Genomic DNA, 143,404 nt, shown 5'->3' on the forward strand with positions numbered 1-143,404 from the left:
ACTGCCCAGGCTTGCACCTCGAGGAGGTTGCAGCAGGAGGGGGAGACACCTGTGACTCTTCACTAGCCAGACTCTTCTCTGCCTCTTTCCTCCCTCCTCTCCTACTTCATCTTCTGCCCCTGATCCTGGTCTTCTCTCTGCCACAGACTCTTCGAGCTTACCGAGCCCTGTTATCTCTTCAGCTTCTGACACCTCCTCTTCCCAGTCTTCTCCCACCGCCCAAACCCAGGCTCTGATCCTTCTTCCCTTGCTGGTTCCCCAGCTGGTTCCTCCCACCTTTCCTCTGCGTCCAACCAGTCCATGACTCCTGGCTACTTAACAGTGAATGCGAATGCGAATGCTCTGGCCTCACCTGCCACATTGCACTCGCTCTCACTGGAGAAACGTGCTTAGGTGTTGCTGTTTTCCCAACCTCGGAAGGATGCCTGGCAGTCAAAGGTGAGCATCAGTAGCCACCACAAATAGCAGGTGCGTTGGCAGGTGATATCCTTCAGGGCACTGGGACAGCAGATGGACTGGCCTGTAAAACCATTGATTTCAGCAACGGTGATCTAGATTTCATGTGACAATGGCAGCATTCAGACACTTCAGCCTGTCAGGATACTCTCTTACTGACCTTCAAGCGCACCATGCCCCCCCCCCGCCTTGAAAAAAGGAACTTTGAAGGAAAACTTGATGGCGAAACTGATTTGCAACTCACCAAGAGTTTAATCCTATTCATCTGGGTCTGAACAGAGACAATGGTGGCCTGTCTCATTAGAGGTGCTACTTTACTTGGCAATGCTAAGATGATTTTGTTATCTCCACCTACTGCTGTTGCGACATGCTTATTTCACCTGCATTTAAGCTCCGATTGAACTGTCACAGGCTGTACGTTTTGCCTTTCATGACCTTTTAGCACCAACTTTTATGCTTTTCCTTCACAGCTGTGTCTCTGTGTGTCATTCCATACACACCATATATATATAAAGCACATCCATGTACAAACATCCCATAAAAGGTATTCCAGGAACTGTAGTTTGTCTCCCCACAGAGCTGCAGCTCCCAGCACCCTTAACAAACTACAATTTCCAGGATTATTGTGTAGGGTGCTTTAAATGTGCTAGGTATATTCAGTCCATGCCCATGATGCCATCATAAATCTGGTTGATGTCATAATGAACGTATTAGTATTCAAGGTTCCACAACGCAATGCTTTTGGTCGTCTTCTCAGAGATGCTGCTCCTTTTAGTAGAGAGAGCCAGTGTGGTTTAGGAGAGCCAGTGTGGTGTAGTGGTTAAGAGTGGTAGACTCGTAATCTGGGGAACCGGGTTCGTGTCTCCGCTCCTCCACATGCAGCTGCTGGGTGACCTTGGGCTAGTCACACTTCTCTGAAGTCTCTCAGCCCCACTCACCTCACAGAGTGTTTGTTGTGGGGGAGGAAGGGAAAGGAGAATGTTAGCCGCTTTGAGACTCCTTCAGGTAGTGATAAAGCGGGATATCAAATCCAAACTCTTCTTCTTCTTCTTTAGTAGTACATAAGAACATAAGAAGAACCGGTTGGTTCAGGCCAATTGTAATCGTACAGTCGTACCTTGGAAGTTGAACAGAATCCATTCCGGAAGTCCGTTCGACTTCCAAAATGTCCAAAAACCAAATCGTGGCTTCTGATTGGCTGCAGAAGCCCCATCGGACATTCGGCTTCCAAAAGAACGTTCACAAACCAGAACAATCACTTCTGGGTTTGCGGCATCCGGGAGCCAAAACGTCTGAGTTCCAGGGCATTTGGGATGCAAGGTACGACTGTGATTGTTATTGATTTCCCGTTTGTGATATTTGCAAGGTGTACGTTGCTAAGTCTGCCTGCAAAGCAGCTAAGGACTTCCAGAACGGCCGAGGATTGTTTTCTCAGCGGTTCAGACTTAGTCATACTAACGGCAGTAGTTTGATGGCAGAGGAGCCAAGGTCTTGCTCTGTTCTGATCCAGCTGCTTAGGTTTAGCAAGAGCACATGTCCTACAACACATTCCCCCTGTGATCTAATGATGACAGCAATTTCCAAGGTCGCCTTAGGGCACACGCTCCAAGTGTCCCTATTTTCCAGGGACAGTCCTGGATTTACAGAAGCCATCCCAGTTTCTTTTCCTTGGGACATCACAATGCAATCCCATACAAACTTACTCAGAAGTAAGCCCACTGGGTCCCATGAATTTTGCTCCCATATCAGTATCCACACCCACTCCCCTCTCCCCGCAGGAACCAAGACATCGCTATTTTCATCAGAGAAATGTTGGAGATTATGCAACCCCCAAGCCATCTGAAGGCAGCCCCTGTATAGGGAAGTGTATTTTTTAAAAGTGTTTAATGTTTTGTTATGTTTTTATATATTTTGGAAGCCACCCAGAGTGCCTGAGGCAACCCAGTCAGATTACATTATATATATGATGATGATGATGATGATGATGATGGAATAGGATATCTACAGTTGCCATGTGTCCTCTTTTTCCAGGACACGTCCTCTTTCTCAGGGGTAAAACTTCTGTCTGGGTGGATTTTTAACATTTGGCAAACCTTCTCTGTCTGTACATTGTGGATGAGGCATAGACATAACTGATGGTTGAAGACTTGCTTTAGCCTACATATAGTAAGGGTATTTAAAATGAGAGCCGTCATAGCGTCCTCTTTCTTTCTTTACTTTTTTGCTTTCCAAAATACGGCAACCCTGGGACACCCCTATTTTCATCGGAGAAATGTTGGAGAGTATGGGAGGAGATACTGCCGCCACCTTGTGATGGGGTTTTCTCGGGACGGTGGAAGGCATGTGCGCTGTGTCTGGTTGGTCACACTCACCCTTCTTCTGATAGGAAATGCTCTGTAGGGGAGACACAAAAAAACAGAGGACCGAGGAGGGTCAGTTTGGGGGGGGGAGTGAGAAATGTCCCTGTTTTCATCTGATGAATGTTGGAGGGTGTGCAGAGGTCTTGCAATACATTTTCCCCATGATCTAACTTTTTGCAAGGTTGTCTTAATGTTCCATCAATTTTGCCCAAGAAACTTTGGTGATTAAGGTGCTGGAAAGTGACAGAAGGTCGGCCCACTTTAGAGCCTATTGCCCAAAGTGTGATGGATGGAGGGTTTTTTTCCCTAGGGCATTTTAGGGCCGTGTCCTGCTAAGAAGTGGGCAGCGCTGGATGCCAGCATCTTCTCCCCAAGACTGAACTCCCTGGTTTGGGCAGAGCTGCAAGCAGGACATGTGTGTCTTGGCCCTCTTCCCATGCTCATGCACTGGAGAGCACACATCGGGGAGCCTGCCAGGAATGAGCTGATAGTGGCGGCGGCAGTGGTGACTGCGCAAGGGGTCACTGGGAGAGGTATCTCAAGAAAGATACACAGCTTCCCTTGGCTGCAACAGGGAACAGAGTGTTCCCTGCAGGGACTCAGCCCGGATTCCTCCAGCCTGAGCAACTTCAGCTCCTCCAGCAGCTTCCAAAAATGTCATTATTGGTCCCCAAGGGTCAGCGGGACAGGACTTTTAAGCAAAGCTTTGTGGCAGTGTTGTGGCAGTGACAAGTCAAGTCCCGGCGCTCAAGAGGAGATGGTGGAGACATTATTCAGGGGGAGTCATCTCCCTATTTTTTAGACCTACATTTACCAGCTGCTACTCCTGTCTCCAAGATCCTGTCCTTTTAGGACAAACTTCAGCTGGAAACTCAGACTCCATACATACCACACTTTTAAAGCACCTGACTGCCCCCAAAGAATTGTGGGAACTGCAGTTTTCTGGGAGCTGTAGTTTGGCGAGGGGCAAACTGCAGTTCCCAGGGTGCTTTCGTGGAAGTCACGCCCTTTGAATGCTGAAAAGCTCTTGTCCTCAGAAAATTCTTCCTAACTTTGGCCACCTCATGAGAAGAGAAGACTCCCTGGAAAAGACCCTGATTCTGGGAAAGATGGAGGGCACAAGGAGAAGGGGACGACAGAGGGCGAAGTGGTTGGACAGTGTTCTCGAAGCGACTGGCATGAGTCTGGCCAAACTGTGGGAGGCAGTGGGAGACAGGAGTGCCTGGCGTGCTGTGGTCCATGGGGTCACGAAGAGTCGGACACGACTAAACAACAACAACAATGTTTAATCTGAATCTCCTTTCTGGTAACTTGAATCCATCGGTTCAGGTCCTACCCTCCAGAGCAGGAGAAAGCAAGCTTGCTCCATCTTCCATGTGACAGCCTTTGAGATATTTGAAGATGGCTCTCATATCTGCTCTCAGTCTCCCCCTTTCCAGGCTAAACATACCCAGCTCCTTCAACCTTTTCTCATAAGGCTTAGTTTCCAAACCCTTGATCATCCTGGTTGCCTTCCTCTGCACACGTTCCAGCTTGTCAGCATCCTTCTGAAATTGTGGTGCCCAGAATTGGACACATTGTTCCAGGTGTGGTCTGATCAAGGCAGAATAGGGTGGTACGATTATTTCCCTTGATCTGGACACTAGACTTCTGTTGAAGCAGCCTAGAATTGCATTAGTTGTTTGTTTGTTTCTTTGCTTGTTTGTATGTTTGCTGCTGCATCACACTGGTGACTTTTGCGAATGCCCTGGGAGCTACTGAGGGGCCACACTGATGCTCATGGGCACCACCTTGGAGACTCTCTGCCAGGTCTTGGGCCTATGTCTTCCCTAGCCCTGCTTTGAATCAGAGGTTCCAGCAATGGAGCCTGAGTTCTTGTTGACTGCAAAGCATGTTCTCTGCTCCTGAGAGCTGACCTCCTTTACTGGCCCGGCCAACTTGCTGGCTGAATTTGGGACTGGTCTGGGCCAAGGTTGCAAATGCATCAAAGAGCATCACACGAAACAAGGAGGCGCCAAACGAGAGGGAGACAAAGGGAGACATGGCTGAAGAATGCCAGAGGAAGTTGCTCATTGTGTACGAAAGCAGAGATCCGTCTCATAGAAGTTTCAAAACAAAGCCTGTTCAGTCTCTCCGTTGGCAGAAGGTAGCAGGCAGGGCCATTCACGGTGTCCCGGTTTTACCCCTCCCCACTCTTTCTCCCTTCCCCACCAATGAAACAAAACTGGAGTAGCCCTTCTCAAGCTGCTAAACATGAGTGGCCAGCTCAGATCTTTCCACGGAACACTTCCCAAGGAAACTAGTTAGGCGGGCTGGGTTCTCTAGGTGGGAAGGAAGAGCAACCAAGGACGTGGAGAGAAGGAGATGGCCCCTCCCCTCCCACCCTGTCATCAAAAATTATGGGAAATTATGTGCATTTTTTCACACGGAATCAGCTGGCGAAAAGCTGGGGACTTGGCAAGTCAAGTGTGTTCTTTTTGGCAAGCGCCCCAGCCAAGCCTGAAAAGGGACAGTGTGGGAGCTGTCTCAGCTGGGAGCTGCTCAAGGCGCAAAGGACTCCACCCTCTGGCCACATGGCTCCCTCGTTTGGGGGGCTTCTGTTTTTGCTTCATGGATCTGGAAGAGGAAGGCTTGTCTTCTCCTGTCCTCAGTCCACTCGTTCTCTGACTTCCTTGGTGGGTTGGCTGGTTGCGGTTCCTTGAGGGAGTACGACGAACCCTGTAGCATCAGGCCAATGGTGCCTCTCATCCAGAGCTGTCAACCTTCCTTTTTTTTTTGCATTGGGAAACGGCCATAGCTGTCAACTTTCCCTTTTTTGCAATGGGAAACGGCACTGGAATAAGGGAATTTCCTGCAAAAAAGGGAAACTTGACAGCTATGCTCTTGTCCAATGTCCTGCTCTCACAACTGTGGTCCAGCACATGCCCTGGGGAAGCCTGCAAGCAGAACTGAGCGCAACAACCCTCTTCCCACCTGCAATTGCCAGCAAATGGAGATTTGGAGGAATTTACTGCCTCCGACAATGAATGCACTGCCTCTGGCTTGGTCTCCGGCCTCCAAAGCCACTTGCAACAACTAAGAATGAAAATAAAATGGGAATAAGCAGAATGTCATAAGTCAGATCAATGAAACAGACAGAAATATCAGCGTAGAAAGGGTTTTGATTCTGCCGCCCTAAGACATCCCAGGAACCAGAGGATACATAGAATCATAGCACTGTAGAGTGGACGGGGACTCCGAGCTCCATCTTCCTTGTTGCAGCCCTTTAGATATCTGAAGATGACTATCCTATCTCCTCTCAGTCTCCTCTTTCCCTGGCTGAACATACTCAACACCCTCAACCGTTCCTCATAAGGCTTGGTTTCCAGACCCTTGACCATCTTGGAGCATAGACTTATTATTTATTTATTTATTTATTTATTTGTACCCCACCCATCTGGCTGAGTTTCCCCAGCCACTCTGGGCGGCTTCCAACAGATATTAGGATACATTAAAATGTCACAGATTAAAAACTTCCCTGAACAGGGCTGCCTTCAGATGTCTTCTGAATGTAAGGTAGTTGTTTATCACCTTGACCTCTGATGGGAGGGTGTTTCACAGGGTGGGCGCCACTACCGAAAAGGCCCTCTGCCTGGTTCCCTGTAGCTTTGCTTCTCGCAGTGAGGGAACCGCCAGAAGGCCCTCGGCGGTGGATCTCAGTGTCCGGGCTGAACGATGGGGGTGGAGACGCTCCTTCAGGTATACAGGACTGAGGCCATTTAGGGCTTTAAAGGTCAGCACCAACACTTTGAATTGTGCTCGGAAACATACTGGGAGCCAATGCAGATCTCTCAAGACTGGTGTTATATGGTCTTGGCTGCCACTCCCAGTCATCAGTCTAGCTGCCGCATTCTGGATTAATTGCAGTTCCCGGGTCACCTTCAAAGGTAACCCCACGTAGAGCGCATTGCAGTAGTCCAAGCGGGAGATAACCAGAGCATGTACCACTCTGGCAAGACAGTCTGTGGGCAGGTAGGGTCTCAGCCTACGTTCCAGATGGAGCTGGTAGACAGCTGCCCTGGACACAGAATTAACCTGCGCTTCCATGGACAGCTGTGAGTCCAAAATGACTCCCAGGCTGCACACCTGGTCCTTCAGGGGCACAGTTATCCCATTCAGGACCTGGGAGTCCCCCACACCCACCCGCCCCCTGTCCCCCAAAAACAGTACTTCTGTCTTCTCAGGATTCAACCTCAATCTGTTAGCCACCATCCATCCTCCAACCACCTCCAGGCACTCACACAGAACATTCACCGCCTTCACTGGTTCTGATTTTTAATGCATTTGTTCCCCAGTGGAGGGTGCTGTTGAGCTATGGGGGCTTCCCATAGGCAGCTGGTTGGCTGGGCTGCTGGACTGAATGGGCTTTTGCCCTGATCTAATTCCAGGGCTCTTCTTATATTTATACTTCCCAGAGAAATTTGGCTGGACGCTGATGAAAATATGAATTCGACGTACCCTTGGTCTGTTTTGGCAAGACTCCCCTCACAGTTTTATCAGGGTTCTGCTGAATTTCCGCCTGCAAATATTTTTGGGGTTGAAAGAGGAGGGGATTCAGGAGGCACAAAATATTCCCTGAGAAATGGGAGTTGCTGCATCGACGTACCTGTGCTTTTACGTTTTGCTGTTTTGAAGCAGTGGGTTTTCGTTGCTGCAGCTGCTGCTGTATTAATATTTTATTTTATTATATTTTATTTTATTTTAATTTATTGAATTTATATACCACCCTATACCCGGGGGTCTCAGGGTGGTTGTCCAGCAGATAAACAAATAATACGCAAGTTTGCTTCATGCACCCAATTTTGCAAGCCATTCCTTCTCCCCTTGGTAGAATTCTGTGCATTGTTTTCACGAACGAGGGCATTTTTCTGCGCAGTTTGGGGTTGGAGAACTGCATCATCGCAGCAGTGGGGAATTGTCAGTTTCAAAGGATAGCCAGGATAGTGCTTCAGTTTGCATGCTGATTGAGGGAGGGCACATGCCAGATTAGTCTGTGTCAAAACCGATTGATTCATATTAATCGAACCAGAGAGTGTGCAGTCCCGTCCTCCCCCCCTCCCGAACCCTCGCCTTTTTCTCTTTTCGCTGGGGATATAGAAAAACGCTTCCTGCTAAAGAGCAAAGGTGACCCTGGAAAAACTGGTGGCAAATCATCCATCCAGACAAATCATAAAAGGGCAAATGCGACGGATGCTCAATCTGTTCACTTGGAGACTTGGAAAAATAGTTCCGTGATGGCCGAGCCTCTCCCAAGACTCTTCTGTGTTTGTTTTTCCAGCTTCCAAGTTCCTCCCCTCCCTTCGGTTTTCTAAGAATGTGAACTTGGAGGTTAACCCCTGGCCTGCACCGAGTTTCTTGAATTTAGCAGATCTGACTTGGCTGCAAAAAAAATAATAAAAAAAATATGAGAGGAAGATTCGGCTCCAAGCTCCCGTGTTATCATGGTCACTTCGGCGCTGTGCTAAAATCACCATTATTCATACCATGCCATCAGAGCATGAAGCAACTTAAGCCGTGTCTGCATTATGCATTTAAAGTGCCATGGTGCTGCTTTGAACAGTCGTGGCTGCCCCCCCCCAAAGAATTCTGGGAGCTGTAGTTTTTAAGGGTGAGGAGAGGTGTGAGTTCCCCTGGTCTCCTTACAGGGCTACAGTTCCCAGAGTTCCCTGAGAAAAGGGATGGACTGGTAAACCCCAGAGAGAATTGTGGCTCGGGGGGGGGGGGGGAATACGGTCTCTGAGTAACTCTTGGCACCTCAAATCTCCATGGTCAAATTTCCATGGACAAAGGCCTGGAAACGATGCCTTATGAGGAACGGCTTAGGGAGCTGGGTATGTTTAGCCTGGAGAAGAGAAGGTTAAGGGGTGATATGATAGCCATGTTTAAATATATCAAAGGATGTCATATAGAGGAGGGAGAAAGGTTGTTTTCTGCTGCTCCAGAGAAGCGGACACGGGGCAATGGATTCAAACTACAAGAAAGAAGATTCCACCTAAACATTAGGAAGAACTTCCTGACAGTGAGAGCTGTTGGACAGTGGAATTTGCTGCCAAGGAGTGGAGTCTCCTTCTTTGGAGGTCTTTAAGCGGAGGCTTGACAGCCATCTGTCAGGAATGCTTTGATGGTGTTTCTTGCTTGGCAGTGGGTTGGACTGGATGGCCCTTGTGGTCTCTTCCAACTCTATGATTCTATGATTCAAATCTGACACCTTCGCTCCACAACCTGCTCAGGCTTCTTGGCTGAAATGTAGGGAACATGGATCATGTAACAGCAACAGGGTCTGAAGGTCAAGTCTGGACATGCTCTTGCTGCGAGGGGTGGCAGCCGGCAGACACCACCTGGTCTTGCAACCGACAACCCATATTCTCTCTTCTCTCTCTGCTGGGAGCAGGTGGAGAGGTGGGTAGAAGAGAGGAAGAAAAACTGTCTCTCTGCAAGAAACTGAAGGAGGCAAGGAGGGAACTTCACCACCATGCTTTGTTCATTTTTCTGATTTTGTTTTTATGCTGCCATTCTGGAGACTCAAAGCAGAAGGCATAAAAGCAGAATGTAATCATTCTTTTTTTCAAAAAAAATATGAATAAATAAATAAAGCCAGCCATAAAATGTCACAATAAAAGCATCAAGAGCAGAAACGCAATTAACTAAAAGGAGAGGCATCCATCACGGGCTGCTTAGAGGCAGTCTAAACAAAACAAGGAAAGTCTCATGACCTCCAAGCTGCAGCCGGCCAGGCTGAGATTTAAGGTGGCTGAGAGCGGGAAAGGAGTCTGCTTGCTGAGGATGCCACTGCATGCATCATCGGTGCTCACACGTACGCACATGCTGATGCTACCATAAAGTTTGGTCTCTGTGGCATTTCAGCTGGGCTGGATCCTTCTGCGACGAACCTCCCTGCCCACTACCCCTCTGTTACTAAGCGTATTATTTCTGAGGTGTTCCGGGTCACTTTTTCTATCCACCCCACCTCGATCCTTGAGGTCCGTCTGTGAGGATAATCCCCCTTTTATTATAACTAGGGATGACTTGGTAACGGGGTTCTCTTGTCCAGCTGTCGTGGCCTGTTTTATATGTATATATATTGCTCTGGGCTCCTGGGTTGAGAATACCTCTCAGCTCTATCAGTTCTGGGGCTCTCTCTCTCTCATTAGATCCCCCCACTGCGTCACTCATCTAAACCCTTTTAGCAACTGTGTAGCCTTACCAAGGTTTCTGCCCTTTTGCCCCTCCTGAGTGAAACTCCAAGACACAAATTATCACCCTGCAGGTCAGTTTTGCCTTTTCCCTGAGTTCACCTCCTCATGAGCAGGACCAAATAAATGACTCTTTTCTCTTGGCTCAACAAAAGCAAGTCTTTATTTATTTCAGAACATCATGTTTCGCGTATTTCAATAGTTCATCAGCTTAGTTACATCTAAATTATAAACTCTTTCAGTATAACCGACTGATCTTCATCCTATCCTAGCCTAACCACCACTATCCTGGCCCCACACCCCTCTTCTCCCTGTCTCCACACTCCCCCTCCCTCTTCTCCACTGCCAAAACGGCCTTTCCCTCCTTTTAAAGGGGGGGGGGACCGCCCCGCCCCCCAAAGGATGAACTGTCTGTCAAGATGAAGGTGGATTAACTCCTTCTGAGCCAGGATGTAATACTTCCTCCACCCTAGGGCCAATCCGTCACACCTTCGCACATTCCAGCTCAGGGATCACCCACAATTCCTTTCGTCCAACTGCCTTCAAATGCTCTTTAGAATCACAGAATCTTAGAGCTGCAAAGGACCACGAGGGTCATCTAGTCCAACCCCCTGCAATGCAGGAATCTTTTTGCCCAATGTGGGGCTCGAACCCACAACCCTGAGATTAAGAGTCTCATGCTCTACCGACTGAGCCATAGCGCTCGGTCAGAGCAAACGGCAATTTGGGTTCCCCCCAGGTTGTTTTCTCCTGCTCTGGAGGGCAGGACTCGAACCAATGGCTTCAAGTTGCAACAAAGGAGATTCCGACTAAACATCAGGAAGTTGTTCCTGACAGTAAGAGCTGTTCAACAGTGGAACAGACTCCCTCAGGAGGTTGCGGACTCTCCTTCCTTGGAGGTTTTTAAACAGAGGTTGGATAGCCATCTTTGAGGGGGATACTCTTGCTGAGATTCCTGCATTGCAGGGGGTTGGACTAGAGGACCCTTGGGGGCCCCTTCCAACTCTACAATTCTATGATTCTGTGATTCTATTATCCTAAGGCAAATGCTCTGCTCCCGAGCTGTGCTTTGCATTTCATGTTGCAAGGGACAGATGTCTCTGAAGTACAGGGGCTTGTGGGGGCCAAACCACAAGCCCCAGAGAGCTTGACTGAGCTCACCCACCTCGTAAGCCCCTCGCGACCAGCATGCGACTGTCCTGTATGTGACCAGGCCATTAAGCTCATCTCACTTAGCAGATAATAAATATCACTGGCCCCTGTTTTGCCAATAGACATTTTAATCTGCGGAAGAACTTAACAGCTCTCTCGGGCCTACGCAGGAGAAGGGCCAATTTCTCCTCCGGTGCAAATTCATTTACTGCCGTGGATGGGAGCCGGGGTTGTTTTAAGGATGAACGCGGCCCCAGGGATGAATGGAGCCAAGAATAGCCTCTCGCATCTCTAAGCCTGCGGTGTTCAGCTGGGAAGCCGATCGGTGAATTTCGTCACACGCCAGTAATTCATCAGCCAGCAGCCCGATTCGCGGACAGCGAGGCGAACAACCAAACTTCATTCTCCAGCCACGCCAGGGAGGTAGAGAATGAATCAATCTCAGTTTGGTCACGTACCAGGAACGTTGAGCGGAACACTAAGAAGCCTCATCGCAAGTTACTTCCGGTGGCTAAGAGTAGAGGAAGCCCAAAGGGAATTTTGACTTGAAGTGGAGAAGCCCATTTCATAAAAATCATAATATCATTGTAGAATTGCAGAGTTGGAAGGGGCCACAAGGGTCTTCTAGTCCAGCACCCTGCAATGCATGGATCTTTTGCCCAATGTGGGGCTTAAACTCACAACCCTGAGATTGAGAGTCTCGTTCTCTACCAAGTGAGCTACTCTCAAGCCCTGGGGTCTCCAGGTTTGCTTGGCTCCATCCAGGTGGTAGGTGCAGGGTTCAAATATCCAGTCATCAGGATAACTCGGTAGACTCGTAATCTGGTGAACCGGGTTCGCTTCCCCGCTCCTCCACATGCAGCTGCTGGGTGACCTTGGGCTAGTCACACTTCTCTGAAGTCTCTCAGCCCCACTCACCTCACAGAGGGTTTGTTGTGGGGGAGGAAGGGAAAAGAGATTGTTAGCTGCTTTGAGACTCCTCAAGGGGAGTGATAAAGCGGGATATCAAATCCAAACTCCTCCTCTTCTTCTTCTTCTTCTTCTTCTTCTTCTTCTTCTTCTTACCATATGCTGCATTTTTTTCTCTTTCTTTTTTTATTAAAGATTTTCTTGGTTTACAAAGTGTATATAATGTCTCTTGTATTTTTCCATAAAACATTTTTACAGATCAATTTTAGTCGTTGAGACATTAGGGTGGGGGGGGAGGAAGTGGGTGGGAGGGTGGGGTGGGGAGATGATGTTTCTATTTTCCTTAATATATGTAGGAGTTGGTATCAGCGTCGCTTGTGTTGGTTCTCTGTTGTTTGCTTGTGTTTCTTTGGCAGTGAGAGGTCACAATCGGCGTAGGGTTTGATTGTTCATTTGTGGTTGGCTGTGGTGATCTTTGGTTTCCTGTGTGAGTGGGGTGGGTGGATGTTTTGGGTCAGGTTAGCCATATTAATTTGTATGCTGTCGGTAGATTTTGAGGCTTATGCTGTAGAATCATAGAGTTGGAAGGGACCACAAGGGTCATCTAGTTCAACCCTCTGCGATGCAGGAATATTTTGCCCAACGTGGGAATCGAACCCACGACCCTGAGATTAAGAGTCTCGTGCTTTACCGACTGAGCTATCCAGCGAGACTTAAAAGGAAAGCAACAAAACTAGGACCATTTCCTAATACTAGAAAGAAGGAAGACAGTAACACACCATTATTTTTTGCCTTTATAGCCCACTTTTTTCCACGCATGCACACACACAAAGACACGCCTACCTTCCTCTTGATGCAGTTAAGCAGTATTGCATCTCAAGGGAACATCCCAGCATAGGTGCCAACTCCCTGGGGCCTTGGGCACCCAAGTACTCACAAAGTTCCCCAAGAAGGGGCCTGGCACCCACAAATTTTGGTGCCAGGGCCATGCACACTGTAAAGCACCCACAACCCCAGACACCCATAGTCGTGGGGCCCAGGTGGCACTCCTGCTTCCAAGGCAGGCCAAAGAGTCCAAGGAGGGCACAGGGCAGGGTAAGGGAGCGCTGCAGGCTGGGGAAGGTCCCAAGAGGCAGGCAGAGAGCCCTGGAGCTGTACATCCGCCAATCTTTCCTGTGTCAAACTCAGGCTGCTGCTTGCATTCCCAACTCTGGTGCAGGCGCTACTCAAGCAGGTACCAGAAAGGGAGAGGGGGGGCTATATTGGGCACACATTTGCATCGTATTTGCATGCCCCAATTTACATGCACAGAGGCAAAAGAGTTAGAGACAGCTGCTGAAATTGCAGTCAAAGTGCAATCGGTCTGCTGCCCAGGTGTTAATGTCTTAACACGTGCCCAGGTGGGCACCACTTCTCGGGTCCCCCAACTCTCTCGTCTTTGACAAGACAGCCCCTTAAGGGGAAGACCCTGCCGAACAGAGGAGTGTCCTCTGTAAAGCAGGGGCACCCGAATGAAAATGAATGTTTTGGTTGAGCATAGTTGCCGATATCAATAGAAGGGGAAGAAATGGAGGCAGTGAGAGATTTCACTTTCTTGGGTTCCATGATCACTGCAGATGGTGACAGCAGTCACGAAATTAGAAGACGCCTGCTTCTTGGGAGAAAAGCAATGACAAACCTAGACAGCATCTTAAAAAGCAGAGACACCACCTTGCCGACAAAGGTCCGTATAGTGAAAGCTATGGTTTTCCCAGTAGTAATGTACGGATGTGAGAGCTGGACCATCAAGAAGGCCGATCGCCGAAGAATTGATGCTTTTGAATTATGGTGCTGGAGGAGACTCTTGAGAGTCCCATGGACTGCCAGAAGATCAAACCTATCCATTCTCAAAGAAATCAGCCCTGAGTGCTCACTGGAAGGACAGATCCTGAAGCTGGGGCTCCAGTACTTTGGCCACCTCATGAGAAGAGAAGACTCCCTAGAAAAGACCCTGATGTTGGGAAAGATGCAGGGCACAAGGAGAAGGGGACGACAGAGGATGAGATGGTTGGACAGTGTTCTCGAAGCTACCAACATGAGTTTGGCCAAACTGCGAGAGGCAGTGAAGGATAGGCGTGCCTGGCGTGCTCTGGTCCATGGGGTCACGAAGAGTTGGACACGACTGAACGACTGAACAACAACAACAAGTTGCCGATATCGGCCCGTGGCTGAATTGCATATATCCCAGCCTCCATCTCTCCCTCCCTCCAAGCCGAGGTCTAGGAAATCTGGCTGGCTTGTCTGTTTTCCAAATGCTTCTCACAGGGCCTTTCTCCCCACCAAAGGGGCAGAGGAAGCCATGTAGGAGCAAGCTAATCTCCTGCTGGAATAAACCACTGCTGTTTGGGAAATCAGAGTGGACCGGTGCAGCCAAAGCATCTAATTTGGTCAAGAAAGGCCACAACAGTCCATCCTCGCTCCAGAATTATTGGTATTTTCTTTACGTCTATTTTCCCAGGGAAATAGCTCTCTGGTGGTCCACCTCCTATATCCGTAGGCCCCCAACCGGGACTTGCTCGGGAATCGGCTGCAAGCCACCATTTTTACCTTTCCCATAATGCCCTGGAGTGGCGTTACCACAGGGGCATTGTGGGAAATTCAAAAGGGTGGCTCACAGACCCGGGGCAGGTGTCAGTGCCGGTGGGCCTTGCCTGAGGATGTTGGACCTGCTTTACGGGATAAAAAAATAAATAGTATTGTAGAGCTGGAAGGGCCCATGAGGGCCATCTAGTCTAACCCCATGCAATGCAGGAATCTTTTGCCCAACGTGGGGTTTAAACACAGAGATTATGAGTCTCTATCAACAGAGTTATCCCTGCCCCGAGGAACTTTCAGTCTTAAATCTGACACACCGCAGGGGCAATGGGGGGAAGGGAAGGAGGTTAAACGGTAGGGTGTGTGTGTTTATTTCACAGATCAGCTGGCTTTTGAGGAGGGAGTTGAAGAGGGAGAGCAAAAAAAAGAGCATCACCAAGGTATTTTGGGAGTCGGTTCCAGGCTGCTCCAGAATGCAAGTCTGGTGATAAACAAATGCCCTTCCAAAAGGGACTTGAGGCTTGCCAATTGCGGCACAAGAAACCTCTCAAAGATTCTGGCTGAATCCCTGCCTGGGATTCCAGAATAATAGCTCGGCTATTTTGTTTAAAAGCAAGAGAGAGAGAGAGAGAGAGAGAGAGAGAGAGAGAGAGAGAGAGCGAGAGCGCATAACACGTGCCCTCCTCTTTTGGGGAGATGTGTGAAATAGTATGACAATTTAATAAACAACACAGGCTAATCATAGAATCCTAGAGTTGGAAGGGACCCAAGGGTCATCTAGTCCAACACCCCTGCAATGCAGGAATCTCAGCAAAAACAGATGGCCATCCAACCTCTGCTTAAAAACCTGCAAGGAAGGAGAGTCCACCACCACTTGTGGGAGTCTGTTCCACTGCCGAAAAGCTCTTACTGTCAGAAAGTTTTTTCCAAACTTTTAGTCGGAATCTCCTTTCTTGCAACTTGAAGCCCTTGGTTCGAGTCCTACCCTCCGGAGCAGGAGAAAACAAGCATGTTCCCTCTTCTATGTGGCAAGCTCTTGAGATATTTGAAGATGGCTATCATCTCTCCTCTCTGTCTCCTTTTTTCCAGGCTAAAATCTTTTGTTAGAAGGGGTGTCCATCTTCAATGTTTCCTTTTCTTTCTTTTTTTTCATTCCTTGGTACAGTTAACAACATACCAGCTCCAAAATAGCTGCAACTTTTATGCAAGGGTATGCTTTTACTCACAGCCTTAAAGCTAAAGGGACCCCTGACCGTTAGGTCCAGTTGCGGACAACTCTGGGGTTGTGGCGCTCATCTCGCTTTATTGGCCGAGAGAGCCGGCGTACAGCTTCCGGGTCATGTGGCCAGCATGACAAAGCCGCTTCTGGCGAACCAGAGCAGTGCACGGAAATGCCCTTTACCATCCCGCCGAAGCGGTACCTATTTATCGACTTGCACTTTGACGTGCTTTCGAACTGCTAGGTTGGCAGGAGCCGGGACCGAGCAACGGGAGCTCACCCCGTCATGGGGATTTGAACCACCGACCTTCTGATCAGCAAGCCCTAGGCTCTGTGGTTTAACCCACAGAGCCACCCGCATCACAGCTTTACTGGTTAATATTTGCTGATTAAAATCCTTGCCTCTGCCTGTGTGCTTGCACACACTATTAGTCAACCAGAGTCTTCAGGGAAGGGCAAGAATTCAGGGGCAGAGCATTTTCCTGGCTCGCAGAAGCTCGTAGGTTCGATTCTCAGCATCACCAGGTACGGCTTGGAGAGATCCCTTTCTTAAATCCTGGAGAGTTTCAGGTAGCTGCCATTCAGTGCAGATCAGGGCTGAGGAAACTGTCCTTTGGGTCGAATCCAGCCCAGCAGAGGATGCAGTTTGTCATTATCATTATCTGTATGCCTCCCTTTATCCGTAGATCTCAGGGCAGTTCACAGCATAAAATCACAATATAATAAACACAAAATACAAAATAAAAAAACAAACAACAAAACCAAACCAATGATTCCCACCCCCCTTCCACAACACATTTAAAAGGGTGTCGGGTGTCAATCAGCCCAAGGCATGGTCGAAGAGGAATTTTTTCGCCTGGTGCCTAAAGGTGTACAATGAAGGCACCAGGTGAGGCTAGCTGGGGAGGGCATCCCACAAATGGGGAGCAGAAAAGGCTCCTTCTCATGTTGCCACCCCCTGGCTCTCTCGTGGAGGAGGCACACAAAGAAGGGACTCGGAGGATGTTCTCTGGGTTCAGGTAGGAGAGAGGTGCTCCTTGAGGTACTGCAGCCCTGAGCAACAGGGATGGGTAAGAAGGGAGGAAGAGTTTCACGAAGCTCCCGGCTCAGTCATGCAGCCAATCCCTGCAGGGAGCAGGCTTGAAGTCACCACCCTATCACCTGGGACAGCTCAGTGGGTGGAGCATGAGACTCTTAATCTCAGGGTTGTGGGTTCGAGTCCCACGTTGGGCATAAAGATTCCTGCATTGCAGAGGGTTGGACTGGATGGTCCTTGTGGTCCCAGCTCTACAATTCTGCGATTCTGTGTCTTCAAGCCTGCCGAGCAGCTGCTTTCGAAGTCCTGAAGACCATTGCCTGCTGCCGTTGTGGTGGCAGATGCTTGGCAAGAGAGTTTCCCCGGCCACCTTGCCTTTGGCCAGCATGGCGTAAGGAAGTTAAGGATTTGGCCCACCGGCCAGATCCAGTTCATTTCTGGCACGTAGACAACCCTGAGTTGGAGAGCCGAAAGGTCTGACTCTGTATACATCATTTTCCTGTGTGTGGTTTGCCAGTGCAACTCACGAGAGCTTGAAGCCTGTATCAGTGATGGCCTGGGAGTCAGACTCTGATGCTGAACCTGAGGGATCCCAGCCTGCACAGGATTCCCCGCCTCCAGAACCAGCTGAGCCGGGGCCAGGGCTTGAGCCTGAAGGATCCCCACCTGTGCTGGATCCCCAGGTGCAGGCATCAGCAGAGTCTGCTCTGGCTCCTGATGGGAGGGAGGACCCATTGCCTGCAGGTGCTCCACTCCCAGCCTCACCAGAGGAAGCTGAGGCATCCCCTGGGTCCAGTAACCCACCAGCCTCTCCAGAGGCTCAGGACAGACAGGCGAAGAGAGCTAAGTGCCTACAGGAGGAGTACTCACCTCCAGGCCCGGAGGAGAGGCGAGTCTCCGGAGGATCGGGACCGCCCTAAGCGTAGGACCAGATAAAAGCCAGCCAGACCCAGCCCAAGTTGCGCGAGCAACTTAGTTGCAAGCGTATGCTCAACCTGCAACCTCGTGCCTGAACCTGCCTTGGACCTTGACCTGCTCCCTGCCTCGCTCCCCGCCGGACTGGCCTCCTTTGGACCCCTAGACCCAGGACTGGACTTGGACCTCGCTTCACGGACAAACCCTTGGGGCCAGCACAGTATCCAGGGTCTACTTACGTCCCTGTGAATGAATATTTCACTTGCCCTGGAATCTTGCAGCTTCTGAAAGTGAAGCCCACAGTTCAGACTCTGCAGATTCAGGACCCCCACAATGTTGCTGGGTGTTTTCTTTCTCCCCTCCCCTACAAAGAGGTTTCGGAGGCGCCTTCTTCTCAGCCAGCAAACTATGGGGCTGCCTTGTGAGAGGGTATTTTTTGTTCTCGCTTCCAGGATTCCGATGTTTCCTTGCCCGCGATGCCAAGCGCTCCCCTCGGAGCTGTTTTGACACCGGGGTTTAGCGGCAGTGCCTTGGAAGCGCATGCTATTTACCCATAATACAAATTAACACAGCAGTCACGCAGCGTCATGATTCATCTAAAATTTAAAAAAAAAAACACCAGTCAGTCTGAGTCAGAGAGTTATTCTTAGAGTTCCCTGGGCAATGGCCATGGAGCCCGGGCAGAGTGCAAGAGAGCCACCTGCTGGACGGAGGCGGGAAACGCCACGTGCCGGAACTCCGAGAGGGTTAACGGGGGATTAATGGGGACAAATGGGGATTAATAGACAAGAGAGGATTTGATGCTCGCGCAAGAAAGCCTCTTCCAATTATCCAAGAACATCATGCCACAATCAAAGGACTGGCCCTGCTGGCTTCTCAGCCGTTCCACTTTCTATTTCTGAAGGCAAAACTCCAGGAATGGATAATGGGCATTAGGGCGAGCGCTCGTTATCGCTTTTGGGAGAAGAATCTCGCCTCGAGGTTTCGGCCGAGGCTGAGTTGGCACACGAACACCCAGACACAATCCATTCCCAGTAATAATGGAGACCAGGCTTCCCCAACCTGGTGACTTCCTGCATTGCAGGGGGTTGGAATAGATGACCCTTGGTGTCCCTTCCAACTCTACATTCGCTTTTTTCCACACGTATTTTGTGTTTCTATATTGTGATTTTATGTTGTAACCGCCCTGAGAACTGCGGGTTTAGGGTGGTATACAAATTGTTGTTGTTGTTGTTGTTTTCTGTGATTCTGGGGCCACGCTAAAGGGTATGAGGTTTGGAGACGCCGATCTAGAGTCAACAAATTTAGGCTGCAATCCTAATCTCACTTATTTCGGAGTAAACCCCACTGAAATTTTGCATGGGGTTGAACCCTGGTCAACCTGTCCAACTCTATGAACCCAGTGGGACTTACTTCTGAGTGGGGATGGTTAGGGTTGCCCTGGAATTTATTAGTTTCTCTTTAGACTCTGGGACAGGTGGGGGGGGGGGAATCAGTCCCTGGTTTGACATCCTTGACGTGAATCAGGGCCTGGAGATTTCGGTCTCTGTATCACTGGAGTCCTCTTGGTTCCCTGCATCATATTATGATCTGGAAGTGAGGAGAAGAACTTGGGTGGGGGGGGGTTCCATTTCCGGTGAAGAAGCAAGGGCTGGCCGCCACGGGTGCCATTGCATGGGCATGGGGGCATAGGAAGGGGGGTGGAGGGGGCGGTTTGCCCTGGGTGCCACCTTGGGAGGGGTGACAAGATGGCCCCTGCCTCCCCCCAGCTGTAGAGCGGCCGAAGACGCGCACAATACGTATGGCCACATACATATACAGATGCCACGCACAACCGGCAGCCCATACGGAGTGTGCACACATGGGGCGCTGCACATGCAAAGTCAGTACGGGCTGCGCCGCCCCGGGTGCCAGAGAGGGTTCCTCCGCCACTGCATGAGCAACCCACCCAGAAACACTAAGAATCACAGGAATTCAGTGCCGGATTTATGTATAAACTAAACAGGCTATAGCTTAGGACCCCACTCTCTTGGGGGGGGGCAAAAAAAATTAAAGGGAAAAAAACTGGATGTGCATTTCCAAAATATAAGATAAAAAACAAATAAAATAAAACCTACATACAGCAGCAGTGTTTTGTGTTGCGTAGGCTCCTGTGATGTAAGTGATGGTCCCCTCCTGCTAGCCTGCTCCCTAAAATATCACCGGTTCGCTCATTTCTGTATATAGGGTGCCTACATTCTGCATGGCCTGGTTACATGGCAACATGTGCAAATGGCTTTAGATACCTATTAGGTCCATAAATTACCATATAGCATATATTCAACACAAAAAACAGCAACAATTTGTTGTTGACAAAGGATAGCTGGATATATAAAGGGCCCCATCACCTTCAGTAGCTTAGGGCTGCATCAAACCTAAATTTAGCCCTGAAGGAATGTGTTGATGCCATTACTCTGGGGTCAGGATCTGGGGTCCGGAAAGGATCCCACCCCCATTCTACCTTGGACCGCACCTTGATGGTCTGAGCGCGGGTATCAAATGGGGATTCCCAACAAAAAAAACGAGTTTGTTAGAGCTTCAATGACACACTGGGCAGTAGATATAAGACACAATATAGATTTTAACCTCTGGGGGAAACTCTGGAAAAGTGACTTGAAGTTCACAGCATGTTATTCTTTGAAGGAAAAGTACATGAAAATTATTTGCGGATGGTATTTAACTCAAAGTAGGTTTACTAAGATGTATAAGACTGAATCAGACAAGCGCTGGAGATGCAAAGAGATGAAGGGAATGTTCTTTCAGATGTAGTGGACTTGCAAAAGGGTAAAAGAGTATTGGGAAATGATCCATAATGAATTGAAAAAAATGTTTAAAAGTACTTTCCAAAAAAAAAAAAAAGCCAGAGTCCTTTCTGTTGGGGATAATTCAGACTGAAATTCCCAGGTGTCAAAAAAAGGTTTTTAATGTGTGCTATTGCTGCGTCCCGTGTTTCGTTAGCCCAAAAATGGAAAACGAGCCCAACCAAAGAAGAATGGCAACTTAAGTTGACAGAATATGCACAACTCGCAGACTTAACATATAGAATAAGAGAACAAGAAGAACGTATACGTTTAGAGAAGATTGGAAAACATTTATTGAGTATATGGGAAATAATCGTGTACAGCTGAAAACGCTGCCAGCGTTAAGATGAATTCAACGGTGTAAATACGTTTTCATGCATGCAATAAGGGAATATTGCACTGTTAGATTCAGTGTTTGATGTGTAGGGGAGAGGGTTCAAACCCTTTCTGAACCATGCAGCCCACTGTTTGGCCATGGGCCCCCAGAAGATCAGACCAGGTGCTCTCGCACGGTGACTTCTGTTTCAGTGTATCTGGAGAAGTGTGCATGCACACGAAAGCTCATACCAAGAACAAACTTAGTTGGTCTCTAAGGTGCTACTGGAAGGAATTCTTTATTTTTTATTTTGTTTTGACTATGGCAGACCAACACGGCTACCTACCTGTAACTTTAAAAAAAAAAGATTCTATGATGCTAAGGTCTGACACTGCAATGCCGTTCTGACGTTCTTGCCTTGCTTTCTCTCCCATCTCCCGCCCAGGTTCCTTCTTCCCTTCCCTGAAGCCCTCAGGGATGCTCTTCAAAGTCATCTTCTGGCTGGGCTATTTCAACAGCTGCGTGAACCCCATCATCTACCCTTGCTCCAGCAAAGAGTTCAAGAGGGCTTTCACCCGGCTCCTCAAGTGCCAGTGCCGGAGGAGGAGGAGGCCCATTTGGAGGGTCTACGACAACCACTGGCGGGGGGCCTCCATGAACGGGTCCGGCCAAGACTCCGAGAGGGAGCCCAGGTCCAGGATCTCCACACTCAACGGCTCCTTCATGTTGAACTCGGGCAGTTTGGAAAGAGGCAGCAAACGGAGGACTCTGAACTTCAAGAGGTGGAGGCTTTTTTCCCCTTTCCAGAAGCCCTCCACCCAGCTGAAGGAGAAAATGAACAGCCTCTCACACAAAATCCGGGGCAGCTCCGTCAAAGGGGGCGCCGTGGCCTCGTACAAAACGGAGGTGGAGTCGGTCTCCGTCGGGATCCCCAACGAGTTCATGGAGTGCATTGAGTACCAAATGTATGACGATCTGACGGACTCCGAGTCCTGCGGGCTTAAGGAGACGGATATTTAATTGCCAGCAGGGATCTCTGCCCTTTGGGGTTCCGTTTTCTTTTGTCAGTGTCTCTCGCGCGGTGGTTGGCTGTCAAAAGGGGGACAGGTAGACTCGAGTGGGTGCCCTGGGAGCTGAGTGCAAGAGCCCGAGCTTTGAGTGCAAAAGGCCCCATGCTCTGTCCCAAGCCATCTCCCGTCCAAGAAGGGTCTCAGGTAGCAAAAGGTGAGGAGGAAAGTGTCTCCTCCACCGGATACCTTGGGGAGCCCCTGCCTGGCCATGTAGGGAATACTGATTCAGTTGTGTCTGACTCAGGATAAGGCAGGTTATAAACTGTTTGATTTGAACCCAGTCCTTTCCCTCAGCCGTCATCAAACGTTGAATCTGCGAGAGGAGAAGTTGCCACCCATTCCTTCTACCTGGCAAAGTCCACCGGAATGAAAGGTGGTTGGCAAATGCCCGGTTTTAAACCCATGTGTGGGGTGCCCCATTTTGTACTGGTGCTCAGAATATTGAGGTCGAATCCGCCATGGATCTGGATGGGACTCTTCGAGGTCTACATGGGCAGGTCCAGCTCAACGGACTCCCGTGAGCGTTGGGGTAGTCCATGGAAGAAGAGTTTGTCAGCGCAGGAGACAGAGCAGCGAGAAATATCTGTTTCTCTGATAGGCAAGGGTGGTGGTCTTGGTCGGGTTGGGAAACCCTTTTTAATCTGTGCCCCCCCCCCCAAAAAAATACTTGGCTCCAGGGAAACCCCAAGTATTTGCCTAGAAACCCCGAAATGCATAAATAAATGGCACAAGTCAATAGACGGGTTTAGGGTCTTTTTGCATAAATTTGCCCAACTGTTACTCTGAGCTCGATTGGTTGCAGAAAACTGCAATTTTCGGCCATGTGGAAGCAGGAGAGGTGAGGTCATGTGACCTCAGGCAAGAGGGGGGGAAAGAGGGTAGCCAATCAGAGAGCTCACAGAAGCTCCACCCCCTTGATCCAGAGGAGTGGAGGAACAGAGTCTACGGTAGCACAGAATATCTCTTTCATGTCGTTTTTTCGAGGGAGAAAGCAAGACGGAGGGAATATCTGCTTGGAGTGCAACTTTCTGAGGGACACGAATGCGGCCCCCAAGGCCTCCCTACCAGGCCCTAGAAACACTCTCCATGCCACACCCTCTCCTCAGGCCACGCCCCTCACAGTCCCTGCTTTGCATCCCGAGTGTTTCTGCTTGGCTCAAATGTGCCCTTGAATTCTGACGATGCCTTTTGCTTCTCTGGATGGAAGATGGAGAGCAGTGTGTGTGTCTGTGTGGATGTGCGGAAACATGCCTACTGTACAAAGGTAATGTTTGCATTCATTGCTCCACCCATGTCTGCCTCTGACTCCGCCCACTGCCAGCATGCAGCCCTCAGAAAGCTACCCAGCTGGGAAGGAGGCCCTCTGTATGAAAAAAGGTTGTCCACCCCTGGTTTAGAGAACAGGAGATGTCCCCATTTTCAAAATTTATTCCTGCAACAAAGTGGTCTAGAAGCTTGCTTTCTAATTGGAGTTTTGAAGAACCCATATCTGATGTTCTTTAGATTTAAAAGAAAAGAAATGCTGAAAACAGCAGAAATCCTAAAAGCAGATCAAATGTAACTTAGCTATGAAGTGAGGTCAAGTCAGTACAGCAGTACCTCGGGTTACAGATGCCTCAGGTTACAGACGCTTCAGGTTACAGACTCCACTAACCCAGAAGTAGTAAAGGTAAAGGTAAAGGGGCCCCTGACCATTAGGTCCGGTCGCGGACGACTCTGGGGTTGCGGCACTCATCTCGCTCTATAGGCCAAGGGAGCCGCTGTTTGTCCACAGACAGCTTCTGGGTCATGTGGCCAGCATGACAAAGCCGCTTCTGGAGAACCAGAGCAGCGCATGGAAATGCCGTTTACCTTCCCGCTGGAGTGGGTCCTATTTATCTACTTGCACTTTGATGTGCTTTCGAACTGCTAGGTGGGCAGGAGCTGGGACCAAGCAACGGGAGCTCACCCCGTCACAGGGATTCGAACCACCGACCTTCTGATCGGCAAGCCCTAGACTCTGTGGTTTAACCCACAGCGCCGCCTGGGTCGTCCCCAGAAGTAGTACCTCGGGTTAAGAACTTTACCTCAGGATGAGAACAGAAATCGCACATGGCGGCAGCAGGAGGCCCCATTAGCAAAAGTGTGCCTCAGGTTAAGAACGGTTTCAGGCTAAGAACGGACCTCTGGAACGAATTAAGTTCATAACCAGAGGTACCACTGTATTACAATCGGGATCCTTTTAAAAAGCAGGTCCCCTGAATCCATTTGGAGAGGTTGTCAGCTTCATCACTGGACTCATTCACATGGCGAGGAGAATTTAACCACCTCCCCTGGACCCCATAAGCTGTAATTTGCAAACTACCCAGTATTTCCAATTTGATTAGGGGAATGTGATAAAATTCACTTCGTCACAATGACTGGGTGTGGCAGACAACCAGCCCTCCACATGAGTCCACATTGCTATGATTGTCTGTTTGTATGGAGGCCCAAATGACTACGAGTTGATGACGGTCACTCAACCACTCAACAGTGAGGGGAAATCACTCTGCATATGCTCATGCGTGGAAAGCAATCCCCACCCCACCCGACTGCCAGCTTGGTCTCTCTCATTGCCTGTGTGCTTTCAAGTGGCTCTTTGTGGTCATAAGGACTAGAAACTTTAAGCAAGAATGAAAGCAGGGGTTCGGTGGAAGCACAAGTGTGTTGCCCAGCACCCAGAATTCTGAGAGTGTTTAGATTTGCACAAAACGGAAGCGTTGACCAAAGAAGGAAAAACTGGTAGGACTTGCAAAGGTTTCCAGTTTGATTCAACCTCTAAACTGAGGTTTACAGTTGTGCTTCAAGGGTAGCAACTGTGATTTTACAATGAGAAAAGGGAAGGAAGGAAGGAAGGAAGGAAGGAAGGAAGGAAGGAAGGAAGGAAGGAAGGAAGGAAGGAAGGAAGGAAGGAAGGAGGGGGAGGGGGAGGGAGGGAGGGAGGGAGGGAAGGAAGGAAGGAAGGAAGGAAGGAAGGAAGGAAGGAAGGAAGGAAGGAAGGAAGGAAGGAAGGGTAGGTGGATGATGGGGACATCAAGAAAGGGCTGTATGAACATTTTTTCCCCTTTTCTCTGTGCTGTCACAGTACACACCGACTGGATGAATTTCAGGCGGCCATTCTTGCGTTTGTCAAAATATTTTCCCCAAGGCAGCCAATTGTGTCAGGCAAAAACTGGCCCTGATTGAGCTGACACAACTCCATCTGGTCTGCGTGTGTTTCTGAGATATCATTTGCCAAAATTAATGCTTGGAAAGAACCGGCGAGTGCATGTAGACCCTCTGAACCCCCAGATTACTTAAATCACTGGCAAAATTCCCAATAGGACATCTTGGGTCGAAACATGATTCCTTCCCCCCCACACACACACAACCCCTTTCCTTTTTCGTTTTTGCACCTGGGTGGCAGCCAGCAAACCAGAGCCCATAGCAACTGTGAATCAAACCCAAGCGCTGAAAATAGCATCGTAGCCATTGAACGCAGCCTGTAGTTGTTTTCATAAGGAAACAACTTTGACTGGCCATCAAAACCCCATTGGCGCAGAGTCAAAATTCCACTTGAGGTCAATGGGAAGGCTTGAATGTAGAATTTTATTTATTAAAAAAAAACAGTTAATGTGGAGTACTACTAAAAACTGTGGATTTCTGTTGATTTGGGATCAAAACGGATAGCGTCCATGCGATGCACAGATTTCTGTGCATGATGCTTCGCAAACATTGAGGTAAGAGTCAGGATGCAAAGAATATTCACTAGTTTTGCATCTCCCCACCCCCCACCCCCAAGCTAAAGATAGACATTTTGGTGGGTTGGAAAGATGTATTTAAAAACATTAGAAATTACCGGACGTTTAGTCATTCCTGCCCAAAGATACCATGCTGTGAGCATGATGATGTCACGATGCTGTATAGCCAATGGTATTTGGCCGTGTGAGGACATGACCGAGGGCAACTGAGGGCAATTGTTGGGTGCCGTGACGGCAGAGCTTCCTGGATTACTCTCTACTGGGAGAGCTTCCTGGGAAGCTTTTGCAGGCAACCATTCTTTTCCCATGACATGAAAAGCTTCTGTAAGATGGGGTTTGCTGTGACCTGAGCTTTACTAGGCAGCAGTATATACAGGTGAAACTCGAAAAATTAGAATATCGTGGAGAGGTTCATTTCTTTCAGTTGTTGTTGTTGTTCAGTCGTTTAGTTGTGTCTGATTCTTCGTGACCCCATGGACCAGAGCACGCCAGGCACGCCTATCCTTCACTGCCTCCCGCAGTTTGGCCAAACTCATGTTAGTAGCTTCGAGAACACTGTCCAACCACCTCCTCCTCTGTTGTCCCCTTCTCCTTGTGCCCTCCATCTTTCCCAACATCAGGGTCTTTTCCAGGGAGTCTTCTCTTCTCATGAGGTGGCCAAAGTACTGGAGCCTCAACTTCAGGATCTGTCCTTCTAGTGAGCACTCAGGGCCGATTTCCTTGAGAATGGATAGGTTTGATCTTCTTGCAGTCCATGGGACTCTCAAGAGACTCCTCCAGCACCATAATTCAAAAGCATCAATTCTTCTTTCAGTAATTCAACTTAAAAGGTGAAACTAATATATGAGATAGACTCGTGACATGCAAAGCGAGATATGTCAAGCCTTTATTTGTTATAATTGTGATGGTTATGGCGCACAGCTGATGAGAACCCCAAATTAACAATTTCAACTTTGGGGTTTTCATCAGCTGTGCAGCATAATCATCACAATTATAACAAACAAAGGCTTGACATATCTCGCTTTGCATGTCATGAGTCTATCTCATATATTCAACTCCAGTAGCTAATGAAAACAATTGCTCACATAAATGGACTTTTCCACGATATTCTAATTTTTCGAGTTTCACCTGTATTGGCTCCCAAGACGTTTCCAAGCACAATTCAAAGTGTTGGTGCTGACCTTTAAAGCCCTAAACGGCCTCGGTCCTGTATACCTGAAGGAGCGTCTCCACCCCCATCATTCAGCCCGGACACTGAGATCCAGCGCCGAGGGCCTTCTGGCGGTTCCCTCACTGCGAGAAGCAAAGCTACAGGGAACCAGGCAGAGGGCCTTCTTGGTAGTGGCGCCCACCCTGTGGAACGCCCTCCCATCACAGGTCAAGGAGATAAACAACTACCTGACATTCAGAAAATACCTGAAGGCAGCCCTTTTCAGGGAAGTTTTTAATGTGTGATATCTGATTTTTGTTGGAAGCCGTCCAGAGTGGCTGGGGAAATCCAGCCAGATGGGCGGGGTACAAATAATAAATATTATTATTATTATTATATGGCGGGTGTTGCACAGTGAGTAGAGGAGATAAATCAGATTCATAACAGGAATACTGAACATATGCTCTCTCCTGGAGCATTGACTGTGATTGCAATGCATACACAATTGGGGAAGCAGCTCTTTTCTAGTAACAACAAACTGCCTGCAGCTTTGCTAAGCTCCCATGAAACACTTAAAATTTGTTGACGGAACCCCGTCCTGCCATCTGTTGCCACAATTCTACGTTGATGCTGCTCTGTTTGACGCACAGAGAGTCTAAAAGAGAGATGATACTACTGTAAGTGGTCAGCTTGTATCTGGAGAACTGTGTCCAATCCTAGATGCAGAATTGTAGCGTTGGAAGGGACCCAACGGGATCATCTAGCCCAACCCCCAATGGTGGAAGGGAAATAAAAGAAAATAAACATGAAGATATCAAACCTGGTCAGCTCATATTAAAAATGCAATTAAAACCCAACTGAAAATAAACATGCATACAAGCTGGTGTAATCCCTCCAGAGGCCCAAATTGGTATCTACCCAAGACTGGCGTTCATAGAAAATATGTTTTCAAATTTAGCCAGGATGTGGTGAGGTCCTCAGACTGTTGCTTAATAGATGGTAGGTATTTATTCTTTCAGGCACAAGGTTAAGGTGTTTAAGTGACCATAGCAGTTCTGAAAATCTGCTTTAGTTGTCCTGATACATACCGCAGGAATATGGTTGCAAAGTACACGAACATCTGCAAATATCAATGGTTCTGCCAGTACAAAATTGATACGGAAAGCAACTTCAGACCCAAAAGGAGTATATATGGTGGCATTTCCCACATCACAACTCCAGCATCTTTCTGTATCAGACAGAACTTCTTATAAAGACATTGTGGAGCCCAATACACCCCAAACATCCATTTTTTTTACTGGCTCGGTCTCAATTTCAGCTTGACGGAAACATTTTGCATAGATCCTGAAGCAATTTTCCATTGTTTAGCTTGTGTAGCACATTCTAATTCTCTATTCCGCATTGCTGCATGTCCAGAGGAGGAGAGCCAGGATGGTAAATAAAGTCCTACAAGGTCCAGTAGAAAGAGCTGGGAATGTTTAGCCTGGGGATGGGGAAGATGGGGAACGGGGGGGGGGGGGCAGAATAGCTGTCTCCAAACATCTGAAGGGCTGCCATGCAGATATGCATATATGCTGTGGGGCATCTCTCTTGCAAGATAGGAGCCGACAGTTAGAAATGGCAGGCGAGCAGATTTTGATTAAACTTTGGGAGACATCCAGATGGTAAGAGGTAAGGTTTTGCAGTGTGACAGACTACCTTGGGGTGTGGGGGCTCTCCTTTACTGGAGGTGTTTAGGCAGGCTGGCTATTGGTCAGAAATAGTATACCCACATCTTGAGGTCTTGTTGGATGGCCTCAAGGTGGCTTCCGATGCTGTGGAGTCTGTGAAAATGCTCTCTCGCTAGTTGCTCTGCAGTCTCTTATACGAGAAGGTTCATCACTGGCCGGCACGCCTTCCCACGGAAAGTAGGAGCAAAGTATCTGCATGCGTCCAGGTGTTTTGGAGGTTCGGAACCAGGTTTGCCTAAATATCCCCCATATTGAGCGAGAAAGATTCCTGCATTGCAAGGGGGCTGGAATAGATGGCCCTTGTCAGCGACCAACATTTCCGTTGCCTCGAGTGACCAAACATACATGCCGTCATTACAGCCTCAACGGGATGACATGTATTACCTACGAATGGGAGATCACAAGAGTGAGTGCCCAGGTTAGGACTAATAAATAGAACTGTTTCTGCTTGCTTGTTGTTTACGTGTCAGGTCAACTTCTCGTAAAATGCTGGTGTGTTAAGCCAAGCTTGTGAATACTCAAAAAAACGAAAAAGAAGTATCCAGATCACATTGGCCTGCATCCGGGAAAAATAATAATATTGCAAAGTGGCTGTAGTGAACCTCAATCTGGCAGGGCATTGAAGGGATCACATGCCCAGACCTTCTGAGAAAAATCCACTCTAGTCAACTGTAACAGTTTAACAATTCAAAATAATCAGCCCATGAATCCAGGGATAAATGCATAAGCACATGAATCTGTGAATGCATACTCAGTGAGTGATCCCAAGAAGGGTCATGCAGATGTAGGATAGAGCTATGCACACGACCAGCATTGTTGCTCTTGGTCCTTTTGCTGCGGAAAATTCCCACCGCTGAAGAGGCAAGCCTCTGTTTCATTGTTCAGAAGACTTGCCTCTTCTGCAGCGGGAAGGAAAACAGCAGCAGCAGCAACACAACCAAATGCAGAGCCCTATGTTGGACAATGGATGTAACATATGGATTGTGTATGTCAGATCTATCTGATCCCCAGATTTCCCTCATCTGCTCAGCACAGTTGATTGAATTCCATACATCAGCAAAATCTCACCAATGATACGAAAGAAGGGGAAAAAAGCTTCACTCACTGTAATGCTGGACTGATGTTTTATAATCTTTCTATTTTATTGTTTACAGATGTGTACATAGGTGTACATTTCCTTTAATGAATCTTTGGATATTTCATGTCTAGTTCCTTTTTTCTCTCCTCCCCCCCCCCCATCTCCCTTTTAACAAACTGCAAGTGTATTTATTAGCCAGAGTGGGTTTTTCCTTCCTGTCATTTGATGCAAACTGCTGGATTGATTTATGTATACCTTTGCAAAACCAGAATGCACATTATTATTATTTTGTTTATTTGTACCAAATACACGCACAACTCTGCCTAAAAAAGAAGAAGAAAAAGTGCATTGTTTAAGACGTGACGTGTCCCCCTTTATTTATCAGCTCCCAGAAGAGCCTATTGAGTTGCCCTTGAAATGCAAAGCGAACTCTTCATACAAAACAGCTTCAGAAATATCAAGGGAAGCCCAAAGAGTTATCAGAATACTAAAGACATTTCATTACGGGGCACAATCGCTCTTTGGAGCTCTGGACAGTTCCATCAGATTGCAAGTGGCAGGGCCATATTTTTAATTTTTTTTTTACAAACAAACGCACAGCTTGATATAATAAAAAAAAATCTCTAAGCAGTTTACATAAAAACAAACAAACAAAATTCCTAGCATTTTTGAACGCTGTCCCACCTAAAATTCTCCCTGCATATAGGAAAAAGCACATCAGCGAAAGGTCTGCACTAAATCTTTCTCCCGGGGGATGTGTTAGTTTATTACATGCAAGGAGGGTTGTTTTTAATTCACATGGGTGAACACACCAGTAAACAGAACCACAACCTAACACATACACACACACGCAGCAAGGGAGTCCTGATCCAATGCCTCTTCTGGGTCACATCACCTCCAACATTTCTCCGATGAGCAAAGGGATGTCCAGCGCTATTTTTCTAGAAAAAGAGGTGCCGAAGCTCATCAATGAACATCTCCCTTGTTCTCTTATAATGGCAATGGCTGGGGGGGGGGGTTGAGCCCTGGGAACATCATATTCCATACTCTCCAACATTTCTCTGATATAAATGAGACAGAACCCAGCTGGGAAGAGGATGGCAGCATAACTAGAATTAGAGGGCTCTGCCTATCATTTGCTCTGGCGCCACCTGCTGCTGGGCTCCCTGCCTTCCACCCCACCAGTTGCAATGGGCACCAGCCACCACTGTTGGAATGTCCTGCTGCTCTCCTTGCTCTTCCTCCCCCAAGGCCTCAGGTTCCAGGTCCTGACAGCAGGTCCATTAGGGACCCCCAGTGCTGCTGTTTGGCTCATCCACCTGCTCTGTTGCTTCACTACAGACTTAGGGCAGCTGGGAAGTCGCCTATGTGCACAGGAGAAGTTGAGATGTATGTACTTTCCCTACTGCCTGAGGTTGTGCAGAGGGCTCTGCAATCCGATCCAGAGAAATGCTGGATTCAGAACCAAATCAGGCTGATTCTGACCAATCCCTCAATCACCCTGAGTTGGACCCACCCGGGGTGACCCAGGGCTGTCAAAGTAAGAGGGGGGGGAGCAGTTGGGCTGCCGTATTCTCAACGCGCTCGAATTCCCTGGAGAATTTATGGGTGACTATTTCGTGGGAGGGATTCAAGAGTGTCTCAGAGCTTGGGGTTTGTGCAGTTAAAGCGGAGTCGAGCCCTGCGTTGCCCTGACACAACAAATCCACTTTTTAAAGAAGAAAGGGAAAAGAAATTGCAGTTTGGAAAGGGGAAGGGGAAAAGCGTGGGAAAGTGTGGGGCGAATAAACCACTAATGGGAAGACATATAAACACCCTGCCAGCCGAACAGGATGAATGTGAGATAACTGCTCATTGTCGTATAACTGCTCCACAAGCAAATCAGAACAAATTGTTCAATAAAGGCTGGGTATTATTAACCAACTGCCTCATAAGCTTTGTGTGAGAATATCAGGACAAATGGAAGGCTCATTTTCATACAACTTTCCCATAAATGAATCAGAATGAATTGTTCAATAAAGACAAACTAAGCTTTGTGCAATCAAACAAAGAGGAATGCTCTAAAAATATGTCATTGGGAGGAGACCTCAATGTTCCTGCCATTAAAGTAATGCCATTGCTCGCAATGCTTTTGTCATTAAAGTAATTCCGTTGCTCACAAGGATCCTATTGAAGAACAGGACAGATGCATGGATTATGACTGCATCTACCCAGGTCATCCTCACAACACCCTTGTGAGGTAGGCTGGCCTGAGAGTGAATGCCTGGCCCAAGGTCACCCAGAGAGCTCCAGAACTGAGTAGGGATTCGAACCCTGGTCTCCCAGGTCCCAGTCCAACACTCTAACCAATAAGCCACAGTGGCTGTTTTGCTGCTTGGTGAAAATCGCCATCCTGCACTTGCATTTGCTGCTGCGATGACAAGAAGGCAGCCATAGATCTGCAGCTGTCATGACTAATATTAACAACGAGCTAAAAGATCATTAGCACGGAATGAGATGGACCCAACAAAGTCATTTGGACGGTGTTAAATTAACCGAGAGCATCCCTCGAGCGGAATACTAAAAGCCCAGCTCCTCCTTCGCTGCTGCAGGAATCGTGATGGGGAAAATCTCACATGTTTCATCTCCGATACTGATGTTCCATCAATGCCACTGTATTTAATGCAGCAAATTAATTTCGGGGTGTTTTAAGCCGGGAGTTACGTAAGCGATTTAGTCTCACCGACAGTTGGCTCAGGACATCTTTCTCTTTGTTTCCATCCCAACCTGCCCTGAAAGCTTGGTGCGGGGGTGAGTCACGCTGATTTGGAAACCAAAAAGGAGGATCGTGTCAATTGGGAAGCGGTCAACCTTCACAACAGAAATGCAAAACTCCAAAGTCACATGGGGGGGATGGACACTCCAGGTTCAGAAGTGATATCCCTCTGATCCCCATTGCTGTCAGACAGACAATGTGGGAAGGGTGTTCAAGTCCTATTTGTGGACTTCTCGTGGGCATCTGGTGGACCACTATGGAAAGAGCACACTGGACTACATAGACTAAGACGTGGGTGATGCTGTGGTTTAAACCACTGAGCCTCTTGGGCTTTCCGATCAGAAGGTTGTGTGCTCTGGTTTCCGTCACGGTGTCCCGTTGTGCCAGAAGTGGTTTAGTCATGCTGGCCACATGACCCAGAAGGGTTTGTCTGTAGACAAACGCTGTCTCCCTCGGCCCGAAGTGAGATGAGTGCCACAACCCCATAGTCTCCTTTGACTAGACTTAACCGTCCAGGGGTCCTTTACCTTTAACCAAGGATGGGCAAACTGCGGGTCATGGGAGTTATATTTCAGCAACGTCTGAAGGGCCACAGGTTCTCTACCCCTGGGTCAGGGCTGGAGTTAGGTGCAGGTCTGCACAGAAGATGCAGGGCTCCGTTGTCAGTGAAGCTACCTCTTTATTCAAGGGAAAGAAATACAGCCCTGCAACACTTCCCAGAAGGTCTTGCTCCTGTGGAGCAGTTGCCAGGACTAAAAGTCCCTGCCTTCCACCCTTTCCAAGGCTCCTCCTCTTCCAGATGTTTCCCAGTTTCAAACTGCATCTGCGCACCTCTGACTTCTGTTCTTTCCTCTTCATTATTCTGCACATTCTTGGAGACCAGGAGGGAGGGGAGATTGTCACAGCAGGAGGAGACTCCCTGGATTCTCCTGCATCTTCTTGACGTCCCCGTCCCGCCTTCTGCTTCAGCCTCGGAGTCTGAGCTGCTCCCCGTCACCCACTCTCCCTGCTCACTAAACCCTGTTGCCCTTCTGCATCCAACACTTCCTCCCCCCCCCATCTTCTCTCTCCAAGCTGGTCCCACCACCAACCCCCTGGTTCTGAGCCTTCTTCCTCTGGGGGTTCCCTTGGGGGTTCCCCGGCTGGTACCTCCTACAACTCCTCGTCATCCAGCCAGTCCAGGGCACCCTGATTTAAAAACAATATAAGCATTGGGCTGGTTTTGGATCACCCTGACATCTCAAGGCATGTCAGATCTTTTGCATCGCAATATATTTTGCTCTTCCTCCTTGAACCAGGGTGAGTTTCAAGCAGTGGCGTAGCGTGGGGGGAAGGCAGAGGGGCTGTTGCTCTGGGCACAATTTTTTTTGGGGGGGGAGCAAAATTTCAAAAGAAAACTCTTAAAAAAACAATCAAGCTCTGACAGGAACCATGGGTTATGGGGTGTAATACTTGCCTTGCCCCGGGCACTGACAACCCATGCTACGTCACTTGTTTCCAACTAGCACTTGAAGCAGGATCGCATCCTGATAAAAAAAAAAAATGCACACGCCAAACGTAATTGCAGTAGCTCCATGACCAAGGAAGATCTTGCCCTACAATCCACGCAGGTCAAACCATTGAGCAAAGCTGCCTTTTGCTCGGCCATTTATCCGAAGTTTGGAAAATGCAACCTTATTTTTGGATTGCAAGTCCTCCGAGGATACAGACCCCTCTTGCTTTGATATAAAGCTGCTGCTACAAACTCTGCAACCTTGGGATAAGGAGTGGTGCAGTCAGGAGAGAGACATTAACCGATTGGTGTGAGCCAGGCTTCCTCAACCTCGTCCTCCAGATGTTTTTGGCCTACAGCTCCCAGTGGTCGGGGTGATGGGAATTGGCCTACAGGACCAGTGGTTGGGGTGATGGGAATTGTAGTCTCAAAACATCTGGAGGGCGGAGGTTGAGGAAGCCTGGTGTGAGCAGTCAGTTGCTCTCCCTCCGCTCTTCTCCATTTCTCAGTTGTTTCCTTCTTGTGCACAGAAGATGGCAGTATTTATTCACTTTCGAACTGGTTGCTGAAAGACGGGCATAGGAACAGCTCTTTGGTGGGTAAGAGCTAACCAATTTATTCTTACGGAAACTTCCATGGTCAAGAGCTGGGGTAGGCAACCTAAGGCCCGGGGGCCAGATGCGGCCCAATCACCTGCTCAATCCGGCGCGCAGGACGGTCTGGGAATCGGCGTGTTTTCACATGAGCAGAATGTGCCCTTGTATTTAAAATGCATCTCTGGGTTATTTGTGGGGTCTGCCTGGTGTTTTTACATGAGTAGAATGTGTGCTTTTATTTAGAATGCATCTCTGGGTTGTTTGTGGGCAGGGCTGGTGCTAGGGTTTTTTGCGCCCTAGGCGAGACCACCTTCTGGCGCCCCCCGCCCCCACCCCGCCAAAGCCTGCTTTAGCGGGAGCCAAGGGGTGGTGTAGGGGCAAGCAGCACCTCTCTGCTACAGCGGAGAAGCTGCTGCTAGCCCGTCCCGCCCCCCCCCTGCCCAAGCTTGGCCAGCGCCCCCTCCATTTTGGTGCCCTAGGCAACTGCCTAGTTCGCCTTAATGGACGCGCCGGCCCTGTTTGTGGGGCATAGGAATTAGTTCATTCCCCCCCCCCAAAAAAAACATAGCCCGGCCCACCACATGGTCTGAAGGACGGTGGACCGGCCCCCTGCTGAAAAAGTTTGCTGACCTCTGAGCTAGAGCCATCTCCTGAGAAGTCATCCTTGGGTGGCTAGATGGCAGAGAGAGTTGGGGTGGGGGTGGGGGTGGCAGGATTTAAAAAATATAGAAAGGGAGGCCAGCAAGCAAGAGATAAAGGCAGAGAAATGCAAAGTGTCTGTGAACTGAAAGCAGAGAGGCTGTGTGTACTTCTGTTACCCAAGAAAATCATTAATAAAAACAATTTCAAAACAAAGGAAGACCCATACAGAGTTCAGAGCCAGGTTACTTGAGAGGCTGCTGTATACATTATACATCCAAGTAGGGTCACATGAATACATCTTTTAATTTTGGCAATCTTTTCCAGCTGGATCCAGAAAGCCTCTGCCCTTGGTGTTTGATTTTACCATATATTGTTTCTATAGTTATTTTTAGCTGGTTTTGTGATAGGTTTGTAAGTGGCCTTGGCGCATATGTAAAAGGAGATTCATAAATCAATAAAATACTGTAAGCAAACCAACAAACAAATGTAGCCTAGGGATGAGAGAACAAACTGGTTAACGTTTCAATGGGAACTCGCCAAATTCACACTTCCAGAAAGAATGAGGACCAACACGCAGCTATCCTCTTAAACTTGCACTTGATCCAAATTTTGCGATGCGGTTTGCCAACCAAAATATAGAATCATAGAATTGGCACAGTTGGAAGGCACCTCCCAAGGTCATCTAGTCCAACCCCCTGCAATGCAGGAATCTTTTGCTCAATGCGGGGCTCGAACCCATGACCCTGGGATTAAGAGTCTACCTACCGAGCTTTCAGTTTTGCATTCAAATTTTGCTGTGATCGTGAATGCATCAAGTGGGTTTTAGGCAAACTATTCTAAGTCTGCCTACACACCTTCTCCGTATCTATAGCGTTGGAAAGGACCCTGGGGGGTCATCTAGTCCAACCCCCTGAAATGCAGGAATCAAAATACAAGGTGTATTTGACACAATTCAGGTGCCCCTTCATTGCCGAGTGAACAGGAGGCAGCCATCCAGCATGAGAAGAGGCTGGACTTGATGGATTACCAAGCTCACATAAAGACAGTGCTGCATAGTGGTTAGAGCATTGGGTGTGGGAGACCAGGATTCGAATCCCCCCTTAGCCACGTAGCTCACTGGATGATGATGGGCCAATAACTCTTAACCTACCTCGCAGGATTGTTGTACGGATAAAACAGAGCAGGAGAACACCTTCAGCTCCTCAGAGGGAAAGTGGGATATGAACGGAACAATAACACAGAGGTCTCAAAGCAATTCCAGAAGTGGCCTATAAATGCTAAATGTTGCCATCATCACCCTGACATATGGCTTTCGGGCCACCTCTTGAGGTCATGCATTTATTTCTGTGGGTCTGCAGAAGCACCTAACTTTATGTGCCTGCTTGTAAACAATTGCTAAATTTAGCACAGCGGGAGAAATGTGAGCCCCGAGCCTAAGGGCAGATTTTCACTCAGGAAACAGTAAACAGTTCAGCTGATGACACAGGGTGGACAGGGACACTATGAACAAACTCGACTCCGTGGGGAGGAGAGGGGGAAGCATGAACCAGGGGGCAGCAGGGCAAAGTTAAGGGTGGGTGACTGTCTATTCTATCCCGTGGCCGGATACTGCCTCTTTTTCCCCTCGAGGGCATCCGGGAGCAAACCTAGGATCCCATAGGCCTGCATGAAGTTATTTATGTGGCCCATGTGACTCTCCCCAGCCACACCCCTTCTTCAAACGCCCCGCCCCTCACCACCACCGATTTGCACCCTCTTTGCGTGTTCTTGCCTGGCTGGAATGTGCCCTTCCGTCAGGGGATTCCTTTCCTTCCTGCTTCTTCTCCAAGTTCAATGTCAGAGGCGAGCCTGCCGTAAATCACACGGAGTAGGCGAAGTTAACTCTTTATTAGAATCATAGGAACTGCCCAAGAGTGCCAGGCCTGATGAGCACAGCAACTCTTCCTCAGTTGGTCCCCACCTTCCCACAACTGCCTAAGTCTCCTCCTCTTCAGGCACCCCCCCCCAAGCAATCTGAGACTGTGCCTGCATACCTCCCTTTGCTCCTCCCGCTTCATGCCTCTCATGGTCCTGGGAGACCAGGAGGGAGGTCGCAGCAGGAGCAGGAGACACCTTGACTTCTTCAACAGCCTGACTCATCTCTGCCTCTTCACCTCCCCCCGGCCACTCTCCTGATTTTGATTCTGGACTTCTCCATGCTGCAGACTCTCCCTTTCTTACCAAGTCCTGTTACCTCTTCAACTTCTGACACCTCCTCCTCCCAGCCCTCTCCCTCCGACCACTCATTGTTGTTGAGCCTTCTTCCCTTGGGGGTTTCCCAGCTGCTGCCTCCCACCATTCCTCTGCAACCGTGACACTGGCTATATTACAGGGAACCAGACACAGGGCCTTCTCGGTAGTGGCGCCCGTCCTGTGGAACGCCCTCCCACCTGATGTCAGATGTCTTGTAGACATCTGAAGGCAGTCCTGTTTAGGGAAGTTTTTAATATTTAATGCTGTATTGTTTTTAATACTCGATTGAGAGTCGCCCAGAGTGGCTGGGGAAACTCAGCCAGATGGGCAGGGTATAAATAATTTTATTATTATTATTATTATTATTATTATTATTATTATTATTATTATTATTATTATTCTCCTGAGTCTTTGCCCAGCTGAATTGTATCCTTGAACAGCTCTACCTCTCTTTCAAATCAGAACCAGTGAAGGCAGTGAAGGTCCTGTGTGAGTGCCTGGAGGAGGTTAGAGGATGGATGGCAGCTAACAGATTGAAGTTGAATCCTGACAAGACAGAAGTACTGTTTTGGGGGGACAGGAGGAGGGCAGGTGTGGAGGACTACCTGGTCCTGAATGGGGTAACTGTGCCCCTGAAGGACCAGGTGTGCAGCCTGGGAGTCATTTTGGACTCACAGCTGTCCATGGAGGCGCAGGTTAATTCTGTGTCCAGGGCAGCAGTCTACCAGCTCCATCTGGTACGCAGGCTGAGACCCTCCCTGCCCACGGACTGTCTCGCCAGAGTGGTGCATGCTCTGGATATCTCCCGCTTGGACTACTGCAATGCGCTCTACATGGGGCTACCTTTGAAGGTGACCTGGAAACTGCAATTAATCCAGAATGGGGCAGCTAGACTGGTGACTGGGAGTGGCCGCCGGGACCACATAACACTGGTCCTGAGAGATCTACATTAGCTCCCAGTATGTTTCCGAGCACAATTCAAAGTGTTGGTGCTGACCTTTAAAGCCCTAAACCGCCTCGGTCCTGTATACCTGAAGGAGCGTCTCTACTCCCATCATTCAGCCCGGACACTGAGAACCAGCGCCAAGGGCCTTCTGGCGGTTCCCTCACTGCGAGAAGCAAAGCTACAGGGAACCAGGCAGAGGGCCTTCTTGGTAGTGGCGCCCGCCCTGTGGAACGCCCTCCCGTCTCATGTCAAAGAGATAAACAACTACCAGATATTTAGAGGACATCTGAAGGCAGCCCTGTTTAGGGAAGCTTTTAATGTGTGATATTTTAATGTATTTGATTTTTGTTGGAAGCTGCTCAGAGTGGCTGGGGAAATCCAGCCAGAGAGAGAACCTTGCCTGAGGCCCTGGAAAGCTGCTGCCAGTCCGTGTAGGCAATACTGAGCTAGGTGGAGGAATAATAATAATAATAATAATAATAATAATAATTATTATTATTATTATTATTATTATTATTATTTGTACCCAGCCCAAATTATTATTATTATTATTATTATTATTATTATTATTATTATTATTAACAATGCCTCTTGCTCATCTGGAGGAAGGATAGAGGAGTCGTGAGGACGGGTGAAACTTCTCGTGTTGTACCAAGGAACAGTTAAAAGTTATTCCTCCACTCTTTTGCCTTAACACAGAGTCAGACCATTCATCCACCTAGCTCAGTATTGTCTACATGGACTGGCAGCAGCTTTCCAGAGCCTCAGGGAAGGTTCTCTCTCCCGGCCCTGCCTGGAGATGCCCAACCAGTCAATGACATCCAAGCCAATTATCACTATGTGAAAAGCTTCTCTGCTTGTTTACCTTAAGCTGTTGTTGCTGTTGCTGTTGGGTTTTGTGTGTGTGTGTGTGTGTCTAATTAAATTTTCTGTTTTACAATTTAGAATACTCATTTAAACATCCTTAATGTATCAATGACTTCCCTTCTTCTCTTTCCATGGTTCATTATGCATATCATAAATGCCTGCATATTTTACAAAAACTAAACCATTACTAAACCATTCATAATAATAATAATTTATACCCCACCCATCTGGTTGGGTTTCCCAGTATTCCATTATCATATTCATAAAAACTTATTTACACCGTTGAATTTATCTTAATACTGCCAACGTTTTCATGCAATTATTAAGTTTTAAAACTTTTAAAAAGTTCATTTATTTTGATGAGATTTATATACCGCTGACTGTAATAAAAAGCTTTAAAGCGATTCCAGGTTTAGTGCAGCTCCCTGTTAATATTTTCAGTGGGAGGCGGGCTGAGGTGGGTCTAGCTTTCTTGCAACCAAGGCCCACCTACTTTAATAATCCCCACACAGCCCCAAATCCAGCATCCTACTGCAATACAAGGAAACTTGTATTTCACTGGCTTGACTGCAGACGTACTGGGCTTTAAAATTTGAAAGCTCTCGATTAAAAAAAAATAAAAAATTCCGCAGGACAGCTTGCTTCTTCTTTCGGCTGCGACATGCAGCCCAGACCCAGCGACATTAAAATCCTGGATTTCTCCATTGTTTTATTTGGGCATCCCCCGCTTCCTTTAGCCCTTCAAACCAGCAGTCTTGCCCAGACTGTTGCTTTCTGCACACTGCTGCAATGAGAGCTACCACACTCCCAAGATTTGGTCTGTGACCGTTTAATAAAATTTGATTTGATTTGACCACACTCCCAACAGCATAGTGAGCCGCTTTTGGACCCTGGGCCAGAGGCTACCGCACACCATGTTACAAAAGCCTCAACGGGATGTTACCAGTTCTAGCTGCCCGGCCCACGTTGAGATGATCTCGTACAGCTGCTCAACATTCAGTATGTATTTACTTACGACATCTCGGATTTCCGTGTTGACTTTTGCCTTGCGCCGTTGAATGGGAACATGTGTCTTGGCAAACATTTGCTTATACAGAAAGAAGGGGAGGGGGCGGAGAGAGACACGAAAGGAGAACCACAGGTAGGGTTCGAAATGCCAAAGCTTTATAACCAGATTAAGAACTTTATTTTTATTTTTTAAAGAGACAGCAGCAATAATGCGACGCAGAGGCGGTTCTCACCGATTCTAATCGTCTTCGATTCTATGTCGTCTTGTTTGCATCGCTTCACACAATTTTGTATAGACCGGTTTTTTGAAGCTTGCTCATTACTGATCCCCATTTCTAACGTGTTTTGAATTGTCACCATTCATTTGGAGATGTAGTGAGGTGCTTTGGGCATCTTGTGGGGAAGCAGTATAGAATCAGATGATGGAGATGAGACTACAAAGGCAAGCGGGCAGTTTCTGAGCCACTGCTTCATAAACAAGGAAAAAAGAGGAAGAACGTCAAGGCCGTAAATCCCCGGCGGCCGCCTCCCTGGACTGATGTTTTATCTCCTTGCAAAAAGCGGAGCAGGAGGAGTCAAAGAAAGGGATACCAGCTTGCCACACAGCGTAGCCCCAAAGGGTGGGCTGCAAGGCTGGACGATATAATGATATATCGTCCCAAACCAGTTGGAAGTCCATATCATGATATCGGTTTCATCTTTTTGACCTGGCAATATATCGTGAATCGTGATGTGTGTATGTGTGAATGCTACGCAAATATCACGGGATGGGGAAAACCGCGAAGCCAGGCAATACATAGCTCCATCCTTATTTCAGACACTGTGATATATCAGTATATGGCGATGTGATGTATCATGATGTTGAAAACCAGGTTATCGCCTAGCCCTAGTAGAACTGCTGTTTCAGCTATGGGAACTAAGCTAGCCCAAACAGGACATCACAAAAGGTGTTGTCTAGCTTGCTGGAGGAAACGTTCAACCCGCTTTTGTGAGTTTAGGCACAACAATTAAGGGTTAGACACAGAGAGAGAGATTATCCGGGCACGGTTTATACCCAAATACAGGGCCCAACCTTCCGTTTCCAAGACAAAGGGGCACAGGAACATGCGAAGAGCCCTGCGGGATCAGGCCAATGGTTCAACTAGTCCAGCAGTATCCTGGTCCCACACTGGCCAACCAGATGCCTGCAGGAAGCATGCAAGAAGGACCCAATTGCAGCTCTTCCCACCTGTGGCTTCCAGCAACTGCAAGGCTGAACTTGCAAAACCAAATTCGGCAAAGAAAGCAATGCCCCGCAGGATCACCACGGAGGAACACTGATCAGACAAGCCCCGCTGAAATGGAGCCACAACACGAGCGCACAGTGGTTATGACAACATTTATTGAAATATAGAAGGCACTTACAATACCAGGGACCTGGGGGAGGGGGGGTGGGAGGGGGAGAAAAACCTCCAAAAGAAGCACCAGATGTGCAATCAGAAATCAAAATTACACCAAAAGAAAAGAAAAGAAAAAAAGAGATAGCTTTCACTCAAACAGGAAGAGCAACCTTTTCCTGTTGACAGATACAGTACATGGAAATAAACTACCATCAGTCAACTACAGGTCAAAATAATTAAGACTTTTATAGAGATAGAGATATAAAAAGATAAAAATGTGTTTTTTTTTTAATTAGTTTGTTTTTTTTAGAAAAGGGGGGGGGGGAGAAAGACTTCTTTAAACACACAACTGTAAAAGGAATCACGAGTTAGTGGTTCAGGCCCCTCTGTCAGTTTCTGCATTGCAAGAGGTCTTGGTACATTTCGAGGAGGTGGGCCGCCTCCCTCTGGCCAGAAAGCAAAGCACCATGGGTAGTGGAATAATACTTCCTGTGAGTGGCCTCGCCCGAAAACATCACCTGCATAGGCTGGAGATTCAGGGAGGGAGGGAGGAAAGAGGTTGGGGACAGGGGGAGAGAACACACGTCAGGAAAAGGTCTTTGGAGAGATAAAAATGTCAGGGGAAGGCAAGGACTGGACACAATCAATCAATTTATTTATTTATTGCATTAGCCCTATGGCCATAGCACATAGTAAAAGACCAGGCAGTAGCCTGACACAATTATGCAAAGAATACAACAGATACAGTTAAAACAATTGGAAGTAAAATCGTACAGGTTAAAACAAATAAAATAAAAAGCACTAGCGGGCGTGACAACAGTGTCCATGTTGGGAATATACGTAAGACTAAGGCTAAGGGAAGTTGGCCAAAAAGGTGGTCCTGAGTTTCAGGGCCTGTAATATGTAGATGGCCACTCCACGTGAAACCAAGGGGTTGGCATCCACCAGTAGATATTTCATGCGGTCATCGTCCCTGGCGATAGTCGGCGGGATTAGAGGGAGAAGCCTAGATCCTATTGAGGCATATAGTGGGCAGTAGAGGAAGAAGTGAATAAAGTCCTCTATCTTTCCATTGTTGCATGGGCAGAGTCGAAGATCCAGAGGGGTATTGGAAAATACACCCTGTAAGAATGCTGTGGGGATGGCATGACACAGGGCAGCAAAAACACACACGGAACTGCGTGGATGCAAGCGCTTCTCCATTCGTGCAATAAACATAGCTGCCAACTTTTCCCTTTTCTTGCGAGAAATCCTATTCGGAATAAGGGAATTTCCCTTTAAAAAAGGGAAAAAGTTGACAGCTATGGCAATAAAGGTCTTTCATGAGATGTGCAGAGCCAAAGACGTCTCGAAAGAGAACAGCCCTTTGCAGATACACACAAACGCAGCATGTTCCGTGGATGCATGGTGTTTGGGGGGAGGCCTGTACGCCTCGGGCAAAGGATACTACTGCCTGAGTGGGGTGTGTTGAACTTTTCAAATTCCAAAAACGAGGGGTGCAAAAAAACCGCTGTAACACGACACGGGAATTCAAAAGAGGTTTGGGTTGAATTAATATTTGGGTAAAACGTGTGAAAAATTGCATAGAAATCATTGAAAATCAGGGTGGATAAAATAAAATAAAAAATTTGAGGGGGGGAATTTAAATCGGATTTTTAAAATAAAATGCTTTTGGAGGAAAAATCTTTCTAAAGATAGTTTTCTATTTAAGTTGCATTATAGTCCAAAGGCAATTCATCAGGAAATAAGGATTTGTTTTAAGTTCTGCATGTGTGCTAAAGTTTTTTTTTTTAATAGTTTAACCACATCAGCTAACGAACATGGATACATATGCTATAATGTTATTGCTTTAGTTAAATGAATTGTTTAAATTGTTATTATGGAAATGATTATTTTTCTCCTTCCAAGAAAGTACAGCAGAAAAGTTGCCCAAATATAAAGAGTTAACTTATTAAACCTTAATTACTACTACTACTACCACTATACATTGCCCTGATAGTTTATACTATGGCAGCATAAAAATACTATCTTAAATAAATGCTATGAGGACTGTGGATCGTGCTGGCATCCCATAATCCCCAATGGTGGCGTGTGCACTCCCCATATGCCATGTCGCCCTCTGCCGCATCCTGTGACTGCACAGCCTGCCCTCGCATGTTCTTTGGGGCTAATATTTAGGGACTGGAGGATCCAGCCTACAATTCTCAAGCTGTTTTAAATGCTAACTAGAAAGCCTTCTACGTCAATTAATTCACTTAATATTGGCAATAGGACAGAAAGTGACCGTTGGCCCTTGGTCGTTTCCGAGCACAATTCAAAGTGTTGGTGCTGACCTTTAAAGCCCTAAACAGCCTCGGCCCTGTAGACCTGAAGGAGCGTCTCCACCCCCATTGTTCAGCCCGGACAATGAGGTCCAGTGCAGAGGGCCTTCTGGCGGTTCCCTCCCTGTGAGAAGTGAGGTTACAGGGAACCAGGCAGAGGGCCTTCTCGGTAGCGGCACCCGCCCTGTGGAACGCCCTCCCACCAGATGCCAAAGGAAATAAACAACTATCTGACTTTTAGAAGATATCTGAAGGCAGCCCTGTTTAGGGAAGTTTTTAATGTTTGATGGATTATTGTATTTTGATATTTTGTTGGAGGTCGCCCAGAGTGGCTGGGGAGGTCCGTCCAGATGGGTGGGGTATAAATAATAAATTATTATTATTATTATTACACCCCAGACCAAAAAAAAACTGCACCCTTCCAAGTTTTAATAATTTGCTGCAGATTTTTTCCTACCCAACGGCCCGTTTTTCAAACGAGCGTTCTTTCTGGCAGAGCCATTTCGAGGGATTCGTTCCCGGGATAATACTTACAACCGTCTTGGAGCTCTCGGTATAAGGCAGTGGCTTTGCGAGTTTCTCCACGTCCGCTCCGCTAGACCCAACTTGAGTGTAGGAATAGGAGCCGCGGAAGTAAGGATTGCTGCCCCACGAGGATCGCAAGATCCGCCGAGGTTTTGGAATGTCCGGATTCCCTAGACCGAAAGAGAAGGCGTAAAGTTGTCAGGGGAAAGAAGCCTGGAAAAATAATCCAAGTTCAGCTGACCAGGTATATATTGTATGAACCTGTGAAAATGTGCACACATGTGCACAGCGATTCCTGGTGGCTCAGACAAACATTGGATGGATTAATTGAAAGAGTCGTGTTCTGGAGGAAATCATTGCACTGCAATCCATGTTTCTAGTATGAGTTTTTAATCTTGGGTTGGAGTATTGAGGGACAGGACTGTAGTGTAGCAGGTGCAATCTCTGCCATCTCCCGGGATGGGGTATTGTTTCAGGGTTTTTCTTGGGGACGAGACTTAATTTCAAAGGTCCTACCTTGATTATGTTCTTGTATTTTTATCATCCGTCTGTCTCAGGAGACAACGGAGGGGTGCACCTTTGGGGGTGAAGTCAAACTTTTGGGTTCTTTTTTGGCCGGTGCAAAAATTCAATTCTCTTGTCAAGTGATACGCTGAGCTCCAAGCAACCACTGCAGCGGGCGGACAGTGGCAGGTTAGCACTTTTGGGACTGGGGACTGCGCATCTCAAGACTGGCAGTAGCTGACCAGTGAGACACGATCTCTCCCACCGACAAAGACAACCTGAAGCGCTCGTCCCTTACACCAATCAAGTTGAGTTTTTAACTCCCAGGTTGTTTTCGCTGTGTGTGCAGCAGCAGCAGCAACGTGTTACGCTTAGACTTTATTGTGAGTTATCAGTGCACCGTTTAATTTTATTGTCCGTTTATTAATATGAGATTAGTCTATTGTTCATACAACTATTTAAGTTTTGTTACAACTCCAGAAAAACCTATCCATTCTTAAAGAAATCAGCCCTAAGTGCTCACTAGAAGGACAGATCCTGAAGTTGAGGCTCCAGTACTTTGGCCACCTCATGAGAAGAGAAGACTCCCTGGAAAAGACCCTGATGTTGGGAAAGATGGAGGGCACAAGGAGAAGGGGACGACAGAGGATGAGATGGTTGGACAGTGTTCTCGAAGCTACTAACATGAGTTTGGCCAAACTGCGAGAGGCAGTGAAGGATAGGGGTGCCTGGCGTGCTCTGGTCCATGGGGTCACGAAGAGTCGGACACGACTGAACGACTGAACAACAACAACAACAACAACAACTCCAGAAAGGAATATAGGAAACTGTGTTATATCAGGTCAGACCAGCAGCTCTCCAGGTTTTCAGGCAGAAGACATTCGCAGTCCTGCTAGATGCTGGCGGCTGAACCTGGATGTTGCAAAGCAGATGTTCTATCTCTGAACTACAGCCTTTTCCTGAGATGATCGCCACTCGGCAATGGAACAGGAGATTGCCACACTTAGAAGATGGGTGGCCTGCTGGCAACCACATTTTTGGCGACTGACTACTGACCTCAGACCAAAGGTGTTGCTCAATTCCAATGCTGAAGCCATCTGAGTAGTACCACAGAAGACCAGCAACGTGGAAAGATCAAAAGGAGAGCTGGGATTTTAGTATGGCTAAAATCATCCTCAGGAACACACACATAGAGCGCAAAAGGGCGAGAGGCACAGTTGCACCCGTGAAGCTCCTGAACGGTTGGGCAGCAGCCAGAAGATACAGCAATCCTGTGAACTTGAAAGCTTCTGGCTCCCCTGAAACCCAGGCACCTAACACCCGAGGGCTTAGCCAACAAAGGCTGTGTACAAGAAACTGAGTTGTTTTGAACGAGGCAACACTTTAATCAGGTTTACAAAGAGCCACAGTTGTCAATGGCTCGTAGCCTGCCTGAAGTCCGGGGTGTTTGGACAGCAAATCCAAATAATCCATTATGCTAACATGTGGGGGAAATCAAAGTCCCCCTAGATAAATAGTTTCTGGGATGAAAGGGGCACCAAGCACAAGTGATCACGAATGGAAAAGATGACAGAGTCTACGATCTGACCCTGTCCGCAGGCGATGTTCATGGGATAATTTTCCCAGGAGGATCCATGGCAGCATTTTCCAAGCTGCGCTCCAGGGTCCTCATAAATTTACCAAGAGTCCTAAGTAATGAGAAGATCAATAACGACCAACAAAGGCAGAACTCGATTGCAGAGCTTTGCACACCTGCAATCAGTACCACCCCTTTAATGCAGCAGGGTGTACTGAGGCTGAGACATAAGTTTGGCTAAGGGGACCCATTAAGTGTGTAGAAAAGCTAAAATCTGAGCATGACACATTAACCCATAGCGCCACTCCTTACTTTACCATGGTCGCATCCGCACCAGACCTATAAAACAGTCCCGTGCCACTTTAATAATCATGGCTCCCCGCAAAGAACCCTGGGAACTGTGGTTCGTGAAGGATGCTGGGAGTTGCTAGGAGAACCCTCACAGAGCTGCAATCCTCAGCACCCTTAGTAAACTACACTTCCCATGATTCTCCGGGAAAGTCACGACAGCTTTTAATGCGTTGCCTCCCGCCCCACCCGGCCCTGCCCTTTCCGCTCTCCGGACCCAAACGCAAAGGCAGTGGGGGCAGCCGCAGACCTGTAAATTTACGCAGCATCTCAGTGCAAGTCTCTGCTACGGTTTCATCGTCACATTTCTCCATGATCAGGGCCTCCTCCCCGCAGATCCAGCCGCTCAGCACGTGGCCGTAGCGCTCGGGCGGGTAGAGGACGTCGAAGCTGCAGATCTTCTTGTACCACATCCCCTCGGGGTAGGTGAGGCTCTCGGCCTCGGCCTCGTCCTCCCACACGAACTGGATGCTGTTGCACTCGGGGCTCCAGAAGGGCTCCTCAAACTCCAGGAAGATCTTGTCCGTGGTGCTGATGCCCAGCTTCTGGATGGCCATCACCTTCTCCTCGGGCAGCCTGGGGTGGAACATGTTCTCGTGGTGCTTCTTCAGCACCCCCAGGGACACCGTCACGATGACGTGGTCGGCCAGGATGAACTCACAGTCCTCGCACTCCACGCAGACGTGGAAGCCCACGTCCCGCTCCCCCGTGCGGTCGCTGTTGTGGTCGGCCACCCCCTCGATCTCCTTGCTGACCGACTGGTTCCAGTGGATGCACTTGACCGGCTTGTTCAGCTGGATGACGGACTCCGGGATGGCGCGGGAGAGGATCTCCACGATCTTCATGAAGCCGCACGGGATGATGTGGTGGGCCCCGGGGATTTCGGTCCACTCCCCGAATTCGCTGAGCGACACCTCGTCCATGCTGTGGGAGCTGCTCTCGCAACTCTCCACCTAGGGAAAAGCAGGCAGAGAAGAAGGGCTTTCAGTTGGGGGCTGTTCTTCTCCTAGTGCTGGTGTAAAGCAGTGATGAAGTGGTTAACAGGGGATAGCCACCAACTCATATCAACACCAATTCAAAGTGTTGGTGCTGACCTTGAAAGCCCTAAATGGCTTCGGCCCAGTATACCTGAAGGAGTGTCTCCACCCCCAGCGTTCAGCCCGGACACTGAGGTCCAGCTCCAAGGGCCTTCTGGCGGTTCCCTTACTGCAGGAAGCGAGGTTACAGGGAACCAGGCAGAGGGCCTTCTTAGTAGTGGCGCCCGCCCTGTGGAACGCCCTCCCATCAGATGTCAAGGAAATAAACAACTACCTGGCTTTTAGAAGACATCTGGAGGCAGCCCTGTATCAGGAAGTTTTTAATGGCTGGTGTTTTATTGTGTTTTTAATATTGTGTTGGGAGTCACCCGGAGTGGCTGGGGAAACCCAGCCAGATGGGCGGGGTATAAATAATAACATTATTATTATAAAATTATTATTATTAAGGCTTTAAAAAAGGATTAGACCCGTGTTTCACAAAGTGAGCAACACCACTCGCCTGGGGATAGCTAGAACAATCCAGGGGGGTGCTAGTAGCCTCGGGTGCAATTGGGGGACAAGGGGTTCTCCCAGAACCCTTTTCAGCTTCACTGAGGCCTAGGAAGTGGATCGCAGCTCACCTGCGTATTTATAATTTCATGCTTCAAGCTGTTGTATTTACAACAACATCTTTCTTTCCTATGTTGTGGGCAGAGATATAGATACATAAAAGAATGCAAATTTGTCTCTGCATCTTTCTGTTTATTCACTTAAAGAAGGTAGATTTCCAGAGGGGGCACTGAGTAATGTCCCCCCCCCCTTAAAAGGGGATGGTAGGCCAAATAAATTTGGGAACCTCTGGAGTAGACAGTTGAGATTAAGTCCATCGGTGGGTGAGGATGACTAAGCAGAAGCTTGGTGTACAGAGGTGGCAAACAGACACCAGATGTTGTGAACCGCCCTGAGGTTCACAGGTATAGAGCGGCATACAAATCATTCATTCATTCATTCATAAATAATACTGGGGACAGAAACAAGAGGGGCACCCTTCAAGTCCTGACTGAGACCTTCTCAAAGGCATCTAGCTAACCATTGCTGGAATCACAATGTTGGACTAGATTAGTGTTTCCCAACCTGGTGAATTCCAATATTTTGGGGCTGCATAAACCCATCATCCCAGCGCAGGAGAGCAGATGGAAGAGGTCCAAAGTTCAACAGGGATCTTGGGTAACGGGCCTGGAGAAGACCCTCCCTGGAGACCCCAGATGATGATGATGATGATGATGATTATTATTATTATTATTATTCACAATAATATTTTGCTTATACCCCGCCCATCTGGCTGGGTTTCCCCAGCCACTATGGGCAGCTCCCAACAGAATATTAAAAATAAAATCAAACATTAAAAACTTCCCTAAACTTCAGATATTTTCTAAAAGTCAGATAGTTGTTTATTTCCTTGACTTCTGATGGGAGGGCGTTCCACAGGGCGTGCGCTGCTACTGAGAAGGCCCTCTGCGCCAAGGGTTGGGGTCGGTGAAAAGCAACTTCATACTTCCACATGGTATCTCCAACCTGGTGCGTTCCAGATATTTTGGGGGACTAAAGCTCCTATTAGAGCCAGCTAGCACAGACCAATTTCCAGCATTCATGGACAGGGTGGGTAGGTGAGACATTTAAACAAAACATTATTATTATTATTATTATTATTATTATTATTATTATTATTATTATTTAAATTTGTACACCACCCTATACCCGCAGGTCTCGGTGCAGTCTACAACATAAAATCACAATAGAAAAACACAAAATTCATAATAAGAACAGAAACAAGGACAACCCAATACAGTGGTGCCCCGCTAGATGAAAATAATTCATTCTGCGAGTTTTTTCGTCTAGCGGTTTTTTCGTCTAGCGAAGTACCAATGCAAATAGCGGTTTTCGCGCGACGAAAAAAAATTTTTTTTTTCGTCTTGCGAGGCAGCCCCATTGACAATTTCGTCTTGCGGGGCAGCCTTCCGCTAGCGAATGCCTTTCGTCTAGCGAGTTTTTCGTCTAGCGAGGCATTCGTCTAGCGGGGCACCACTGTAACTCCGCTGTTCCACAATGTATTTTAAAGGGGCACAGGATGTCAATCAGGAAAGGCCTGGTTAAAGAGGAACATTTTCGCCTGGCACCTAAAGGTGTATAATGAAGGCGCCAGGCAATCTTCCCCGGGGAGAGAATTCCACAAATGGGGTTTTGAAAATCTAAGCCACGTTCCTACTTGCTCTTGCCGGCCTATGCTATGTGGTGCTGCAACGTTTCAAGCAAACCCCCGCCATCGCTGCCCATACCTTAAGGTATTGCTGGATCATGGCGAGTTTCAGCCTCCTGATCGTCTCCGAGTCGTCCGGATCGGCTTTGATGCGCTTGCGCACGACATCTCGTGTGAAGACGCCCACGCTGTTCTTGCTCTCGGCATTGACTGGTTTACCACTCTGGAAGAACTCCTGAGTCAGGTTATAGACCTGTCTCGAGACAGGGAGAGGGGACACACAAAAGGGGTTAACAACACCCTACTTCCATGCGTGGTGGGAGTGCAAAGCTGCACAGCTGTTTCAGGAAATGGTTGCTGGAAACGTTTCTTTTATTATGGGACAAGCGTATTGAATATGCTTCCAGGTTACCAGAAGAACCTGCTAGTTATGGACATACAAATATTTTCCATGTTTGCAGCTAGAAATATATTAACATAATATTGTAAAACAGCTGCATAAGCAAGGAATGCCATTTGTCAGGTGTGCTGTGCGTTCCACGGCTACCTTAGAGCAAACCAGACACTAAAAACAGTATTAAACCAACTGATGAATGCCTGCTTTTGCTCGTGTAGATACAGTCGTACCTCGGAAGTCGAATGCCTTGCGAGTCGAACGTTTTGGCTCCCGAACGCCTCAAACCCGGACGTGAGTGATCCAGTTTGGGAACATTCTTTCGAACCTGAACGTCAGATGCGGGTTCCGATTGGCTGCAGGAGCTTCCTGCAGCCAATCAGGACCCACACCTTGGTTTCCGAACGCTTTGGAAGTCGAACGGACTTCCAGAACGAATTCCGTTCAACTTCCGAGGTACGACTGTATAAACTATTTGCCTGAGATTTAGAGGAAACCCGGGGGAAACTGCACACATTTACCTTGTAACATAAATACTAATTATACAAAATACTTTGCATCTATATAGTGCTTCCTTGAGTGTTGTTGTTGTTTCCCCAGCCACTATGGGCGGCTTTCAGCATATATAAAACATAGTAAAATATCAAACATTAAAAACTTCCCTAAACAGGGCTGCCTTCAAATATCTTCTAAAAGTCAGATAGTTGTTTATTTCTTTGACATCTGATGGGAGGGCATTCCACAGGGCGGGCGCCACCACCGAGAAGGCCCTCAGCCTGGTTCCCTGTAACTTCGCTTCTCGCAGGGAGGGAACCGCCAGAAGAAACTCAAAAGAGTTTCACATATTTAATCACCAAATTGACACCGTAGAAGTTCCATTCCACCCTATAACAAGCTAACTGGGCCGCAGAAGCAAATGCAATCTTTGAAAGGCAGCAACACAGCCCAGACTGGGCCATTTTAGCCTCAAACAGTGTTGCAATTCTAAACATTCTGAGAATTTTCCATGGATGGAGTTCCTGCCAACCCGATTCGCACCAAGTCATGCTCTCCACATGAAACTAGCCACCAGAACATGGATAACAAGCTCTGCGTCAACATGCATGGTAAGCAGAGAGGGGGAAACAACCTTTGATGGCCAGTAATTTGGGGGAACTAATCAGGCAAGGCGGGCGATGTGACCTTGATCACGTAGCTACATGATCAAGGGCCTGGTGTTTCCAACTAGAGGCTTGCTAAAAGTTAAGGGGGCACCCAGCTTCCTCCCCCCGCTGCAATGAATGGAACTGGGGGGTTTCACCGGGGACCACCCCTCTTGCTTTGGGGAGGTCAGAACCCCTGGATTACACGAAGGTATCAAAGCCGCTGCAACCCTTGGCTTCAGCAGAAGGCCAATCAGCTTGCATAAGCCGCTCGCTGGCCGTAAGCAGATTGTACGTTCACAAGGAGAGAGCAAAACCACATTAAAATACATTAAGTAACTGGGCAGAGGCTCAATTAGCCACAGCCTGTTTTTGAGAGCCCTTCCCTTTTCCTTCCATACAAAAGGGGCCTACTTTTAAAAACTTCAAACACTTATCTGAACCAATCGCTGAAAAACCCCAAGAGGAGGGAGTAGAGATTAAGTCGACCCTAATTCCCTGCATTTTGAGTGGCGCTAGGAATGTTCTAAGAGGATCTGACTAATACATCTCCAAAGTAGCCCCCATAGCTTTTTGCAGGCAGGCTCAGTGCTGGAAACCTCTAACGCTGCAGCCCTTGGCAGACTTACAGGGGAGGGAGCAGCACAGAACTCAGAGGGGCTTCCTCACGAGTAAACACACACAGGACTGTGGAACACAGAACTGTCGAGCTGGAAGGGACCACGAGGGTCATCCAGTCCAACCCCCTGCAATGCAGGAATCTTTTGCCCAACATGGGACCCAACACACACATATATGAGAAACCGTAGGGTGAAAAGGACAGATATCAAGTCTGGCTCACGGTACAGGGCTTGACCTCTTCATGTACCATGACTGCACATAGCCTGAGAGATGGCACAGTCCGCTTGACTGTGCATGTTTGTGGACACATGCTTCCAGGTACAGGCAACACTACGCCTGTCCATGAACCCTGCTTTCTTGGCTTCCCTGGCTGCATGGAGCACTGCAGGTTAGCCTTTCAATGCACGCATGGGGAGGGGTGAGCTCTGCAGAGGGGTGATGTAAGCCTGGAGACAGTGCCCTGTTGTTTTAAGTTTGCAAAGCAGGAAACCCAGGTCTGACTCTCCGCTCAGCCTTGTAGCCGAGGCTCAGTTCAGCGCAGCCATGTGTTGGTGCTTATGTATTTGGAATGCTGCAGCTCCGACACCAGGGAACGCAGGAAGCAGGCTTAATATTTTGTATGCCCACTGGTTCATCTAGCAGAGCATGCAGCAGCTCTTCGCGTTTCAGGCAGGGGTCTCCGCCAGCCCTACCAGGAGACGGAACCTGGTGCCTTCGGCATTCAAAGCAAATGCCCGGCCACTGAACCACCTCCCTTCGCCAATTGTGTGATGGATGCACGCAGGCAAGCTACCGCTCTTGGCTTCCGGTAAGAACATAAGAAGAGCCTGCAGGATCAGACCAGTGGCCCATCTAGTCCAGCATCCTGTTCTCAGAGTGGACAACCATGTGCCCGTGGGAAACTAGCAAGCAGGATTCGAACACAAGAGCAGCACTCTCTCCTCCTGTGGTTTCCAGTGACTTGGGATTCAGAAGCACTGAACTGTGTGGAGAGAGAGAGAGAGCATAACCATCGTGGCTAGTAGCCATGGCTAGCCCTCTCCTCCATGAATATGCTTTATCTTCTTTTAAAAGGCTTCTAGATTGGCCCCCCCTGCCTCATGTGACTTTCAGCCACTGGAGTTCAGAAGCAATGCTGCCTCCAGCTGTGGAGAGAGAGCATAGCTATCTGGTGTGATTCCAAATGCTCCATTCCCACTTTCACATGCACAGGCAGCAAAGCGCCAATTTATGAGTGGCGGAGCTCATTGGTGTGCATGAACTGCCTCTCCCTGGGTGGCCTCAGGCACGTCTCAACCTCTCTACCTAATCCACTTTCTCAGGGACCCGGAGAGGATAAAATGAGACAAAGCACAGTAAAGCAGATTTGCACGAGTCAAGAAACAGGACCTCAGAAAACCCTGGAACTTGGGACAGGAGGGGTGTCAGGTGGGGGGGCTGGAACTGTGGCTGGCCAAAGGAGTATCTGATAGAGAAACCCACCAGGCCAGCGGAGACAAACTTAAGAGCAACAGTCCCAAGTGGGTCATGTCGGATTGCTAGGGTCACCAGACTTTCTTGCGCCTGTACGAACAACTGCAAGCTGGAGACCATAGATGTACCTTCCCCTGTTTATATGTTCGCTTTGCACCATGGAAAAGCTTAAATAAAAACTTATTAAAAACAACAACAACAACAATTGCAAGCTGGAGAAGCTGTTGTGCACACCACACAAACTGCAACAGTGCACACATGCACGACCACACACCCACATTTCCCCTCCCCGCACGCAAAATGACAATTAAGTCGGGGAGGAAGAAGTGAATTACCGGTAGGCCTGGGAAAGGGTTTTTTGCTCTTGCTCACTCTTAACTGGGGATGGGGATAGGATGTGATTGTCCTGTACAGCATAGCTGGAGAGTCAAGAGTTAACCTTCTAATGCCAGTTGCAATTTCCAGTAAGATCCCTGTGTCTTACACACACACACACACACACACACACACACACACACACACACACACACTGCAACAGTTAGGCAAAAAAAAAGACCTTCTGTTGGCTTCAATACAAGGCCAGCCCCCAGGTTAATTCAGGGCAGACACAATCTGCAATGGGTGGGTGGGTGGGGTGTTAGAAGTGGGAAGGAAAGAGTTCACTCTCCCCAGCTGAGATACACACCAGCACCAGGGGGAGAAATGCCTCTCCTTGATTGTTATTAGACCTGAAAGAAGCTCTTTCTTGCAGTCAACTGAAAGCTTCTCAGGCTTCAATGTGCGTGTGTGGGGTGGTGGCACCATTTCTGGCCCACGGGGGGGTCGTTTCTTTGGTCAGGGGGATCCCAAAATGACCTATTCCCCCATCCCTCTGCCATCATTACGCTTCAGAAAAGCCTCGCGTTGATAGCAGGAAGCTTTGTTCAAGCATAATTTCAGCAGGGTGAAGGGGGGGGGTGGATACCAATGCAGATGTGTCCCTGTGGGGGGGAACACACCTCTGCGAACCCTTCTTGAAAGGCTCCTTGGTCAACCCTGCAACCCTGTGAACCGCTCTGACGGCTTCGCACCGAAGCCGTCTACAGATTGGTTTTAAATAACTCGTCGACGACAAACCTCGTTGTATAAATCACTGAATTCTTCAACCACATCTTTCGGGATCCTTTGACCGTTGTTGGTGAGGTGATAAGCCACCCCATTCTTGGAGTACAGGCTGATGCGGCCCACACTCCTCTCGCCGTCTGTCGTCTCTTCGAGTAAGCCATTATCTTCTGCTAGATGATAGATGGGGTTTCCATTGGAACCGTGGATCCACGTAGCTCCCAGTTCAAAAGTAGCGTTTTCTATTGGGGGGGGGGGGGAGAGAGAAAGAAGTCCTACGTTAGGGTGCTTGAAGGCAAAGCCAAGGGCTGTCACGGAAAACCAGCTGCGTACAGAGATGGTCTGTCAGGATCTTCCCCAGTACTGCTCATGAGTAACGACAGAGCCTCTTTTTTAAAAACTAAGGCTATTTATTAAGCATTGCTATTTACAAGCGGAGATAGTAAAAAAAATGACCGTTCAGCACTATCAGGATCCGGAAGTACATTCCTACGGCTTCCCGCCCAACACCAAATTTTCGGCACCCTGAAACAATGTCTCCTGGGTCCCCTAGCCCCCCTGCTCTGTGCCTGTGTCAGAAGCTGTGAGCTTTTTTCCGATCTCGTCTGGCTGGTGGTGCTGGGTCTTTCTGCAGCATCACGGAGCCCTTGCTCCGCTCCCTCGCTTGGAGACAATTCCTAGGATAGGCTGGAGGAGGAGGAGGAGGCTCCTTTGCAAAAGGGGCTCAGGTTCCCTATAGCTTAGCGAGCTATCTTCCCTTGAAGAGCAGCTCTCCCTGCCCTGCTCCTGAGCAGCACTCCCTCTCTCCCTCTTCTCGCGAGGAGCCGGGCTACTCCTGACATGGTCCCCACCTACCCCCACTGACCAATACTAGCCTTTGCCGTAGGGACCTGAGAAGAGCCCGGCCGGATCAGGCCAATGGCCCATCTAGTCCAGCATCCTGTTCTCACAGTGTGGGAACAGTTGCCTGTGGGAAACCAGCAATCGGGATTCGAACACAGAGCCCTCTCCCTTCCTGTGGCTTCTAGCAACTGGGGTTCAGAAGCACCCTCCCATCCTGGCTAGCAGCCATCGATAGCCCTCTCTTCCTCCATGAATTTGCCTAAAGACATCCAAGTTGGTGACTATCCCAGTCTCTTCGGGAAGCAAGTTCCACAGTTTAATTACGTGAACAAGTATATTTTATTCATCCTGAATCTCCCAACACTCATCTTTCCTCGGATGTCCATAAGTTCTAGTGTCTTGAAAGAGGAAGAAAAGCTTTTCTCTATCCACTAGCTGCTGGATAGCTCAGCTGGTAGACCATGAGACTACTGATGATGATGATGATGATGATTATTATTATTATTATTATACTTTATATACCGCCCTATACCCAAGGGTGTCAGGGCAGTTCACAGAATAAAATCAAGATATAAAACCACAAAATACATTATAAAAATAAAAACAACCCAATAGCGCCCCCCCCCCAAAAAAAGAAAAGTCGTTTTAAAAGAGTATAGGTTGTAAATCAGATCAACCAAAGGCCTGGTTAAAAAGGAACAATTTTGCCTGGTGCCTAAAGGTGTATAATGAAGGCGCCAGGTGAACATCCCTGGAGAGAGCATTCCACAGATGGGGAGCCACTGCAAAGAAGGCCCTGTTCTGTTGCCATCCTCTGGACCTCTCGAGGAGGAGGTACACAAAGAAGGGCCTCAGAAGATGATCTCAGGGTCCAGGTAGGTTCATATGGAAAGAGGTGGTCCGTGAGGTATTGCGGTGCTGAGCCATTTAAGGCTTTATAGGTGAAAACCAGCACTTTGAATTGGGCCTGGTAACTAATTGGTAGCCAGTGCAGTTGTGCCAGGATCGGTGTAAGATGCTCAAACCGTCTTGCTCCGGTCAGCAACCTGGCCACTGAATTCTGTACCAGCTGAAGTTTCTTAATCCCAGGGTAGTGAGTTTGAGCCCCACGTTGGACAAAATATTCCTGCATTGCAGGGGGTTGGACTAGATGACCCACGTGATCCCTTCCAACTCTATTGATTCTATGACAATTTCTCCATTCTACACATAATTTTGCGAACTTCTGTCCTGTCGCCTGCTACTCGTCGCTTCTCTGAACTGAAAAGTCCGAAATGCGGCGACCTTGCTTCAAAAGGGAATTGCCATGAGCACTGAGGAGGGGGCATGCATGAAAGCGAGACCCTCGCTCTGACGGCGGGAACATCGGCTCTGCCGCCATCCACCTTGCAAAGATGCCAGGAGTGCCGAGTGCCCTGGGATCCACATGATGGCTTCAGAAGTGCCGAGGACACCGGCTGAAACGTCCTTGTTCCGTACAGCATCAGATGTGCAAAGCAGAGAAGAGGGACGAGCCAGGCTAAAAATAACCGGGGCCACCTGTAATGTTTACTAACTCATTAAGCCAGAGTCCTCAAAGCAGATGAGCTTGGTGCAAACGTACAACATCAAAGTGTGACGTTAATCACAACAGATGCTCCTCCGGACTAAAAGACCCCCTCGGAGATACAGAGCGGGGAAAGTAATGCAACAACTACCGCAGTCGTGGGTATGTTTTAAACAAAGGCTGCAATCGCCTACATCCCGCATGCATTTGGGGACAAATGCATATTTCCATAGGAATATAACAAAACAACCCTGAGCCCCCCCCCCCCCCCCCCGGGCTGGAGTTTTCTGCCAGAACTGCCCTTGCGTAAGGCTAAAATTAGGCCTCTGCAATCATATCCATCCTTAAAGAAATCAGCCCTGAGTGCTCACTGGAAGGGCAGATCCTGAAGTTGAGGCTCCAGTACTTTGGCCACCTCATGAGAAGAGAAGACTCCCTGGAAAAGACCCTGATGTTGGGAAAGATGGAGGGCACAAGGAGAAGGGGACGACAGAGGATGAGATGGTTGGACAGTGTTCTCAAAGCAACTGGCATGAGTTTGGCCAAACTGCGGGAGGCAGTGGAGGATAGGGGTGCCTGGCGTGCTCTGGTCCATGGGGTCACGAAGAGTCGGACACGACTGAACGACTGAACAACAACAAATCATAGGAGGAAATGGGGCTGGGGGGCAGACAGGTCTCACAGGAGAGCTTTGAGATTACCAACAGGCAGGGAGTCCCAAAGTATAAGGTGCCACCCCACTGGAAGGTTTCTTGCAGATGGGGAACTGAGTGTAACAGTGGCCATTGTCACTGAATTTTGTGCGCAAAGAATGCTGAATTTTGTGCGCAAAGTTGTGGGTTGCACAGAGCCTGGGCGGTACAGACTCCCCAACGTGCAAAAGCAAGGAAGCGCACAGAGTCCGCCTACGAAAACTGGGCAGCTGTGCTATTTTTTGAGGCTCCCACCCTCTTGTGTGCAGAGAAGCTCCGGCCTTCTATATATAAAGACCACAACCAGGAAACGTCCCACAGGTGTGCTGAGTGACGCAGTGAACCCCTTAAGGGCTTGGAGCATGGAGTAATTCCCTCCTGTCTGGCAGCACACCCTGCCGGGGGGGGGACTATTTTTGACAACAGCGGATCAGCAGTGCACGACCCACTTCCCATTCGCAGGCCGGTGCCAAGCATTCAGCAGCGACTCCTGAATGGAAAGGCGGATGCTGGGCTTGCCGGGCATCCTTTCCCCTCCGCTTCCCTCAGATGTCCGGCTTTTAATTTACTGCTGGTGTGTTTATCGACTGAACCGCAGGGCGTGATGTCAGGGCTTCTGCAAGGAGCAGGAAGTGGGGGGGGGGCTAGGGCCCCTTTCTCCGGTTATTATAACAGGGGCACAGCCAAATAGTAAAGGAAACCAGCTCGCTGCCATGAGAAAGGCAGAGAAGGAAGTCATTTACAGCGCAGCCAAGGACATGCTCCCCAGGGCATCCTTCTGTTGTGGCTTAGTTGTGGATCATCTGCCTTGCATGCAGAAGGTCTCAGGTTCGATTCCCAGCATCTCCAGGCTGGGCTGAGAGAGAGACACTTGCCTGAACCCCTGGAGAGACCGTATAGACAATACTGAGAAAGACGAACGAATGGCCTGACTCTGTGCTAAGGCAAAAAAGTGGACGAATGACCTGCCCGCGGACTGTCACGCCAGAGTGGTGCATGCTCTGGTTATCTCCCGCTTGGACTACTGCAATGTGCTCTGCGTGGGGCTACCTTTGAAGATGACTCAGAAACTACAACTAATCCAGAATGTGGCAGCTAGACTGATGATAGGTAGGGGCCGCCGAGACCAGGGACGGAATCTGGGAACTTTGGCACACAGGTGCTCGAGCACTGAGACCTAAGGATGCTGGATAGGTCTCTGTTAGCTCTTCCGGATAGCCAGCCAAAATAAAAAGAGGCTGGCAGGTGTGTTGTGGAACAAGCACAAAATATTATCCTCAGCCTGTAGATAAATCCCTACACACGGACAGAGACGGAGGGGAGTGTGAACAGCCCATGATATGAAAGAGGTAGTCTGTGATATCTCTTCCCAAAGCTCAGGAATATTTCTCTGCCGGCGGAGAGCAACGCTTCACACATCTGATGATGTGGGTTTCAGCCCGGGAAAGGTTCTGCCGCCACAGATCAGATAAGTCTTTAAGCAGTCACAAGGCTCCTTTGTTTTTTTCTGTAACAGACTCAACACCGCTCCCCTCTGGAATGCGTGCAATTTATAGGGACACGAATGCGGAAGGCAGGGGGTGGGGGGCGTTTACGCTGCGCATCGCCATTCTGGCCAATGGTACGGCTTTAGATTTGCATGCCAAGCCGGCTGCAGCAAGCGCAGCTCAAAAACCCACGTGTGAAAACAAAGAGCAGCCTCTCCCCACCCACACCCGCCTGCATGACAAGCGCATTTGAGATAACAACTACAATGACCCCCGTGCACCGAGACGAGCGAAGGATTTTTTTTTTTTTTTAAGCAAAATGAAATGGAAAAAGGCAGGAGGCCATGAGGCATGAGGCCATGGTAAATCCTGGGATACTTTGCAGAGCCCAGTGAACAGTGGACATGAAGGACCCCACTCTCTAATAAAACACCCTGAGTAATATTTATCTGTTTTGCTAGGAAAAGAGAGGGAGAATCTCCCTACATTGTTTGGACAAATTCACGGAGGACACATCGATCAGCTGTAACAAGCAGGACATTAAACAAAATGTAGGGGGTTTCACTCTAGCCAGCCAGCGCCTCCTCTGGGACACTCCATTACGTTCCCGCCACCCCTATCCCCCACAGCAATCTACAGCCCCTGAGCTCACTTGGTCCTCCTCTTTGGGTTATTTCTGAACCTCCACCCCTTCAATATTTTCTTTCCCTGAAGATGTTTTTTGTACTTCTGCCTACTTTGGGGTTCCCCCCCCCAAGCCTTGCCTGACGATTTCTCCCTCTCGTACATGGATAGCGCCGTTTTTGGCTACATAAGGAACGGCACTCCCTTCTGGCGATCATAAATAGGGGAAATGACAATAGCTCAATGCCCCCAGGTCCAGAGGCATTAAACCTAAGTGCGAGGGGCACACACCAAGGGTGGGTGGGGGGGGCTCTTGGCTGTCATGCTCAGTTGCCCGTGAGATTCCCAGAGTCTGACCACCATGAAAAACAGGTCACAAGGGCCAAACAGATCTTAATGATGAGTCCTGTCATTAAGCAAAGGGTGGCCGAGAACCAGAAGCCACGTTGCAAGGAAATGGTTCCCTTACCGAGCTTCACGCTTTGTATCCTGCCTCCAATTCGGTCAGACGCTTCGAGGACAGTCACATCCGTGAAACCATTCTCCAGGAGGGTTTTTGTCGCAGAGAGGCCCGCGAGCCCAGCACCGATAACTACTATTCGCGGCTGTCGCTTTCTCCGTAGGCCACTACTAAGAGGATCATCAGTGCTGTCTGCAGATATTTCACTACTTTGCATGCCGTCCAAGCTCTCTTTCTAAGGAACCTGCCAAGAAAGGAGACACAGGGTAGTTTCGGAGCATTAGGCTGGCAATTTTCTCTTCCTATCTCCCTCTTTTCCCTTCCCTTCGGGTTGCTCTTCAATCTCCCTGTTCCAGCGCAGCAATAAATTCTGGAGAAACACTGAAGTTCCAGGACTTGAGGATCCTGAAACAAGAGCCAAACCTTCTCAAATGAGAGATACTGAAAGGAAAACAAGACCAGCCTGGAATATAAATGCCTCTGATTCTGCGGGAATGAAAGGCTTGGTGAATACAAAAGCATCCACCCGGTCATCAAAGATGATATTTTCAGAAAATCCACATGCATTTTTGCCCTTGCATGTCTTTTTATAGACATATAGACCCTCCCGAGGTGCCAATCTTGCGGTAGAGGGAAATCCAGACGCCACACAAACACACACACATTCTGTGAAAAACCTGCAGAGCAAAGGAATGATTCAGCCTTCCTTCTGCCTCTCTGGCAACCGCAAAACATAAGCTTCGGGGCATAAAGATAAGGGGCATGGCAGCTGACCTGGTTCGGAAAAGAGCAAGGAAGCTAAATGTGAAAACACACAGCCTCTTCACACGAGAGGCATTGTAGCTGAGCATCTATCAGTGTAGGCAGCAGGTGGAGAGGACCTCATTGGCACAAGGGAAACACACAGAAATATTTCAGAGTCCAGAAGAGAACTTGTTAACCTAGGACCTTGCAGGAAATTCTGTTAACAGCCCTCCCTACCTCCAGGAGGGCCAAACAGTTGGGTGAAGAGGACTGTAGGGGCGGCCACACCCACCCACCAGAGCCAAAGGCAGTTCATGAGACATGTGCCCTTCTATTCCAGGGTTTCAAGCAGGCAGCAAATGCAGACAATTCATCAGCACCTAGCCCAGTACCCATGAACAGCCCAGCACCGACTAAACCCCCTGCTGTGATGATGCCGGCTTGAAATCCCCCCCCCAAAAAACCCAAAGTTGGGGCAGGCCATAAATACAGAGAAGGTGCCCATATTCCCCCCCCCCCAATTCTCTGATCCAGACAGGGACGAGTGTGTTGGTTAGACACAACCCTTTCCTTGTTCGCTGTGCAAATCCACAGGAAAGACAATTGAGGACGCGGTGCCAAAAAAAGGTCTGAACTTCTAAAACAAGTTAAGTGGCAATGTAAACTAAGTTGATGATAGGGCTTTGGAGCCAGAAGCATTTCAAGTTCAAATTATACAGTGTGCCACACTTATAATATTGAGTGCATAAGGAGCCACACAGTAGCAGAGAATTCGGAGCTGAAACCTGGAATAGCATGCCCATCTAAAATCCCACCCAGTTGTTGGTTATCTGAGGTGCTGCAAGATACGAGGTCCTCTCTGCCTGACGTGTCCTGAGATGAAGGGAAATTGTCATTGCTTTCTGGTCTTGGGTTATTGGTAGCCCGACTAGTTCTTGCAGATCCATTTAGTATTATTGCACCCGCAGCGGCAAAGCCTGCAACTGCGAATGGAGAGAACAGCACTTTGTCTCCCAAGATTGCAGCAACTCGGGGAGCCAAGCAGTGAGAATGTCTGCGGTCAGCTTCTGTGGGAGAAGAGGAAGTTATCGGTTTCGCTGGGGCAAAGGTATCACAAGGCTTTCGCCACGGGAGGAGCTGCGTCAGGGCAGGCTGGGGCCTGGGGGAAAAAGTTGCAAGCAATACGAAAAGATCCCAGAGACACGTCAGCTGAAGAAAGGCTGCAGGGCTAGACACTGGGAGTTGGACTGGATGACCCTTGGGGTCCTTTCGAACTCTACAATTCTATGATTCTAAGTAACGTCCTACAGATGTCCCATGCAGATGTTGAAAGTTGCTTGAGATAAGCAGCATGTGGAAGACAGAAAAGAAGAGCAAAAAAATCTGCCTCCCAGGTGTGAGGTGAGATACTGCAAAGGCAGAAGCAGAGAGGTGTTAAGAAAATGTTTTCTTTCCCCTTCCTCTCTACCCTCTGCTGTTTTTTCATTGGCTCCCCCACATGTTTATACAAATTTTTCAAAAGCTACGCAAATATAAAAAAAGGGGGAAACCAGATCACGGCTGGCAGACACATCACGCTTCTGAAATGCCATTTGTGCAATTTCCTGTACCAACCAAATGCGACAGATTTGGGTTGTTTTTAAAGGCGGTGTTTTTACAGCCTGCTTCATCTCGCCCATCTTTTGCCAACAAAGCTGGAAAGTAATGGAATGAGGCGATCAATACAAGCATTGCGCCGAGAACATCAAGGGCCAATTGAACCAGGGAGACAAGCTCTGCTTGCCCAATACATTCGTGAGTGCCACAAAGAGACGCTGACATCAAAGGAACCCTAAAAAGAAGTTGTTGCGTAAGTACCATCAGAAGCCAAAGGAAGAATTTGAAAGCTTGGACCAGCGAGCTCCTCCAATATCAGCATCACCCTGCAGAAAGAACTATGGTGGGCCTTAGCTTCAAAACAAACTGAAGGCTTATCAGGTTGCATTAAAATGCAATATTGTCGTTTAAAGTGATAGCTGAGGACTCACATTTTGAGAGACGTTTAAAATGTTAAAGGTACATCCGCACTGGGTATTTTCCACACAACTAGTTCTGTGTGTTAGTGTGAAACTGTAGAAATGGGTTTTCAATAAATAACAGGTCTATAATGAACACGCAAATCAGCCACTCGTCCGGTTACCTGCAGCAAGTAGGAATCACCTCCAGGCGACCAGGCAGGGAATATTCAGCAAACTGGGAGAAAGTTGGTTCTTTTTCTCCGCTCTCACCTAGGCCTTCCATGTGCCACTAATGACAAATATAATTAGGGAGGGGGGCTTCCAAGTTCTATAGCCATTTCCCAACTTGCTAAAAGTTCCAGTGTGGCCTGGAGAAATTCTATTCCCCTATGATTAGATAAACCGGTACTCAAGAGACAATGCTATCAGCTCCATTACTAACAAATAGGCAGGGGTCCAGATCCAAGTGAGTTCAAAGTCGCATCCAACTCTCAATCCTATCTGAAGATTCCTGTAACTTGAGAAGACCACCAGGAAAGGAAAAAGCGGAAGAAGTTGCCCAACGAGCCCCCAAGCATTTCCTGACAATCAACCCAAGGGTTTGGCTGGGGAGATGAGGTGTTTTTGAAGGAGGGGGTGTGGAGAAAAGCCAAGGGGTGAAAATGCCTCTTTAAAAGCCCAGCGCAGCTGCGTAATAGCCTTGTTAGTCTGTGACACAACAACCTACCTGTCACGTTTCAAGCATCCTCCATGTGTACAGGCTGGAATTCCCCCTCAATTAGCTGTCAACCAGGAAGAGACTGGAGATCTCCACCAGTTTTCTCCTTTTACTTCCACCTTCCTTGGCTGCTGAAAGACGCCACTGGTCCACCTCTCTCCCTTTCTCTGCACATCTTGGGCATGCTACTTCCCGAGCATCTGAAGCACCCCTAGAGCTATGTCTGTCTCCAGCAGTAGAAGTCCTCCTCCACCTCCCACCTCCTGAGGCTGCAACAGACCCACAGACTTTTGAGACCACCCCTAGGGGCCACTGCTCGACGGCAAAGCAGGTGCGCTGCACGCAGAACGTCCCTGGTTCAATCCCCAGCATCTCCGGGAAGGAATGGGAAAGGCCCGTGTCTGAAATCCCAGAGAGCAACTACCAGTCAGTGTAGACATTACTGAGCAAAACAGTCTGATTCTGTATTAAGGGAGCTTCCCATACAAATGTGTTCTATTTCATTTCCCAAAGTGGAAGTCAATTCTTGGGGAGCCTGGTGCTGATTTCCACACTCATGCTGAAACTGCAGAACTGACGTGGCTCCAGCACTGAGGCCAATTCAGGGTCTGTGCTTCTATTTGTTTCCACGGGCATTTTTAGCTAACAGTGGCCTGTTGCCTGCTCCAAATCTTGCAGTTGGGAAGGGCTACAAAAGTGAAGCATGGGATTTTTGACCTGTAAAAGGGGGGGGGGGCACACTTGCCCTTCCAGCCTGCTCACACCACTTCGTGTTCAGGTTTCATCTGCCCAAATACAGAACACAAACATACAGAGCAAGCTCTACAAATATGATACACATGCAATCTGCTTAGGCAAGTTAGCCCAGGAGCAGCATAGGCAAACAGTTCTGGATCTGGCCTGCGCCTGGGTGGATGACTGCCGTGGGAACCCCATATAACAGCTTGGGAGTTCTGTGATGAAAGAAAGGCAGGATGGGAATGTACTAAGCCATTATCATCTCACTGGACTTAAAACGCAGGTTGTCTCTTTAGGCAAACAGCACACTGCCTGGGAGAGAACGCCGTGTGCTCTCACCAGTGGGCAGCAAAAGGGCAGAGAGACAGGCAGATTCCTGCCCTGCCCCTCCCTCCTTTTGAAGGCAGCCCTCCAACCTCCAGGAACGACAAATAAAACATTTTGCAATGTCCCTTTTCCCGGGTTAATCGGCATTCCACGAAGGAAGCGTGGTTTAATCCCAGACACCTGCTATTCTGAACTGCTGCAAGCTGCGACTCTCGTCACACTGAACGTGTCAGCCAGAATTGTTATATGTAGGGTTTTATTAGCTTTCAAAACTTTATTGTGAAGCTGATACAAGAAATATGAAATGAAATAAAGGAAAGGGGGGGGGAAGACAAGGTTCACAGCCATTACCTCACAAAACAAAGTACATTCTCAAGAGACTATACAATGAATTAGATGTTACAACAAAAACTGACCTGATACAGAGAGAGAACAAAACAAGTTTTGTGAATGCCAAATAAAGCCGTATTTCATCACAGGCCATTCCTGTGATTGGCCTGTTATATAAGTAACAAATGGCTGCAAAATCCTATGGATTTTGCACCCCGAGATTCCCTTAGTTTATGAGTCAATTTCTCAGAAATAGGAACAAACGCTACCATGTTGAACCAAATGAGAAAAGCCCAATGACTTGTCCCAGCCCTGTGATACGGTCAAACGAGAAGCTACGAAAACGATTAGTGGTTTACATGCTAAGTCTGTCTTTGATACATCCAAAATTGACACCGTTTGGGGTCTAAAGGGCTATCGTTTCAGAAATTTCCTTTATCGCCCCTTCCCAAAATTTGTACGCGAATTTGCAAGACCATGACCATATAGCATTTTTAAGGTGCAAGTTTACTCTCAAATGCTTTTTGCCCCTGGGTACCAAACGAATTCATGGCAAGGAACCTAGGGCGGCTTAGATCCTGTCAAAAATATACATACTGTACTGAGTCGGGGACAGGTGCATATTGAAATTAGAGAATCAAAGAAGCCTGAAAGTTCATCCCCTTGGACTGTGCTGTGGTAGGGTATGTCACTTTAAGGGGCAAAACTTAATTTTTGCACATTTCTTAAATGAAGGGTCTTAAAAATATGTTTTTGGGTGTGAGGAATTAAAATCTGCTGTTATTTTTGTGACTGGACATTTAGCTTAGTAAGTCTATCTTTGATGAAGAAGCACATAAACTGCTTCCGGAAAACCAAAGTTTTAATTTTACCTTCAGAAAATGTCACATAATAATTGATTGATAAATAAACACACACACAAACACACACACATACATAACTGCAAATACTTGGCAATCATTCTTAACGATTTCTATGCAATTTTACACACATCACACTTGCCAAGCAAAACTAAACTACAGCATTAATTTAACCGAAATATCTTTTGAACTCCCCAAGTCCTGTTAAAACTTTTTAGCGCCCCACATTTGGGGAAATTTGAAAGTTGGAAAAGTCAACATTTCAGATCTGTGGAAGAGAAGATGCTAGCAGGGTGGCTGTCGGGAACCACAAAGTGTGAAAAGGGCAAGGGACGCTTCTGTGAACTGAAATTGTTTCGTTCTGTAGATCCAATGCTTTTGACTTTCAATGCTGGCTGTTTAAGAGGGACAAGCAGTCCATTGTGGAGGATGCAACTTCACCTACACGCCCACAGGGGCAAGTTTTCCAGATGCTTTCAGGCAGGGGCGGGAGAAACTGTTCGGCCCAAGAGCTGTATTCCCTTCTCGACAACCTTCTGCAGGACATGGGATCATGCAAGTGACTGGCAGGGGCAGAGCAAACAAGCCAGAACAAAACGAATTCAAGCTTCAAGGAAAACATTTCAGATCCTTCTCTATGTGACAGTTTGTTTTCCCCATACTGACCTACCTACTCAATTTAGGACACGGGTGGCGCTGTGGTCTAAACCACAGAGCCTAGGGCTTGCCGATCAGAAGGTCAGCGGTTCAAATCCCCGCGACGGGGTGAGCTCCTGTTGCTCGGTCCCAGCTCCTGCCAACCTAGCAATTCGAAAGCACGTCAAAGTGCAAGTAGATAAATAGGTACCACTCCGGCGGGAAGGTAAACGGCCTTTCCATGCGCTGCTCGGTTCGCCAGAAGAGGCTTAGTCATGCTGGCCACATGACCAGGAAGCTGTACGCCGGCTCCCTTGGCCTATAAAGCGAGATGACCGCGCAACCCCAGAGTCGTCCGCGACTGGAACTAACAGTCAGGGGTACCTTTACCTTTATCTTTACTCAATTTATAGAGCTGCCCCATAGCAGAAGTACTCTAAGAAAGCAGGGTGGTGTAGTGGTTAAGAGTGCCGGACTAGGACCTGGGAGATCAGGGTTCGAATCCCCACTCCGTCATGATGCTCACTGGGTGACCTTGGGGCAGTCACGGCCTCTTAAGCTACTTAGCAGGGTCGTTGTAGGGATTAACCGAGGAGGGGAGTGAGCCATGTATTCCCTGGGGGAAAGGGTGGGATATGAATGCAATTAATAAGCTCTTCCGCTTACCTGCTTAAGAAGGATGGATGGGCCAGCCAGATGGAGATGCCAGTCGCCAGCCGGGCATCCAGGTATCTCCACGTGGTCACAATTGGACCAGCGTCAGTTGCAAAACGCGCCTGGCGCCTGGGGAATTTCCAGCACTGATAAGATCTACATGTGGAAGTCCCACCGCTGAGACAGTAAGCAACTTCACTGAGCCGCCTCAAAGGCCTAAGTGGTGGAAATGGCAGGATGTACCGGTAAAACTGTTTAATGAACACATTCCAACGAGGAAATGTCTTTACGAATGATTTTTTTGAGGCAGACCAGCACGACCACAGGAAAAGTGAATCGGGCATGAAATAAATAACAGCTGGGATGGAATATTGGGTTACAGCTGATGTGCTGATATATATTTTTAATGTATTTATTTGTTGAAAATGTTTTGAAGCCACCTTTCATCAATACATGGTATCAGGGTGGGATGCAATCATAAAATTCTAAATCCAAAAACACAGTCAATATAAACACAGATAAAAAAGAGCCGGTAAAAATAACAGGCTGTTTATATAAATATCAGGAGCTTTATCTGCTTATCTGTTTTCCTGCTGTTTTAATTGATGTTTGACTGTTTCCCAGCCAGGAACATTCAGACACAGGATGTTGAAATTCAGACTGTAAGCTTGTCAGGGCAGGGCTCTATTTGTCTTGTCTGCGGTAAAGCCCTGTGTACTGTCTTGGCTCCCACCCAATACATGCAGAAAAAACTCTTACTTGGAAGTAAGAAAGATCATTGTTCAGGCAATTAATGGTACAGGCTCAGCAGAAGCCGCAGTGCTCAGGAATCATAATTAAGGAATCATAAAGAGAAGAGCAAGAAGTTTGGAATGGGACGGTAGCAATGAAAACGTCCCAGCAAGTTGCTCTTCCCTCCTGCCAAGCTTTCAAAGATGAGACACAGTGCATTCACCTGCAAGAACTCTCATTCTTCTTATGGGAATATCGGGATTGCAAGGCCACATGCTACTGGGGTATGTGGGTCTGCTCCCATCTGCATAGATGGCACATGGTTCTGGGGAACAAGACTACACTCTCGGGCTCAGGCTCCTATTCAGTCACTGCCACCTCCTGTTCAGCCTCCCCTCTTGGCTGATCAAAGCTGTCGCCGCCCTCCACCGGGTAAGGGGAGAGCTGGCATCCCTGCTCTCCCTCCTCCAACTTAAAGGTAAAGGGACCCCTGACCATTAGGTCCAGTTGCGGACGACTCTGGGGTTGCGGCGCTCATCTCGCTTTACTGGCCGAGGGAGCCGATGTACAGCTTCTGGGTCATGTGGCCAGCATGACTAAGCCGCTTCTGGCGAACCAGAACAGCGCATGGAAACGCTGGTTACCTTCCTGCCGAAGCGGTACCTATTTATCTACTTGCACTTTGAGGTGCTTTCGAACTGCTAGGTGGGCAGGAGCAGGGACAGAGTAACGGGAGCTCACCCCTCCGCAGGGATTCGAACCGCCAGCCTTCTGATCAGCAAGTCCTAGGCTCTGTGGTTTAACCCACAGCGCCACCCGCGTCACAACACTCTTCCAACTTAGGTTCCTACAATTCAGCCCTGTTAATACTTCCCCGAACCATCATAGCTTGCCAACCAAGCCCAAACCCAACATCACTATGGGGCTCGTGACCAGCATTCAAAATTTGCCAGGCGCATTTTGTACCCGGCTATGAACCACTTGTGACCAATTGAAGATGCGTAGGCACCAAGATGGCGCCTGACGTCTCCACCATCTGGAGGTGCATTCCTGTGGATCCTTGGATCCTGCCTATTTTCACACGCTAACAACACATCCTTTAGAATTCTATCTGCAGTATTTTAGCTGCACAATCAGAACCAATTTCAGGAACCCAAAAGTCATATTGAAAAATACAATTTTCAAACTGTCTGGCCCTGTATGGCAACTGGACGTTCTGTTTTGGCAACTGCAACCTTGGTTTAAGGAGCCATTTGGCGCCTAGCTTATATATCTGAGTTTGTAACACTGCTCGTGGCATGGATTACACTGCAAAACACATTAAAATCGCACTTACATCGTATGACATGTTCACAACATACAGTTTTGCAGACCTCATATTGGCCTAACCTCCCTCACTTCAACACACACACAGGCACACCATCATTTTGCCATCTCTTGCTGCAAGCACCCCGAAAGCTTCTTGCTGCTCCCAAGTAGAAGGTGGCACATCTCAGCTGCCAGGAAACACTTTCTAGCTAACAGAATAATAAGCTCATCAGCCAGGGATGGCGTCAGCTTCTAGGAAGCCTTTGGGCATCTCTGCCCAAGAGGACCCCATAAACAGTCCAGATGTGGCAGGGCCTAGAGGAACATGCAAACTCAGAGAGTGCCCCCAGTTGAAGAACACAAAGAGGATTTGGATACGCACCTCACATGTGGGGCTTAGCCAGACTGGCCCTAGATAGAGTCAAGCAAGAATTAAGAACGCAAGAATCAAGAATGCTCTTGGGGAGTGAGCCCTTTAACTGCTGGGGGAGGCCCCAACAAATGCCCAACTCTGCCAACCTCTGGCACCGGACGCCACACAGGCAGCTTCTCCCACAAGCACTCACTACTTGAAAGGAGCGAGGGAGAGAGGAACTGAATAAATTCTGGGCTGAAGAACTATTAATATAAATGTTGATCAAAGCCTTGCAGATTCCCACCACTGCTCTCCAGCTAGTTTCACTGGTGCCATGCCCCTGGGGCAAAGCGAACTTGTTCCTAGCCACTTTCAATTCCAACACACGCATGCACAAAACCCCAGCGAAGTTGTTGACAAGCAGAAGTTTATTTAACATATGGTCTGAACGCTTCTGACTATGAGGGTGGAATTGATTGCTACCATATGGGCAGAGCGTATTACCTGCCAAGGGGCACTTCCAAAACACGGCTCAGAACAGGCAGAAGCCTCCAAACACTCAAATTAAGGCATGTTCTGCCAGGTAAAGAGGCGTGAATCATGCCAAATAACTCTCCCCCGCCCCCTTCCCATCACTGAGTATGTTCTACAAGGGCCCTCAGATCTCAGAAAATGACGACATGTAAGTGGCCTAAGTCAGAGGAACGTCTGGCAAAGGAACACATGAGGTGAGGGCCAACAACTGGGTTCAGGGCCTGGTCACTTAGCAGCAAAAGTGGAGCTCATTATCCAGTCCAGCTGGGGATTAGGAAGAGGAGAGAAAGAGGCAGGACCTGCAGTTGAAATCCAAAAAATAGGGCCATCGTAAGAAAAGGAAACAGAACTGGAGAGATCAGCTCAGGGAAAAGCGGAGGAGCAGACATGGCTTGTCTCCACTGTCTGTCCTGCTCAGAGTAGACCCACTGAAAATAATGGGCACAGTGAACTTCGGTCCATTAATTTTAATGGGTCTACTCCGAGAACAGCTTAGTTGGATACAGCTCTCTGTGTGCAATCTCTTCAGCAAAAGGGAAAGGATGCTGTATCTTTTTTAAAAAAAATAAAAATACTTTATTTTATTGTTTCAAATTATAATACATACACATATTTCCGACAAAACATACACAACCTACAGACATTTTTAAACAGGATGCTGTATCAGCAGGTCTCCTGCACTGGCAGGGAGCCAAACTAGGGGGCGCTCTCTTTGAGTTCCTTTATCCAACTCTATGGTAACATGGGTGAAACACATAATATTTGGAAGTCTAGGGAAATGTTTAAAAAGTGCCGGGCTGGGTTCAGCTAAGTTGCTGAGCTAACGGAAGAGTGTAACTAGTCTGGCTAGTGCAATAGGGCTTTCCCCCTGTTCTTTGTCCCCTTCGATTCTTGAATCCTCTCCAAATCTGCTTAGGTGGGGAGATGCCCTGGAAGAGGGCACAGTGGGGAGGAGAGGGAAGATGACTCAGTCTGGCAAGCAGAAATGCTCGCACTGATAGAACGATGGCTAGCGCAACACTGACTTCCACCCATCAACTCCACCCCATCTATCAGCAACTGGTGAGTCGGAACCTAATGAAAGGTTGATGCCATCACCATTTGAAAGAGAAGGATAAAGGCAGGAGTGAGCAGAAGAGGGGGTGAAATGCACAGAGGGGGAAGGAGACCAAAAGGAGATGATAACTTATTCTGCAGGAGGGGTAGCCAGTGTAGTCCTCCCCAGTTGCTTTGGACTTCAACTCCCAGGTGATTGGCCATGTTGAGTGGGACTGATGGGAGCTTTTGGAGGACATTGCATTGGCTACCCCTGTTCTACAGACCGGGTCGTCTGAGGTCTGAAAACACCCACTGGTCTATAATGCATTACTAGAAGAAGTCGTGTTTCAAAGGAAGGAACACTGGAGCAAATTGGCTCTCAGTGAATGTGGCGGCCTTTTCTTTGGCCTCTTCCTGCCCAACCATTCTGACCTGCGTTGTTTTGAGCAGCAAACCGTAGAAACGCTGACCCAAAAGAGAATGGGCGACTTTCCCCGGGGTCAACTTCCTTATTATTTCTTGAAAGGGAGGGGAAATTTGCACATGAGCGAAGTCTTTCCAGTTGGACATTTTGCTCTCTCTTTTTCAAAGACTCGGGAGGAAGCAAAGTCTGCCGGTCTATAAAAGGACTTTTCGTCGTCCTTCACAACCTTCTTTAGGAAAATGAAAGAGTTGCCCGCAAAGGGACCGCAGGGCTGTGACAGGATACTCTTTCCTTTGTCAGCATCACCTCAAGGAGAAAGGAGAGGGAGTCAAAGACCGGCCTTTTCTACAGGCTGGTTTTGGGACTGGAAGCAATTCTCAAGTACCGGTAAACCCTTTTTAAAAAAAAAATGGCAGCGTCCAAAACTGCTTAGCTTGGCAATGCTGAATTGTGCGGCTTGTTTGCGCAGTCGTTTAAATTTTAAAACGAACCGTTGCTGCTCAGCGTTGTGACTCAGCTGAAAATAAAAGGCAGGGACCAATGTGAAATCAGCTGGGTGTGAGGAAGAAGCGAGGCGGGTGGAATTCACAAGATGCTCGGGGTCTGGAAGCCAGCGAGAGGAAACGGCAGGTGCCAACACACACACAGCTGTCGCACGGAACACTTTCTTCAGAACTGCTGGAGATCACGTTTTCCCAGCGCTCAAATCACAATATTTACCGGGAAAGTGCCATTCCTTTTCCCAGGCCAGTCAGCGCATCCATCGCTATTCAGGAGAGCGTGCAGAGCCCAAAATCTCCCAGGCACGTATTCCAAGAGTGCTAAGAACATTAGAAGAGTCCTGCTGAGTTGCAGCAAAGTTCTATCAAATCCAGATTTGTACTTGCAACAGAGGCTGGGCAGATGCCACCTAGAAGCTCTGCCCTGTTACTGGCTCCCAACATTGTCAACAATTTAAGAAGGAAGTTGACAAGCTGGAACGTGTGCAGAGGAGGGTAAACAAGATGGTCAAGGGGCTGGAAACCAAGCCTTATGAGGAATGGTTGAAGGAGTTGGGTATGTTTAGCCTGGAAAAGATGAGACTGAGAGGAGATATGAGAGCCATCTTCAAATATCTCAAGGGCTGTCGTATAGAAGAGGGAACAAGCTTGTTCTCTCCTGCTCCGGATGGTAGGACCCGAACCAATGGCTTCAAGGGACAAGAAAGGAGATTCCAACTAAACATCAGAAAGAACTTTCTGACATTAAGAGCTGCTCAACAGTGGAGACTCCCTCAGAAGGTTGTGGACTCCCATTCCTCGGAGGTTTTTAAGCAGAGATTGGGTGGCCATCTATCAATGATAATAGAATCATAGAGTTGGAAGAGACCACAAGGGCCATCCATCCAACCCCCTGCCAAGCAGGAAACACCATCAAAGCATTCCTGACAGATGGCTGTCAAGCCTCTGCTTAAAGACCTCCAAAGAAGGAGATGATGATCTAGTTGACATTCCCGCATTCTAGGATTCTGTGTAGCACTTAAGGCAATGGTTCTCAACGGGTTTGGCGCACCACACTGGTGTGGCAGGAGAGGGTGGCAAGTGCGGGGGTGGGGGGAGATTCAAGGACAATCTACAGAACATTTAAACATTTCAGTATAGTATAGCATGGTATTAAAAAAATAACTGCAGACTATGGCTAGGTATTTTTTCAAAATGAGAGCAAGACCATCAAATGATACTGAGGACAGTCCTAGTTGTGTTTTCCAGTGTATTTCTTATCAATTAAGAAATCAGTGTGGCACAGGCAATTTTTTATTCTGAAAGTGCAAAAAGTCTGAGAACCACTGACTTAGCGGTATACCTCCTCTTGAGCACTGAACTTCCATGAGTGACAACAGTTAATCAACTTATCCTCCATGATTTATATCAGCCATTTTTCCAAAGCCATCTAAGCTGGCGGCCGATCCTGACAACTTGCAACAGAAAATCCCAGAAGTTAAGTACACATGAGTTCTTCCTTGGGAGCTTACGATAAGCAATCATTCACACATATGCCTTATTCGAACCGTTTTATGATTGCTTTAAGTTTTATTGCCGGGTGTTTTTTTTAATTGCATTTTTCTTTTTTGATTATTTTAGAAGCAGAGATCTCTCCCAGTGTATTGCTCCAGCAGGCAATGCCGCCCCAACTCTGCACACAGAAATGCCTGACCGTTTCATGCGAGTTTTCTCTTCCTTTTCATTTTATTTTTCAAGCTGTTTTCATCCCTACTCAGGTGCTGGAGCGCTCTTATACCCTGATTTTTCCTTTTTTTAAAGAGATGGCGTGCAGAAAAATACGGGTAGAGCTCTCCACTGTCGAGCCACAACACGCAACCATCCATCATGCGGCAATGGACCGTGGGTACTGCTCTCGCAGCACTGGAACACTCCCAGGTTCTCAGGTAGCACAGAGGAAAAGATCCAGGAATTTTATATCACCTGTTCCAAGACAAATTTAAAGACAGTCGCCACCAAACACCATGCAGATGAACAGGCTTCTCAGCTGTTGCATAGCAGCCTTGAAAGATCAAGAGGAAACAAGTGCAGCCTCAAATGAAATTAAACCATTACACCAATCCAATCTTCAAAGCCACCTTTGAACTGAGGTCCAGATGCTTTCTGTGCTATGGGGGGGATTTGCAGGAAGGGAGAAGAGTAAGCCTCATGTGGACTCAGATACTTAGCTATGCCGTTTGGATGTTTTGCAGGTGGCCAAATTGAGCAGCAGGGATTGTGAAAGAGTTAAGAGCAGCACTGCATCGTGGTTTGGATGTGGGCGGGCAGCAGTGGTGGAGCACATGCTGCGTATGTGCAGAAGGTCCCAGGTTCAATCCCTGGCCTCTCCAGTTAAAAGTGGGCCATGGCAGCAGACCTCCAGAGACGCTGGAAAGCCACTGCCAGGCACAGCTCAGCAGAATCCCCAGACCCGTTTCCCTCCAGATGTTCTGCACTACAACTCCCAGCAAGCCTCAGCGAGCAACACTGCTGGCTGGGACTATTGGGAGTTGCGGTCCGATGCACCAGGTTGGGGAAGGCTTGGGCAAAAGATTCCTGCATTGCAGGGGTTGGGACTAGATGGTCCTCCGACCCAACTCTGCAATTCTATGATTCTGTTATCTCTCCCTCCGGAAGAAACTAAACTAACTTAAGCCCTAAAATGTCACACTCTCTGGGGAAGAGTAGTGTGTGTAACAGTGCCTTGACATTATTATTATTATTATTATTATTATTATTATTCATTGCTTTTTTGCTCAGAGCAACTTACCCCCCCCCCAAAAAAAGTATGCACACATATCAAAATTTCCTACAATCACAGGTAACCCTTAGACGTGTCATTACAATGCAACTCTTAAGTTCCCAGACTCACTGGTCACAATCCCTGCACCAAGCAACGTTCTCTTAAGGTTTCTGAGTAGGTCTCTAAAACAAAAAAAAAACGTTGTGGTTTTCTGTGTGTGAATCACTGCAGAGAAAACCCTAAAGAAGCAGTTACACATGTGTTTGAAGCTTTTGGTGAACTCCTCCAGGCTGCAGCAATCAGGTTGGAACCAGATTTCACCATGCTTACAGCAGACCCACCGAGATCAAGGGGATTTAAGTCAGGGATGACTATGCTCAGTCCCACGGATTTCAACAGGCCAACTCACATGACTAAACTTCGGTACAACCCATTATTTCCAAAGTCTCAGGCTTTTTCTACAAGTATAGCTGAGCGTGAGAAAACGAAGGAGCTACCAAGAGAACGTATAGCGGAAAGTGACGAGGGCCCATTCGTTAATTGCAACGCTACAAGAAATTCCGGAGTTGCAATTAATCATGCCCCAACCTGCAACTTTCCCCCGTGCCCCAAGTTCTGCAGGGATATGTAGCTCGGAGGTTCCACTCCGACTCTCCTTCCAAGTCACCTTCTCGACGTACACCCTAAATAAAAACATGCATAGGGGAAGTCGGACCAAGAAGCAGCCCACAGGTTTCCGTCTGTTTAACAGGCATAGCCCTACCTTAGCTCACAAAGACGTTCTGAAGGGAAGCGAGAGAAAGAGCATCAGCCTGCACATCGCATTTCTAATGAGGAACGTTTTCGGCAAACTTCGCTGCGCTGCCGAAAGCCAAGCAGTTGCTGTTTTCCCTTCCCCAGAAAAAAATGCTCTCTGCTTTGAAGACAACCTGGCTTGTCTTCTGACGCAGCGGCTTCTTATGCCCTCAGAAACAGCTCCTCGTTGTAAATACACCGGAGTGGATGTTATCTGATTATGCAATCATATCTGATCAAAACCCTGCTAAATTCTTGGCTTGCAACCACATTACTTGGCAATACATCCCATGTGTTAATTAGGTTATTTCCTTTTGGCATTTTTGAACTTGCATTTTAATACCAACTGTTGTGCGCTAAGCAGGGCTCTGTTTTGTTCCTCTGCCTTTTATTTTCCCCTCTCAAGAGTAACCAAAAAGCTTCTCAACTTCTCGTTTTGTTCACGCTCAATGTTCTTAGAAAGGAGTTATGAAGCGCTACAAAAAGCAATGATTTCTAGGTTCTAGTGCAATCAGATCTTTACAAGCCTGAGAATGCACCACTGATTTTTTTTTCCTGAAAAGCATTCAGAAAACTAATGTTTACTTCCCAATAGTGACAACCAAATTACAGCCTACTATTCACCTGTATTTCCATGTTCCCCATTCAGCTTCTCTTAGCCTCCTAATGGGCTATTTAAAAGGAAGGGAGCCACTCTGTCCCTCCTGACCTTTGCATTTTGATGCTGGTTGCAAAAGAAAGGGACTTTCCTTCCGGAAAGAGCAATCCTACCCTCCTTCACCAGGCCTCTTAACTCACCTGCCTGGATTTCCTATTTGCCTATGGCTAGAAGCAGTTAGTTCAATCCATGACTAGTTTAAAAAGTATTCTACCTTACCTCCTAGCTGCAAGCACAGAACAAAAGCTACCATACAACCAGCATTCTTAACTCCTTCTGAAGCTGGACAAATTATGATCCTAAATAAGCTTTGGCAGAGTTACAATCATGGTGGATCAGGGGAATGCTATGGACGTACAGTAGTTTATCTTGATTTTGGTAAGGCTTTTGACAAAGTCCGCCATAACAGACATGTTATTTTTTGCTCTTTCAGCATCTTGGGAACTAACCAGTATTAATGTGGCATGAGCTTCAAAGGCAACACCTATCTCCACCCGAATCATTTTAAGCTGCTAAAAGGGCTAAGCTCTGCCCAACCATGCAGAAGAAGAGAAAATGAAAGTCACTCGGGCCTTCTAGAACATCTAATAACACTATGTGCATAGAGCTCACTTGGGTTTGCCCCAATGCTTTCTAAGGCACTTCCATTTTATGGCTTTCAGATACAGACCAGCACATTTTCCGTCCAAAAACCCCACAGATTAGCACTCTCACCCCACCCACCCCCCAAATATCAACATCATTCCCTATCCAGAAACTCCTGTGTGTCCTACTGAAACTTCCATTTTTGTAAGGGGAGATTTTGTTTATTACATTAATCACATTCCTCTCACTGGGCCATGGATTAGCTGTCCCGACTGACTCTAGGAGGTCTCTGATTTCTGTTACATATTGCTATGATCACCAATGTTTCATTTTCCAATGCACTTTTCTGCTGGTAAAGTGACCCCCTAAATAAAGTAGCATCTTATAAAGACGTTTTGGAGTGGTTTGCTAGGCTTAAGGCTTTCAGCTAGACCGCTTAAAAGCATTCTGCTAAAATCCCATTGCTGGATATGACAGGTTGGGGAATCTCAGGCCTGGGAGCTATATGTGGCCCTCCAAATCCACGTCTGGCCCCTGGAATTCTCTCCAGACCACATCTGCTTTACCCCCGAGTGTTTATGCTAGACTTGCTGAAAAACAGAGGGTGGGGTTGGGGTATGTGAGTGTGTATGGGGAACAGACTATTGCACAAAGGTAACGTTCACATTCGTTGCTCCGCTCACTTTCTTCTGACCCCGCCCAGCCCCTGCATGTGGCCCTCAGAAAGCTGGCCAGGAGGAAATATAGCCCTCAGGATGAAAAAAACTTCCCCACCTCTACTGTATGGTATCATTGCTATGCAATTGGGCCCTTGCAGGAGGCATGGTACACTTTGGGTCTGTGAAAAGCCAAAACGCCATTAAATATCCTGTACGACTGCCTGGGTTGCACAATTTTGAAAGAGCTAATACAATAGCAGCTGCAAAACAAATATATATATAAGCATATATTGTCTATATAGTTCTGGTGAACTTCCCGTCGGCCTCAGGCCATAAACACCATTACTCAGTTTTTAAAAAGAATAGAGGAGGCAGGAAAGACATAGATTTTTGCCTGGTGCCTTTGGGTTCACAAGCTCTTGCCCCTAGCTTCACTGAAAACCATGAAGGGAAATGGCAGCGTGACTCACAGGGTGCCGGTGGGGGTCAGCCAAGTTCAAAGCTGCAAGGGCTTTGCACGTTCATAATCCAAAATGTCAGCAGTGCTACATTTCTGTTTTGATCGACCTGGCGATTCTGGCTGCAACTGCATGCGTACCGACCACCGGGGCCAAGCTGTGACTGCAGATCTTCACACCCGACTCCGACTCGAAGGCTGCCTTCTCCAGAGCCCCACCAACCCCAACGCCCCAAGATCAGGTGCAACAGGCTGAAGGCTCTGCTCTGTTGACCAGACAAAAGGGCATAAAAACTGGGCTCCTAGCATTTGTGGCAGGATCTGGCCACCCAAGGCTGCATCTTGTCTGCCAGCTACAAGGGTCGTCATTGTGCCGCCCTATTCTCCTCTGTGGCCAGAGGATTGGAGAAGATCAGTCTACATCCCAATCCCAAAGAAGGGCAGTGCCAAAGAATGCTCTAACTACCGCACAATTGCACTCATTTCACACGCTAGCAAGGTTATGCTTAAAATTCTACAAGGCAGGCTTAAGCAGTATGTGGACCGAGAACTCCCAGAAGTGCAAGCTGGATTTCGAAGGGGCAGAGGAACCAGAGACCAAATTGCAAACATGCGCTGGATTATGGAGAAAGCTAGAGAGTTCCAGAAAAACATCTACTTCTGCTTCATTGACTACGCAAAAGCATTTGACTGTGTCGACCACAACAAACTATGGCAAGTTCTTAAAGAAATGGGAGTGCCGGACCACCTCATTTGTCTCCTGAGAAATCTCTATGTGGGACAAGAAGCTACAGTTAGAACTGGATATGGAACAACTGATTGGTTCAAAATTGGGAAAGGAGTACGACAAGGCTGTATATTGTCTCCCTGCTTATTTAACTTATATGCAGAATTCATCATGCGAAAGGCTGGACTGGATGAATCCCAAACTGGAATTAAGATTGCCGGAAAAAATATCAACAACCTCAGATATGCTGATGACACTACCTTGATGGCAGAAAGTGAGGAGGAATTAAAGAACCTTTTAATGAGGGTGAAAGAGGAGAGCGCAAAATATGGTCTGAAGCTCAACATCAAAAAAACTAAGATCATGGCCACTGGTCCCATCACCTCCTGGCAATTAGAAGGGGAAGAAATGGAAGCAGTGAGAGATTTCACTTTTTTGGGTTCCACGATCACTGCAGATGGTGACAGCAGTCACGAAATTAGAAGACGCCTGCTTCTTGGGAGAAAAGCAATGACAAACCTAGACAGCATCTTAAAAAGCAAAGACATCACCTTGCCGACAAAGGTCCGTATAGTTAAAGCTATGGTTTTCCCAGTAGTAATGTACGGATGTGAGAGCTGGACCATAAAGGCTGATCGCCGAAGAATTGATGCTTTTGAATTATGGTGCTGGAGGAGACTCTTGAGAGTCCCATGGACTGCAAGAAGATCAAACCTATCCATTCTCAAAGAAATCAGCCCCGAGTGCTCACTAGAAGGACAGATCCTGAAGTTGAGGCTCCAGTACTTTGGCCACCTCATGAGAAGAGAAGACTCCCTGGAAAAGACCCTGATGTTGGGAAAGATGGAGGGCACAAGGAGAAGGGGACGACAGAGGATGAGATGGTTGGACAGTGTTCTTGAAGCTACTAACATGAGTTTGGCCAAACTGCGAGAGGTAGTGAAGGATAGGCGTGCCTGGCGTGCTCTGGTCCATGGGGTCACGAAGAGTCGGACACGACTGAACGACTGAACAACAACAATTCTCCTCTGTTTGGGAAGAGGGCTGAGCACCCTTCTTCCCGGGCAGCAGGTCCCAGCCTTGTGCTAAGAGAATACTGCCCCAGATTCTTGTTATTTCATTTTTATCCGCTGAAATGAGGATCGTCCTCCTTGAATAGCCTAATTACCTGCACGCTGGCAGCCTGCTACGTGAATTAGATTAGGTAATTCAACAGGCGCATCTTCCAAGAAAATGTTTTCACTCCCAAAATAAGGAGATATGTGAGGAACAGGATAAAAACCACATTTAGCTCTTTCAGGAGTCTCACAAGCATTCGTGATCAAGGCCGACAAACATCAAGTGTGTGCCTGTGTGTGGGTATAAAGGCCAAAGCATGTCCAAAGCAGATCCTCTTCTTTTTATGTGTCGTTTTAAAAAAGCAGACCTAAATGACATGTTTCGGGCCTTTGATACGGAATGTTAATTGGGATTGCAGCTTACAAGCTGCAGCGCAGCACTTCTGGGGTTTTGCCTTCAGCCTTTTGAGGCCGTAAGCTCGTGAAGTAAATCAGCCCTGAGTGCTCACTGGAAGGACAGATCCTGAAGCTGAGGCTCCAATACTTTGGCCAACTCATAAGAAGAGAAGACTCCCTGGAAAAGACCCCGATGTTGGGAAAGATGGAGGGCACAAGGAGAAGGGGACGAGGCAGTGGAAGACAGTGGAGTACCTGGCGTGCTCTGGTCCATGGGGTCACGAAGAGTCGGACACGACTAAACAACAACAACAAGCTTGTGGAAACACTTGTGGTCCCTGAATGGCAATTTTAAGCAAGCAGAAAATGGTGGATGGTGTGTGGCCTGTTGCGCAAGACATCAGCCATAAGCCACATGGCTGCCGAGCCTCCTTGGAGCAAGGCCCACCCCCACCCCAAGCACCATTTTTTGTAGTTTATCGACTTGCGTTTACTTGGGAGCGTGGGATTTGTTAGGTCAAATGGTGCAGGGCGGTTCTGCCCTGGCCTCCTGGCCCTGCTGCCAAACTCACTCAGCTGCTTGTCATAGGCACCAGCAGATCCGCTGGGGCTCCCCTCAAGCTCATGGAGTGGGCTCCTTCCTCCTGAGGTTACTCCAAATCTAAATCCCTGGCTAGCTTCCCCCAGCTGATAAAGCAGCTAATTAGATCAGGTGGTCCTCATTTGAATAAAATATAAGGAGGGATGGAGCAGCTACTACTAGACCTACCCAAATTCCAGTGGGTAGGAATTTGAAAGAGGGCAACCACCTTAGCCCCCTGGGAATGGCGACTGTGTTGTTGTTTTTTAATCAAGGGAGTGATAAGGATGGGAGGAGGGAAATCACATGTTTAAACTTTAAAAAAAAATCCCCTTTAGAATATCTAACATTTCAAGGAGACTGCTGACTAAAGCTTCTTCCCCTTTCAATGCACAGAGAGCTTATCAGCAGTTTGAAAACCGTACACTCGGGCAAGAGTTGCAACATGTGGCTCTGCGCATAGCCGTCGATGCCCCTGCAACACTCATGTGGTTCTTTTGCTTACACAGCAAAAGGCAGAGGATGTTAAGGTCCCAGCTGTGGATGATTAGGGACGGAGGGGATCACAGTCTGCCATTTTGGGGAAACTAAACCCACAGCACCCCTGCCGACATAATCTAGGACCACCTCTCTCCATATGAGCCTATGTGGACCCGGCAAACATCATTTAAGGCCCGGCCCTTCTTCAGCTGGTGCAGAATTCAGCGGCCAGGCAGCTCACAAGAGCAAGACGGTCTGAGCATATTACACCGATCATGGTCCGACTGCACTGGCTACCAATTAGTTTCCGGGCCCAATTCAAAGTGCTGGTTTTGACCTATAAAGCCTTAAACGACTCAGGACCGCAATACCTCAAGGGCCACCTCTTTCCATATGAACCTACCCGGACCCTGAGATCATCTACTGAGGCCCTTCTTCCTGTGCCCCCAAGTCTGGAGGGTGGCAACACGAGAACAGGGCCTTTTCTGCAGTGGCTCCCCATCGTGGGATGCTCTCCCCAGGGAAGTTCGCCTGGTGCTTTCATTATACATATTTAGGCACCAGGCAAAAACGTTCCTTTTCAACCAGGCCATTGGTTGATCGGATTTACATCCTATGCCCTTTTGAATGTGTTTGTGGGAGGGGGATTTATTGGTTTGAGGTGTTGTTGTTGTTGTTGTTGTTGTTGTTGTTGTTATGTTTTTATCTTGTAGTTTTATGCTGTGAACCCCCCTGAGATCTACAGATCAAGGTCGGTATACAGATTTAATAAATTATAATATCACATCATATAAAGACAGGACTACACCTAAGTACCAGTTCCACCCACTTTAACTTTAAAGTTTATGGAAACGGAATAACCTAGAAATGGTCTCCACAGCAACCCATGATCAAGACTCCACATAGCTGGATGCCTCTGGGTGACTGTAGTAGCTAGCAGCTCTGACAGCTGCTACAGCCACTCGCAGGGTGCCTCTTTCCAGAAATCTCAACAGCAGCGTAGACCAACCTCTGTCAGGACCCGCAATCTTCTTGCAACAGAGAGGAACTGGTTTGTATGACTTCCACAGCACCCTTATTTCTCTTTGCTGCCAGACCAGGCAATAATGCTGCTCAGAGGGCTGGGGGAAGGCGCTCAGTGGATGCTACAGGCACTCGGAGGCTTCAGATATTCACCTTCGTGGATTCCTGCACAAACCAGCCTGTAACTCCAGGCTCTGCATCACACTAGGCAAAACCTGCCGCCAGATATGGGTTGGATTACAATAGCAAGTGGTGATGATTTCCCACTTACATAAATAAATGTTCCCTACATTGCGTAATTTAGTGGGGCATTGCTTTACAGCATCACCCCCAAAAAAATCCCTGCCTTACACTGTTGAGGTGTGACTCTAAAGTAAGAAGAGAACAGAAAAGAGGCTGTTGGGAGAAGCAAGGATAATAAGGGGTGTGTTTGTTGAAGTTTGCTGTGGTTGTAGAAGAGTGGAGGTTAAGCAAGGGCTTTGAAGAAAGGTGGGCCCCAAGGAGATGTATTTGCTCAAAACACAAAGCCCAGTGTTCAATCACTGCCTGCTCTCCACAGAATGCCTCTGAAGCCGTGTCAGAATACAACCAGCTTTTCCAGGAGGCTGGCAAATCCTTGAAGTAAATGGAAGAGTAACCACTTTGGCTGTGGGGCACGACCAGGTATTTTTTCATCGTTCAAATACGCTTCGATTTGCAAAAGCACACGTCTGACGTGGAAATTACCGATGAGATATGCACAAGCCGCTCTCTCTCCCTCTCTCAGTAACAGCTGTCACAAGGTCACCTTTCAGAGAAGAAGAATTTAAATGGGTAGAAAAAGTGGTTCATGTAGAAAAGAAAGATTCAAAATGCTAAGAACCCTGGCGTTAATGCTAAAAAGTACCTGAAGGAAACGGAATCCAAATATTACAAAATTAGATTGCATCTAAGACCCTAATGTCAGAGACAGACTCTTGTCTTCTTAAGCCTGGAAAGGGGAACCTGTAAGCCTCCACATCAGGGGCCGGCAAACTATGACCCGGGGGCCGGATGCGGCCCACCAGGCTCGTAAATCCAGCCGGCGAACCCTGCCGCCCGCTCAGTCACTCCCCGCGCTGAGCTAAACCGGATGCCTCGCCGCACGGGGATTGACTTCCAAAGCCGCGGACACCACTGAGCGGGCGGCGACGCTGGCGCCGACCCCTGGGAGCTCTGCAAGGATGGGCTGATGGAGTGGATGCTGCTCGTCAACAACGCCAGTGAGCAGGCGGCACCGAGACGCACTCCTGAGCACGTGCAGAGTGTGTTCCTCCTCCAGGTCCGGGGGCAGCTGCGGGACCGGATTGCAGGTTATTTATATTTTTCAAAATATAGTCCGGCCCCCCCACAAAGTCTGAGGGACAGTGGACCGGCCCCCTGATGAAAATGTTTGCTGACCCCTGCTCCAGATGCTGTTGGAAAATAAATGCATCCCCCCCAAAAAAAAAAATATTGTCCATGCTTATTGGGGCCGATGGGGGCACCAGATTCTCCATCTCTAAGTTAAATGAAATAAATTAAGGCTGCCATCCTATGCAAGCATACCTGTATGTCTCATTGAACTCGCTAAGACTTACATGCAAGTGGACATAAGATAGGGCAGCATTGTAAATTTAAAAGCCAAAGCCCTTAGGCCAAAATATACATGAGATAACATCAATCATTATGTTCTCTCACTTGATCTTAAGTTACAATAGGTAAAGGGGCCCCTGACCATTAGGTCCAGTTGCTGACGACTCTGGGCTTGCGGTGCTCATCTCGCTTTAGTGGCCGAGGGAGCTGGCATACAGCTTCCGGGTCATGTGCCCAGCATGACTAAGCCGCTTCTGGCGAACCAGAGCAGCGCACGGAAATGCCGTTTACCTTCCCACCAGAGCGGTACCTATTTATCTACTTGCACTTTTGACATCCTTTCGAACTGCTAGGCGGGCAGGAGCTGGAACTGAGCAGCAGGAGCTCACCCCATCGCGGGGATTCGAACCACCAACCTTCTGATCGGCAAGCCCTAGGGCCAGGCATCCCCAAACTGCGGCCCTCCAGATGTTTTGGCCTACAACTCCCATGATCCCTAGCTAACAGGACCAGTGGTCAGGGATGATGGGAATTGTAGTCCAAAACATCTGGAGGGCTGAAGTTTGGGGGTGGCTGCCCTAGGCTCTGTGGTTTAGACCATAGCGCCACCCCCTAAATGCTCTCAAAATATGGTTGGGCATTTAACCCATCAAGAAAGAATTTGGTACTGGGTATTCCGGCATCAGTTAAAGAAAAGGCAAGGATTTTTAAAGCATTTGTTTTATCAGAACAAAAACTAAATGCTTCCTTCATGGTGCATGCTAATCACAAAACCAAAATAGTTAACTATGGCTGTGTTGCAATCAAACCAAGTTAAAAATGTGGTGAAACTGATAAATGCAATCTCATTTATAATATAACGTGTGGTTCTGGTCCCTCCAGCTCAAAAAGATGATCAGAGAGCTGGAAAAGGTGTGGAAAGAGGGCAACTAAAAATGATCAGGGAGCGGAAGCTAAAGTGTTTGGGGTATTTTGTTGTTTTTTTAAGAAATGACTAAGGGGCTGCAAAACACAGGTTTATAAAATTATGCATAGCATGGAAAAACATGAATAGAGAGAAGTTTTTCTCCCTGTCTTGTAGTACTAGTTCCGCAGATCACACAATGGAACTGCCCGCCAATAGATTCAGAACACAAAGTGGAATACTTCCTAACACAGCACAATAATAAATTTACCAAATTTGTTGCCGCAAAATGTGACGAGGGCTGTAACGGCTCAGATGACCTTTAAAAGGGAGATCGGACAGATTCAGATAAATGGAGCTTCCCAGATTTTGAGGCAACATGAATACCACTTGCAGGGTGGCAACAGAGGGCAACGAATATTGCCTTCGAGTTCTACTGTTGGGCTTCCTGGCAGCTTCTGCCTAGCCACAATGGAAAAACAGAGTGGCGGACTAGATGGGACTTCAGTCCAATCCAAGTGGGTTGCTCTCATATTAAGATTTCCACTGCTGCTCGGTGTTTGCCTGACTTGGGGGAAAGATCCCCTCACGACTCTCCTTGCTGGCAAAATAAAAGATCGTGATGAAATGTCGAGAGCCATCCAAGAGCAGAACATCCATGCCTTCGTGGAATATTGGCAATATCTGACCCTGATCATTAAACAGGTGGCCAACTGACCGGTCGACTGACAGTATTTGACCTATCAATTGACTTAAATGTGCTGACCTTTTCTCGAAATGTTAATGTATAACAAGAGGAGCAGGAGAGCAGGAGTTTAGATGCTCAGTTAGATTACACTCTCTTGGAAAACCAAGGCTTTTTTTTTTTTTTTTTTTTTGCTTGTTAGACGACATTTTCCATTTTTAGAAGACACCAAAACACCATATCCAAGTGAGAAAATTGATTAAAAACCTGGGTCCACAAGATATTGACATCCCTAAGCATAAACCTTATTTAGCAGTCATCGAGCGCCTGCAATTTTCCACCTTTAGCTAAAACATCAACTGGCAGCATGGTCCTAAGCATATTTATGCAGAAATATATTCCCGCAAAGTTCAGTAAGGCTTACACTCTAGCAAGTGTGCTTAAAATTGCGGCCATATTGGTTAACAGCTGTTTTGATTAGGACATTGTGTTTTGGATAATCCACCAATATGCTGTTTAACCAAGTACCTCCAAATGTTTAAATACTGTAATATTTTAAATATCTAGTCAGCTGTAAACAAGACTGCGTTCTTTCAGCTGCAACAGATCAGCTGAGGTAATTCTAAATTAGCTGTGCACTCACCGGGCCAGCCCTTGTGCTCTGAGCCCCAGTTTTCCATCTGTAAAATGGAACAAGTGTTATGAACCACCTCCAACCATTAGTAATGTATTACAGTATTATTTTTTTAATATCGTTTACAGATTGGCACCTATCCTGCCAGGGCACTGTTTGAAAATGAAAGAAAGCTCGATACATAGCACAAAGAATGATCAGCGTCAATGCAAAAACAAGATAATAGATTTAAAAGAAGTACGAGCTTTTTTTTTACAACCTACCAAATCCTATAGCTCCACTGTGTCCTTAACTTAACCTCACACGTTATTATTTAACTATAATGCTTCACACCAAGCAAAGCAACACTATGCAAACATGAGATTAACAGGGTGAAAAGGAGGACAGCCTTCTGACCTAAACTTTGGTCTTAGTAGCAAATGAGAAAGTAAAAGAGCAGATTAACAGAGCTGTCAACCTTCCTTTTTTTGCATTGGGAAACGGCGCTGGAATAAGGTAATTTCCTGCAAAAAAAGGAAAGTTGACAGCTATGCAGATTAATAGGAAACTCCCTTACACCTTAATTTCTTGTTGGGAGACTCCCAGAGTGACTAGGGCAACACAGTCAGACGGGTGGCATATAAATATTATTATTGTTGTTGTTGTTGTTATTATTGCTATCACCCAGTAAGTACCACCCACACAGACACACAGTCTGGGTTTCAGAGATGTCAAGGACTGAACCTGCAACCTTCTGAAGCCAAAAGAGAGGCATTATCGCTTTCCCCAAATGAGCACATGCAGAGAGTACTGAGAGGTCAACTACACATGACATGCAAGCATGTATTAACAGGGGGTGCTGCTTTTAAAAGATAAAAAGAAAGAAAGAAAGAAAGAAAGAAGAAGAAGAAGAAGAAGAAGAAGAAGAAGAAGAAGAAGAAGAAGAAGAAGAAGGAGTTTGGATTTGATATCCCGCTTTCTCACTACCCGAAGGAGTCTCAAAGCGGCTAACATTCTCCTTTCCCTTCCTCCCCCCACAACAAACACTCGGTGAGGTGAGTGGGGCTGAGAGACTTTGGAGAAGTCTGACTAGCCCAAGGTCACCCAGCAGCTGCATGTGGAGGAGTGGAGACACGAACCCGGTTCCCCAGATTACGAGTCTATCACTCTTAACCACTACACCACACTGGCTTCAAGATGGGATGTGGGATTTACAACACAGAAGAAACAGAGGAGCGCTTCTCAGCTCCAAACAGCACCCCAACACCATCACAGCTCCTTCCCTGGTTCCAAATGGTTATTTTTTGCCTTATACCAATGGCGTTCAGCTGCTAGCAAGAGACCGAGACTGCAATCCTGCGTGTGCTTGCTTGAGAGCAAGTCCCACTCAACTCAGTGGAACTTATCGGTCAATGTGACTACGCTTGGGCTGCACATGTTACTACGATCACAATATCATCCGCAGCAAGGTCTTCAACAGTAGGCTCCAAACACACCCACATTTATTAACTCACTCTAGGAAATCCAGGGGAATCAAAAGTAAGGTGAAATTAACCGGTTGTTCCTTTGTCTGTTATTGACAGCAATTCAGGTTCTTACTGGGAGAATGAGGCTGCAAACCTAGACCCGCTTACTGAGACTTGCTTCCCAGCAGACATATATAGGTTTGCACTGCAAGAGAGTGTTACCAGGATACCAGGAGAAAGTTGGATGTAGCCAGTAAAACATAAAATAAAATAAGAGGCAACGTGCAACAGCCCAGCTCCTTCACTGTAAAGTCTCACCTGCCTAATCCATATATCTGGGCCATTTTACCCCTTATTATTATTATCAGTGTTAATAAAGCATCATTACCGTGACTGAGATACTGAGATTGCTTATGTACGAGTGCATTGAAATGTGTACTTGAAATGTGCTATGTAAATCTTAGTATTGCCACGTGCAACAAGGCTTGGGCTTGATCCACACAGGGAGACACCTTTTCTCAGCAAAGCAGAGATGAAAAATGTGTGCTGTCTGTGGGTGCCCCCCACCCACTTCCATGGTTGCTATTTGCACAGCAGCCCTAAAACTACAGTCACATCATGCTTTAAAAAAATAACAAAAAAATATGTATTCCCAGGGGGACTCAGGAATGCAGTGGGGGCAGAGATTAGAACGGCTGCCAGAACCTATACACCTCCCCATACATGCAGGCTGAGCCTTACATGACCCCCCACCCCCCAAAAAAGGTCCATCATCCTTGAATTTGTCTTCCAACAGTTATTAGCAAGGACAGGTAAAGGGCACAGCAAACAGCATCACTCTGAATACCAGGTGCTTGGGGGGGGGGGGGCGTTTTGAGGGACAACAAAGGAAAAGGACACACACCTTCAATGTCCCATTTGCGAGGTTCCAGGCTCTCTCTGCTGCCGGAAACAGAGCACCGGACTAGATGCGACCGATGGATTAAGTTCGTTATCAAACGTTTAATGGAAGATTTTGAGCATATGCCTAAGACTTATTTCCCCTCTTGCCTGCTTTAACTGCACAGGCGCTGCTGTTTTCATACACATCAGCAATTTGAGCTGGCTGAACTACTACCCTCTCGCAGATGAGGCATTCTCTGGAACGGTTCCATCAGCACATAATGCTGTACGTACGCCCGGCTAGCACATTATCTCAGCACAAAGCATGCCAGGCTGATGCCGCTGAAGCCAGTGACGAAACCCTCCTCTAGCAGTCCTATTGGGGGGGAAGCAAGGCTTTGTTTGCAGATGTCTGCCTTCTTTCCTTCCTTCAAATCCACACACACACACACACAGAGAGAGAGAGAGAGAGAGAGAGAGAATGTGGGAAATCTACTACTTGGCCAACCTCTCCTACTATGCTCATTCACATTTTAGGCAAACGGGATACCTATTAGCAGGGTGTAAAGGAGAAAACCTAAGAGGAGACAGCACAGAGACACACACAAATACCATCTACCTATTAAAGAGCAGCACAGAACCTCATATTTGCTCTGGTTTTAATATACCGTAAATTTAGTGGTGGGGGGGAGGAGCTTGGTGCATGTGAATTTTAAAAACCCCACAAACCCCCTCTTTCTGCTTTTATGTCCATCATTTTGAGCGCATGCATCCCTTGCAGAAGCAACCCGGTGCATCTGATTGTAAATGAGCGTACACATGTTATCTTTCAGAAATTGACTGCTCTCATATTTCATCTTTTGTGACATTTGGCAGGGGGAGAGAGAGAAATAATATCGGAGGGCAATTAACGCGAGGATAAAGAAGTCTTTATTCTCTGGGAAAGGGCTGGGTATGTTGTTGCTCTTGCTATTGGAATCTCACATGCTCTCATGCAGACACAGAAAGAGGAAATGATCCTGAAAAAAGGCAGGAGGTGGGGCGGTGGGAGGGAGGGAGGGAGGGAGAAAAATAGAGAGATGTGTCATTAGGAACTAAGGTGAAAAGAAAAGGAAGGAGATCCTCTGTGGGTGTAACTAGCAGGGAGGTTTCTGGTCCCCAATCCGAGCAGTCAAACAAATGGGGTGGCACTTGTCTGCAGTACGGGACAAAACAAACATCTGCCCCCATGTACCACCACCCCCCCAAAAAAGCATACACACAACCTTGAGCTTCAGTGCGGCTCAGGAATCATTTACAAAAGGGTTCACTCATCACCTTAAAGAATAACAGCAGCACCCCAGGCACACCACCCTACCTAATGGGAGAATGGAAGATACTGGTGGCAGGGGCTTCAATACCTGAAATGATAAGGGGAATGCTATTCTTCCCCCGCCCCCCACAAAAAAATAAATAAATTGGGGAGGGGTGGGAGAGAAAGGGGAGGATGGGTACCTTCAGTCTCCAACAGGACCCCCCTGCAGTCCAGGCTCCCAAGCAGATTCTGGGGGAGGAACTGTGCAACAGCCCCCCCCCTTTTAAATAAATAAGAACATCCCCATTTCTCCCACCCACCCAAAGCGACAATCCTAATAAGTGATCAAAGTGAAAGGGGATGGGGGAGAAAGAGAGCTTTGCTACCTCATATGACAATAGGTAAAACACACAGAGAGAAAGGGGGGGGGAGAGATTGACATGAGACTGGGGAGATATTGAGGAGAGGGGCTACATAGCCCGCCCACCCACCCCAAGAAATAACTGGAGAACTCTCCCCCCCCCCGCCTGAAAATTGGGGGGGGAGCTTTTTGCCTCTTGCGAGAATAAGGCCACCACACATCCCCTATCATATTAGAAATGGGGAGGGGGTCCCCCTGGAATAATAGAAACAGGACTTCACCCACTCCCAAGCCCTTGCTGAGGATAAAGCAGAGGGGAGGGGGGCGTCTTTACTTCCTCTTGCAAACCCACACAAAGCTCCCCCTTAAAACCCACACAAAGCTCCCCCTTAAAAAACGATAACGAGCCCCTTCCCCAAAACTGTGGGAAGTGGGGGGCTCCCTACCTAAAGGAAAGAAGGACCCACTCCTCCTAAATGGCTCTCAAGAGGACCCCAAGATCGAAGGGGCTACTCGGAATAGTTCCCAACAGGAACCCCAGAACTGCGGGGTGCTCCTCCTCATGGTTCTCAATGGGCACCCCAATATTTGGGGGAGCCCCCCCATAACGGTTCTCAATAGCACCCCAAGACCGAGGGGTGCTCCTCCTCAGAATGCTCCTCAAGATCACCCCAGGATTGGGGTGGGCACCTCACAATGGTTATCTCCGGGGTACCCCAAGATTTGGGGGACGCCCCAGAATGGTCCTCAAGAGTACCTCGGGGGTTTCTTTGTTTTGGGGGTGCCTCAAGACTGCGGAGAAAGGAGCAGGGTGGGGGCGCCCCTGCCTCTCGAGAGTGGGGGGGCCCTATCCCCTGAAGAGAAACGGGCTGCCTGAAGGAGGGGGCGGCGGAAGGAAGGAAGGAAAGGAGGAAAGGAGGAAGGGGAGCTCCTGGAGGAGAGGGGAGCCGGCTGGTGGGTGCCCGGCACCCCGGGGTCCGCCTCTACCTCTCTCTTGCGGTGCCGGGGGAGAAGCGGGCGGCCGGGCAGGCGGTCGGTCGGTCGGTGGGGCGAGCGGGGCTCTCGGCTTCGCTGCGGGCGGTGCTGGCGGCGTCGCCCTGCGGACCCCGCGACGACGGCAGCTGCTGGCTCTGCGGCGGCGAGGCGACGACCGGCGGCCTGCCTGCTCCTCGGCGGCCCGGCCTCCTCCTCCGCCTCCGCCTCCTCCTCCTCCGCGGACCACGGACCGCCCACCGCCGGGCTCCTCCTCGCAGGCGGGCCCGCCGCCGCCGCCGGCCCGGCCTCGGGTCCCGGCCTGGCTCCGAAGGGCCTCCGTGGTGGCGCCGGCAAAAGCGGAGAAACGGAGCCAACGGGGCCGCAGCCAAGCGGCCTCCCTCCTCCTCCTCCTCTGCTTCCGCGCGCACGGGGGTCCCTGAGCGCGTGCAGAGTTCCCCCGCCTCTGGCGGTGGTTTGCCAGCCACAGGGCCCTTCCTTAAGACTTGGGAGGGACCCCTGTTGCTACACCCCGAGGGTCATCCAGTCTTACGGTTGCCACCCATAGGTGCCAGCTCCTTGGGGGGGGGTGGCACCCACAAAACTCCCCACCCCACCCCCACGAAGAGGGGCCGGGCACCCACGCGTTTTGGCGCCAGCGCCACGCAGCTACATGGCACCCACCTGTCCTGCACAACGCAGGATTGTCCCGTATATATTTCAGTGTACAGTAAAATGCTAGGGCGTGCATGGATACAGTTTTGTCCTGAATTCAGGACTTTTCTTTCTCACACTCTCTCTGCCAAAATAAATTTTAAAAAAATAGAAAATTGCCCAGTAGCACCTTAGAGAGCACACACAAAAGCTTATACCCAGAACAAACTTAGTTGGTCTCTAAGGTGCCACTGGAAAAATAATTTTATTTATTTTGACTGCCCAACACAGCTAACTACCTACTCTCTCTGCCAAGTTTGGGATTCCCTACAAATGCATGTGTTTGAAAGGGCCCGTGAAACGTCATATATTTCAGCTCTGGATAGCCAAGGACAGACAGATTTACAAATTCATGTACGTGTCGTGTGTGTGTGTGTGTGTGTGTGTGCGTGTGACAAATTCCAGGACTTTTGGACACCCATAGTCCTACCCCTTAAATTGGGTAGGAAGCCTGTGGCCCTCTATTGTTATTGTTATGTATTGAAGTTCTCACCCAAGGCCACTAGGGGTGTGTACTGTATATAGTTTCACTCTGCCCACCATGACAGCAGTTCTCACTCAGGTCCACAACATGCAAATGAAGGATTGAGAGTGCCGTTCACGGATTGGGTAGCTAGAGAGAGTTGTTACTGTTGCATGTTATTGAGTACTATATAAGCAGGCTGGCTGAGCCCTTCAGTGGAGTTCTGTTCCAGCCTGAGAATAAAGAGAGCTGTTTGGAGAATCACTGTGTCATCTGCTATGTCCACCCACTACTTAATAGTCATGGCTTTGGACCACAGTTTCCATCATTCCATGACCATCGGCCATTCCGACTCAGGCTGTTTGGAACTGGGGTCCCAACTGCAGTTAATTGCAATTAATGGCTTGCTGCAGAAGCACCGACCTTGCCTGCTTTGCTCCTCCATCCCTACCCACCTCCACAGGGTTTATCATCCACATAGCGTGCACTCTCAGCAGTTTCCCCACAGAAGTGTGGGGAGGGGGGGAAGCGGCCAGGGGAAGGGCCTTCTCTGTGGCAGCCCCCAAATTGTGGAACTCACCTTCCTTGGAGGTTGTGGATTCTCCTTCCTTGGAGGTTCTTAAGCAGAGGTTGGATGGCCATCTCTCTTTAGCTAAGATTCCTGCATTGCAGGGGGTTGGACTAGATGACCCCTGGGGGCCCTTCCAGCTCTATGATTCTATGAAATCCCTCCCTACAGAGGTGTGTCTAGCATTTTCACTGTACAGCTTCCAGCGTATGCTGTAGAATTGCCTCTTTACCTTGGCCTTCGACACGTTAAGGTGTTTCGTTTTTGTGGGACCTCCCTGTTTCGTCGAATTTATACCCTTCAATGTTGAATGGTTTTACTTCTTTTAGAATCGTAACGATTCTGTGTGTTTTCATAGCTATACTATATTGTGGTAGGCTACCCTGGGACCTTGTGGCGGAGTACAGGTGAGAAATCTTACAAATAAGCTTGTGCAGGGAAAATAAACCACAATCGTGTTAAATCTGGACAGGGGATTATTTCTCCAAAGCACACTATGATCTGTAGACAAGGTTTGTTCTTGGGTTGTCTGAGTGTTCATACCTCAAACTAAGCCAGGGATTGTAGCTTGCTTGCTTCTCCTTTAAGCAACTGGAGAGTAAAGTGACCAAGATCAGTGCATTTACATCGCAGTAAATCATTAACTCTGATTTTACCATGATGTGTTAGCTGGGCAGGTGCCTCAGAGCAAGCATGGGAGTTGTTGAAGGTGCATCAGGATCTGCTAATAGATCTCTCAGGTAATTTCAGAATAAACCAGCCATTCCAATCCTTTGCTGAAAGCAGCAGCAAAATAGCCTTCCTCTGAAGGTGGAAAGCTTGATGTGAAAACCAGAAGTGGGTTTTTGCAGGACCAGACTGTGCACTCAGCTCTGATGCTGTTCCAAGAATATACCCCACCACTGTTTTCCACCTGCATCCAATTAGGGAATCTCAGTGATCTAGTAACAAAAAATATCCAGTAAGTTTGAAGTCTGCCCACCTATGTATGTATGACTCAGGCAGGGCACATGCAAAGATGCATTTCCCTTAAATGTTTTTTCTCCTCTCCAGAAAACGACCTAAGGACCTGGTTACTCAGAGCACATCCTTCTCACTGACTATCCTCTAAGCAGGATTTTATTTCTCCCTCATAGAGAAAACAAAAAGACCCAAGGATACAGCATCAGAGCATGCGCAAAGTGCCATTCCCTTGAGCAGAACCAGTTGTTTGTTTGTTACATCTGTTGCTTGTTTCTCAAGGACCTCGGAGCAACTTTTTGGACTAGTAGGACGCCTGCAAGGAAGTTAGGCAGAGAAAGGGTGACTCATCCAGCAAGCGTCAGAGCCGAGGAGGAAGTTGAACTTTGGTTTCCGGCATCCAAACGCAGTTATTACATCACACTTCATTCAAAGTGTCCTCCCTACCAAAGAAAGGACCTAAGGACAGTGTTCTGAGCACTTTTTTCTTGGGAGGAAATTTGCCTGTAGTTCTGTTTTTAAAAACAGAAGTTTAACAGCGTGATCTGCAGCAAAACGTCGCCATTTATCCTCACCTAAGAAGAGTTCTTGGGAGAAAAGCAATGACAAACCTAGACAGCATCTTAAAAAGCAAAGACATCACCTTGCCGACAAAGGTCCGTATAGTTAAAGCTATGGTTTTCCCAGTAGTAATGTACGGAAGTGAAAGCTGGACCATAAAGAAGGCTGATTGCCGAAGAATTGATGCTTTTGAATTATGGTGCTGGAGGAGACTCTTGAGAGTCCCATGGACTGCAAGAAGATCAAACCTATCCATCCTCAAGGAAATCAGCCCTGAGCGCTCACTGGAAGGACAGATCCTGAAGTTGAGGCTCCAGTACTTTGGCCACCTGATGAGAAGAGAAGACTCCCTGGAAAAGACCCTGATGTTGGGAAAGATGGAGGGCACAAGGAGAAGGGGACGACAGAGGATGAGATGGTTGGACAGTGTTCTCGAAGCTACTAACATGAGTTTGGCCAAACTGCGGGAGGCAGTGAAGGATAGGCGTGCTCTGGTCCATGGGGTCACGAAGAGTCAGACACGACTGAACAACAACAACAAGAAGAGTTGAACCTGGGCTAGCTCAGTCGGCAGAGCATGAGACTCTTAATCTCAGGGTTGTGGGTTCGAGCTCCACGTTGGGCAAAAAGATTCCTGCCTGGCAGGGGGTTGGACTAGATGACCCTCGTAGTCGCTTCCAACTCTACAATTGTATGATTCTCTTATTCTCCTGTTCAGGGTTCCAGAAGGCAGGCTCTCCTCCAGGATATTTCATTGCATTCCTGGTCACATGCCTTTTCTATTTTTCTTTTCCAACTGATAGTCAACATTAATAATAATAATAATAATAATAATAATAATAATAATAAATTTTTATTTCTACCCCGCCCTTCCTGATCCAAAAACCGGGCTCAGGGCGGCTAACAACAAATATAAGACAATGATTAAAACAACTTTTAAAAAACAGCTAAAAACAGCATAAAAACAAACATCAGTGGGATCACCAGGGCTAACTAGCCAGGTTAGTCATGCTAGGCCAGTAGGGAGACCAGGGAGGAATTTTTATGTAGGGACCCAGAAGGGTTTCTTCAGAAAAAAGGGAAGGGGAAAAGGAATAGGGGATCAGGCTAAATTAAAGGCCAGGTGGAATAGCTCTGTCTTACAGGCCCTGCGGAAGGAGGTCAGGTCCTGCAGGGCCCTAGTCTCGTGGGACAGAGTATTCCACCAGGTCGGAGCCAACACTGAAAAAGCCCTGGCCCTTGTGGAGGATAATCTGGCTTCTTTTGGGCCCGGGACCCTTAAGCTATTGTTATTTGTGGACCTTAAGGTCCTCTGTGGGGCATACCAGGAGAGGCGGCCCCATAAGTACGAGGGTCCTAAGCCTAACATTCTGTGGCTACGGGGTGTGATCAGTCCTTGCTGGGCTCCTTTTGGGGAGATTTTTGGCCACTTGGGTCTTTTTCAAAGACTTTTTGTACTTCGCTTAAGCAGACCCTCTTGTTTCTTACTGGCCCCATTTTGGCTCCAGTTCTGTTGGCCTGAGTTCACTGTTAGAGGGACTCCTTCTTTTCCTTGCAGATGTATGCACAACAGATTCAAAAAAAAAAAAAAAAGGAAATCACTGAACTATTCACACATTACCGGCATAAATGCAAGGAGGTTGGGGAGTTTCTCACGCTGTGTTTCAAATAGCAATTGCACATCATGATAGACACCGGTACAGTTTGATGCGTTTTCAAGTCACCCACTGTCTATCCACTCCAGTGGTCACAGAAGTAGCAGGGGTGTCTTCATATTGCTTACATTTTCAACTCAGATCAAAGGTCATTTGGGGAAGAGTGGGGGGGGGGAATGCATCAGAACACAGCATTTCTTGAGATACAGGATAGATGTGGATTGCGGCTGACGCAGTGTGCACACAGTGCCACAAACCAACAGTGTGAGCACACTGGATGCAGAGTAAATGGGATCGTGCGCAGCCTTGGCATAAATGTGCACTGTTTGACAGTGTGCTTATGCAAACTGGGAGAGAAAACCAATCGCATTTTGAAGGCTAACAGGAAGGATCATAGAATCATAGAGTTGGAAGAGACCACAAGGGCCATCCAGTCCAACCCCCCGCCAAGCAGGAAACACCATCAAAGCATTCCTGACAGATGGCTGTCAAGCCTCTGCTTAAAGACCTCCAAAGAAGGAGACTCCACCACACTCCTTGGTAGCAAATTCCACTGCCGAACTGCTCTTACTGTCAGGAAGTTCTTCCTAATGTTTAGGTGGAATCTTCTTTCTTGTAGTTTGAATCCATTGCCCCGTGTCCGCTTCTCTGGAGCAGCAGAAAACAACCTTTCACCCTCCTCTATATGACATCCTTTTATATATTTGAACATGGCTATCATATCACCCCTTAACCTTCTCTTCTCCAGGCTAAACATACCCAGCTCCCTAAGCCGTTCCTCATAAGGCATCGTTTCCAGGCCTTGGACCATTTTGGTTGCCCTCTTCTGGACACGTTTCAGCTTGTCAGTATCCTTCTTGAACTGTGGTGCCCAGAACTGGACACAGTATTCCAGGTGAGGTCTGACCAGAGCAGAATATAGTGGTACTATTACCTCCCTTGATCTAGACGCTATACTCCTATTGATGCAGCCCAGAATTGCATTGGCTTTTTTAGCTGCTGCATCACACTGTTGACTCATGTCAAGTTTGTGGTCTACCAAGACTCCTAGATCCTTTTCACATGTACTGCTCTCAAGCCAGGTGTCACCCATCCTGTATTTGTGCCTTTCTTTCTTTTTTGCCCAAGTGTATCAGGCAAGGAGTGGTGTCTTGAATCCCAGTTTGAGGGGTGGGAAAATCTGGGTGTGAACAAGATGCAACATTGCTGGACGTCCCATTGCCACATCACCCTGACCTCATCAAAATCCACAGTACAACCACTGGAATTTCTTAATTCTCAGATTTTTATCTTAGCAAACAGCATGCATTAGTAAGTACACAAACGGCAAAATTGTTAGGACTCTGCTGAATACAAAGTCGTCATTTCTCTCTCTTTTTTTAAAAACAGTTCAGTGCCAAAACCCTTTCAGGCAGCATAAAATGAATCGTTGTGCATGCCAGAACCAATGAAATGTTTTCCCCCCCATACAGGTGGATGGCTTATTTCCATTGGCAGCTGGGTTGATTTGAAGAGAATTCCATTCAGATCTAAAACAGATTTTTGCAGGTCCCCAAACTGAAGCACTTGATTCTCTGGGGGAACCTTGGGGAAGCAGGGAAGCGATGAGGCCAAGATTTTTTTAAAAAAAATCAAATGCCTGCCATTATTTGTAGTCCCACAAATCCAGCGGACTTATATTTAGAGTCCTTCAACTATTCCACATCTTACAGACAGTAATCTACAACTGTCCTGTAAGGTAGGCTACCACCATGCTATAGATGTGGAGGTGGGAATGGGGGGAATTGCAGCTTAGATAATGGTTTGCTAAATGTCACACTACATAAATATACATAGGATTTCTGTGCAAGTAGTATTGCTGAACGCAGTGGGATTTCCTTCCGGGTAAATCTTCGTGGGCCCAAGCTGCGTATTGTTTTGCTGAGATTTGAACCCAAGACTTTGTGTCTCATAGCCCACACTCTTGCTGCGCGTGCCTCAGAAATAAGTCCTGCCGAGCTCAACCAATGACCGTAGCTCAGCGGTAGAACAGCCTGCGTTGCATAAAAAAAAAAAGTCCCCCAGTTCGTTCCCTGGCATGTCCAAGTAGTTCTGGAAATGTCCCCATCTGGTGACCTGTTTCCAGTTAGGTATAGCTAGACGGAGCATCAACATGACTCTGTATAAGGCAGTTTCGCATTTCCCTAACCCCAAGAAAGTATTAGCAGGATAGTTCATTAAGCATTCAGCGTGATTTGTTTGCAGGGAGATTAGAGGATGTTGGCTATTTAAGGAGCATTTATTCTGATTTGTTTGCAGGGAGGCTAGATGACATTGCATCAGAGCAGGTGCTATTCCTTGGTTCTCCCAGCCGTTGCGTTCCTTATAGCAAAAAGCCCCATCTTTTGGCAAAACAGCAGCTCCCAAACGGCTTTAATCACGCAACCCGAATATGACTGAATCCCACCCCAAACGGCCTGGAAGTGCCCTATATCGGTTAAGGATGTGGTTGCACCTACCTTACCAAACAGCAGTAGTTTCTCCTGGTGTGAAAATACTTCGCTTCTTCTGTATGGTCCACGCTTGTGGAGTGAACTCTTTCTGCTCACTCCTTGGGCTGAGAAGAAAACAGGACACCAAACCAGCGCTGTCTGGGGCAAACTCTGCGGCGGCAGGAGCAGAGAAGAATATGTAGTGCCAGGCTACTGCCGTCCGGTCCAAATGCTACAGCAGTGAGAGGAAAGCCTGCGGTGATTCCAGTACTTCCAGCAATAAACTGGCAATGTAAGCACACCCATAGGAATAAAAAACCAGCCGAGCCAGCTTGTTACTGGTGAAATGTGTAGCTAGTACTGGTTGGGATGGTGGTGTATTGAGGCCGAGGACATCATCTGTTCTACCTTGCGGTGCTAAGCAGCATTTTGCAAATGACATGATACCTGCTCCCTACCGATCCTACCAGAATTTCAAACCGCCAGGGGGGGAAGTTTAGAAGGAAAACGGCACCGCCTTGATATCCGAAGCTTCTCCTGATTTATAGCGATGAAGCGCTTTAAGAAAGTTTCATTCTTCACTCAGACATGCCCCTCTGGTTCACAATCATCTCTAGCATTGCCAAGAATGATGTCACAAACAGCTGAGACAGGAAAAGGTTTTCATTTTTGTACCAGTTTTGGAAAACGATGGAAAAACAAATAAAGAAGATGGATCATAAAGATGGGGGGAGGCAGACGTCACACTTCAAGAGAGGCCGGCGTGGGTTTTCCAACGTCGGAAGAAGCCCAGCTTTGCTTGCCTGCATGACAGATGTGCGTTCTTCAAGTCAAACCCTCGGTCAGCCCTCATTCTCTCCCCGCCAACCTGACTTTCAGCTGGCCCACCCAGTTCTTTTGTTCCTTTTTTGAAGCACCACATGAACATTTGTACATCTTTCCATCAATTGTTTATTAAGATGAAAAGGAGTCATTTTAAAAGCTGTTGCAAAACAGCTCCGGGGAGACTGGGAAGAGATGTCTTGATGATGTAACCAGTGCGAATCCAATGGCCCTGTTTGCAGCCAGCCTTTTTTGTAGTAAACACCACCCCCAGGGAGACCCATCTTCAATGTTTTGGCTCCAGGAAAATGTGTTTTTGTTTTTCCAGACTTTTCCTGGGCCGAACTTTGGTCCAGTTTGCTCCCATTCCTTGGACTTGTCCTCCAGTCCTTTGATCTCTTTGCGTGTCCTGTACCCAGGTTGTTAAGGGACTTGTGAATTAGAATCATAGAATCCTAGAGTTGGAAGAGACCACAAGGGCCATCCAGTCCAACCCCCTGCCAAGCAGGAAACACCATCAAAGCATTCCTGACAGATGGCTGTCAAGCCTCCGCTTAAAGACCTCCAAAGAAGGAGACTCCACCACACTCCTTGGCAGCAAATTCCACTGTCGAACAGCTCTTACTGTCAGGAAGTTCTTCCTAATGTTTAGGTGGAATCTTCTTTCTTGTAGTTTGAATCCATTGCCCCGTGTCCGCTTCTCTGGAGCAGCAGAAAACAACCTTTTACTCTCCTCTATATGACATCCTTTTATATATTTGAACATGGCTATCATATCACCCCTTAACCTTCTCTTCTCCAGGCTAAACATACCCAGCTCCCTAAGCCGTTCCTCATAAGGCATCGTTTCCAGGCCTTTGACCATTTTGGTTGCCCTCCTCTGGACACGTTCCAGCTTGTCAGTATCCTTCTTGAACTGTGGTGCCCAGAACTGGACACAGTATTCCAGGTGAGGTCTGACCAGAGCGGAATACAGTGGTACTATTACTTCCCTTGATCTAGATGCTATACTCCTATTGATGGAGCCCAGAATTGCATTGGCTTTTTTAGCTGCTGCATCACACTGTTGACTCATGTCAAGTTTATGGTCTACCAAGACTCCTAGATCCTTTTCACATGTACTGCTCTCAAGCCAGGTGTCACCCATCCTGTATTTGTGCCTTTCATTTTTTTTTTATTTTTTATTTTTGCCCAAGTGTAGTACTTTACATTTATCCCTGTTAAATTTCATCTTGTTTGCTTTGGCCCAGTTCTCTAATCTGTTAAGGTCATTTTGAATTGTGATCCTGTTCTCAGGGGTATTAGCCACCCCTCCCAATTTGGTGTCATCTGCAAACTTGATCAGGATGCTCTCAAGCCCATCATCCAAGTCATTGATAAAGATGTTGAATAAGACTGGGCCCAAGACAGAATTAATACAAGAACCTTGAACCTGCCCCCTCAACTAGGGCCAGGGCCTTCTCAATATTGGCCCCGACTTGGTGGAACAGCCTATCACAAGAGACCAGGGCCCTGCGGGATTTGGCATCTTTCCGCAGGGCCTGCAAGACGGAGCTGTTCCACCTGGCCTTTGGGTTGGTTTCTGTTTAATATTTATGCTTCATCTTTTATTGGTGGGATATTTTGAAATTGAGACCTGCAGTTTTAATTGAATTTTTAAATTTGTATTTTAATCTGTTATTTTAAATTGATCGTTTTTATGTTTTCTTGCTGTGATTTTAATTGATGTTAACCGCCCTGAGCCCGGTTTTCTGGCTGGGAAGGGCGGGGTATAAATAAAATTATTATTATTATTATTATTAAAAGCACATGGCCAGCCTTTGCAAGGCTTTGAGCACCAGAGTTGCGCTCTGTCCCCACCGACAGTCTAGGCGCAGCTTGTCGCAACAGCTGGAACCAACAACCCCAGCAGGACAGGCAAGGAAGTTGCTGAAATGCAGAGACAAGCTGACTGGAGCTGTCCAGGTAGAAAGAACAGAGAGCAGACTGGATTCTTTGGGCGTAGCCCTCTAAAGTCTCGCAAGACAAGCTGCTTTGGAGACGGAAACAGAGAAGGAACAAAAAGTCGTCAGTGTTCAGCTGTGCTTGCGCAGATGGACACCTGATGCACGACTCAGCATAAGCACTGCCTAATGGCACAGCCTGGAGCCAAGTTACCTCTCGGTCCCACAGAGCCACATCGCTATGATTGCCAGGCACAGCAGCAGTTTGTGCTGACACCTTTAACACTGGTGGCGCATGGAGGGAGGGAGGGACGTGGGACAGGCCTGTCCAGAGGGCTGAAATCCCATTAGAGGAGGCTGATATAATCTACTCTTGGGGTGTAGGGTTGCACCAGTGCAGCAGGTTCTGTTGCTCACCGTTTGTCTTCACCTGGCTCCCTTGGAACCCGCTCAGCATTTAGAAACCCTTTCTCTCCCAACACCAGCCAAACAATACTACTTATCTCACCTGATTTCCCAAAGAAAATCAAGGCAGTTCACGAGGGCATAACACAGCGATATAAAACACGTAAAGGTAAAGGGACCCCTGACCATTAGGTCCAGTCGTGTCCGACTCTGGGGTTGCGGCGCTCATCTCGCGTTACTGGCCGAGGGAGCCGGCGTACAGCTTCCGGGTCATGTGGCCAGCATGACTAAGCCGCTTCTGGCGAACCAGAGCAGCGCACGGAGACGCCGTTTACCTTCCCGCCGGAGCGGTACCTATTTATCTACTTGCACTTTGGTGTGCTTTCGAACTGCTAGGTGGGCAGGAGCAGGGACCGAACAACAGGAGCTCACCCCATCGCGGGGATTCGAACCACCGACCACCCACGTCCCATAAACACATAGGAGCCTCCAAATTAAACCCGAATCATAGCATTGTAGAGTTGGAAGGGATCCGAGGGTCATCTAATCCAACCCCTGCAATGCAGGGATGTCATCTCCATCATACATGACAGGTGGCTCTCCAGCCTCTCCTTAAAAACCTCCAAGGAGGGAGAGAATTGAAATGCAATTGTTTTAAATATTAAAAATTAAGGTCAACCATTCAAGGCCCCATTACCTTGAAACTTTGCCTTTCTCGAAACTACATAGGGCCTTTGTTGAACTAAGATTTCAAAAAAAAAAAAATACATATTGTGCAAAACTTTCCTTTATCTGTCCTGAATCTTCCCGCTTCGATGGATGTCCACAATCTAGTGTGACAAGGAAGGGAGAAAGACTTTCCTCTATCCGTGCCGGGCCTCATCTTAGAAACTTCTGCCAAAAAGCAATTATTAGCTTCCAACCACATCCCAGCTCTGCAATTCTACGATTCTATGCACCCCTGGACAGGCCTGGCCCTTCCCTTAGAGGTGCACATCCCTGCTACACATTTAGGGAAGAATAGGACACTATAAGGCAAAAAGGTGTGTGCCCCTTGACATCCCTACAAGGAGCACTTCTGCTTGTGCCGGAGTCAGTCCTTGGAGAATACAGGAAATAAAGCAGAAAGGTTGCAAGGACTCAGGCCAGGACGGCAATAAACAATGATTTTCTCTATTTGTGTTGTTGAAAGTATAAAACAAATTCCAGTTACAACGATTGTTAACTCCAGGACAAGGCCCTGTTTCGTTTATTCGTCATCAGCTATTGTTTCTTGGTACACTTTGACCATAAAACTAAGAAAACAATAGCTGATGAAGAATAAACGAAACAGGGCCTTGTCCTGGAGTTAACAATCGTTGTAATCAGAATTTGTTTTATACTTTCAACAACACAAATAGAGAAAATCATTGTTTATTGCCGTCCTGGCCTGAGTCCTTGCAACCTTTCTACTTTATTTCCTGTGCCGGAGTCAGGGGTACTGAGGACGGAAGCGTCACATGAGGACAGACCTTCCAAGTGTCCCTATTTTCAAGGTCAAAACAAAATAAAAAATTCTTTCCAGTAGCACCTTAGAGACCAACTAAGTTTGTTCTTGGTATGAGCTTTCGTGTGCATGCACACTTCTTCAGATACACTGAAACAGAAGTCACCAGACCCTTATATATAGTGAGGGGGTGGGGAGAGGTATTACTCAGAGGGTGGTGGGAATGGGTGATCAGCTGATAGGTGTGGAAAACCTGTAGACGACTCTTAACAGCTGTAATTAGTCTTGCAGGGAAAGGCAAGGGGTGAAAATAGGGGTGTCCCTATTTTCAAGGGACAGTCCTGGATTTACAGAAGACGGCCTGGTTTCTGATTTGAGCCCGGAATGTCCCGTTTTTCCTTAGGACATACCTATTTCCATCAGAGAAGGTATGAAGCTTTGCGACCCCTGAGACGAGGAGATAAGTACGGTAACTGTGCAGCCTTTAGAAGGCATCTGAAGACAGCCCCGGAAGCAGGAAAGTTGCAGTCGGTTTAGATCTTGATTTATTCCACAATAACCTAGTGAGGTAGGCTGGGCCAAGAAAGCGAAGGACTTCGGCAGAGCCTAAAGCTACCCAGCAAACTTCAATGCTCCACCAGAGATCCAATAAACATTCTTGTTGTTGTTGTTCAGTCGTTCAGTCGTGTCCGACTCTTCGTGACCCCATGGACCAGAGCACGCCAGGCACCCCTATCCTTCACTGCCTCTCGCAGTTTGGCCAAACTCATGTTAGTAGCTTCGAGAACACTGTCCAACCACCTCATCCTCTGTCGTCCCCTTCTCCTTGTGCCCTCCATCTTTCCCAACATCTGGGTCTTTTCTAGGGAGTCTTCTCTTCTCATGAGGTGGCCAAAGTACTGGAGCCTCAACTTCAGGATCTGTCCTTCTAGTGATCACTCAGGGCCGATTTCCCTGAGAATGGATAGGTTTGATCTTCTTGCAGTCCATGGGACTCTCAAGAGTCTCCTCCAGCACCATAATTCAAAAGCATCAATTCTTCAGCGATCAGCCTTCTTTATGGTCCAGCTCTCACTTCCGTACATTACTACATTCTATGACCTTTTAAATTATTTTTATTGTCTCTGGAATTTTTAATAATGTTTTATTGCGTTTTCATACATATATTGGAAGCTTCCCAGAGTGGCTGGGGCAACGCAGTCAGATGGGCGGAGTATAAATAATAAAAATAATAAAATTGTTGTTGTTGTTGTTGTTGTTGTTGTTGTTGTTGTTGTTATGGAATAGGACAGGGATCAGCAAACTTTTTCAGCAGGGGGACGGTCCACTGTCCCTCACACCTTGTGGGGAGCCGGACTATATTTTGAAAAAATAATAATGAACGAATTTCCTATGCCCCACAAATAGCCCAGAGATGCATTTTAAATAAAAGCAGGCATTCTGCTCATGTAAAAACACACTGATTCCCGGACCATCTGTGGACCAGATTTAGAAGGCAATGGGGCCGGATCTGGCCCCCGGGCCTTAGTTTGCCTACCCATGGAATAGGACATCCTTATTTTCATCGGAGGTGTGCTGGAGAGCATGCGAGGCTGCCAGTTGGAGCAGCAGCTCCATGCTCCTTGCAAAGCGAGGCACAGCACCATAGCAAGCTGCCTTACAATGAATCCGAACACTGGTCTATCTAGCTCAGTGTTGTCTGCACTGACTGGCAGCAGCGCTCCAGATTTTCAGGCAGGATTCTCTCCCAGTCCTACCTGAAGAAGCCGGAGGATGAACCAGGAAACTTCTGCGCAAGATGCACTGAGCTACATCCCTTCCCCAGAGCTCTGCTGCCTTCCTCCGAGATGCAGAAACGCCTGACCTTTGAGGGGGGAAACACTCCCTTAAAGAGTTTCAGATGACACTTTTCCCCCAGCCCTTACGGAAAAGATTTTCCTTTGCCGCCGGCTGGGCTATTTTAAAACCCTTTTGGCATCGCGCTGATTTGGCCAGGTCCTCTCCTTAATACCTTGCATTGTTCTTACACACATACACATGCGCACAAACACAGCGCTCGAAAGCTTGCTTCGATTAAAAGAAAAGGGGGAGGGCACAGCTTTGGGTCTGCCAAGCTGTGGGCCTGGAAGATTACGAGTCTCTGAGCCTCGTGTCTGCCAGCGAAGAAAGGAAGTGCCTCGTACTTGACCTTTGCTCGGAGTAGGAAAAGGAGACCGTTTCGTGGCAGGTCATTGGAGTGATCTAATCATTATGGCTTCTCCAGTGCAATGCAATCAATTGCACATGTGGACTCTTGTCTCTCCAGTTACGCCTAAAGCAAGGCTTTATGTAGGTCAGGGGGGAAAAGCAAGCCTGTGCCCAGGGGGGGTCTTAGCCATAGAGGCTAGTGGCGCTTGGTGCCACGGCGCCAAGTTCTGGAGGGCGCCAGGGAAGAGGGAGAGGCTGGACATGGCGCCTCCCGGCATCAGCTCTCCGCCCTCGTCCGCCTCCGTCATGCCACGCCTTGCCCGGAGCCTCCTCCCTGCCAGAGGAGCCACCCTCCAGCCCCACTGGCAGCGCCACCCTCGCCCACCTCCGCCATGCCATGCTGCGCCTGGAGCCTCCGTCCCGCCAGAGGTGCCACCCTCCAGCTGCTGCTCACCTGGAGGGAAACATGGAGGGCACCGGAGGGATCCTTGCACCATGGCGCCAGATAAGCTTAAGACGGCCTTGCCCATGCCATGCTCCTTATTCCAATCATAGGAACCAACTCCTAGGGGCCAAGGGGGTCTTTGCCCCCCCATAACCCCCCCCCATAAATTATTTGAGGGGGCTGGGCCTACCCAAAGTTGTTGGGCATTGCCATTCAAATGGTATGCGTGTACCCCATCATGTGATCAGTTATGTGGGGCGGGGCCTACCTGTCCCCCCTCCCCAATATTTTATTCAAGTTGGCACCCCTGATCCCAAGGAATAGGAACAGAGGCGGATTTAGGGCAGAGCAACTGGTTCCACCGCTTAGGGGGTCACCGCAGGGCATCACAACTACGGGATCACAAATTGAGCGGGACGGAAGGGGGCCAAATTTTGGGCTCGCACAGGGCGCCCCTGACATTTGAAAGACCAAAGAAGATGCCTTCTACTGCACCAGGCCGTTGGCTCCTCCAGCTCAGTGCTGTCAACTCTGACTGGCAGCAGCTCTCCAGGATTTTAAGCAGGATTCTCTCCCGACCCTATCAGGGCCACATCTGCACCAGACATCTGAAGCACTATTGTACCACTTTAACTGCCACAGCATTCCCCCCCCTCACCCAAGCAATCCTGGGAATCCTAGTTTATTGAGGGTTTGTTAGAATATTGTGGGGCACAGAGACTTGAATCTGCTTGCGCGTGTCCTGGGTCTGAGAACCAGTGGTGCCATGCGCCTTCTGGCCTGCATTTTCCCCTCATCCTGACACACATTTAATCCAGTATGATAGATGCCATTCTATTGTCTTAAGCTCATGCCGAATGGCCGCTTGCAGAATTTCCTCAGCCCGCTTAGACAACAGACCCCATTGCCCATGCTACCAGGCCTGGCGGCACATTACTATGCCATAATACCTAGCACCAAGGAATGATTCCCTTGCAAAATAATAATAATAATTTATGGACAATATACGTCATTCCCCAGTCTCCTTGTGGCCGCCCTCCAATGCCCCAGGTATCAGCTCTGGTGGTAAACAGAGGAGGAAGAACCTATTTGTAGTTGCAGTTACAGGTGGGTAGCCGTGTTGGTCTGCCATAGTCAAAACAAAATCGAAAATTCTTTCTAGTAGCACCTTAGAGACCAACTGAGTTTGTTCCTGGTATGAGCTTTCGTGTGCATGCACACTTCTTCAGATACTATTTGTAGTTGCTTAGCGACCGGAAGGTGTGGGCCTCTGAGTCACTTCCTGGGTGAATGGAGGACAAAGGATCTCCTGCAGTTGCTTGGCAACCACAAGGTGAACCTGGAAAAATTGGGGGAAGATACGTTCTTTAATACATGTAGGGCAGGTATCAGAAAACTGCGCCCATCATGGCTCCCTCCATCATTTCAGCCATTCCTTAATGGAGACAGCAGCGCATCCTTGGCCCTCCATAGGCCTACATTTTGAACTACAACTCCCATCAGCCAGTTCCAAAACATCTGTAAGGCGCCAGGCTGGCAAAGGATGCAGTAGTTCAAATAACACTAGGCTAAAAACAGGCTGAAACTCGCCTCAATCCTCTAAACATCTGGGTAGGCTTGTCTAAGCAAGAATGTTTTTAGCAGACACCGAAAAGAGTGCAGCGAGGTCACCTGCTTGGTGTCCATAGGCAGGGAGTTCCCAGGGACAGGTGCTGCCACGTTTAAAGATCGAGATCTTACAAATGCAGAATGGGTATTACAGACCCTCCAAGTGTCCCTATTTTCCAGGGACAGTCCTGGGTTTACAGAAGCTGTCCCAGTTTCTGATTTGAACCCGGAACGTCCCGCTTTTCCTTAGGACCATAGCTGTCAAGTTTCGGATTTGAAAATAAGGGATCAGCAGTCTCACCTATCCCGGGGACAGTCACATATCAGTGGTGGGCGGAGCCAGAAGCAAAAAGTGGGCGGAGCAGCAATGTAAACTCCAAGCGGGCTCGGGCTCGGAGCGGAGCAAAGAGGAGGGCAGCCAGCAAAGAGGAGGGCAGCCATGTGTTCCACACAATGGAGCCCCATCGTCTTCTTGTCTGATCCCATCAAAACAGGACAGGAAGCAGCAGCTGCTCAAAGGCAGCCAGGCTCCGCCCGCCAGCTAACCCTATTGGCCGGCTGAGGGGCTTGGAGGCAACGGATAGGGGCTGATGCAGGGGAAGGAATACACCCCCCTGTAAGCACAGGAAACGGCTCCCACTTGCTTTGAGGGCTGAGGCCTTTCTCTCCAAGTAGGCGAGGTCTTCCCACCCAGTCCCTGGCCAGCAGGGGAAGAGCTGCTTCCATTAAAAACGGGAAATTTAAGGGAAATAAAAAATAAGGGAGAGCAGCGGGAAACTGCTTGAAATAAGGGAGAATCCCGGGGCAAACGGGATACTTGACAGCACTGCTTAGGACATCCCTATTTTCATTGGAGAAATGTTGGAAGGTATGGAGTTATCCGACTCCCGAGCCGTCTGAAGCCAATCCTACATAGGGAATGTTTTGTTTTTAATGTTTAATGATTTCCGAGAGAAACTCAGGGTCTGCCTCAGGGTCTGTTCCTTTCTCCAGCTCCACTCCATTCAACTCCAGCAGGTACAGCCCACAGCTCAGGGGGCTCAGGAGCATCCGGTAGGCTTTGTTAGCCAGAGAAGAGTGTTGCTTGGAAAAATTCTGCTCTGCCTGAGGTCTCTGGCTGAAGAAGTCGGGGTGCAGCGCTCGCTGAAGGCTCCGGAAGCGCTGCTGGATGAGGCCCACGTCCACCTGGAAGCTGCGCTCGCATCCCAGGAGACGGAAGAGGTCGGCGCGGGGCACGGGGGGCTGCAGCGCCCTGCACGAAGGGCAGAAGAAGCGTGGCGGTTGCAAGGCGGGCGCCAGAACCAGACCGCAGCTCTAGCAGGACGCCGGAGGTGACGGCGAGGAAAAGGAGGGCGAAGTTTAATGTATTATGTTTTTATATATGTTGGATGTTGCCCAGAGTGGCTGGGGCAACCCAGTTAGATGGGTGGGGTATAAATAGTAAAATTATCATTATGGAATGGGACGTCCCTATTTTCATCGGAGAAATGCTGGAGGGTATGGAGATATATTACCCCTGAACCTAGGAAATAAGTAACTATACAGTGAAGAAGTGTGCATGCACACGAAAGCTCATAGCAAGAACAAACTCAGTTGGTCTCTAAGGTGCTACTGGAAAGAATTTTTTATTTTGTTTCGACTATGGCAGACCATCACGGCTATACAGCCTTTAGAAGACATCTGAAGGCACCCCTGGTGTTTTAGGTGTTCCCTAAAACAGGTCCTATAATTGTAACTGCTTGAGGCATAAAGACACATCCTTCCTTCTCTTGCCAGGATTTCATTTATATTCCAGCCCCTTTCTTAGGACGAAGTTGCACTTAACCTCTGTGTTTTCGAAAAATTCAGTGCGGAAGCGAACTTTCTACCCCATCCCTGCAAAACTAACTCCTTAAAAATTTCTGGCCTTGCTATTTAGTTTCATTCCATTCAGGCGGAAAATTCCCTTTCCCCATTGGCTGCAGGTCTCATCTCAATCCCTGGACACACAAAAATCAACTCTCCACTGTACAGCAGGCTCCTCCACCCCAGCAGTAAGACACAACCGCATTCCTTTCGAGGGTGCCGCCACGCATACCCTGACGTCTCCTTGCTCTGGAAACTGTCCCTAGACATCCTTGTCCTTTGCAACGTGTCATGCCGAGGACACGAAAGGTTATGAAAGCATCTCTGGCATTTAGCAGGAAATTGTACATCTGGCTGGCCAGATTTTGGGGAGGGGGGTGTTTGAATCCTGACAAGACGGAATTAATGCTTTTGGGGGACAGGGAGCGGCTGGGTGTGGAAGACTCTCTGGTCCTGAATGGGGTAACTGTGCCCCTGAAGGACCAAGAGCGCAGCCTGGGCATTATTTTGGACTCACAGCTGTCCATGGAGGCGCAGGTTAATTATGTGTCCAGGGCAGCTGTCTACCAGCTCCATCTGGTATGCAGGCTGAGACCCTACCTGCCCGTAGACTGTCTGGCCAGAGTGGTGCATGCTCTGGTTATCTCCCGCTTGGACTACTGCAATGCGCTCTACGTGGGGCTACCTTTCAAGGTGACCCGGAAACTGCAACTAATTTTAGTGATGCCCCCGCTGGAATAATCCCCCATTTCTGAGTTTGTTACGTCTCTGTGTTGCAGGGATGAGAATGATCGTAGCTGAGACACCAGAGTAGACAAAAAAAAAATTCCTTCCAGTAGCACCTTAGAGACCAACTAAGTTTGTTCTTGGTATGAGCTTTTGTGTGCATGCACACTTCTTCAGATACAGACACTCCTGGGGTAGATGGATGAATCATTTGGCTCAGAATTTGGAATTTTATGATAAAGGAATAATGTGGTCAGGTGGAAAAGAAGACAGAGCTTCTGCAACCAGGAATGGAAGAATCTGTCAATTTGAGTTCTGCCCAGTTCCTTCTTTTTCCAGTCTCAAATCCAGTTTACCACCCTCCCAAACCTGTTTGCAGTTCTTTTTAAAGAAAGACAATTCTTTTTAAATTCTTTTTAAAGAAAGAATTACAAAAATTTGTCAGCAGTGTCATGAATATTTCTCCTAATGTGCCTATTTCTGAATACGATTTTGCCTCTTGCAATGCATTTTTGTACATTATCTTCACCAATAGGATGCGTTTTGCACATGCGCTCCCATAAAATATTTATTTTCGTACGCACGTTTTGTTTTATTTTTGGTTGGAGAATTGCATTTCAAAATTCAGGGAAGACGAATTTTGAACTAGGGTTGTGCTCTGATTGATATATATCTTTTGGGAAGTGCAAATCAGGTTGTCTCACATTAAAATGCGAACTGAACTCAAAGTCCCCCACCCACCCATGCCATCCCACCCCCAACTTTGATAGCTGAAAGGGAATTTCAGGATTCGTAGCTCACACGAGAAGCTATGCCTGCTAAAATCCCCTCTTGTGATTCCAGGAACCCTCTTCACCGCTTGCATCTGTCCATTCTAGTAACAAAGGACTTTGGAAAATGAATGCAGTAAATGTTATTGTTTGCGGATGCTGCTCCTGAAGCCTGATAAACAACCCTCCTCCTTTTAAATGCCATTGCATGTCATTGGAGGTCAAAACAGAACGTCTTTTCTTCTTCTTCTTCTTCTTCTTCTTCTTCTTTTTGTTCTCCCCCCCCCCCCGAGATGACTGAAGACAGGGACGATGACCCTATCTGTGGCTTCCTCTCTGGAGTTTCAGCAGCTGTGAGCAAAAGCTGGCCAAATTTGCAACTGCTGCCTTAAAAGGGAGATTGCCAGCCTCTATTCCAGGAAGCAAACACATGGTCATTGCCACAAACCTGACAAGGCGAGAGAGTTTTTCCTCCTTTTCAGATGTTGTCCTTTAGTTAAGACCATCCTGGTCCTAACACACCGGTCTTCTCCAATCTGGTGCCCACGCCCAAGATGTTTTTGGGACTATAGCTCCTATGCTAGCTGGGGGCTGACATGAATTGCAACCCAAAACATCTAGAGGACATTGGGGTGGCAAAAGCTGGTGTTAAGGGTGCTCCCCAGCCGAAGGAATGCACACAGCAGATAGTTAACTCTTTGTTGTCAGAGCAGAGTAGTTTCTATGGCATCAAATAACCACGCACACCAGTCTAGCGTGGTCATGGACTGGCTGGATGCAGAGGAGCGGTGGGAGGCACCAGCTGGGGAGACCTCAAGGGGAAGAAGGCTCAGAGCTAGGAGATTGGTGGCGGGGCAAAAATGAGTGGTCAGAGGGAGAAGAGGGAGCAGACTGGGAGGAGGAGGTGTCGGAAGCTGAAGAGGCAACAGGGCTTAGTGAGCAGGAGGAGGCTGTGGCAGAGAGCAGTCCAGGAGACAGGGAGGAGGCAGGCTGCTGAAGAAGCCAGGGTATCTCCCCCTCCTGCTGCGACCAGCTGCTCTCTCCCCAGGTCTCCCAGAACATGCAGAGAAATGAAGAGGGCAGGGCAATGAGAGACAAGACAAAGGAGCCTTAGGCTGCTGGGGAAGGAACCGGGAGAGGAGCCGTAGCAGTGGGCATTTGTTGGCCACTGAAGATGCTGGTCTAGTTGTGCATTTGGCATGAGAGCAGTAGGCTCTTCTTAAGCGTGTGCATGTGTGTGTCATTGTGTGCATGTGTGTGAAAGCCAGTGTGGTGTAGTGGTTAAGAGCAGTAGACTCGTAATCTGGTGAATCGGGTTTGTGTCTCCGCTCCTCCAGATGTATTTGGGAAAGGAGAATGTTAGCTGCTTTGAGACTCCATAGGGTAGTGATAAAGCAGGATATCAAATCCAAACTCTCCTTCCTTCCTTCCTTCCTTCCTTCCTTCCTTCCTTCCTGGAGAGCCAGTTTGGTGTAGTGGTTAGGAGCGGCAGACTCGTAATCTGGGGAACCGGGTTCGCGTCTCCGCTCCTCCACATGCAGCTGCTGGGTGACCTTGGCCTAGGCACACTTCTTTGAAGTCTCAGCCGCACTCACCTCACAGAGTGTTTGTTGTGGGGGAGGAAGGGAAAGGAGAATGTTAGCCGCTTTGAGACTCCTTCGGGTAGCGATAAAGTGGGATATCAGATCCAAACTCTTCTTCATTTTAGGGGGAGAAACTTGATTTTTGCATATTTCTTCCACGGTGGGTCTTTATATTATCTTTTTGGGTGTGCAGAATTCAAACCTGCTATTATTTTTGTGACCGGGCAACACTGAGCTTGGGAAGTCTACATCAGATGAAGAAGCACATAAACTGCTTCCGGAAAACCAAACAGATTTTAATTTTGCCTTCTGAAAATGTCATGTCATGCCAAATAAATAATAGTATTATTAATAACAATAATATAACTGCAAGTAACTGGCAAGATTTCCATGCAAGTTTACGCACATTTAACTTACAAGCAAAACCAAATGATATTCATTTAATTCAGTCCTTTAGTTCTAGAAAAAATGCAGCTGGTACCCATCCGGAAGTTGTTACATTAAGTGCCACACTTTTAACCAGTGTTTTTCTTCTAGAAAAAAAGAGGGTGGTACTGCATAGCCTTGAGCACCCCCAGGAAAAAAAGCACCAATTTAACCAAAATATTTTGAATTCCCAAGTCATGTTACAACTTTTTAGCACCCCTTTCCTCACTTTTGGAATTTGAAAATTCAACACAGCCTAAATCTCACGTCCTTATGCACATGGCTCTGGCGAGCAGATCTAACAAAATACTGTTAGGGAAAATTCCAGCCACCACCTTCCCCCACCGCGCAGCCTCCTCGCGGGACCCCCGCGCTGCCAAGTGCGGGACTTGGAAGCCTCCTCTCTTCTCTTTGCCCCCCCCCCCCGACGATGAGCGGGTACCCCTTCACCACACAAGTCGCACAAGCACCACATAAAACCCTCGCGATAAAGGGTTCCCCCTAAATGTCCCGATCTGCGCCCCGAAAAGCCTCCGGAAAGGCGCTCCTGTCAAACAGCGCTCCGTACACGCTCCATTTTCTCAATGAACGGGAAACCCACCAATCAGGAGCATGCATTCAGCTCAGCCTGCAAAATGGAACGTTCAGCTCAGCTACTATGATTCAATCATCACCTTCACGCTTGACTGAACGCTAAGTGGGTATTGACAGGCTCCCTGCTGCGAGAACAATGGAACCGAAACCAAAATGTATCTAGTTTGGGAAACTATTAATTATGAAGTGCAACAATGTTGCAAGTGGACTTATTTAGACTGTGGGTGGCCTGTCTGACAGCTCAGACAGTAAAAAAGCATAAAATTCAATATCTCAGCAACGCAAAGTCCGATCTGCTTGATTCGAGTGTCTATCTGCTCCTTATAAAATAACCTTTCTGACCCCTCGGTCCCCGCCATCCTCCGATCATCAGAAGTATATTATTTCGATACTGCATAATTTTTGGACTCTCCACTCAGTGGCTTTCATAATCCCCTAAGCAGCGAGTCACGTCCGCAGGAGGAGATACACCCCTCCCGGTAATCCATTCAAGCACCCATCCATCAGTTACCATAGCAGCAGACATCCTCCTAGGAGCGTTCTATTGTCCCGACGCAGAGGAAACCTTCAATGTGTATTACACCCCACCTAGATCCATTCACCGGTTCCTGCCATCCTTCCTGTTATGCAAAACTTGTTTTTCCTATATGTAAATTCCACTAGAACCTCCTCTCCCTCCTCCCATTTCTGACGTGTTTGTGATGTATTTCGCTATGTATTCTGGGCAATGGCGGGAAGTTTTAAAAGTCCGTGACACCCTTTGTTCGGGGTTCGGATCCTCCTGAACCTTGTTGCGCAATAAACTCCTTTGCTTTTGCTCCAATCTCCGGCTGGTCTCCATTGCCTCCGCAGCGAACCACGGGCTTCCTCCGTAGGACCGAGAGCTGAGCCTTCTCGACCCGGTAATTTCCGTAACAGTCTTGGTGCCGAAACCCGGGACCTGCGTTCTCCCGTGGTGGCTGGGGACCCCCACCGAGCCTTCAGCCGGCAACGGGACCCTTTTCTCCCGTGGAGACTCGACGGATCCCTGGCCATCCTCCGGGCGGTAATTGCAGGTCTCAAGGGGAGCCAACCGGGGAGCAAAGGCAAAGTTCAGCCGGCTTCGTCTCCAACGATCCAGCGGATCGCGGTGGAAGACGCGTAAGTATAAATCCAGTGCACTGGTGATTGGGGGGAGGGGGGAGGTAAGCCTGGCAACCGCAATCTACTGCTCTCTTGCCTATCATTTCTTGCCTGTCTCTCAGTCTGTCCCGTGGACTGCTGCTCAACTCGAAAGGGGAGTCCTGAGCTCTATCTCCTTTTCTCCAATACCCAGTCAGCCGCCCCGTTAGCTGGTCTAACGAACGCAAGGGACTGGGCTCTTTTTCTACTTTGCCAGCTGCCAAGGGGCAAAGGACTTCTCTGCACTATCCCAAACCTCAGCCGCCCCGGTCGGGCCATGTAAAACACGCTGGTCGTGCGTGAGCCCGCTTCCGAACGCAAGGGAGGTTTTTCCGGACCGTTTAACCCTATCAAAAGGGCTGCCCGATCTGGCACTGCTGTGGCAGGCGTCCAGTAGGGCTCCCTTCCTTAGCTGTTAACGATAGGCAGGAGGTTGCCAGGTGGGGGTACCCTGTAATGGGTGGAAAATGGGGGTTGAGAAATAGGAATAGATGAGAAGAAACGGAAGAGAAAGGAAGAGGAAAAGGGAGCTCCAGAAAAAGGAAAGGAAGAGGTAGTTTAGAGTAGATCCCCCTGGTCAGCCGCCCCGCTAGCCGAACTAGTGAACGCAAGGGACCAGGCTAGATTATTGGAACGTCGTGTACTGTATTTTGCTTATGTTAAGAAACCCCCCTGTCCCACTCCCTTAGCAAGAAAACCCGACTTACTAAGATACCTTTCCCATTCCTCCTTTCCAAAACCCAGGTTCCTCTTAAAACCCAAGGAACAATGGGTGCCAAGGCTTCGAAGCCCAGTCGTACTTCCGCTGGGAAGAAGGCTTCTCGCAAGCCTTCTTTTACCCAGCCGGAACCCGACTCCCCCCTCGAGTTTGTACTGGATCACTGGAAAGAAATTCCAGGTTCGGAACTATTATCCAGGCAGAAGTTGCAAGACCTCTGCGAAAACACCTGGCCATCTTTTACTAATAAAACGTCATCTGAACTCCGCTGGCCACCGGAGGGATCCTTCAACCAGGATCGCTTAAATGCTCTAAAGAAGCACTTACTAGAAGAAAGACCCCGCCAGTTGGACTACCTAAAAACTTTCGAGGTCGTATATCAGATCCTCACTACTCTGAAGGATTCCCCGGTTCTCCAGATGCCTATGATAAAACCCCCTAAGAAAGCCTCTAGGAAACCCAAGGGAGGTCCTGCACCGCCCCCTTATGAGGATCCATCGGACGATGACTCTATGGATCAGGCCATGGCGCTATACTATAATCGACCCAGACAAGCCCCTACAGCTCCCCCTGCACAGAATGATGGCCCTGGACAAAATAATCTCCCAGGACCTGAAAATGATACAGACCCGAATAATCAGGCAGGAGCTCAAGGTGAGCAGCTACTGGTCCAACCCATTGACCAGGGAGAAATAGCAACAGCATCCAACAACCAAATGGAAGCTGACCCGGTCTTGACGCCAGTCAGTGACCACGATGCCTATGCTTTGTCACCCCACTCCAATCTCTTTGAGAACATGGAAGGCATGACCACCCGCTCTATGGTTCAGACCGCTAAGGACTTGGCCATCCGCATCCAGGGTGCCTTTTCGCCATCTGCTTCCCGGCAGCCAGTAAAAGTAAAAACTAAAGGGAGTGGGGGAAACAACCACCAAATGGCCTCTTACCAGATGCCCCTGCGTGCCTTTCCCATCCCCCCTGCAACTCCTGATGGGGCCCCACGGATGATTTACACCCACCAGCCCTTCCGGACTGCGGATTTAGTAAACTGGGCTAACGTGATGCCCTCCTTGAGAGATGACCCTGATAAGTGCCATCGGCAAATTGCTACCATTTTCTCTTCCCATCACCCGTCTTGGACTGATGTCCATGTACTCCTGAACGCTTTATTCAATGAGGCTGAAAAGGCCGATATTTTGAGTAAGGCTGAGGAAGCCTTAAACCAAGAAAATTACCAGGAGGGTAGACCTGTAGGGGTAGAGGCTTTGACCCCTAGAGATTTGCGGATAGAGCCCAACCCTGCATGGGACTACAACACCCCAGGGGGCATTTGGCGTCTAAACGTGTTTAAAAAGGCCATCCTGGACGGCATCAAGGCGTCAGGACAGCGCTCTATAAATTGGACAAAAGTCCAAACGGTAATACAAGGCCCCAACGAACATCCGTCGGACTACTATTCCCGGTTGGTGGCGGCTATTAAAACTTGGGGCGGAATAGACCCCGAGAATCCGCACCATGATATAATAGTGAAGGGTTTCTTCAAAGACCAAGCAACACCAGACATAAGGAAAGCTTTGAATCTCCTAGTTGGTTACGACGGGAAAACCTTTAGTGAGATATTATCAATTGCAAAATCCGTCTTTAACAATCGAGACGAAAAGAAAAGGACGGACACCAGGGCAGAGGACGAGACAGTGCTTGCCCTCAGTATGGAAACCCCTTACTTCCCAGCTCCAGGGTTCCCGGCCAGGGGAGGAGGCAGGGGGCGAGGAAGAAGGGGAGGATTGAATGCAAGCCCATCCATGCCACGACCCTGGGGCCCATCCACCGGCCTCTGTCACCTGTGTTTTCAACCAGGGCACCTAAGACGTAACTGCCCATATTTATACCCAGGGAGCCCATGGGTCGAAGCCAACTCTTACCCATTCCCTGTAGGAAACTCACCATACCCCACCTTTCCTTCGCACCCTCCTTGGGCCCAGGGTTATGAGAACCAGCAAATGGTGCCACCTCATCCCCAAGGGAATTGGCCACCCCAAGGCACCCAGGTCTCGGTGGCCCAACCAACCGCAGAGTCCCACCCTCCAAATCCTTTCCGTGCCCCTCTGCCAGCTCAAACTGACCCGCAATTCGTTCAAGCCCTGCCTTCCGACGTGAGAACATGAGAAGTGCCCCAACAGGACCTTTCAAGCCCTTCCCCTTGAACTGCGCTCAATTCCCACTCTTCATACACCCGAGGGTACGGCCCACAGTACCCCAGTTCCTGTTCACCGCACCCCAGCATCGCTCCCCAGCACCGTACCCCAGTTCCTGTTCACCGCACCCCAGCATCGCTCCCCAGCACCGTACCCCAGTTCCTGTTCACCGCACCCCAGCATCGCTCCCCAGCATCGCACCCCAGTTCCTGTTCGCCACACTCCAGCATCGTACCCCAGTTCCTGTTCCTCGTACCCCAGCACCGCACCCCAGCATCGCACCCCAGTTCCTGTTCGCCGCACCCCAGCATCGCACCCCAGTTCCTGCTTCACCATTCCCGAGTCCCCGTACATCGTTCCCACCGACCATTTTCGGACTTGCCGCTATTGACAGCTTTTGACAGCTGTTTGACAGTTCTCCACATTTTCGGACTCACCGCTTTGACAGCTTGCCTTATTCTGACTGCTTGCCGTTTGACAGCTGTTTGACAGTTCTCCACATTTTCGGACTCACCGCTTTGACAGCTTGCCTTATTCTGACTGCTTGCCGTTTGACAGCTGTTTGACAGTTCTCCACATTTTCGGACTCACCGCTTTGACAGCTTGCCTTATTCTGACTGCTTGCCGTTTGACAGCTGTTTGACAGTTCTCCACATTTTCGGACTCACCGCTTTTGACAGCTTGCCTTATTCTGACTGCTTGCCGTTTGACAGCTGTTTGACAGTTCCCCACACTTTCGGACTTACCGCCTTGACAGCTCGCCTTATTCTGACTGCTTGCCGTTTGACATTTGTTTGACAGTTCTCCGCATTTTCGGACTCACCACTTTGACAGCTGTTTGACAGCTATTTGACAGCGCACCCTGTCCCCCCCCCCCGTTTGCCGCCTTTGACAGCTTGCCGGTGTGACTACCTGCCACTTTGACAGCCGTGTGACAGCTCATCATACTCTCCGATCAGCTGGCTTTTGACAGCCCACCGTGCCTGCCCCGATGTTGGCATCCAACCATGACCGGCCCGCTCTCCCTGAATACGACCAGCCGAGGCGCGTGGGGAAGGTGAGTACCAAGTTACGGAGGTGTAGGTGTGGAGAAAAGGATTTGTGGTTCTGCGAACCAGAATACAAATCTTATCTCCAAGTGCGGGACTGTTAGGGAAAATTCCAGCCACCACCTTCCCCCACCGCGCAGCCTCCTCGCGGGACCCCCGCGCTGCCAAGTGCGGGACTTGGAAGCCTCCTCTCTTCTCTTTGCCCCCCCCGACGATGAGCGGGTACCCCTTCACCACACAAGTCGCACAAGCACCACATAAAACCCTCGCGATAAAGGGTTCCCCCTAAATGTCCCGATCTGCGCCCCGAAAAGCCTCCGGAAAGGCGCTCCTGTCAAACAGCGCTCCGTACACGCTCCATTTTCTCAATGAACGGGAAACCCACCAATCAGGAGCATGCATTCAGCTCAGCTACTATGATTCAATCATCACCTTCACGCTTGACTGAACGCTAAGTGGGTATTGACAGGCTCCCTGCTGCGAGAACAATGGAACCGAAACCAAAATGTATCTAGTTTGGGAAACTATTAATTATGAAGTGCAACAATGTTGCAAGTGGACTTATTTAGACTGTGGGTGGCCTGTCTGACAGCTCAGACAGTAAAAAAGCATAAAATTCAATATCTCAGCAACGCAAAGTCCGATCTGCTTGATTCGAGTGTCTATCTGCTCCTTATAAAATAACCTTTCTGACCCCTCGGTCCCCGCCATCCTCCGATCATCAGAAGTATATTATTTCGATACTGCATAATTTTTGGACTCTCCACTCAGTGGCTTTCATAATCCCCTAAGCAGCGAGTCACGTCCGCAGGAGGAGATACACCCCTCCCGGTAATCCATTCAAGCACCCATCCATCAGTTACCATAGCAGCAGACATCCTCCTAGGAGCGTTCTATTGTCCCGACGCAGAGGAAACCTTCAATGTGTATTACACCCCACCTAGATCCATTCACCGGTTCCTGCCATCCTTCCTGTTATGCAAAACTTGTTTTTCCTATATGTAAATTCCACTAGAACCTCCTCTCCCTCCTCCCATTTCTGACGTGTTTGTGATGTATTTCGCTATGTATTCTGGGCAATGGCGGGAAGTTTTAAAAGTCCGTGACACCCTTTGTTCGGGGTTCGGATCCTCCTGAACCTTGTTGCGCAATAAACTCCTTTGCTTTTGCTCCAATCTCCGGCTGGTCTCCATTGCCTCCGCAGCGAACCACGGGCTTCCTCCGTAGGACCGAGAGCTGAGCCTTCTCGACCCGGTAATTTCCGTAACAATACGAAGCAGATCCAATAGCCCTGACATCTCTATTAAGCACACAGAGAGAAAGAAAGAGAGAGAGAGAAAGAAAGTGTTCTTAAAATATACTGCTTTCTTGCGACATAACCCTAAATATATCCAAGGAGTGAGCCTTGGAACTGCGCACATTTTGGCCTCTGCTTTTGTCCCCAAATCCCACTCGGCCCGGGAAACAACACGCTTCCACAGAAAGCAGATTAGACTTGCCGAAAGCCTTGACGTTTCCCAAGGAACGGTGGGAAGCCAAAAGCTCTGTAGTCAACAAAAGTTCAGGCCGAACAATTCCAAGCAATTGCAGTTTTTCTTTCGCTGAGAGGTGCCCTGAAGGGAGATGGGCATCCTGCCAGTGCTTTTGTCCTTTGCAACCCGCAGGCTCCGAGCTTTCGGGGCGGAAACACTCAGCACGAGCCTCTCTTGCAGTTTTACAGCTTAGTCAGCCGCCGCCGAAGGGGGCACGTTTAACCTTTTAAGGTCACTGCCAGCGAGGCTGAGCAAGAATGGGACACGGGTTGCTCGAACGAAGCTCCAAGATGCACATGCTTGCCACACTGCACAACACAGCCCTACAGCTTGTGACCCAAATACCTATAGCAGGGATGGGGGGAGCTTTCTCCAGATCAAGGGCTGCATTCTCTTCTAAGCAACCTTCTGGAGGGGCCACATGCTAGTGGTAGGTGGAGCCGGAAGCAAAAGCTGGCACCTGGGATGCCAGCTGATAGCCTGCCTGCCTGCCTGCCTGTGCCCTGTCATGCTAGAGTGGTGCATGCCCTAGTGATCTCCCGCTTTGACTTCTACAGTGGGCTCTATGTGGGGCCACCTTTGAAGGTGACTCGGAAACTACAACTAATCCAAAATACAGTGGTACCTTGGTTTTTGAACGTCTTTGTCGACGAACATTTCGGCTTTCGGACGCCGTAAACCCAGAAGTAAACGCTTCGTTTTCGGACGTGCCTCGGAAGTCGAACATGAGACGCAGGTTCTGTATTGAGTTTTCTGAACTGAGTTTTCCGTTTTGAGGCTTCCGTACTGAGTTTACGGTTTGCGAACGTTTCAGAACTCAAATAGTCTTCCGGAACGGATTACATTCGAAAACCGAGGTACCACTGTATGGGACTGGGAGCGGCCGCCAGGACCATATAACACTGGTCCTAAAGGATCTACACTGGCTCCCGGTATGTTTCTGAGCACAATGTTGATTGGCCCTGCATACCTGAAGGAGTGTCTCCACTCCCATCGTTCAGCCTGGACACTGAGGTCCAGCTCTGAGGGCCTTCTAGTGGTTTCCTCCCTGCGAGAAGGGAATCTACAGGGAATCTATGGGCAGAGAGCCTTCTTGGCAGTGGTGCCCTCCCTGTGGAACGCCCTCCCATCAGATGTCAATGAGATAAGCAACTATCTGACATTTAGAAGACATCTTAAGGCAGCTCTGTATAGGGAAGCTTTCAATGTTTGATGTCTTGCTGCACTTTAATTTGTTGTAAGCCACCCAGAGCGGCTGAGGGAACTGAGAGCTAATGTGTTGTTGTTGTTGTTGTTGTTGTTGTTGTTGTTGCTGCTGCTGCTGCTGCTGCTGCTGCTGCTGTTGCAAGCTGCATGCACAGTCTTCTTAGTGGTGTAGTGAGAGCCAGTGTAGCGTAGTGGTTAAGAGCAGTGGACTCGTAATCTGGTGAACCGGGTTCGCGCCTCCGCTCCTCCACGTGCAGCTGCTGGGTGACCTTGGGCTAGTCACACTTCTTGGAAGTCTCTCAGCCCCACTCACCTCACAGAGTGTTTGTTGTGGGGGAGGGAGGGAAAGGAGAATGTTTGAGACTCCTTCGGGTAGTGATAAAGCGGGCTATCAAATCCAAACTCTTCTTCACCTTCTTCTTATTTAAACAAACATTAAAGGCACTCTTGCCCATCTGAAGATTCAAGCTCTCCCCCTGGAGCAGGCCAGGCAAACCTGGACACTTCGGTTACAGGTAGGTAGCTGTGTTGGTCTGCCATAGTCAAAACAAAATAAAAGATAAAAAGAATTCTTCCAGTAGAACCTTAGAGACCAACTAAGTTTGTTCTTGGTATGAGCTTTCGTGTGCATGCACACTTCTTCAGATACTGGACACTTCAGGTCAGCCCTAGAGGTCTGGCACCCCTAAGCATACGGTGCTGCCTCCATCCCATAACTGCAGCATCAAGACCATCACTCGGGTCCAACAGCATCCTGTGTGAATTGCAGCTGCCAATTGGCACCAGGACAGACGCAGCAAGTGTCTGTGACTCTTCCAGGATTCACTTTGCCTCCTGCAATATGCACCATTTGACAGTTATGAAACAAATAGTCCCCAGGCTTCTGGTATTTACAGGAAGGGTTGTGTTTATTGTCTGATCCAGAATCAGGAAGGGCAACCCTTCTCACCCAGCCGGGAACATGCACCTGTTTAGAAAGGCAAGTGTCTGTTTGCGTACATCCTTCCAAGTCGGAAACTCTTGTTGAGCAAAGGTCCACGTAGAGAAGAGAACTGAAGGATGTGGTGCTTTTCAGACCAAGGTCCATGTTTCCTGCTGCGCAAACTTCTGGGGGCTGCATGTTCTGGGGGCAGAGAACTCCATCAGAAGCAGATGGTCTATGGGCCAGAAGCACAACTCAGGTCAATGAGGAGTCAAGCAGACCTGACTCTACGGAACTGCCTGCCGCAAGAAATTAAGCAGGCACTATCCCTAGTGATAGTAGGGGCGAGGAGAAGGGGGCCACCGAGGACGAGATGGTTGGACAGTGTTCTCGAAGCAACTGCCATGAATTTGGCCAAACTGCGGGAGGCAGTGAAAGATAGGCGTGCCTGGCGTGCTCTGATCCATGGGGTCACGAAGAGTTGGACACAACTGAACGACTGAACAACAACAACATCCCTAGTGAGTTTCAGGTGTCTGGTGAAAACTGTTTCATTTCAGGAGGCCTTTGCTCTACAAAGGCTTCCCATGTGCTTTATTTTTCTGAGATGGTAAATCCTTGAGTTTTTACATTTTGGAGGTTCTTAATTTGTAAGCCGCCTTGAGACAGTGAAAATTGGGATATAAGCATTTAAGTAAATGTGTAAGTCGTGCATTGGATCGAGATTCCTTTTGGATCACTACACTCCCAAACTCTCCAAGTGTCCCTATTTTCCAGGGACAGTTGCAGATTTAGAGAAACCATCCCAGTTTCTGATATGATCCCAGAATGTTTCCTTAGGATGCCCCTACTTTCATTAAAGAAATGTTAGAAGGTATGGAGTTATCCGACCCCCGAGCCATTTGACGGCAATCCTGTATAGGGAAGGGTGTTTTTTAAAAAAAGTTTAATGTTTTATTATGTTTTTATATATGTTGGAAGCTGCCCAGAGTGGCTGGGGCAACTATGTCAGATGGGCTGGTATAAATAGTAAAATTATCATTGTGGAATGTGACGTCCCTATCTTCATCGGAGAAATGTTGGATGGTATGCAGTCTACCACATTCCACCCAGGGGCGTAGCAATGTGGGGGCGGAGCCACGTCTCCGGGGGTGACAAGGCATGCGGTTTGCCGCCGGCGGCGCTCCACCGCCGTACGGACAGTGCCGGGATCCTCTGCTCGCGGCGGCAGCTGCATGTAGAGGATCCTCCGTTTGTGGCTGCAGCCATGAGCAGAGGATCCCGGCACCGTCTGTACAGTGCTGGAGCGGCGCCACAGGCATCCTGCTACGTAGCGCACATGCACGGCGTCGCTGCGTACAATGCTGCGCATGTGTGCTACGTAGCAACACCCCACAATGTACGTCATGTTTGCCGCTCCGGGTTCCCAAGCAGTTTCCTACACCTCTGATTCCACCCCTTCATTTCCTCCCAGCCACCTTGGACATCTCCACCTTCTGTGCTGAAGGACTTTCCTTCCTCGCTGGGGAAGTAATGCAAGGTCAGAGACAGTTGTAGCTGATCGTGCCTCTTCAAGTCATCATTGTTCCTCTCCACCCTTTCCTGTTTTCGGATCCTCTGAGAAATCTCTCCATTGTCTTTTCTTGACCTTCACCATCCATCGCTTTCTGCTTCTGATTATTTCTGTCTCCTGCATTCCCAGAAGGGAGAGGTAACTTCTTAATACTTTTCTTCCTCAGGTGACGCTGAGGCCACCTCTACTTTACGAGGAGGGGACCACCCTCCTTTCTCTCTCTTTTTTATTTTTTAAAAAATCTATTTTTATTTATACTTATCAAAAGATATACAAAACTTCATACCCAATAAAAAGTATCTTTTTTATAATACACCAGAATGAAAGAAATATTCTAAATAATCTAAAAAGAAACAGGAGGGAAAAGGAGAAGAAAAAGACAAAAGAAAAAGAAAAAGAGGGAAGGAAAAAGAGAGAAAAAGAAAACAAAATGGAAGAAGATAAAAAGAATTTTGGTTCTCTGTCTGCCAGCTTAGTATTATCTCACTAATATCCAACTATTCTATTTTCTATAAGCCAATATCTTTTCAATCTTGAAATCCAGATGTTACGGGCTAATTTTCAATTTCATACAGAAAGTCCATAAGAAGTTTCCATCTGACATCTTTCTTTATCCAAGTCGCTTATAAAAATATTGAATAACAACGGGCCCAGGACAGAACCCTACAGCACCCCACTTGTCACTTTTCCCCAGGAAGACAAGGAACCATTGGGGACCACTCTTTGGGTTTGGTCTGTCAACCATCTACAAATCCACCTAACAGTTACCGCATCCAGCCCATGTTTTACCAGCTTTTCCACCTGAATATCATGGGAGACTTTGTCAAAAGCCTTACTGAAATCAAGATATACTACATCCACAGCATTCCCCTCATCCGCCAAGCTTGTAACTCTATCCAAAAAAGAAATGAGATCTGTCTGGCATGACTTGTTTTTGAGAAACCCACGTTGGGTCTTAGCAATCACAGCAGCCTTTTCTAAGTGCTCGCAGACTGACCATCAAGGCAGTAGACAGGATAAGATCACAATATAAAGACACAAAATACAAAAACAAAACAAAAACAACCCAATACATTTTAAAAGGGCATTTAATTATCTGCTCTAGGACCACTCCTTGAACTGATGTCAAGTTGACCGGTCAGTAGATACCTGGGTCCTCTCCACTCCACTCCACTCCCCCCACCCCACCCCACCGCCATTTTGAAGATGGACACATTTGCTCTCCTCCAGTTTGCAGGGACCTCACCCGCTCTCAAAGAATTCTCGAAGATTATAGACAGAAGCTCTGAGATTACATCTGCCAACTCCTTTAGTGTCCTTGGGTGCAGTTCACCGGGCCCTGGAGAACTGAATTAACTTAAAGTAGCTAGGTGTTCCTTTAGCACCTTTTGTCCTACCTTGGACTACGGCTCCCTCTCTGCAGTCAACTGATTGTTCTTGTGCTGCTGCAAACTCTGGGGATGGATGACGCTATTTTGGCTACATGGGGATCAGCATGCAGAGAAGGAGTTTGCTGTTGGTCTGTAGCAGAGCCATAGTATGGGGGTGGGGACTAGCCAAGGTTTTTACCCTGCCTGAAGCCTCCAGAAGTGTACCATTGAGGCTTCCAGCCTGTGTGTGTGTTTGACCCAGGTGAAATAAAACCTAGTTTCACCCCTGGTCTGTAGGCTATCATGTCTTCCCTTACTTCTATGAGGTTGCAGAGGCAGACCTCCCCTAATCCCTACATTCAAGGAAGGTTTAGAATTTGAGTAAACTCTCAAATTCATGAATTTAGCAAGGGCTGGAAATGACACCAACTAGTTTGGGCCCAGTGTGGTGTAGTGGTTAAGAGCGGTAGACTCGTAATCTGGGGAACCGGGTTCGCGTCTCCGCTCCTCCACATGCAGCTGCTGGGTGACCTTGGGCTAGTCACACTTCTCTGAAGTCTCTCAGCCCCACTCACCCCACAGAGTGTTTGTTGTGGGGGAGGAAGGGAAAGGAGAATGTTAGCCGCTCTGAGACTCCTTTGGGTAGTGATAAAGCGGGATATCAAATCCAAACTCTTCTTAAATGCCAAGCCCCCTCAAAGCTTGCTACTGCCCGGCAGAAATTGGGGTTGACCATAATGCTACCCTGTTCCACTGAACAAATTCCACAGAGAGGGAAGGAGGGAGGGAGGGAGGATTCTAAATCCTACAGCTGAGAAAGCACACTCTCGATAACTCTGATTTTCTACTTTAATCCGTTTCAAACTTGGAAAGAAAGGGAATTAGCAAACAGCCATAACAAACCCAGCGCGCCGCAGCTTATGTCAACAGGAGATGCAGAATTACAAAATTGCTCAGGAAAATGCAAGGAATTTCCTGAAGCTGCCAACCATCCTGGCAGGAGCCACATATATATCTATTTAAGATGCGTAAGATGTCAGCATTGTTCTGATAAGATTCAAAATCAGAAGAGATAAAAGTTTTTACCGGTTAAGGCCGTGACGCCATTTAAGCACTATGTTGCACAGAGAACCATTTGTGGTGAACTGGAAGAAACAACATCCCTCTCAGTTGTTTTACATGTTCCTTATGATGAAGGTTAATAATAATAATAATAATAATAATAATAATAATAATAATAATAATACCCCGCCCACCTGAGTGCCTTCCCACCTTTAAACTGTTTTAGGCAGCAGATCCTGTTCACACTTTCCCAGGGTTACATCCCGTTGAACTCAACAGGGCTTACTTCTAAGTAGACTACCAGCCGTGCAATTTCATGGTGAAAAATGTGCTGAAAAACTAGGCTTATACTCAAGTATATACAGTATCCTGGCTCGGTTTTCTCTCTCTCTCTTTTCACCTGCAGAGGTTTTCTGCCAGCTCAGCTTCGAGCAAGCAGGCACATTTTTAAAAACAGTCATAAGGGAGAAGCTATCGTTAGGAGTTTCCCAAATGTCTCTGGGCAGCACTGGAAGCCTCATGTGAACATAAATACGTGTGCGCACGCACGCACACAGAGGCCCTTTCATGAAAGGCTGATGAAAGGGGAACCCACGCAAGTCACTAGCTATTCATTCTCACCACAGTGCAGCTTCTCAGGCCAGCACTAGGACTGACCGTCCTGAGCCAAGGGGCACAAAGTCACTTCGCTGGTTCTAGGAGGGGAAAGAGTTGTTTTGTTTTGCGTTTTGCAGTCTTCAAATCAAGAACACACACACACACACACACTGTTTTCACCTTTTACAAATATTTTAACAAAAAATCGTAACAAAAATTATGTACATTTCTTTCGACTTCCCTCCCCTCCTTTCTGGGGTTACTTAAGTTTGTACCTTTTTATTACTGCATATCCAATTCAAACCTGTTTACTAATTTCCCTTTATGTCCCCATTCAATAATTTCTTACTGCACGAGTTTATGTCAATCCTGCTAATATTTTAAGTTGTTTACAATGTATCTTCAAATAAGCAACAATTTTTCCCCATTCCAGTTTGTAAAAGCCTCTCTTCTTGATTTCTTATTCTTCCCGTATGTTTTGCCATTTCTGCAGAGGCCATTTACTTTGCTTGCCATTCATTCTTCCTTGGGTGGGACAGCGTCTGGTATCCATCCCTGCAGAAAAAGCAGCTGTGGTTGCATACATAAACAGGTTGCCCCCCCCCCGGTCTTTCTTTATATCCTGTCCTATTATCCCTAAAAGAAAAGCTTCTTCTTTTTAGTAAAAGTTACCGGCAACATTTTTTTCGGTTCGTTATAAATCGTTTCCCATCGTTTCCCAAGCATATGCAGTTGAAGGAGGGCTGATTGGAATTGCGCTAGCAAAATCCAAGCGAGGTGGAGAACTTAAATGCTCTCCCCCCCCTCTTTTTTTTGCACCAGATCTGCTTTGGATTACCTGGTATGGAAAGAGCTTTTAAGCTCTCTGCCTTGCTGCAGCGGGGGGGGGGGGTAAGGTCAACTGAGTGCACAAGCTGTGGGAGGCTCTTGTGAGACCTCGTGGGACAATCTGCACTCCCGCGAAAATCTCGTGCAAACATCTCTCTCCTTCCAGAACTGATGCCAGAGGCGGATTTAGGGGAGCGTGACCGGTTCAACCGCATTGGTGCCACGCTGGAAGGCCACCGCGCGGGGGGGGGGGGACTGCAATGATGAAGTGCCAATTTTTTGTGTTGCAGAGGGCGCCCAAAGTCTGCCACTGCTGGTGCACCAAGCAGCATTGCCCTTCACCCCAGCAAGACTTAAAACATTCTTTTCATGCTGGGTCTGCTTGGGTTACCCAGCATGAAACGAGCTTTTTCTCTCCCCCTCACCCGCTAGTTGTGGGACGGCTCCAAGGGTTGGGTATACAGTGGTAACTTGGTTCTCCGGAACTCCACTCCAAAACCAAAGCGTTCCAAAACAAAGGAACGCTTTCCCATAGAAAGTAATGCAAAGTGGAGTAATCCGTTCCAGAGTTTTAAAAACAATCCCTTAAACAGCAATTTAACATGAATTTTACTTTCGAACAAGACCATTGATCCATAAAATGAAAGCAATAATCAATGTACTGCAGTCACACAATCAGTAGCTGAACTAGGTTCCACACAGTCACAAAAACAAAAACGTAAAGAGCCAAAAAAATGCAAAATAAATAGCAAAAAGAGACAGACCTCAGCGTAACACTCAAATCGCAAGCATAACACTCAAAATAGAAGTGTGGCACTCAAATCAGAAGCGTGACTCTCAAAACACTCAAAATGGAAGCGTGACACTCAAAACGGAAGTGTGGCACTCAAATCGGAAACATAACCCTCAAAATGGAAGCGTGACACTCAAATCGGAAGTGTAACACTCAAAATGGAGCACTTTCGGCTTCTGAAAAATGTTCACAAACCGGAACACTTACTTCCAGGTTTGAAGTGTTTGGGTTCCAAGTTATTTTAGTACCAAGGTACCACTGTACGTGATTTTCGCGTATATGCAGAACCCCTGGAACTGAAACCCCACCTAAGATGTGTCCATACCGTACTGAACTAGACAGACAAACAGTATGGCCCGGGCTCAGGTAGCTTGTTGTGTTTTACATCCAGCAGAATCAAGTGGTAAAGCTCATCCTGCACTGTACCACTTCAGGCAGCAGGGAAATGCATCCATTCCCTACCTACGGTGGCAGGCTTTGTGCGCACGGTCCAGGGAAAGGTTTGTCGCTGGATTCTGCTGGTGTTCGTATAACCTGAAGACTGGCTCCGTTCATCATTTCAGGAGCTCAACTGTCCCATTTCAGACTGCGGACGGACAGTTTCCTCTTTGAGGGCTCCCTTTTTAGCAGGATAAAGAGAGCAAAGCACTCTTCGTGAGTGACCCCATGGACCAGAGCACGCCAGGCACTCCTGTCTTTCACTGCCTCCCGCAGTTTGGTCAGACTCATGTTGGTAGCTTCGAGAACACTGTCCAACCACCTCGTCCTCTGTTGTCCCCTTCTCCTTGTGCCCTCCATCTTTCCCAGCATCAGGGTCTTTTCCAGGGAGTCTTCTCTTCTCATGAGGTGGCCAAAGTATTGGAGCCTCAGCTTCAGGATCTGTCCTTCCAGTGAGCACTCAGGTCTGATTTCCTTCAGAATGGAGAGGTTTGATCTTCTTGCAGTCCATGGGACTCTCAAGAGTCTCCTCCAGCACCATAATTCAAAAGCATCAATTCTTCGGCGATCAGCCTTCTTTATGGTCCAGCTCTCACTTCCATACATCATTACTGGGTTTTGGTGGTAAAGATAAAGGGACCCCTCCCCTGACCATCAGGTCTAGTCGTGTCCGACTCTGGGGTTGCGGCGCTCATCTCCCTCTATAGGCCGAGGGAGCCGGTGTTTGTCTGCAGACAGCTTCCGGGTCATGTGGCCAGCATGACTAAGCCGCTTCTGGCGAACCAGAGCAGCGCACGGAAACACCGTTTACCTTCCCCCCGGAGCGGTACCTATTTATCTACTTGCACTTTGACATGCTTTCAAACTGCTAGGTTGGCAGGAGCTGGGACCGAGCAACGGGAGCTCACCCCGTGGCAGGGATTCGAACCGCCGACCTTCTGATCAGCAAGCCCTAGGCTCTGTGGTTTAACCCACAGCACCACCTGGGTCCCTATGTATGGGTTTTGGTCAGGGAGCGTTAAAAAAATCCCACCCAGTTGGAGGGCAAGTGGTTCAGTCCTTGCAAATCTTTACCATTTTGCTCTGCCAAGAGTGTAGCACAAAACCTGCCTTCTGACTCAGCGCTCAGGTGGCCTAGAAGGGGGAAACCAGGGCTTTCCCCTCACATCCTACCTTGGAAGTGCAATGCAACTTCTCTTTACTGCCTGCCAGCTTAATGAGGATGGCGTTTTCCCACCCACAACAGGTGAAGATCAGCCTTTGCTGCAGGCAGGATGCCTACCTGGGACTTGCGAGCGTGCAGTTTCTCTCTGTGCCAGCCACCACCTTTTGGAACTATGAGTCACTTTGCTTCTCTCATGCTGAATCAGGAAGGATCTGAGAGTTCCTGTCCCTTTCCAGCCCGCGTACATCTCATCTCCTTAATAGTTTCCTCTACCCTTGAGTTAATTTATTGGGAGGGGCACCTCCGGCAGATTAGAGGTTTCTGAAATTTCTCATGAATTGAACCAGCTTCCCAGCTACTGGGAACGAGAATCAGCAGCCACTTCGCTTTGGCAGTTATGGGGATTAAATGAACACTTTTCCCAAACCACACCAGCCATTTAGGGACAACAGAAGCTGCCTTATCAGGCCATTGGGGCCTTCTTCTTCTTCTTCTTCTTCTTCTTCTTCTTCTTCTTCTTCTTCTTCTTCCTCTTCCTCTTCTTCGGCAATCACTCGTACCTGAGTAAGATTGTCTTCCATTAATAATAATAATAATAATAATAATAATAATAATAATAATAATAATTTCTTATTTATACCCCACCCATCTGGCCGGGTTTCCCCAGCCACTCTGGGCGGCTTTCAACAGAATGTTAAAATACAATAATCTATTAAACATTAAAAGCTTCCCTAAACAGGGCTGCTTTCAGATGTCTCCTAAAAGTCAGGTAGTTGGTTTCCTCTTTGACATCTGGTGGGAGGGTGTTCCACAGGGCGGGTGCCACTACCGAGAAGGCCCTCTGCCTGGTTCCCTGTAACTTTGCTTCTCGTAGCGAGGGAACCGCCAGAAGGCCCTCGGAGCTGGACCTCACAATTCTAAGGTCAGTATTGTCTACACTGACTGGTAGCAGCTATCCAGGGTTTCAGGAAGGGGGCATGATTCTCAGCCAGGGGTGCCAACTGGCTGGGGGGGGGGCAGGTAAACCCCACCCTGCATAATTGATCACACAATGCAGTGCATGCGCACCATTTGAATGGCAATGTCCATTAACTGGGGGGGGTGGGGGGGACTCAAATATTTTATTGAGCAGACACTGAAGGGACCTTGGCAGCCAGGAATTGGTTCCTATGTCCTCAGCCCTACCTGAAGATGCTGTTGGGGATTGTTGGCACCTTCAACAGATCCTCTATCCCTGAGCTGTGTGTGTTCCTCTACAGCCCATCTCCCCATTAACTTCCCGTCAAATGCTATTCTAGGCTGCATAAGCAAAAGTCTAGTGTCCACATTAAGGGAAGTAATAGTCACGCCCTATTCTGACTGATTGCCGAAGAATTGATGGTTTTGAATTATGGTGCTGGAGGAGACTCTTGAGAGTCCCATGGACTGCAAAAAGATCAAACTTATCCATCCTTAAAGAAATCAGCCCTGAGTGCTCACTGGAAGGGCAGATCCTGGAGTTGAGGCTCCAGTACTTTGGCCACCTCATGGGAAGAGAAGACTCCCTGGAAAAGACCCTGATGTTGGGAAAGATGGTGGGCATAAGGAGAAGGGGACGACAGAGGATGAGATGGTTGGACAGTGTTCTCGAAGCGATTAGCATGAGTTTGGCCAAACTGTTGGAAGCACTGAAAGATAGGCGTGCCTGAACGACTGAACAATGACTGAACAACAACAACAACAATTCTGCCTTGGTCAGCATCTCTCAAGGCGAGGGAGGACAAGGGACCAAGGAAGGAGAGAGAATGGGAGGAGACAGGCAGGCGGGTGGGCATGGAAGGGCTTGGCCTCCTCCACCCACTCAAGATTGGGGGCCTTAGCACTCCCAGCAGAGTGGTGCTGAAGACATCTTGGCTGTGATTCTTTGCTCCACAGCTAGCAAGAAAAGCCAGCTCACCCCACCCCTCTCCTCCACTACCACCACCCTCCACCCCACCAAGAAAGGGGAAGGACCGTACAACAGCATCTTGTAAAGCTGTAGTCGGGTTTGAAGCCAGAAAATCAGGTAGCTCAGATGCAGAGGAGGAGGTACCGTGTCCTCAGCTAACCTCACAAACGCCTCCCTGACGGCACAATGTCTTGTGCTTAGCTTGCTAAGCTGGTTTTCTCAAGGGACAAAGGGAAAGCTTGTCCTGGTGTTTGGCGATTTGGGTCAGCGCTTAAGAAGAGGGAGAAAGAATGAATGGAGGGAAATAAGAGCCCGGTCCTCTTGCTTGTCTGTGTGCTGCAGTGCAAAGCTTGCAAAAGTGGAGACCAGCTCAAACAATCGTTGGGGCGCTGGGACTGGTGGCCTCGGCGATGGCAGCAAAGAGGCAGAGAGTTCGTTGAGGATCGGTGCTCACAATCCCACTGGAGACAGAGGAGCCATCTCTGCTGCAGGAAGAACATCAAGAGGCTGGCGGGAAGAGCTAGAGAAGTTATAGGATTGCCATCTTTCCCCCCTATTACAGCTCTTATCCTGGACCACGGGCCCATGTCTCTCACCATCTCATCTTGGCCTCCCCTTTCTCCTGCCTCAGCTTCTGCCTCTGATTCTGAACTTCTCTCTGCCACAGATTCCCCCTGCTCACTAAGCCCTGTTACCTCTTCAGCTTTGACGCCTCCTCTTCCCAGCCATCTCCCTCTTCTCCCTCTGGCCACTCATCGTTCTCTCTCCACCAATCCCCTGGCCCTAAGCCTTCTTCCCTTGGTGCTTCCCCAGCTGGTTTCTCCCACCATTCCTCTGCGCCCAACCACTCCATGATACCATGCTGGGAAGCCCACAAGCAAGATGCAAGCACAACACCTCTCTCCTTCTTGACTTCTCCAGCAACCAGTATTCAGAGTATGCGCCTGGAGGTAGCGCATAGCCAACAGGGTAGTGGCCTCTGATGGAAGTGGGGACGCAGGCAAACTGGAAACAAAGCCAGCTCCCAACCTGTCGAGGAAGCGGATGCCGGCATTAGGCACCTCCAATAAATCAAGACACCTTCCACCGAACTCAGGAAGTGACCCATAAACTTTCCCAGTGGCACATCCATCAGCACGCAAACATTTCCTCCCACCCGCCTCTCCAATGGCTTCCTCTAGAAAAAAAACAACAACACACAAAACACTTATTTTAGACGACACCGCTGAAGCCTGGGAAAGAGGCCTGGGAAAAGGAAGACCCGTTTCCTTGTCCACCTTAGGCTCGGTTAAGGTTGGGCTGTGGCTCGGAGAAAAACAGGGAGCGCCGATGACGCGAGGGCTGCTCAGCACATCGCCTGACTTGCCCTGTCTAGCAGCGGCTGAGGTTGTGACTGTATCAGGGCCACACCAGATAGGATGGTGCACCAGTGGGTGCCTGGGGCGTGCCGACGTAACCACAGCGTGCACATGTAATGTCAGCATGCCCCGCAGCTTGCTGATGTCACTTGTGCATGTTCTGGCGAGCTGGTGACATGATGCATGCATGCCCCACAGCATGCATGTGCCACCAAGTAGAACCGGGGGGGGGGGGCGGTCTTCACTCAATGTTTGTGAGTGCCAAGGTGCCCACAGCCCACCATAGGTGGCGCCTATGATCCCTGAGCATTGGCTGTCCTGGCTGATAGAAGAAGGAGACCAGGAACATCTGAGTTTCCCTGTTCCTGACCCATGCCAGAGACACGATGGAATTCTTTACCAGGAAGGCTCTCAGGAAAGGAACTAGACCAGCGGTTCTCTTAAGGAACTAGGCCAGCGGTTCTCAAAGGCTGTGGCATTTCAACGCAGTATGGTATAGTATAGTATCAAAACAATTCTTTACATTAGCAGACTTTTTCCAAAATGAGAGCAAGAGCAAGGCTTCTTTGTGTTGACGAGGAGACGAGTGTTTCACATGAGACCTACTATAAATATAATATAAATCTATTAAATTTATATTACATAAATGTAAATGCAAATGCAAAAGCAAGCTCACACCCTGGTGTGACAGGAGAGGATGACAAATGTGATGGGGAGATTCAAGGACAATCAAAGAAGCATTTAAATATTTCAGTGTTGTATAGTATCGTCTTAAAATATTTCTTTTTATTGGCAGAATATGGAAAGATGTCTTTTCAAAACGAGAGCAGGAACATCGAGGGATACTGTTGTTCAGTTGTTCAGTCATGTCCGACACTACGTGACCCCATGGACCAGAGCACGCCAGGCACCCCTGTCCTCCACTGCCTCCCGCAGTTTGGCCAAACTCATGCCAGTCGCTTCGAGAACACTGTCCAACCATCTCATCCTCTGTCGTCCCCTTCTCCTTGTGCCCTCCATCTTTCCCAACATCAGGGTCTTTTCTAGGGATTCTTCTCTTTTCATGAGGTGGCTTCAAACCATCTTTGTACACATGCAAAGAGAGAGAGAATGTGTTATGGTAGGTGGTTCTGCCCCATAGAATTTGAAACTTGGTCAATACTCCACATCCAAGTAATTTCCTGCCTCGTGAAAACATCAGGAGGAGGTTTAATTAGCGTTCACAAGCCGTTAGGCTTCCTCTGGAAATGGACATCCCAAGAGTTCAGAGTGTTAATAATTAGAGCCAGGTCCTTTCCGCTTTCCTGATCCTTCCTAGCCTCATTTGGGCTTCATTTGCAGTTATCTTCAGAGCATCTTGGAATCCTAGAATCGTAGAGTTGGAAGGGACCCCAAGAGTCATCTAGTCCACCCCCACGCCCCCGTAATGCAGGAATCTCAGCTAAAGCCTCCATGATTATGCAGAGATTGGATGTCCATCCATGAGGGATGCTTTAGTTGAGATTCCTGCATTGGAGGGGGTTGGACTAGAGGACCCTTGGGGTCCCCTGCCAACCCAACGATTCGGTGCTTCTATGACAGGTTGCTTTTAACCCTTACAGCTTCCTGAACAATAGGCACTGTACAGCAGAATAAGAAGGGGATGAGGTGGTAGAGGCCAGGTAGAGGCCAGAATGGGCTGTGCCACCTACAGATCAGAGTCTTAGCCAGTTGCTCCACTGTGTGAAGGTGAAGGGACCCCTGACCATTAGGTCTAGTTGTGTCCGACTCTGGGGTTGCGGCGCTCATTTCGCTTTATTGGCCGAGGGAGCCAGCGTACAGCTTCCTGGTCATGTGGCCAGCATAACTAAGCCGCTTCTGGCGAACCAGAGCAGCGCACGGAAACGCCGTTTACCTTCCTGCCGGAGCGGTACCTATGTATCTACTTGCACTTTGACGTGCTTTTGAACTGCTAGGTTGGCAGGAGCAGGGACCGAGCAATGGGAGCTCACCCCGTCGCAGGGATTCAAACCTCCAACCTTCTGATCGGCAAGCCCTAGGCTCTGTGGTTTAACCCACAGCGCCACCCGCGTCCCATAAAAGTCAGATAATTGTTTATAAAATATGTTTGATTGTGAAGTTTGTTTTTGTTGTTTTTGTTGTGTTTTTGTGTATTGTGTAAGTTTTTTGTTTAGTATTTTGTATTATGTATTTTGTAGTATTTTTTGTATTTTGTAATTTCTAATCTTAAATTTCAATTCAACACATTTCCACACTAGTTCGCAAAACAAATTTAACATCTTTTTCCAGAGATACCAATGGGGGTGGGGTGGGGGTTTTTACATGTGGTTTTGCATAACTCACCCATTTTCGCAAGCCGTTTCCCATAATATAATGCATTGTGATGCTCTTTTCAACAATCATTTGAACATTTCCTTTGGGAAACAGTGAGAATCAAACGTTTCTCCCTCCCAGGGGTGCAGCAATACAACTGCTAGCAGATTTGCAAAGCTAAGCAGGGTCCAGTATGATTTCAGTTTGGATGGGGGACCAACTGCATGTTGAGATTCCTGCATTGCAGGGGGTTGGACTAGATGACCCTCGGGTCCCTTCCAACTCTACAGTTCTATGATGCTATGATTCTATACAGCAAGGACAGGGAGCCTGAGGCCCTTTGGGTGTTATTGGCCTGGAACTCCTACCATCCCTAACCATTGGCCATGCTGGCTGTGGCTGATGGGAGTTGGAGCCCGACAACACCTGGAGGACCCACACTCAAAACCAAGTATAACCAAGCTTCACAGCCGTATCAAGCTGGCCATCGTTGGAGACCCTATACTGGGCTATATACCCAGTATAGCAGAGATGCATTTTAAATAAAAGGACACATTCTACTCATGGAAAAACACGCTGATTCCTGGACCATCCGCGGGCCAGATTTAGAAGGTGATTGGGCCAGATCCAGCCCCTGGGCCTTAGTTTGCCTATGCATGGGCTAGACGGGACCGTTGATCAGATCAGGCAGGACTCTTTTTGCATCCACCGGCGCGAGTTTTTTCGCAGAACATCTCACATTAAACCACTCAATTCCTGTGAACTGGAAAAATCGCAGGGAGGATTATTTTTAACCTTGACAGCCAAAGAGCTCGCAGAAATACGCCATGGAAGCGAATATTAAACATTATATCGCATCCCACATTGGGTAGACACCTTCCCATAGTCTAGGTTTAGGCATGTTAACTAAAAGAATGCAGAATTTAGGAAATAGCAAGCAGACCAATGGGGAGATGAGTTTCTCCATTTGGGGAATGGAGAAACAAACAAACAAACAAACAAAAAGAGTAAGGGCCTTTTGACTTAGAATCATAGAATCATAGAATCATAGAGACCACAAGGGCCATCCAGTCCAACCCCCTGCCAAGCAGGAAACACCATCAAAGCATTCCTGACAGATGGCTGTCAAGCCTCTGCTTAAAGACCTCCAAAGAAGGAGACTCCACCACACTCCTTGGCAGCAAATCCCACTGTCAAACAGCTCTTACTGTCAGGAAGTTCTTCCTAATGTTTAGGTGGAATCTTCTTTCTTGTAGTTTGAATCCATTGCCCCGTGTCCGCTTCTCTGGAGCAGCAGAAAACAACCTTTTCCCCTCCTCTATATGACATCCTTTTATATATTTGAACATGGCTATCATATCACCCCTTAACCTTCTCTTCTCCAGGCTAAACATACCCAGCTCCCTAAGCCGTTCCTCATAAGGCATCGTTTCCAGGCCTTTGACCATTTTGGTTGCCCTCCTCTGGACACGTTCCAGCTTGTCAGTATCCTTCTTGAACTGGACACAGTATTCCAGGTGAGGTCTGACCAGAGCGGAATACAGTGGTACTATTACTTCACTTGATCTAGATGCTATACTCCTATTGATGCAGCCCAGAATTGCATTGGCTTTTTAAAAAGTATATTTACATTCAGTGTTCAGGTTTTGTTGTTGTTGTTGTTCAGTGGTTCAGTCATGTCTGACTCTTCGTGACCCCATGGACCAGAGCACGCCAGGCACGCCTATCTTTCACTGCCTCCCGCAGTTTGGCCAAACTCATGCTGGTTGCTTCGAGAACACTGTCCAACCATCTCGTCCTCTGTCGTCCCCTTCTCCTTTGTGCCCTCCATCTTTCCCAACATCAGGGTCTTTTCCAGGGAGTCTTCTCTTCTCATGAGGTGGCGAAAATACTGGAGCCTCAACTTCAGGATCTGTCCTTCCAGGGAGCACTCAGGGCTGATTTCTTTCAGGATGGATAGGTTTGATCTTCTTGCAGTCCATGGGACTCTCAAGAGTCTCCTCCAGCACCATAATGCAAAAGCATCAATTCTTCGGCGATCAGTCTTCTTTATGGTCCAGCTCTCACTTCCGTACATTACTACCGGGAAAACCATAGCTTTAACTATATGGACCTTTGTTGGCAAGGTGATGTCTTTGCTTTTTAAGATGCTGTCTAGGTTTGTCATTGCTTTTCTCCCAAGAAGCAGGCGTCTTCTAATTTCGTGGCTGCTGTCACCATCTGCAGTGATCATGGAGCCCAAGAAAGTGAAATCTCTCACTGCCTCCATTTCTTCCCCTTCTATTTGCCAGGAGGTGATGGGACCGGTGGCCATGATCTTAGTTTTTTTGATGTTGAGCTTCAGGTTTTATTACATGCAAATAAGGAGGCTGGTTATTGGGATTGTGGCAGTTGTGGAAGGGAAAATACCCCTGCCGTGATGCAGAAGAACATCCGTTCTTCCAAGCTAATATTTGCATTGGCAGCCACACTGGTGGGGGGGTGGGATTTGCTCCCAATGCAAATATGTACTTACTAAACTTACTTAAGGGCTTTATAGCTCGTGTTCCACTATATGCCTCAAAGCGGCTTGCAGGGGGGGCAGGGTGGGGGGAATGAAACAGGCAGTATCTGAAATTAAAATCGTAGACTGGAGCAGAACGCTGGATCGACTGTTGCAAAGGCTGGATTACTGCAGTGCCCTCTCTGCGGGGCTACCCTGGGGTGCAGCGGGGGCAAAATGCAGCAATTGGACTGCAAATTGGGGCAGGGTATCACCCCGCAGTGTCACTCCACTGCTGAAAGAATTGTCAACTAGCTGCCGAGCTAAGTTCAAGTACTGGTTCTGGCGTTCTGCTTTTTCCAATTGCAGTCGTTAACAGTCGTCAACAGGTTTTCCACACCTATCAGCCAATCACCCATTCCCACCACCCTTCGGAGTAATACCCCTCCTCACTCTCTCACTATATATAAGGGTCTGGTGACTTCTATTTCAGTGTATCTGAAGAAGTGTGCATGCACACGAAAGCTCACACCAAGAACAAACTTAGTTGGTCTCTAAGGTGCTACTGGACGGAATTTTTTTATTTTTTATTTTGTTCTGGCGTACAATGCCACCCATAGCTTCGGATACCTAAAAGATCATCTTAAATCTTCTTCTTCTTCTTCTTCTTCTTCTTCTTCTTCTTCTTCTTCTTCTTCTTCTTCTTCCTTCCTTGGCGATCACTCGTAGCCAAGTAAGATTGTCTTCCATGAACACGGTTTTAACAGTGAGTCCGTAAGTGACTGTGGAGGCCAATTCTGGATCCACACGTCCTTCCACAGTGGGGACATAGGTTTCCAGGCGGGAGTTGATCACGGTGTGGATTTGCCAAGCATGCCTTCCTCTTAGCATGTTTCTCCCTTTCCTCCTGACTTCGAGCGTCTTCAAAACTCATGACACCTTTGGTAAAGGCTGTTCTCCAACTGGAGCGCTCCCAGGCCAGTGTTTCTCAGTGGTTGGTGTTTATACTACATTTTGTTAGATTTGCCTTGAGAGAGTCTTTAAACCTCTTTTGTTGACCACCAGCATTACGCTTTCCAGTCTTAAGTTTGGAATAGAGTAGTTGCTTTGGAAGACAATAGTCAGGCATCCACACAACATGACCAGTCCAACGAAGTTGATGTTGAAGAATCATTGCTTCAACACTGGTGGTCTTTGTGTCTTCCAGTGCACTGGCATTGGTTTGCCTGTCTTCCCAAGTGATGTGTAAAAAAATCTGGAGACACCGTTGATGAAATCTTTCGATAAACTGGAGCATGCTCTGGAGGGTAGGACCTGAACCAATGGCTTCAATTTACAAGAAAACATCAGGAATAACTTTATGATGGTAAGAGCCGTTCAACAGACTCCCTTGCAAAGTGCTGGACTCTCCTTGATCGGAGGTTTTTAAGCAGAGGTTGAATAGCCATTTGTCATGGAAGCTTCAGTTGAGATTCCCGCACTACAGGGGGTTGGTCTAGATGACCCTTGGGGCCCATTCCAACTCTACAATTCTACGATGCTGCGATTCCATGGCCTTGTTTACAAAGCAGGAGACTCTTAATCACAGGGTCATGGGTTCCAGCCCCACATTGGGCATAAGATTCCTGCATTGGAGGGGGTTGGACTAGATGACCCTCGTGGTCCCTTCCAACTGTACGGTTCTACGATTCTATGGAAGGAAACAGCCCCTGTGTGCACACGGCATTCCTGGCATCCCCCAAACTCCGAAAACTGGGGAACTATTAACGAAAGGGATCGCTGGCACCCGCAAACTGTTCCCTCGACTTTCTTTTCTGTTATCTGTTCGACATTCCACAGCCAAAGCAACTCTCCTGGGCAGACTCTTATCAACCGGCTCAAGGGCCTGATAAAACACTGCCATGCTCGGCCTCTCAGCCGGCTTCCTGGGCTTTCTTCCTGTTTGGATTAAAAATAAAGCACAGCTGAGAAAGCACAATAACTCCTCGCACAGTCCGGAGAAACTGCCTTGCAGCCATTGCAGCTTCCAGGCACAAAGGTTGCTTTGTGGGAACGAAGAAGAGAACCTTCCCCGAGACAAAAGGAGACTTTCTTACCCAGAAAAATCTGGCCCAGGCGACAGAGGCTCTCCTTATGCGCCCCCAAGCAAGTCCCACACAGCCGAGACCCGAGGCACAGGACCAGGTTAAGTGGCTCGGTCGCACTATTGGGCAATTCATGCAGGACAAGGCTATCAGTGGCAACTGGTTGTGAGACTACGTTATTTTAACAAGAAAACAGGAAACTGCTTTATGCCTGTTATGTATTGAAGTTCTCACCCTAGGCCACTAGGGGTGTGTGTATATAGTTCATTCTGCTGCAGTTTTCACTCAGGTCCGCACATGCAAATGAGGGATTGAAAAGTGACTTTCAGGGATTGGGTAACTACAGAAAGTTGTTGCTGTTGCTTTGTAGCTGAGTTCTATATAAGCAGGCTGCTGAGCCCTTCAGCTCAGTTCTGTTCCAGCCTGAGAATAAACAAGAGCTGCTTGGAAATCACTGTGTCATCTGCTGTGTCCACCCACTACATAACAATGCCACTGAGCTACAGCCCTTTCCTCTGCTTGTATTCAGCATCTAGGAACCAGAGCATTACCGCTACTGAAAAAGACCTCCACCACCCCGAACTTCCTATGGTTAGTGCCAGACATTGAGAGACCTCGGATAATTCAACATTCGGTCTGTGAGCACTTAGAAAAAGATGCTGTGATCAATAAGGCCCAGACGAATCTTGTTTCCTTTTTGGATGGAGTTAAAAGCTTGGTGGATGAGGGGAATGCTGTGGACATAGTGTGTCTTGATTTCAGTAAGGCTTCTGACAACCCCCCCCCCCCATGATATTCTCAAGAAGAAGGTGGTAAAATGTGGGTTGAACGAGATAACTGTTAGGTGGATTTGTGGCTGGTTGACTGACCGGACCCAAAGAGTGGTCACCAATGGTTCCTCATCATCCAGCTGCACAAATATAAGATGGGGGACACCTGGGTTACTAGTAGTACATGTGAAAAGGATCTAGGGGTCTAAATCAGGGGTCAGCAACCTTTTTCAGCCATGGGCCAGTCCACCGTCCCTCAGACCATGTGATGGGCCGGACTATGTTTGGGGGGGGGGGGATGAACAAATTGCTATGCCCCACAAATAACCCAGAGATGCATTTTAAATAAAAGGACACATTCTACTCATGTAAAAACCACGCTGATTCCCAGACCGCCCGCGGGCCGGATTTAGAAGGAGATTGGGCCACATCCGGCCCATGGGCCTTAGGTTGCCTACCCATGGTCTAAATATACCACAAGCTTAAGATGAGTCTGCAGTATGAAGCAGCAACAAACAAACAAACAAACAAACAAAAAAGTTAATGCTATTTTAGGTTTTATCAATAGAAGTATAGTGTCCAGATCAAGAGAAGTAATAGTCTCACTTATTCTGCCTTGGTCAGACCATATGTGGTGTCCTGTGTCCAATTCTGGGCACCACAATTTCAGAAGGATGCTGACCAGCTAGAAGGTATGCAGAGGAGGGCAACCAAGATGATCAAGGGGCTGGAAACCAAGCCTTATGAGGAACAGCTGAAGGAGCTGGCGTATGCTTAGCATGGGAAAGAGGAGGCTGAGAGGAGATATGTTCGCCATCTTCAAATATCTCAAGGGCTGTGTCACATAGAAGAGGGAGCAAGCTTGTTTTCTCCTGCTCTGGAGGGCAGGAACCGAACCAATGTCTTCAAGCTACAAGAAGGGATATTCCGATGAAACATCAGTAAGAACTTTTTGACAGTAAGAGCTGTTCGACCATGGGATGGAAGGTGTTATTTATTTATTTATTTATTTATTTATTTATTTATTTATTTATTTTTACTAATTTTTAACGATGGTTTTAGACATTCCAAGAAAGGCAATCAAATGAGAGTGTCTCTCCATAAGGTTCTACGAGCTGATGGAGAATGAAAACCATGGACGATCGTCTTAACAAAGTCAGTAAAGGGATTTTTGTTGTTGTTGTTGTTCAGTCGTTCAGTCGTGTCCGACTCTTCGTGACCCCATGGACCAGAGCACGCCAGGCACCCCTATCCTCCACTGCGTCCCGCAGTTTGGCCAAACTCATGCCACTCGCTTCGAGAACACTGTCCAACCACCTCATCCTCTGTCATCCCCTTCTCCTTGTGCCCTCCATCTTTCCCAACATCAGGGTCTTTTCTAGGGACTCTTCTCTTCTCATGAGATGGCCAAAGTACTGGAGCCTCAACTTCAGGATCTGCCCTTCCAGTGAGCACTCAGGGCTGATTTCTTTGAGAATGAATAGGTTTGATCTTCTTGCAGTCCATGGGACTCTCAAGAGTCTCCTGCAGCACCATAATTCAAAAGCATCAATTCTTCGCCGATCAGCCTTTTTTATGGCCCAGCTCTCACTTCCGTACATTACTACTGGGAAAACCATAGCTTTAACTATACGGACCTTTGTCAGAAAGGTGATGTCTCTGCTTTTTAAGATGCTGTCTAGGTTTGTCATTGCGTTCCTCCCAAGAAGCAGTAAAGGGATACTATGCAGTATATAGAAGGTGTGATGCTTCCCACCCCACAGATCAATACAGTGGTACCCCGTGTTACGCACACGATCCGTTCCGGATCGCGCTACGAAACACGGGCATGCGTAACACGAATCCCCGCCCCCCCCCCCCCAAAAAAAGAAAAAACCCGGAAGTTGGAATCTCCTTCCTGGGAGGTTTTTAAGCAGAGGTTGGATAGCCATCTGTGAGGGATGCTCTCGCTGAGATTCCTGCATTGCAGAGGGTTGGACTAGAGGACCTTTGGGGTCCCCAATTCTATGATTCTATGGTTTTACCTCAGTAATCTTCCATGCTCTGCTGTGTCACAGATCTCGAAGCCAGATCCTTTTGACATCCTAGCCAGACAGTAACTAAATCAGCTGGTAATTTGTTTGCTCAGCATGGCTGCCAGGCC

General features: G+C 48.1%; 3 protein-coding genes and 1 non-coding gene across 6 annotated transcripts; 1 reads left to right on the top strand and 3 right to left on the bottom strand.

Annotated features, from left to right (window-relative positions):
* Positions 1-10,679: 10,679 nt before the first annotated feature.
* On the bottom strand, positions 10,680-10,751 carry TRNAK-CUU. Its single transcript has one exon. It is a non-coding gene; the product is annotated as a tRNA-Lys (tRNA).
* Positions 10,752-18,217: 7,466 nt separating this feature from the next.
* Positions 18,218-22,117, top strand: LOC117053316 (alpha-1D adrenergic receptor-like). The gene is made up of 2 exons (XM_033160958.1): positions 18,218-18,282; positions 21,455-22,117. Exon 2 carries the CDS (start codon positions 21,487-21,489, stop codon positions 22,027-22,029), a length of 543 nt encoding a protein of 180 aa, XP_033016849.1. The 5' UTR covers positions 18,218-18,282; positions 21,455-21,486; the 3' UTR covers positions 22,030-22,117.
* Positions 22,118-41,692: 19,575 nt separating this feature from the next.
* On the bottom strand, positions 41,693-91,679 carry SMOX (spermine oxidase). 3 transcript variants are annotated; one of them, XM_033160960.1, is made up of 7 exons: positions 91,502-91,679; positions 60,652-60,886; positions 55,006-55,232; positions 50,339-50,512; positions 47,237-47,939; positions 44,568-44,728; positions 41,693-42,239 (listed from the first exon to the last, which is right to left on the bottom strand). In XM_033160960.1, exons 2-7 carry the CDS (start codon positions 60,857-60,859, stop codon positions 42,102-42,104), a joined length of 1,611 nt encoding a protein of 536 aa, XP_033016851.1. In that variant the 5' UTR covers positions 60,860-60,886; positions 91,502-91,679; the 3' UTR covers positions 41,693-42,101. The 3 variants fall into 3 exon arrangements, with proteins under 3 accessions (XP_033016851.1, XP_033016852.1, XP_033016853.1); XM_033160961.1 differs by having other exon boundaries at positions 50,339-50,494; positions 91,502-91,678; XM_033160962.1 differs by lacking the exons at positions 60,652-60,886; positions 91,502-91,679 and having other exon boundaries at positions 50,339-50,516; positions 55,006-55,126.
* Positions 91,680-108,704: 17,025 nt separating this feature from the next.
* On the bottom strand, positions 108,705-109,849 carry LOC117052612 (iron-sulfur cluster co-chaperone protein HscB-like). The gene is made up of 2 exons (XM_033159582.1): positions 109,820-109,849; positions 108,705-109,088 (listed from the first exon to the last, which is right to left on the bottom strand). The coding sequence occupies exons 1-2, from the start codon at positions 109,847-109,849 to the stop codon at positions 108,705-108,707; spliced, it is 414 nt and encodes a 137-aa protein (XP_033015473.1).
* Between the last annotated feature and the right edge of the window lie 33,555 nt (positions 109,850-143,404).

Source organism: Lacerta agilis, chromosome 9 (assembly GCF_009819535.1).
Source record: "Lacerta agilis isolate rLacAgi1 chromosome 9, rLacAgi1.pri, whole genome shotgun sequence".
NCBI classification, from domain to species: domain Eukaryota; kingdom Metazoa; phylum Chordata; class Lepidosauria; order Squamata; family Lacertidae; genus Lacerta; species Lacerta agilis.

Excerpts from the sequence above, each read along its gene's own strand:
- SMOX (XM_033160960.1), bottom strand. The coding sequence starts at position 60,859 with ATGCAAAGTAGTGAAATATCTGCAGACAGCACTGATGATCCTCTTAGT. Across the intron at positions 44,729-47,236 it reads GATGCTGCGTAAATTTACAG|GGAATCCGGACATTCCAAAA; the intron begins GTCTGCGGCTGC and ends CTTTCGGTCTAG. Across the intron at positions 42,240-44,567 it reads CCGAGAGCTCCAAGACGGTT|CCTATGCAGGTGATGTTTTC; the intron begins GTAAGTATTATC and ends CTGAATCTCCAG.
- LOC117053316 (XM_033160958.1), top strand. The coding sequence starts at position 21,487 with ATGCTCTTCAAAGTCATCTTCTGGCTGGGCTATTTCAACAGCTGCGTG.
- LOC117052612 (XM_033159582.1), bottom strand. The coding sequence starts at position 109,849 with ATGCGTGGCGGCACCCTCGAAAGGAATGCG. Across the intron at positions 109,089-109,819 it reads GCACCCTCGAAAGGAATGCG|AGCTGCGGTCTGGTTCTGGC; the intron begins GTTGTGTCTTAC and ends GCGTCCTGCTAG.